At 43.9% G+C, this 143,705-nt stretch overlaps 7 protein-coding genes, 4 long non-coding RNA genes and 1 pseudogene across 13 annotated transcripts; 1 reads left to right on the top strand and 11 right to left on the bottom strand.

The window, feature by feature from the left end:
- Positions 1-32,491: 32,491 nt before the first annotated feature.
- On the bottom strand, positions 32,492-33,945 carry LOC123445443. The gene is made up of 2 exons (XR_006631098.1): positions 33,761-33,945; positions 32,492-32,698 (listed from the first exon to the last, which is right to left on the bottom strand). It is a non-coding gene; the product is annotated as an uncharacterized LOC123445443 (long non-coding RNA).
- Positions 33,946-48,310: 14,365 nt separating this feature from the next.
- Positions 48,311-52,955, top strand: LOC123445441 (protein ACCELERATED CELL DEATH 6-like). Its single transcript, XM_045122426.1, has 3 exons — positions 48,311-49,658; positions 50,172-50,791; positions 50,894-52,955. The coding sequence occupies exons 1-3, from the start codon at positions 48,983-48,985 to the stop codon at positions 51,620-51,622; spliced, it is 2,025 nt and encodes a 674-aa protein (XP_044978361.1). The 5' UTR covers positions 48,311-48,982; the 3' UTR covers positions 51,623-52,955.
- LOC123445442 lies at positions 52,338-54,499 on the bottom strand. The gene is made up of 2 exons (XR_006631097.1): positions 54,279-54,499; positions 52,338-53,614 (listed from the first exon to the last, which is right to left on the bottom strand). It is a non-coding gene; the product is annotated as an uncharacterized LOC123445442 (long non-coding RNA).
- A 12,088-nt stretch (positions 54,500-66,587) lies between these two features.
- LOC123442154 (disease resistance protein RGA5-like) lies at positions 66,588-70,007 on the bottom strand. The gene is made up of 2 exons (XM_045118233.1): positions 68,999-70,007; positions 66,588-68,520 (listed from the first exon to the last, which is right to left on the bottom strand). The coding sequence occupies exons 1-2, from the start codon at positions 69,823-69,825 to the stop codon at positions 66,588-66,590; spliced, it is 2,760 nt and encodes a 919-aa protein (XP_044974168.1). The 5' UTR covers positions 69,826-70,007.
- Positions 70,008-78,849: 8,842 nt separating this feature from the next.
- On the bottom strand, positions 78,850-80,470 carry LOC123445440. Its single transcript, XR_006631096.1, has 4 exons — positions 80,066-80,470; positions 79,937-79,969; positions 79,758-79,832; positions 78,850-79,254 (listed from the first exon to the last, which is right to left on the bottom strand). It is a non-coding gene; the product is annotated as an uncharacterized LOC123445440 (long non-coding RNA).
- Positions 80,471-80,485: 15 nt separating this feature from the next.
- LOC123445437 (disease resistance protein RGA5-like) lies at positions 80,486-82,704 on the bottom strand. Its single transcript, XM_045122425.1, has 2 exons — positions 81,620-82,704; positions 80,486-81,351 (listed from the first exon to the last, which is right to left on the bottom strand). Exons 1-2 carry the CDS (start codon positions 82,483-82,485, stop codon positions 80,844-80,846), a joined length of 1,374 nt encoding a protein of 457 aa, XP_044978360.1. The 5' UTR covers positions 82,486-82,704; the 3' UTR covers positions 80,486-80,843.
- Positions 82,705-83,205: 501 nt separating this feature from the next.
- LOC123445439 lies at positions 83,206-87,856 on the bottom strand. 2 transcript variants are annotated; one of them, XR_006631095.1, is made up of 3 exons: positions 87,682-87,856; positions 83,820-86,845; positions 83,206-83,744 (listed from the first exon to the last, which is right to left on the bottom strand). It is a non-coding gene; the product is annotated as an uncharacterized LOC123445439 (long non-coding RNA). The 2 variants fall into 2 exon arrangements; XR_006631094.1 differs by having other exon boundaries at positions 83,206-86,845.
- Positions 87,857-88,422: 566 nt separating this feature from the next.
- Positions 88,423-93,252, bottom strand: LOC123445436 (S-formylglutathione hydrolase). The gene is made up of 7 exons (XM_045122424.1): positions 92,970-93,252; positions 92,766-92,883; positions 91,172-91,219; positions 90,058-90,254; positions 89,783-89,881; positions 89,634-89,699; positions 88,423-88,835 (listed from the first exon to the last, which is right to left on the bottom strand). Exons 1-7 carry the CDS (start codon positions 93,129-93,131, stop codon positions 88,653-88,655), a joined length of 873 nt encoding a protein of 290 aa, XP_044978359.1. The 5' UTR covers positions 93,132-93,252; the 3' UTR covers positions 88,423-88,652.
- A 4,531-nt stretch (positions 93,253-97,783) lies between these two features.
- LOC123445435 (LRR receptor kinase BAK1-like) lies at positions 97,784-99,427 on the bottom strand. Its single transcript, XM_045122423.1, has 7 exons — positions 99,304-99,427; positions 99,092-99,224; positions 98,817-98,888; positions 98,589-98,732; positions 98,337-98,489; positions 98,186-98,238; positions 97,784-98,078 (listed from the first exon to the last, which is right to left on the bottom strand). Exons 1-7 carry the CDS (start codon positions 99,380-99,382, stop codon positions 98,038-98,040), a joined length of 675 nt encoding a protein of 224 aa, XP_044978358.1. The 5' UTR covers positions 99,383-99,427; the 3' UTR covers positions 97,784-98,037.
- A 5,702-nt stretch (positions 99,428-105,129) lies between these two features.
- Positions 105,130-111,669, bottom strand: LOC123445434 (annotated as a pseudogene).
- A 13,228-nt stretch (positions 111,670-124,897) lies between these two features.
- Positions 124,898-126,487, bottom strand: LOC123440909 (LRR receptor kinase SERK2-like). 2 transcript variants are annotated; one of them, XM_045117449.1, is made up of 6 exons: positions 126,219-126,487; positions 125,956-126,027; positions 125,719-125,862; positions 125,466-125,618; positions 125,291-125,343; positions 124,898-125,151 (listed from the first exon to the last, which is right to left on the bottom strand). In XM_045117449.1, exons 1-6 carry the CDS (start codon positions 126,428-126,430, stop codon positions 125,111-125,113), a joined length of 675 nt encoding a protein of 224 aa, XP_044973384.1. In that variant the 5' UTR covers positions 126,431-126,487; the 3' UTR covers positions 124,898-125,110. The 2 variants fall into 2 exon arrangements, with proteins under 2 accessions (XP_044973384.1, XP_044973383.1); XM_045117448.1 differs by lacking the exon at positions 124,898-125,151 and having other exon boundaries at positions 125,159-125,343.
- Positions 126,488-132,988: 6,501 nt separating this feature from the next.
- Positions 132,989-133,668, bottom strand: LOC123442153 (CASP-like protein 4D1). The gene is made up of 3 exons (XM_045118232.1): positions 133,505-133,668; positions 133,281-133,419; positions 132,989-133,189 (listed from the first exon to the last, which is right to left on the bottom strand). Exons 1-3 carry the CDS (start codon positions 133,666-133,668, stop codon positions 132,989-132,991), a joined length of 504 nt encoding a protein of 167 aa, XP_044974167.1.
- Positions 133,669-143,705: the final 10,037 nt, after the last annotated feature.

Here is a 143,705-nt window from a genome sequence, read left to right as displayed (position 1 = left end):
TGAACCTTGCAGAATCTCAAGGCAGGGTCATTAGGACCCAGAAGGCAAATCATTTGAAGGAGAAGGAGAAGTTAAGTGAAGAGAACTACAATTTAAAGGTTCAGGTTGATAAACTGACAAAATCTGAGGACAAACTTAATGATGACATTGTGGTGCTCAACCTTCACATTGATGGTCTGAAGAAAGGAATTCAGAATCTCATTAAACGCAGGGATGAGCTGAAGCTTCAGATTGCTGATCAGTTGAAGGCATTGGAGAAGAACGAAGAGAAAGTTGAAGATGATCAGGGACATTTTGGATGGATGAGCTGATCAGATGAAGATGAAGTCCACTATGCTATGTTCTTTAATGCATGTTGTAATGTTGAACTGCACTATGTTCTTTAATGCATGTTGAACTCCACTCTGTGATGGTAGGGCAAGTGTGCTCCAGCCTCATTTTCTTAATAGCAAAGGTCTTCTCCCCTTTGATAACTGCAGCAACAATGCAAAACTGGCAATGATCTTGCTTACAACAAGCAATGATCCTTTGGTCTGAGTTTCTGTGATACCTAAAGTCGCTGGCCTGTGTGTTGTGCAAGCTCAACAAAGCTTCTCTGAATTGATGTTGATTCTTAAAGCACATGTACAAACATAACTGCTGATGTGGATGTTCAAGTGTGTCATTGTACCAGATCCTTGCTTTCCTTTTCTTGGCCCTACTCTTCCTCCCTTTAGGTAGCACAAATGAGGGTAGCTCATGTCCATCATCATCATCCTCAAACAACAACCAATCATCTTCTTCATCTGCTGAAGGAATGAAATCAGGTATCACCTCCTCTAACACACTAGAATGTGACCTAGTAGTGGGTCCTTTCCTAACTTGAAGTTTCTTCCTCCTTTTTGGAGATTTTTGCATTGGAGGCTCTTCTCTTCCAAAAACATCCTCATCTTCCTGCTCAAACAAATCTTCAACATCAGTGTCACCCTCATAATGTAATAGTTCCTCATCTGAATTTTCATCTGACTCTTCTGATTGATCTACATCTTCTTCATCCTCTCCTAAGTGTGAGCTGTTATCTGAATTGTTATCACTTTCATATGCATCACTACTATTATGTGACTGTTCAAACAATGGCTCTTCCTCCAGATTGTCCTTTCTGAAGTTTATGCTCTCTTGGGTGCAAAAGGCAGTAGGCTTAACTACACCTTGTGGATCAACACAAAGAACTGCAGGCTCACTAAGATCATAAAGAACAGGTGGTTGATAAACTATTGGTGCTAATTTATCCTGTTCAGTTGGTGCACTTGCTGCTAAATAAATTGTTGTTGCCCTCACTAGCAAGTTGAGAACTAAACTGTGTTTATATTCCTTTTTTAGTTCCTGCAGTTTCATGTTTGTGTCAATCAAATCTAAGCCCTGCTCTCTGTCCTCTCCTATTCCTAAATTCCTCATGTGGTATAACTCATCTGACAAATAAAAACCTTGTGTTTGCAACACTGCATATAGGTTCAGAAATGTAACATCTGAGCTACATAGCTTCATATCAAGGTTTGGCTGAGAATCAAAGTGAATCCTCAGTTCCCAAACATCATCATTCAAACTGCATATAGGTTCAGAAATGTAACATTCAGATAAGCAAACTCATAACCATAAATATTCAGATAAGCACACAACCTCTACCATTTTAAATGGCACCATTTCTGTTTTGTACACTACTAAGCATACTTTCTGTTTTGTACACTACTAAGCATCATTTCTGTTTTGTACACTACTAAGCAAAAAATTGGCAACACATTGCTTCCTGAGACAATGAAACAAAATTGCATTCTATCTCTCGGGCTACTATGTCTCTAATCCTCCTCTAACACACAACCTCTACCATTGATACAACATCATCTACCATTGATACAACATCCTGTACCATTGATACAACCCAAAAAAAGAAATAAATTCAGAGAAGCAAAGAGAGGGATAGAGTAGAGGCACTTACATCACGCCGCCACCAGCACCACTGGTCCAGTGATGGCTACTTCTAGGGTTGGCCACCCAGATCTCTGCCATCTTGACCCTGTGCTCCATGGACACCGGCGCCTCCTCCTCCAAATCCTCGTCATCGCCGGAGGAGCCGCCATCCTCCACAGCCAGACCTACGTGGTCATCTACCCCGAGGCCGGGGAGATCTCCGTACCCGCCCGCAACATCATCGCCGCCGGGAGTCGCCGTGGTCATCGTCGGCGAGCCGCACAGAGAGGGAGAGGGGAAGAGCAAACCTAGGGTTCGAGCAAAGCTTCGTCCGGTTCGACCAGGTTCGACAATGTTGGTCCGGTTCGACCAGCTACCACAGAGTGACCGAGCCGGTACGAGTAAGCAGCCGTGGAGACTGCCATGCGGGCCCGTTACGTCAGATACATGGTCAGTACGTGTTATACGGCTGTCAGATCGTATTGCAACAATTAGTCTACGAGATGGTACTGACACGCAAAAAAAATGACTATTGGTACCAATCGGTTACATGGTGCCCAAGTGTGGTAGTGCCCTGCAATTAACTCGAATTGGTTATGTAGAGTTGGAAGAGTGTGCCAAGTGCCAACGTCCAATCCACAACATCCAATAGAGACACTTTCACATCCCCCTGTTCCTGTAGCAGAGGAGATCGAGAAGAGAGATTTCCGCACCAAAACCCGGCCGGCGAGCGTGGTCGCGCCTCCCCTCCGTCGGCTGCTTCGACGAGGGTGATCCCGACGTCTTGTGCCCGGTCTATAGGTAGGTTAAGGGCAGTGGCGGAGGTAAAGGGTGTCCAGGATGGGTCATGATCAATAATGTTAGACCTACAAAGACTTATAAAGATTTTCTTAACCTTCCAAACTAATTATCTCTCTCTCCCTCCTGATTTTGAATGGGGTGGGGCCCCTCATCCCCTATTACCAATCACAATGTTTTACGTTATATTGTATGTAAAAAAATTATGTTAACCTTTGTAGATGTAGCATTGCTCGGTCATGACTCATCCTGAGATTTGAAAAATGTTTTCATACCATTCTAAGAAGGTCAAAAGAATAATATGTACTTATTATACAGTTGCAATTTTGCGCATCCTACCTAGTGGGCTCGGTCCGCCACTGGTTAAGGGTAAGTCTGTACAGGGGCGACGCCGGGTTGGGGGCTGTGTCTCGTCGCCATTTTGATCTTTTGGGACTCTGTCCACCTCGAGCTCGTCATCTTGGACGGGATCGACAGGCCACCGCCGTAGATTCCTGCAGCTCGTTGGGCGGTGAGATTAGGTGATGCTTGGCCAGCGAGCGCGGCGACAGGCTTGGTGTGCTTGGGTTTGGTCGAGGAGGAGGCGTCTTTAACCAAATCAGGACTTTTGGTTCCTCTACTTCGTCTGTACCAAGTCGACACGTTCTCAAGTGTCGACGAGAAGTTGTTGTAGTCTTGTACAGGAGAGCTTCGACCGGTGCTGGTCACATGGATGGTGGACATGACGGTTGGCAAGAGATTTTGTGGCCCAATGCTCGGATGGTGGCTCGTGGCTGCAGTTTTGAATATTCTCCTTCGACTTGGTCGGACGGAGGTGCTGGAGCTAGGCCTAAGGTGCACGGGGATGATCCCCGGTTGAAGCATCACAGCGTCAACACCTCACCGTTCGTGACGGGGTTCATATTCGATTCATAAAGCCGTTTCCAGGAATGGTGTATCCTCGATCAAGGGTTTGTTGGTTATTTGCAATTTCCTCCGGCGTTCGTCTCGACGGCGGCTGCGGTCGACAACAGGATATGGTTTCATTTACGGATTGCTCCCTTGGGGACCTCATTGTATTTTCTTTCTTTCTTTGGGGGGGGGGGGTCTTTTCGCATGTGTGTTGGGACACTAGTGGTCTCTCGGGTCTCTCGAGGATGTTGCTTCTATGCTACATTTGTATCCGTTTCTGGATAAGGTTTAAGACTACTCATTGTGGACAGAGACGAATTTAGGGGGGCGAGGGGGGCTAGACCCCCTAACAAATTGATTATTCTACTATGATTGTGGCCAAAACAATTTACTTCATATGAACTTTGCTCCCTCTATGCATAAATGTTGGCTCCTTCTGTGATTGTGGAGAGTAGTTTAGATTAATAACATATTATAGTCTATGTTACTATCTTCATAATGGGGAGTAACATATGTTGGTGTCATGCAACACTTTATTTATTAGTCTGTAGACTCATATAATACTTCCTCCGTCACGGTTTATAAGGTGTGCTTGGAATTCTCTGTGAAATGGACTGGAAAATAGCATTCACACTATGCATGCATGTAGAAGTAGTACAACGAAATACTAATTAGCTGTTAGGAGTAAATACAATGCGCCTTAGATCTTGTCTATTGTAAAAATGCAATGCGCCTTATACCTTGTCTATTGTAAAAATACAAGGGAGTATTAATATTTGTGATGTTTCTCGTAATGTGAGTAACTAACTATGTTACCCAATTCATTTTTTCTTTAGTAAATCATTGTCACATAGATAACTTTTTTGAATTGTATTCCCTCCGTAAACTAATATAAGAGCGTTTAGATCGCTATTTTAATTATCTAAACACTTTTATATTAATTGCAGAGAAAGTACCATTAATGTTGGAGTTACTTTTACTATAAATAGTTTAATGCAGTTTTCTCACCCCAAAAAATAAAAAGTGCCAACATCCATGTAGCACGCGACGGGCGGCACATCGTCCCCGTCGCCCGGATCACCCGTACATCGAAAGAATTGAATGCGGCCCATCACAACAGGGAGGGGACAGGTGATCAATTTTGTTACGTGTGTCATCAATTCTGTTGCTGCACGTGAATGCAGTGATCGCGTTTTGGCTCACACAAGGATTTATTCTCATACACATTTTTTTCAACGGCCCCGGCCACTTTCGTGCTACTCCCTGTGAGAGATGCCTTTACATCACCAAGTATTTCGGCTTTTTATATCTTTCTAGAGGCCACACATTACTATCACTGTCAAAACATGTGTGTATAGCTTCGGCTGCAGTTGTTTTAACGGAGGCGCAAAAAACATGCGGGCTGCATAAGTGGTTTAGCACGCGAGACGAAACGGCATCGTGTGTCTGTTCCCGCACACTGCACATGCACTCGAGCGTCCGCGCCGTACCTTCTTCGGTCGTGCTGCTTTCGCATCGCTTGCGCCGTCGCCTGCGAATTTGCCCGATGGACGGCCGCACTGACACCCCCCTTACCCCTTCCTACACTCGTGACCCATCCTCGTACGTCGCCGCCTGCGCAAACCCTAATGCAGGGAGCTTTGGATTCGCCTCCACTGGTGCTCTTCCAAGCACCGGTCTCTCGCCCGGCCTTTTCATGGCGCCGTAGAGGACCTCGGCAGCAGGTGTCGTCGCGGCAGTGCCTGCCGTGAAGCCACGTGCCCCCCTCTCGAAGCTCTGAAATGCAGCGGTGGCGAAGGCGGGCAAGGTGTCCGGGAAGAATAACAAAGCGGCAGATGCCTCCTCTAGGCTACCGAAGAAGAAACTTGCAGGGCGTGCGATGGATGCAGCGGCGACCGAAGCGTCGGCGAGCTCGTTTGTTGCGCCGGTGCGCACAACGTGTTCAATGAAATGCCCACAAGGTATGACTTCGCCCACTTCTTTGTGTTGTTGTTTTTACGTGAATGGATACATATGTATACAAGATGGCAAGGAACCAAGATGCGGCAGCTGAGGAGAGGAGGCTGGCGGCCGAGGATAGGAAGGTGGCATTGGAGGAGAAGAAATTGGTCATGGAGGAGCGAACTAGATTGTTGGAATCGGAGAATTACTTGGTCTTCATGGACACATTTACCCTCGATGAGAAGCAAAAGGAGCACGTCAATATTGCCCGTGAAGAAGTCTTGATTCAAAAAAGAGCCATGGCCATGGTAAGCATGGGACCTACTATGGGAGGCATGTGTGACATGGGTGACATGGGAGGCATGGCTATCATGGGAGCCATAGATGGCTTCAGAGCTACCATGGGCGGCATGGGGGGCATGAAAGGCATGTGTGGCTTCGGAGCTAGCATGGCGGCATGGAAGGTATGGGTGGCTTTGGAGCTATCATGAGAGACATGAGTTTTTGCGTCTCTCATGGAAGACATGGGAACACCTCCGGATGACATGGGTAGACGCATGTCTTCCGATGTGCCTCACATACCTTCGCATGATGTCGTTGGAGATCTTGTCAACACCTTCCGAGCTCCCCATGATGATACGATGCGACACAATGAAGAGGAGGAGGAAGAATCGTCTTCAGATGAGGATCAAGAATCGAAGTAAGAGAAGGACAAAGATGAGGATGCGGCATGATTGTTGATGTGCCATTTGTTTGTGTGAACTTTTATGTCATGCACTTGTTGGGTGATTCTGAACTTGGTTGGATGATGATGTGATGTGACATGATTTTAAACTTGTATGTCGTGAACTTGGTTGGGTGATTTAAAACTATGCTATGTCTTGTTTTAATGTTTAAAATATCATCATATTGTTTTTAAAATGAACATATTGCAAGTGCCGACTGTGCACATTGTAGTTTAACGCACTACATGTTGCGCGTCTCTTGAAGATGCTCTTAATACAAGCTACACTTCATGCTCGCCTGTAGGCAGGAAAATATGGGTCGGCCCCAACAGACTTGTGTATACATCAGCGCCGCACATCTACGTAACAATTTGTCTCAAAAAAATCTACTTAACAGTTTTGTTTTCTTTTTTTCTTTTTTCTTTTAAAATAGTCCAAATATATATTTCAAACATTACGTTAGTTATTTCTTTTTGAAAATTATCACACATTTAAAAAATTGTTCATGCAATATACTCCCTTCGTTTTCTAAGTATAAGTCTTTTAGATATTTCAGTAAAGACTACATATGATGTAAAATGAGTGAATCTATACTTTAAAATATGTTCATATACATTCATGTATAGTCCGTAATGGAATCTCTAAAAAGACTTTTATTTAGGAACAAGGGAACTTAAAAGGTTCATGCAACTCTTAAGAAATGTTTGTAGAATTAAAAAAATAATAGTTGGAACGTTTCAAAAATGCTTACATGTTCAACAAAATGAACATGACATATAAAAATGTTCATAAAATGTCCAAAAATGCTTCATACCATTTAGAAAATATATATATTACATTTTAAAAGTACTACAGGTTTTGCCAATTTTTTCATGAAATTAAAAGCAAATGTTTATACAATAAAGAAATGATCACAAAGTTTAAATGTAAAAATTATCTTTCAAAAAATGCTTCAACGAATATTTGCAAAATATTTAGCATATGTTACTGTTATTATTATCAAAAATAATTATTTAAAAAAATATTAATCATGGATAAAAAAATCATGTATACTAACAATGTGAAATGTTTGAAAAAATAGACGTCAGTTGCTTATAATAAAAAGTGAAGCATGTATTTGAAAATGTTAAACATGTATAAAAATTATTCCTGGTGTATACAAAAATGTACCATATGTGAAGTATGTGAAAATGTGTTAAAAATAAAGAATTAAAATATAAAAGGAAAAAGGAAGAAGAAAGGAACAGATAAAATCAAAATTTTAAAAAAGGAAGAAAACCGATGCAAATAGTAAGAAAAAAGATAAAAAATCAAATAAGAAATTTGCGCATATCAAGACAAACTTGGTCAGCCCAGTAGCAGGATGCCACAGGTGAGATAAAACGAGCGTCTGTGAGTGTAGTAATTGGGTCGTCAAGTCCACGTAATTTCCTTTGTGGCTAACCATTTAAATGCGGCATGATGGTATTCCTGTAAGAAATTCGAAAGGAGAAGAAAAAGGAATAACAACCGCGAATGAAAATGTGAATGCAAATACCCATTTAAATGTGAATGCTCACAGTTATAACTAGTAACAACTACTCCATTCGTTTTCAAATATAAGTCTTTTAAGCGATTTCATTAGGTATCTACATACAAAGTATTCTATTAATGAAACCTCTAAAAAAACTTGTATTTAAAAACGAAGAGACTATCCAATAGTTTCGTTGTACCTAAATACTTGTTCTTAGGGATAACTCGTATAAGTTCTACTCCCTCCGTTCCTAAATATAAGTCTTTGAAGAGGTTTTACAATAAGTCTACATACGGATGTATATGGTCATATTTTAGAATGTACATTCATTCATTTTACATCGTATGTAGTCACTTAGTGAAATTTCTCCCTATCTCTCTCTAATAATAAAGCAAATACAGTTTCTGGTCGTCCGTCTTAAAAATTACCCCTAAAGTTTGCATAAATTATCCACATGCCACCGGTAAGTAATAGAAAACGTTTCATAAAGCAAAAAATCTTGGACTGGGCCGGCCCATGTAAAAACGTCCTATATTACGCTCTGCATGTTGGGAGAATATCCAACACAGCGTATAGGCCGGCCCATGCACAGACGCCTGCTTTTAGTTCCATTTATTTATGTAAAAACGTCTTATATTACGCTTTGCACGCTGGAAGAATATTCAACACACCGTATGAGCCAGCCCATGCACAGACGCCTGCTTTTAGTTCTATTTATTTATTTATTTTCAGTTCCGTTTTAATTTTTATTTTTAATAATTTAGAACTTTAAATAATCTTTAAAATTTTAATAAACTAAAAATTACACATCAACACATTTCAAAAATTAAAATGTTTGTGACTTCAAAAACTGCTCGGAGTTTTGTAAAAAATGCTCGCATATACAATAAAATATTTGCAATTTTAGAAAAATATTTGTATAATAAGAAAAGGCCATGATCTCAAATACAATTCAATGTATTAAAAATTATTAAAGGCATTTAAAAAAATGCTTTCTAATTCAAACTATGTTAATGCATTTAAAAAATATCCTAATATTTTAAATATAGCTAATACCTGTTTTGATAGTTTCTTTTTTTTATTTTAAATTTTCCGTTCCATTTTTGTTTATTTCTAATTTAAATAATTTAGAGTTACAAAAACTTTTGCATACTAAAAAATAGGAATTTTGAATTAAAATGCTGACGAATTTTTATTTTGAATTAAAAATAGGATTAAAAAAACGCCGGATTTTTATATATATTTTTGCAAATTCCAAAACAATGTCCATGAATTTAATAAATATATTACTGATTTACAAAAATGTTTGTTCATTCAGAAAACTTCATGCGTTTCAAAAAATGTTTGTGAATTTAAAATAAAATCCTCCAACATCAAAAATTATGTTCGTCTCTCATTGAATTGGTCGCCAATTCAAAAGAAAAATATTTAAACCCGTTCGAAATATAAAAAATATTCATGATTTTTAGTAAATGTTTGTAAATTGTAAAAAAATGTTCTCAATTTTAAAATTGTTCTCATATTTGTAAAATTGTTCACGAAAGATCTAATGTATGTAGTTAAATATTAATGCTTCTAAGTCTATGTGACAATATACCTGTATGAATTTTGAAGAATTAACTATTGGATGCATCGGATTATTATTGTATGTTTTCTAAAAAAAATCTTGAAATTCAGAATAAATTTTGAGTTACCAAGATTTTTAAAAATGTAAAGATTGCTTCAACTTGTGAATAAATTTAAAAGAAGAAACATTTTCTTGAATTTGTGTACAAAATTTCTAAATCAAGCGATGATATGTGAACATAATGTGTTCATCATCATTGGAGATTATGTTTTTTTTCTTCCGTGGCAACGCACGGGCCATTTTGCTAGTCTTCCTAATAATAAAGCAAATAGGGTTTCTGGTCGTCCGTCGTGGCATTTTTACAAAAAAATCCCTGTTGTTTTGGGTATTTAACCCGCAGTCCTAATTTAAGTGGCTGAACTGAGAAAATGTTTCGTTCTTACAAAAAGGACCCTGCACTTTTTAATATTGAACCAGCGGGAGTCGAAACCACATGCCCCCAGGTCGTCTCCCCAGGGAGACTCGGGCGACGGCGCATCTCGCGTGCGCAACGACCTCCCCCCCCTCTCCTCCTTCCCTCGTTGTCGCGTGCGGCCCGTGTTAGAGCATATATCTCCATATGTGGTTTTGGTAATTGATGACAATTCCTATGGACTAATGGTTGCCTTAAGTTATATTTATAGGATTTGTCCATAGGCACTTCTTGAAGTCCATGTGTCGGGTTCAAGGAGTTTATACGATGACCAAGATATTATTCAAGGTATTATCCAAAGAATGGTCATAGAACACTAGGTTGATCAAGATCTCAGACAAAGAGTAAATCAAGATGATCAACACACAAAGCGTATAAGATGTACCGAGAGGGATGAAGTGATCCCATGGTATGGTAAGCATTGTCCATTACGTGTTTGTGTACTAACCCATGGTCTTTGTGAGACTCCTGTGTGGGGATTAGGTGTGCTTTCATTGGGCTTGCGTCAAAAGGAAGATCTCATACAACCCATGAAAGATGACGTCAAGTGGTGATCGTCATCAAGATTGTGGTGTGCAAGTTCAAGTGGATCATCACGAATATATCATTGAAACTATTGTCAATGATCATGTGCTGATAAGGACAATCTCATGTGCTAACAAGGACAAGATCAAGATAAGCATTCCTAAGCACTACATGCTTGATTCTTGTGGATGTTCACATGGTGGACAAATGAAGATGTATACATAAGCTAGGCTTTCCGCATTGTGTATGGGAAAGCTACTTGAAGACTTCATCATGTCTTGCTTTCAACTTGAGCCAAGAAGGAACAACAACATCAAGCTCAGGTGAAAGGGGCTAACTCAAAGGTATCAGTTCCTTTGACGTTAGTTGTGCGGAGTGATGATCAGTGAATAAAAGTATACACTCAAGTATGGATCCTCAGTACTCTTTTATGATTCTTGAGTCCTTACGGATCCCGCACTATTAAGAGGGGATCATAGGTTTTGCGATGAACTTGCTCAAACTACATCATCACTTTCTGCTCAGACCACATCTCCACTGTTTTGTTGTTTTATGAAAACAGAACCAGTGCCTCGGACATCCGGCTTTCTCCGGACGTCCGAGGACCGGAGGACCGACTAGTTCGGAAATCCGGAATCCTATACCAGAGAAATCAGAGCCATATAACTCGGACTTCCGGCTCCCCCCGGACGTTCGAGGCCCGGATGTTCGGCCAAGACCCGGAAATCCGGAAGTCTGCCCCAGTAGAGGTTGAGTTCTATATCTCGGAAATCCGGCTCCCTCCGGACGTCCGGCCAAGATCCGGAAATCCGGAGGTCAACACTAGTAGAATGTGTGCACTATATCTCGGAAATCCGGCTCCCTCCATATGTCCGAGCGCCGGATGTCCGACACCCATCGGAAATCCGGAAGCCACCACCAGTAGAACTTGTGATGTATAACACGGACTTCCAGGCCACTCCGGACGTCCGTATGCTGATGAATTCAAATATGTTCAGCCGTATCTACAAGCCTCGTACGACCGACCCCTGTCGGACGTCCGGTCGTTGTTTAATTCAAAATAGTTTCAGTCGTATCTACTGGCCTCGGACGACCGACCCCTGTCGGACGTCCAACCCCTCGCGGACGCCCGGACTTCCGACTACTGTCGAACGTCCAGACCCTGTGTGACTTAAAGTGTCCCCAACGGCTCTTTTTCTCTCCCCACTATAAATACCCCCTCCCACTTCGTGAGAGGGTTGCCCAACACAGCCTTATCCTCATAAGAACACATTTCCACCTCACACACATTTGCTCACTCCAAATCTTAGATCCCAACAGCATTTGTGAGCCCCTTTGAGAGTTGTTCCAATCAAAAGATAGATCTTCTCCCTCTCCTTCTCTCAACCCAAGCTATTTGTGATTTGAGCAAGTTTTGAGCATTCCCCGTGATCTTGTTACTCTTGGAGGTTGGAGACTCCTAGGCGGTAGGAGTTCTTCGGAGAGGAATCAATCCGTGTGATTTCCCCCGGAAAAAGTTTGTGAGGGTTTGGAAGCCACCTCAAAGGCTTACCACTAGTGGTTGAGAAACGCCTTCGTGGTGTTATCTCAAAGGGAGAATAGGGTGAGCCTTCGTGGCGTTGGTGTGCCTTCATGGTAACATCCACCTCTCTAACGGTGACTAGCTTCCCTCCAAGGAAGTTGTGACGCCCTCGGCATAATCGTACGCTAATCATACACGCAAATGCGTACGATCAAACCCAAGGACTCACGAGGAGATATCACAACACAACTCTCGACACAAATAAAATAACATCAGCTTCATATTACAAGCCAGGGGCCTCGAGGGCTAGAATACGGAAGCTCGATAAACACACGAGTCAGCGGAAGCAACAAATATCTGAGTACAGACATAAAACATGGGGTGCCTTAGAGAAGGCTAGCACAAAAGATACAACGATCGAACGAGGCGAGGCCTCCTGCCTGGGAACCTCCTAACTACTCCTGATCATCAGCGGCCTCCACGTAGTAGTAGGCACCGTCGGGGTAGCAGTCGTCGGTGGCGGGGACCTCCATCTCCTGGGCTTCATCATCTGGTCGCAGCAAACGGATCAAGGGAACAAGGGGGAGCAAAGCAGCGGTGAGTACTCATCCAAAGTACTCGCAAGTCTTACATCAGAACTATTCTAATTATGCACCAGTATCAAAGAAGGGGGGGTTATATGTGGACTGACTGCAGCAATGCGAGAATAGAGAGAGAAGGCCTAGTCCTATCGAAGACTAGCATCTTCAGGGTCTTGCAGCAATAGACGAGAGTAGAACAGGGGGTAACACATAATAGTCATATTGTTGCAGCAATATTAAAGTGAGGTCACGCCTAAAGATCCTCCCTCGACTCCCTGCGAGGAAGCAATCCCGAGGCAAACTAATTCCAGTTAAGTAACAATTGTAGTTGTAGAAGATCGGGGCACGACTCCAAGTCGTCCTGTAACCGTGGACACGGCTATCCGAATAGTTAATTTTCATCCCTGCAGGGGTGCACCACATGTCCCGTCACGCTCGATAACACTCTGGCCGGACATACTTTTCTGGGTCCTGCCCGGCCTCGGAATATCGACACGTCGCAGCCCCACCTAAGACTAATCAGAGAGGCCAGCCCGCCGGTCTAAATCCTAAGCACAAAGGGTTCGTGGGCCCAGTTCCCCTTCACGCTCCTGCACGTGGCGTGGGCGGCCGACGTCAGTCCTAGAATCCCTTAATCACAAGCGCGATGCATCTCGGGACCACTCGGGCGTGCGCCGCTACATTGCTGGCATCTGAAAAGCTTCGGCTGATACCGCAACGCCGAGTACCCATAATTCTTCCCGCGTAGCCGGTTAGTGCGAAAAGGTCTCCGACCAACCCAGATCAAATACCCAAATCCATTAGCATTTTAATTAGGCCAGCAACACAGTCTCGCGGGAATCCACCCGTCTTACAACTAATCACCAATGATCCCAGTAACATGGTCGAGTAACTGTGTGGTTGTAACATCGGGGGGAATCCGAGGTATCACCCTCATTGGATTCCGAACGATGTACCCGTCAAGGTGGACTTAGAGGAATCACCCTCGGGGGTCCCACACTTGAGGGGTTGTACGACAGAGGCATCATCGGGAATGGTGAAAGAGGAATCACCCTCGATAACCACGACCGACTAGCTATACTACAGAGATATCATCAGGAGTACTTAGCGAGGTGTCACCCTCGGTACCCGATAGTATCCCTATAGCGTCGTACAACGAAGGGGGGTGGATGTGCTGTGTCGGGTCTGGCTCGTCGATCAGAGATCGAGATTTGACAACAAGCGGGGCAACTGAGCTACGGGGTCAGAGGGGATGACTGCTCCACCTATACTAAGCATATTAAAGGTACAGGACTGAAAGTAGCAGTTCATCAAAAACAGGCTATGCATCAGATATAGGAGCTAACTACAACAGTAGCAAAATACTAATGCAAGGAGTAGGAAGAAAGACATAGGCGATATAGGAATGATCAAGGGGAGTTTGCTTGCCTTGCTGCTCTGCGGCAAAGGACTGATCGGTAGGGTCGTAGATGTACCCGGCAACAGCGTCAGTCTCGGGGTCTACCGGTAAGAAGAGGGGGAAGAAACAATAAATAATAGCACCGATGCAACACAAAGCATGACATGAAAAGATGCAGGCTAGACATGAGCTAACGCAGCAACATCCGTCATAGACGGGTCGGAAGAATATCTGATGATATTTTCCGGGTCTCGGGCTACTACCGGTTATACTGGAAACGATGGAAAAGTTTCATGTTTGCTATGCTAGGGACGCGTGACAGATGAACACACCGTGCATCCGGGTTCGTCTCGCTTTGCTGATCAACTTTCATATTGAAAATATTTTGATCTGACTTACGGATTATTTTATATTAATTTTCAAAGTTTTATTAATTATTTAGGAATTAAAAACAGATTTAAAAGATTTAATAAAATCCTATTATGACATCATCGCGATGTCATGCTGACATCAACATTTGACCGGTCAACTGACCAGCGGGTCCCGAACGTCATAGGCACAAGTTTTAATATCGATTAAATATTGATTTATCAGATTAATTTAGTGAGGGACCCGCGTGTCATTCTCTAATTATGTTAATTAATTATTCTAATTAACAGATTAACTTATATATTTATTTAACTAATTCATTAACTCATTAATTAATTATTATATCTATTTATTTATTTATTTAAGAAAAACATTATTTTTATAATTTATATTAACTCTCGCGTGGGGCCTCCCTGTCATAGACAGCGGGTGCATTGGCCCCACCGGTAAGTGACCCTAGGCCATTTACACATTTTAATCACAAATAAATAACCATACAAATGTTGTATCTCTCCACATGCCTATATACGCAAACACATACATAATACGGGTATCGAATACATACATACATACATACGGAATACAACATTTGATTTTATTTCTTTTCTCTCAAAAGCTCTCAACACTCATCTCTCTCTCTGTTAAGAGACAGAGAACTCTCTCTGCTAACACAACCTAGAGGAACCAAACACTCAAATCCTCCTACCGGAGTCCACCGTCGACGGATCGAGGCCCCGTTTGCCGGAACGGAACCGGGACGTCGAGGAGAACGACAAGGTGGGAGGAGCCCGAGGAGGGGCTCACCGACGGTGACGTGACGGCCCGGTGAAGCCGGAGTTTGCACGAAGGTGAAGGTGACGACGGTGACGCGGTTCCGGTGAAGACGGGCGTGCCGGGGAGGAGGAGCCGGCCGGAGGTTCGCCGAGAGGGGCCCCGGTGAGGAGGGCCCCCGGGATGGAACCGCCGACGGGGAGGGGCTCGGCCGGCGGGGCTCCCGGGGTCGGTCTCCAGGGGGGGTGCCGTGGTGGGAGAACAAGGGGCCTCGGCCGGCGGGGTGGAGGCCGAGGGTGGTGCTGCTGGCCGGCGCGGTGGAGGGGGGGCTCGCCGGCCGGGAGAGGGGAGGGGCCGCCGGGGGAGGAGGAGGCCGTGAGGGGGGGCGCCGGCGGGAGGAGGAGGCCGTGAGGGGGGGCCGCCGGCGGGAGGAGGAGGCCGTGAGGGGGTGGCCGCCGGCGGGAGGAGGAGGCCGTGAGGGGGGCGTGCCGGCGGGAGGAGGAGGCCGTGGGGGCTCGCCGGCCGGGAGGAGGGATCTGGGGGCGACGGGAGTTACGGGAGAGGAGGGCGAGGCGACGTGGGAGAGGAGGGGGATCTGGCGTCGTGGGAGGGAGAGATGTGTCGGTGGGGTGGGGGAGAGGACCGAGAGAGGGGGCTCTCGTGGGGGAGGGTTACGGGAGAGAGAGAGAGCGTGGGTGGGTGGGGCCCCCCACGAGGGGGAGGCTGGCGGCGCCCAGGGGGGAGGGAGCGAGAGGGGCTCCCTCGCCGGGGGGGGAGGCGCTAGGGTTTGGAGTGGGCTGGCCAGTTGGGCCTTTTGGTCCAGCTCGGCCAGGGGGTGGGGGTTGCCCTTTTTTAATTTTATTTTGTTGCTTTGTTTCTTTTTTCTTTCTTTCCTATTTATTTTACTAACTGATTTTTCTTTTTAAATACTTTCTTTTATTATACTTTCTTTTACAATTTATTATACATACTTTTAATTCTCTCTTTCATATACATATCCTTTTAATATTTATAATGAACTTATAAAGTACTTTTCTTTTGTTTTGTTTTTCAAATTTTGAATCCGGATAGGCTTGAATCAACGCGGGTCTGAGATGGAAATTCGATGACGTGGCATCATTAGCGGTTGATCACTGTAGCTTAATTACAATAATTACTGTTGCAAAAGTCGAGGATGTCACAATTCTCCCCTACTAACAAGAATTCTCGTCCCGAGAATTAAGAGGTAGAGGGAAAAAGCCCGGGGTATTCATCACGAAGATGATCCTCGCGTTCCCAAGTGGCTTCATCCATAGAATGATTTGACCACTGCACCTTAAGGAACTTGGTGACCTTGGGACGAGTCTTACGTTCAGCTTGGTCGAGAATGCGGACCGGATGCTCTTTATAAGAGAGGTCTTGTTGTAGCTCAAGCATATCGTGATCCACTGCTCGAATAGGGTCCTTGAAGCAGCGACGGAGCTGAGAAAACATGGAAGACATCGTGAACCTGAGAAAGGTTCGCCGACAGTTCCAATTGATAAGCCACTCTTCCACGCCTTTCGAGAACAGTGAAAGGACCAATATAACGAGGAGCTAACTTGCCCTTGATTCCGAAACGGTGTGCACCTCTCATTGGTGTGACACGAAGATAAGCCTTTTCGCCAGGTTGATAGACCATATCTTGATGATGACGGTCATACTGGCTGTTCTGACGAGACTGAGCAGCCTTCAGATTCTCATCAATAATGTGAACTTGATCTTCAACATGTTGGGTAACATCTGGACCACAGAGTGATCGGTACTTTGAACGGTGGCTCGGGAATTTCATACGAAGCCAAGTATAAGGGATACCTTGGAATCAAAGATGTACAGGAGAGTCAGGTTTCAATCCTGTGGAACTTTGGGTTATGGGTCCACCATGTGGCCCGAAAGTAGGCTGAGGGATGACATACTATATGGTCTTGGTAGCAAGACATGTCAGAGGGTAACCTGTCAATAATGTTGGTAACAACGTCAGTACCAAGGGCGGGGAACGAATAGAACCATTTTCCTGCTCGTTGAAACGAGGCGGACCAATAGGCAAGGCTCTCGTCCACCGGTGGCTACCGGAATGTTATCCATAATAGTAGCAGGGTCTTACCGACAGAGTCGTAAACCAAGAATTTTACCTAAGCAGGGAATTAACACTACTTAGATAAGTTATGCCACAATAAAAATCAAACAGACCAATGGGAGGGAAAATGTGTTCACACACACACAAGTATTAGAGTATACCATTCCCGAGGAAATCATAGAGTATGGTATACATGATAGGTCATCCAGCACATAACCATCTTGGTAAAGAGACAAGAAGAATCAACATGTTTATCCATACCATGCGGTTTGGATAATTGATCAGGAACAATTTAGCATCGCGCTTCCAATGTTCCTGTTGAAATTTAAATTACCACATCCGTGCTTTGGGGTAGTATCGACATGGTCATCAGATAAAGGTTGGACTTATGGGTATACAAGAGGAACCAGGAGGGACAACTTATAAAGCTAAGTCATACAATTTCCTCATGGTAGAATGGCGAACCTTACATATGGAAGGATTTATAACAATAGGTCCTCCGACCCAGTGTGCCAGACAAGACATCACTGTAGCGGTTTTCCTAAAGACCAAAGTTATAATTACTGGGAAATGTTCCAACCATCATATCTGCCAGAGAATTAGATCTGATTGGTGCCGGGACACCTCACACTCAAGATGACTGAGAAGAAAAATGAAGACGCAAGGTTCTCATGATATGAACTACACAAGCAATTCTTGAATCAAGAGTTTGATTTAATACATATGAACACAATGTCAAGACATTCGTGCCCACATAGAATTTGTACGTCAAAATGTAACTGGGTTCTCATTTGGACACCATCATCGAGGATAACAAGGCTCCATGTGTAAGTATGGATTAGCTCTTATGAAAGAACTTCTTTTCCTCGATCAAATCAGTCAGTAGCTTGACGTACTAAGAGAAATTATATGGAGTGAGGATAGCAAATCTTCAAAACATATAACACTTAGCACATGCGTGAATGATTTGGTATTTCACGAGAGGAAGCGAAACAAAACTTTCCATATTCACGGCGGAAAGAGTGCACGTGAACTTTGGGAAATACACTCCTACTATCCACATATTCTTCATGAGCTAGGCACAAGGATAATGATTTCAAGAGCTTCATCGTGGTACATAGAGGAGTTGAGGGTGTGGCTGATAGGCTCAATAGCAATCCCTTAAGGTTTTACCAGTGTTGAACTTCCAAAATTTATAATATTAAGGAGATAGCATTTGTCAAATCAAATGGTATAATGTCGTATGCTCGAGGGAATAACGACAATTAAACATTGGTCGAAGGGTGCACTCGGAAATACGGGTTGAGTAGCACAACCAATGCTAAAATGATGAGTCAACACCCAACACACCAAGAAGGAAACAATCAGTTGTTAACCTCAAGGGGATAGGGTTGACAGAAGTATGGGAACCACACATCAGAGTTCATTTGTCGGTATACCGGTTAGAAACAACGCGGGACCAAGAAATGAATGGTGACGGCAAGAAGTATTACTATATCAAGAATTCTTAATACGCGTGCAATTTTCACGACATTCTTGACATACCAGATAGTAATACTCCAAGGTAGAAGATAACATAAGCTGGATAGTGAGTAACACAAAGGACAACACAAAACATGAACACGTTTGTGTTGGAGGGAAAGCAACACGGGTGTCGATGATAATACAAATCATCGAGGGAAAGGGATGGTATTTCTCAACATGCATTCAATTGTTACCCTCCAAGAGCTCCGAATGCTGAGGGTGATCACGACACATTTGTCGAGAAATTTCATGAAGATGTAATCGTTTAGCGACGACATCAAGCAAGGGAATGATGAAGCAAGAGGTTGTCGGAAACACAGATAAGACTGCTCGCTTAGAATTGAGATTGCCTTTCAAGACAACCAACATGAGGTGGAAAGCTCGATGCAAGCTTAACGCACAGTTGGAATTGTGTTCGAGGGATGAAGGTTATAAATAGCATGATCGAGCTCCAACAAGACGATGATGACATGGCTTAACAGCTTGGAATGACAAGATCGAGTACAAACTCGTAAACAAGGAAGATTACTAAACATTGTTGAATCACAATGCGTATTCGATTCAGATATCGATGTACTCGCGTGTCCAACAACTCAAACACGAGGCAACTGGAATTAAGGAAAATATCATAGTTGATGAGGAGCTCACAAGAAGTTCCATAGCTCCGCGATATCCTCGAGCTACAAGGAATTATACTCGGAGGTAGATCAACTTTACGGTTTGGACCGGCGTGTCGATCTGAAGAAGACAAGTACTTTAACTCGTCCGAGAATGAAATCAAGGTACGACAACATGGTCGGAACCACGACTGCAAAGGACAAGGTCACAGATCCCATATTTGAACTACAGAATGAATTGATTATTTATACGAGAAGTTTCTATGATAGGATCAACGTCGTTTCCATGGGCATGAACACAATGTTCAAGGTCGACTCCCACTTCATCAATGCATCACCTGCCATTTATTCCTTGCCTTTGATCAAGTTTTAGCTTTAAAAGAACATTTGGCAAAACACCAGAAGAGCAAGACTTGTGAAAACTCTTCAGGTCATATTGATTAAGGAAGGCACATGTCCAACCCATCGGGGCATCTTAGGAACATATACCACAAACTTCAAGAGTAACTAACACATGCTTGAAGGGCATGGCTGACAATTCGTATGGTACAACTTATCAAAGGGAGAAGACACAATTTACCAATGGCATCATGTGTCAGGGGAAGCAATCACAAGAATTTTCTAAAGCAAAGGATGCCGTCGGATAATAACTCAAATGAGTCTGACAATCCACAAATGATCTGATGTGAGTAACGGTACTCAATCAGAGGGATATAGGATGCAATGCATCGTGTTAATAGAACATCTGAAAAATATCGATACTTAACTACCAAAGGAATTAAGATTTCTAGATTGGTGTATCATAATAAGATGCTCCGGTCAAATACAAGTAAGCTGAATGAATTTAGATGGACAACCACCACAGTTGATTTGTCGAGAACCAGCTCTGTCTGCAAGGACGTATGCGCCGGAAGATAATTCATCCCTGCAGGGGTGCACCACATGTCCCGTCACGCTCGATAACACTCTGGCCGGACATACTTTTCTGGGTCCTGCCCGGCCTCGGAATATCGACACGTCGCAGCCCCACCTAAGACTAATCAGAGAGGCCAGCCCGCCGGTCTAAATCCTAAGCACAAAGGGTTCGTGGGCCCAGTTCCCCTTCACGCTCCTGCACGTGGCGTGGGCGGCCGACGTCAGTCCTAGAATCCCTTAATCACAAGCGCGATGCATCTCGGGACCACTCGGGCGTGCGCCGCTACATTGCTGGCATCTGAAAAGCTTCGGCTGATACCGCAACGCCGAGTACCCATAATTCTTCCCGCGTAGCCGGTTAGTGCGAAAAGGTCTCCGACCAACCCAGATCAAATACCCAAATCCATTAGCATTTTAATTAGGCCAGCAACACAGTCTCGCGGGAATCCACCCGTCTTACAACTAATCACCAATGATCCCAGTAACATGGTCGAGTAACTGTGTGGTTGTAACATCGGGGGTAATCCGAGGTATCACCCTCATTGGATTCCGAACGATGTACCCGTCAAGGTGGACTTAGAGGAATCACCCTCGGGGGTCCCACACTTGAGGGGTTGTACGACAGAGGCATCATCGGGAATGGTGAAAGAGGAATCACCCTCGATAACCATGACCGACTAGCTATACTACAGAGATATCATCAGGAGTACTTAGCGAGGTGTCACCCTCGGTACCCGATAGTATCCCTATAGCGTCGTACAACGAAGGGGGGTGGATGTGCTGTGTCGGGTCTGGCTCGTCGATCAGAGATCGAGATTTGACAACAAGCGGGGCAACTGAGCTACGGGGTCAGAGGGGATGACTGCTCCACCTATACTAAGCATATTAAAGGTACAGGACTGAAAGTAGCAGTTCATCAAAAACAGGCTATGCATCAGATATAGGAGCTAACTACAACAGTAGCAAAATACTAATGCAAGCAGTAGGAAGAAAGACATAGGCGATATAGGAATGATCAAGGGGAGTTTGCTTGCCTTGCTGCTCTGCGGCAAAGAACTGATCGGTAGGGTCGTAGATGTACCCGGCAGCAGCGTCAGTCTCGGGGTCTACCGGTAAGAAGAGGGGGAAGAAACAATAAATAATAGCACCGATGCAACACAAAGCATGACATGAAAAGATGCAGGCTAGACATGAGCTAACGCAGCAACATCCGTCATAGACGGGTCGGAAGAATATCTGATGATATTTTCCGGGTCTCGGGCTACTACCGGTTATACTGGAAACGATGGAAAAGTTTCATGTTTGCTATGCTAGGGACGCGTGACAGATGAACACACCGTGCATCCGGGTTCGTCTCGCTTTGCTGATCAACTTTCATATTGAAAATATTTTGATCTGACTTACGGATTATTTTATATTAATTTTCAAAGTTTTATTAATTATTTAGGAATTAAAAACAGATTTAAAAGATTTAATAAAATCCTATTATGACATCATCGCGATGTCATGCTGACATCAACATTTGACCGGTCAACTGACCAGCGGGTCCCGAACGTCATAGGCACAAGTTTTAATATCGATTAAATATTGATTTATCAGATTAATTTAGTGAGGGACCCGCGTGTCATTCTCTAATTATGTTAATTAATTATTCTAATTAACAGATTAACTTATATATTTATTTAACTAATTCATTAACTCATTAATTAATTATTATATCTATTTATTTATTTATTTAAGAAAAACATTATTTTTATAATTTATATTAACTCTCGCGTGGGGCCTCCCTGTCATAGACAGCGGGTGCATTGGCCCCACCGGTAAGTGACCCTAGGCCATTTACACATTTTAATCACAAATAAATAACCATACAAATGTCGTATCTCTCCACATGCCTATATACGCAAACACATACATAATACGGGTATCGAATACATACATACATACATACGGAATACAACATTTGATTTTATTTCTTTTCTCTCAAAAGCTCTCAACACTCATCTCTCTCTCTGTTAAGAGACAGAGAACTCTCTCTGCTAACACAACCTAGAGGAACCAAACACTCAAATCCTCCTACCGGAGTCCACCGTCGACGGAGCGAGGCCCCGTTTGCCGGAACGGAACCGGGACGTCGAGGAGAACGACAAGGTGGGAGGAGCCCGAGGAGGGGCTCACCGACGGTGACGTGACGGCCCGGTGAAGCCGGAGTTTGCACGAAGGTGAAGGTGACGACGGTGACGCGGTTCCGGTGAAGACGGGCGTGCCGGCGAGGAGGAGCCGGCCGGAGGTTCGCCGAGAGGGGCCCCGGTGAGGAGGGCCCCCGGGATGGAGCCGCCGACGGGGAGGGGCTCGGCCGGCGGGGCTCCCGGGGTCGGTCTCCAGGGGGGTGCCGTGGTGGGAGAACAAGGGGCCTCGGCCGGCGGGGTGGAGGCCGAGGGTGGTGCTGCTGGCCGGCGCGGTGGAGGGGGGGCTCGCCGGCCGGGAGAGGGGAGGGGCCGCCGGGGGAGGAGGAGGCCGTGAGGGGGGGGCCGCCGGCGGGAGGAGGAGGCCGTGAGGGGGGGCCGCCGGCGGGAGGAGGAGGCCGTGAGGGGGTGGCCGCCGGCGGGAGGAGGAGGCCGTGAGGGGGGCGCGCCGGCGGGAGGAGGAGGCCGTGGGGGCTCGCCGGCCGGGAGGAGGGATCTGGGGGCGACGGGAGTTACGGGAGAGGAGGGCGAGGCGACGTGGGAGAGGAGGGGGATCTGGCGTCGTGGGAGGGAGAGATGTGTCGGTGGGGTGGGGGAGAGGACCGAGAGAGGGGGCTCTCGTGGGGGAGGGTTACAGGAGAGAGAGAGCATGGGTGGGTGGGGCCCCCCACGAGGGGGAGGCTGGCGGCGCCCAGGGGGGAGGGAGCGAGAGGGGTCCCTCGCCAGGGGGGGAGGCGCTAGGGTTTGGAGTGGGCTGGCCAGTTGGGCCTTTTGGTCCAGCTCGGCCAGGGGGTGGGGGTTGCCCTTTTTTAATTTTATTTTGTTGCTTTGTTTCTTTTTTCTTTCTTTCCTATTTATTTTACTAACTGATTTTTCTTTTTAAATACTTTCTTTTATTATACTTTCTTTTACAATTTATTATACATACTTTTAATTCTCTCTTTCATATACATATCCTTTTAATATTTATAATGAACTTATAAAGTACTTTTCTTTTGTTTTGTTTTTCAAATTTTGAATCCGGATAGGCTTGAATCAACGCGGGTCTGAGATGGAAATTCGATGACGTGGCATCATTAGCGGTTGATCACTGTAGCTTAATTACAATAATTACTGTTGCAAAAGTCGAGGATGTCACAGAAGTGAACATCGGGATACATCTTCGTCTCAGTGACCTTGGTTATCCTTAACCCTAACTCCTTACTTGTGGTTTACTTGTGTTATTTGAGCATACATACATTGCATATTGGTTGTGCTCATTATATTGTGTTGGCTATTTCTTGTACAAGATTAATCATTCAAGCATACCCTCTATATCCACACGTTCATACTTGCAACCCTTGATATATCGTGTTGATATAGTGTGATTTAGTATCTTATGTTGTTCACCTACTTGTCGTGTGATATAGCTCAAGTAAGTTTGTGTAACTTACTTGTGCTTGTTAGTAACTGTATTGTGTCCATCTTGGGAGATCGTGTTGTTGATACACGTTGCAGTGCCTAGTGCATTTAGGATTTGTGCTTGACAAGTACCCTCTTAGTTTATTTCCGCATTAGGTTCAAGCCAAATCTGAAGACGTTTTTAAATAGCCTATTCACCCCCCCCTCTAGGCATCATCGAGGTCTTTTCAGCCCGCGTGGCAGTTGGTCGGCCCATCCTCGCTGAGTGCGCAGCGGTGGACTGCGCCCCTCCCGTCACCAAGTTGTGCCACTCCGGCCATATCTTAGATCTGTCGCCCCCGCCCGTCTCTCCTGCGCCGCCACCATCGTGGAACCCCAGGGTCGGGCGGGCAGCGAGGAGCGACGCAAGGAGGCCGTGCCGGCCATGCCCTACTCTCCTTTATGTGTCGGTGGTGGTGATGCAGCGCCTCATCAACCGCAACATTGGCAAGCCTCAGTACCACTGCGGCTGCGGCTGCACGTGCGTCGACACGGCTGTCGACGGGGACTGCGGGAGGACCGAGTGCGGTGTTCGCTACTCCATGCACGATCAGGTCGCCACCTGCCCAATCCCCATCCCCCCTGCGGTGGCCGGATGTGTGCTTCTGGTTTCAGCTGCCCCCATCCGAGTCCACGACCGTCAGGACCACCTCCCAGCCGTTTGACGGTTTGCCTGACTCGACTTGCCGGGACAGTTGGTCTTGCCCTGCTGCTTTCCTCGTCATCGGAGGCACCACTCTCTCCCCCAAAGTATGTATAATGTTTATCATGGTACATTAGCTAGCTATAGGAGATGGCATCTTTGTGCTTTTCTTCTTCTTCCTGAACACTCATATGAATGTTTGTGCATTCATATGGCAGGTCTTTCGGATCAACTATTCCCTGCTCTGACTTTGCCTTTTAATTTGACTAAATATGTACTTATGCTCTCCAAGATTATTCCTGTGAGTTTTTTTAACACCTATTTGCGCACCCAGCTAGATCATAGAGTTGTTCATGCATGGAGTTTTTTATTGGATATGTTTATCTCAGGGCTTTGACATGTCGGCTTCATTTGGACAATTTTAGAGCCAATGTTTACTCTAGGGAATACTTTGTATATTGTTCTATCTCGGTGTAGGTCCAACTGTCCAGTTTCTCGAAAATAGTTTTAGTCAATGTTGGGCTGAAACCCCTTAAACTTACTAAGTAGGGTTCTTCCTTTGTTGAAATCTCATTTCAATGACGATGTATTGTGTTGCGTGTTGGTTAAGGTGAAGCAAGGAAAAAACCATTGACGGTGTATTTTGCTGCATGTTTCAGTCAATTTGTTGGACAAATTACATGTATGTGTTTTCTCGAGCCCACTGATTTCAGTCTCTCCGTCTTCTTCCCCTCCCCACCAGCCATGAGAGGAGGAGCAACATTGCATAGAAGTATGTGAGAGTCTGATGGCCTTCAGTCTCTACACCAGTATCTTGGGTTCGAAAATGCGCTCAGGTGATATTCAAACGCTCTCCTGAGAAGAGTTCTTGTCATGATAATGGTAAACTTCTTCAGAACTGTGTACCAAAAAACCTTCGGAAAACTGCTGACATCAATGGATCACTTGCTGATGAGCTAGGTGACCAAGCTGGAGAAATACCTCAAGTTGGTGGTGCAAAAGTTAGTAAAGAAAGGAATTATTCGTTCTCATATGATCCAAGTGAAGTTTTTGTAGAGCCAAGACGGAAGTACCAAAGGAACACTATTCAGACAGTAATTGGAGGGGAAATTACTTTGAACAACCGGTATGCTTTATTCTTCGCAACTATTTATCTTTATGCCAATTCTTATGAATAAAATTTTGTCCCGCATTAACACGTCCTATGTTGCCAGCCCATCAGTTCTAGAGGATAAGTGCTCCAAGAATGAACATGATGCCGCCCCACTTGAATACGGCAATAAAGGTTCACAGAACCCGGGAATACCAGTAGACTCAGCTTCATCTGATGATCTGGCCTTTGCAAATGGGAAAGCGCATAATTCAGATTTTGTTGATGAGGATGAACCTTCAGAAGAGATCACAGTGGTAACTGCTCTTTCCTGATGCATTTGCTCGTCTTCAGTTAAGAAATATTGTTGAGTGTCATGATAAACTTAGCTACCTTCCTCCTTGCTTATGTTATTGTTGCATAGAAGGACTGGTATTTTCTTGGTTCGCACTGCTTACTATGTTGAATTGACTCGTCGATATAGGCGGAATTCCAATGTTTCATCTTCAGGTCCATCAGCTACTATCCCAGTTTGGCATTGTCTTTGGAAACTATCCATACCTCTCAAAGTTCAGATCTTGTGCTGGAGAAATCAATTCTTACTAACTTCCAAGTAGGTAGAATGGGTCATTGTCCTATATGCAATCAGGGTGTCGAAGATGTCAAGTATCTCTTGTTTACCTGCAGCCGAGCCACTGCCCTTTGGAATGCGCTCGGACTAGCTCATGTGATTTCGGACGCAACTGCCTTGAATCGCTCAGGATCTGCAATTTTGGAGCACTTTATTTGTATCCCTTGAGAGCCAGTGTATACCGTCACTTACCATACAAATGGTCATCTCTGTCGACGCTTGGTATTTACAGTATCTTCATAGACAAACTTCACATGCTACCGATGCAACAAATACTATCGCTTATTTTTTTCTCGGGGTATTCATAATGTGATGGCGGAATCTGATTGCCTCGACGTTGTTAATTTGTGCTCGGGCGAGACAAACGGTGTTTCCAGCTGCCGCAATATACATAGAAATCATGGATTGTGTGTCTTTAAAAGGGAAGGTCAAATTCATGCATTGTCTACGTGAGGCCAATGTTGTGGCTCATGAACTAGCTGTAAGTATAATTATCTTAATAATGTTTGTTGTACTTGTGACGATGACCGCCCTAACTGCTTATCTTGTGGAAGATGTAATCACTGTTAGTTATCAATAAACCAGGCCATATAGGCCTTCCCTAAAAAATGTCATCTTCTGTTTTTTCACGATTACTGGAGTAGGTCATTGACATGATATTTTTTTTTCTCTTTCCATCGTTGCAACGCACGGACATTTGTGCTAGTAATAATAAAGCAAATTCGGTTTCTGGTCGTCCGTCTTAGAATTACCCTTAAATTTTGTATAAATTACCCACCATGCCACCGGTAAGTAATAGAAAACGTTTCACAAAGCGAAAAATCTTAGATTGGGCCGGTCCATATAAAAACCTCCTATATTACGCTCTGCACGCTGGGAGAATATCCAGCACACCGTATGGCCCGGCCCATGCACACGCGCCTACTTTTAGTTCCGTTTATTTATTTATTTTCAGTTCCGTTTTATTTTTTTATTTTAAATAAATTAGAACTTCAAATAATCTTTATAATTTTAATAAACTGAAAAATATAAATCAACATATTTAAAAAATTAAAATGTTTGTGACTTCAAAAACTGCTCGGAGTTTTGTAAAAAATACTCGCATATACAATAAAATGTTTGCAATTTTAGAAAAAATATATTTGTACAATAAGTAAAGTCCATGATCTCAAATACAATTCCATGTATTAAAAATTATTAAATGCATTTAACAAAATGCTTTCTAATTCAAAATATGTTAATGCATTTAAAAATGTCCTAAAATTTTAAAAATAGCTAATGCCTGTTTTGATAGTTTCTTTTTTTATTAAAAATTTTCCGTTCCATTTTTGTTTATTTATAAGTTAAATAATTTAGAATTACAAAAACTTTTGCATATTAAAAAATAGGAATTTTGAATTAAAATGCTGACGAATTTTTATTTTGAATTAAATATAGGATTAAAAAAAAGCGCCGGATTTATTTTTTTTTGCAAATTCCAAAACAATGTCCATGAATTTAATAAATATATGACTGATTTATAAAAATGTTTTTTTATTCAGAAAAGCTACATGCATTTCAAAAAATGTTTGTAAATTTAAAATAAAATCCTCCAAGATAAAAAATTATTCGTCTTTTCTTGAATTGGTCGCCAATTCAAAAGAAAATATTTAAACCCGTTCGAAATATAAAAAATATTCATGATTTTTAATAAAAAAATTTGAATTGTAAAAAATGTTCTCAATTTTAAAATTATTCCCATATTTATAAAATTATTCACGAAAGATCTAATGTATGTAGTTAAACATTAATGCTTACAAGTCTTTGTAATAATATGCCTGTGTGAATTTTGAAGAATTAACTATTTGATGTATCGAATTATTATTGTATGTTTTTTAAAAAAATTCTTGAAATTCAGAATAAATTTTTGAGTTACCAAGATTTTTGACAACCATGATATATATTTTTTGAAAATGTAAAGATTGCTTTAATTTTTGAATAAATTTAAAAGAAAAAACATTTTCTTGATTTTGTTACAAAATTTCTAAATTAAGCGATGATATGTGAACATAATGTGGTCACCATCATTGAAGATTATGTTTTTTTTTCTTCTGTGACAACGCACGGGCCCATTTTGTAGTCTCTAAAAAGAATTATATTTAGGAACGGAGGGAGTACAACATAGGCCAGATGGCAAATTCTAGTAACAACTACCCCTATGGTCGTGAAAAAAAGGAAACTGATTTACATCTGTAGGTCTGTGGACAGTCTATCAAATACTACTGTAGATCGCTAAGATGTTATTTGTTTCCTTGTGCTGACTGCTGATGGAAAGCTTGGTAATAACATGCCACTTGTTTAAGAGAAACAGGCAGTTTTTACCAAGCATCGCACCAAGAAAATGACCTATCAATTCACGGGAGGCAGGCCAAACGACCAGCACCACCTCTGAGTCTCTGACTCCGAGTCCACCACTCACGTGTAGTGCAGCAGTCGCTGCGGCTGTTTTTACTCAAAAAAAAAAATTCTCCAAAGTTCGTGATATTCATTCGAAGAGTGTTCCCTGCTGTGATTGATAGCGTGAAGGATCAGTAACAAGCATATCTGCATATGAAGCTGGCTGCATAAAGCAATTCTGCCACCAGATAATGGAGAAACGAGAAAGAGAAACAGATCCATCACGCTGACTCACGAGCATCAAAATTCACGAACAACGACTGAATAAATGGAGCTATCATACTTATCAGCAGATCGAACCGGTGGATAAATAGCACTGGCGAGAAGTATGTACAGGCAAACGGGTACAATCTCTACTACTAGAGGGAGAGAGATAATCAATCATCATCGAGTCGAGTAATAGACGGTAGCAGGCAGATCTGGGGGAAAAGGACACGAACAACCAACAAATCGCTAGTGAAAACAATACTGCTATACTGCCATCGACGGACGGAGGCAGCTGCTGCTGCTTCAGTGGCGCGAGGCGGCGAAGAGGAAGGCGGCGCCGGAGGCCACGAGCGCGGCGGCGAGGGAGGGGGCCGCGACGCCAGCGGCGGACATGGGGCTCGGCGCCGGGGCCTCCTGCGCGGCGACGAGGGAGAAGGCGGCGACCGACAGGACGGCGAGGACGGCCACGGCCTTCGACGCGATGGCGGAGGCGGCCATTGCTTCTTCGATTGGTGGTGGCTGTGGCGGCGGAGAGTGGTAGAATAAGAGAGGAGAGGATCGGATCTTTGGTGTTGCTGGGGAAGGCACTGGGGAAAGGCGTAGGGGTGGGGAGGCCTATTTATTCTGCGGGGGTGACAGCTGGCCGGCCTATGGGCGGTTGACACGTCCCCGCGATTTCTCTCGAAGCATCTACACAGCGAGGCCAGCCGGCCGACCGTTTCGCCTTTTGTTGCGTTGCTTCGGCGCGAAGGCAGCCTGTTGCGCGCGCACTGGCACCGCCCGTCGCGTCCAGCCATGGGCCATAAACATGGCTGCCACGTTCCTTCTTTTTCCTTCTTTCTATCGGGAAATGGACACATGGCCTGCACGGCTAGCCTTTCACAGTTTCACGCCGGCCGGTCACCAACTGATGCGCGCGCGCCGGTGATAAGGTACGTTCCTCTTCACTGTGCTCGCCGGGGGTATTAGATGGCGCGCTGCCGTTGGAGGATTCGGTGCTTCGCTTGCGCATGTACAACCCCATTATTTTCCTACCTGCCTACGTTTGATCATTCCACGACACGACACGACACGACGGGCTTGTGGCCGAGCCACGAACAGCTGCTAAGTTGTGCCTCCGTCCGGAAGCGAAAGCGACGTGTACATGGCACGTGGTGGTGATTAGGGGAGAAAACGGATGCGACCTGTAATTAAGATGGCGACGCCTATCTTAACTACTACTTCCTCCTTCCTTCATTTTTAAATATAAGTCTTTTAGAGTTTTTATTAAAAAACTATATAAATATAAGTCTTTTAGAGTTTTTATTAAAAAACTATATATGGATATATATGTATGTTTTAGAATGTATATTCATTTATTTTGTTTTATATGTAGTCTCTTAATGAAATCTTTAAAAAGACTTATGTTTAGGAACGGAGTGAGTAGTACGTAAAACTGAACCTCATTCCGGCCAAGCCACATCAAATGCTGGCTTGTTTGCTCCACGAAGTTACAAAGTGCGCGCCTGCAAAGTCACGGCCGGAAACTTAGCAATGGCTTTGCGGCGGGTGGGTAACAAAATTGCTCTCCCTATAACCTGAAAAAGGTTGGCCCTAATTAATAACTGGTGCACAGAAAGAGCATCTCCAGCTCCGATTCAACCGGGTATGCAATCGCGGCTAGCGCCCACTCGTCTTTTCATTTCTTTGCGTCTGCGGCAATCTACCTCGTGTCAATACTTTCAAATTCATACAACCTCATGCAACGTACATAAATCTAACACATGCCAGTTCATCATATGACCGGACATATCATAGTGATCACATGTCCTTCCCATAGTCGTCTTCTCAGTAGTAGGCGTTGAAGTCGGCGTACTCGTTGGAGGTGCCGGAGAAGGTAGACCTTTACATCCATCGGTCAAAGATGGGAGTGCCAGCAGCTAGTGTTCTGACATAGACATTTATACGATACTAGTAGAAGATGCCACACATAAGGTGAGCTATGAAAGAACAGGTGAAATTGTTGTACAGTGCACCACCACAGGTAAACAGGGCCATAATTTTAGTTCAGCAGATCAGCAGTATGTTTACACAGCAGAACTTTATAGACCAAACTTCATGGCAGCACCGCTATAAACAAGTACATTAGACTGAATCTCTAATCAATGCTGCCACCTACGATGCCTTGATTATCTATTATCCAAAACAACATCAAAACTAACAGATGAAAGAATAAAGAACAGTGGATATTTATGTTCTCTACTTGGACGCATATGGTCCATGTTCTAGAAACCCCAAAAATGTAGTGAAGGTACATTTCTCACGGACAAGTATGCGTTAAAATCACATTCTCAGGGATTTTTTTCCTACACATTTTCTATGAATCCCTCCAGCTTTAGCATGGTTTTTTGTTGTCTTGTTACTCGTGTTACTCACGAGCTTCAATCACCGCGCCTATTTTATAGGCTGTCATGACTATCAGCTCAACAACTTCTCCTTTTGGATGTACTATTGTCTCACAAAACGTGGGTGGTGCGAAGCTGAAATCACACCGAAAACCAAGCAAGCATTAGGCGGTAACCAGTGATAAGCATTTGCAATTACCAACTGTTGATGCCACCATTGTTTTCAAATGGCAAATAATGGGTTAAACAAAATACGTAGCCTTGAATCATAGCAATTACATAGAAAAACAAGCATGATAATCCTAACAAAAAATGCACAAGTACGCATTAAAATCAAATTCTAGTGTGAACCACACAATAACAATTATGAAATATGAAGCCTCCAAACTGACCCACCATGAACTTTCCATTTTGCTAGCTGCAAATCCACACAAAAGAAGAGAACAAAACTGCGGAAGATGCAAGGCAATAGCAACATCTACAAATAAAAGGTGAAATTTCAAAATGTTCTATAAACTGAACGACTTAAATTTCAGTCCACAAGCATTTGAGTAAACAGAGAAATGAAGAAAAGAAGTTCTTCATGAGCAAAGTAGAGCAGGCACCGCAGAGTAAGTGGGAACGACAACTCGCATGTATGTTGCAGAAGAAGGACAAATCAAAACACCAAGGGAAATGCAGTGTTATCAGGCCGTCTCAATTGACAGGAATGGAAGCATATATCCTAATTAAATCCAAAAGGAGGAGAACTTAAACCGTTTAATCTTCAAACCTGTCATGCTCTTCGGAATGTTTAGTCTTCAAATCTTGCCTTTGACTGAGTGCCGTGCAAATGGTTTTTCTTCACTTGGCAAAAACATATGGAATCAATCACCATATCATGTATACGATAAGATTTTTCCATGCCTTTATCAACATTGATGTCAATTGGCTGAACCATGCTTCTATTTGCGATCTCATTGAGTAATTCTATCACCGAGCTCAAACTTGCTAATCCCTTGTTTATCATTATAAATAAAACCTCAAACTATCCATTTACATATCAAATGAGTTTGCTTAATCTTCTAAAAACATACTTGGACATAATAACTAATCATATAGATATATCAAGGCTACTAGTAGTTAGTAAAAAAAGGGTTGACTTGTAGATAACCGCTCTTGTATAATCTAAAAGTCAAGAGCCTATTTTACTCACTCTATGCTACTTTGCATAGTATTGGTGCAGCATGTGTGGCTTGTACTTATGTTTGAGGATATTTAAGCATATTTCCAAAAGATTACAAAATTAAGAGAGACGAACTGATATGGAGATGGATAGCTGAAGGTTTTATATATAATGCAAACGAGAAATTGGCCGATTTAAGCTAGGAGAGAGTTACTTCAATGAGCTCATAAACAGAAGTATGATCCAGCCAGTGGGCATCGACGGTGAAAGCATAACAAAAGCTTATTGTGCACATAATATGATGATTGATTAACAAAATAGCCTTCACTTCATCCCATACAAGGTACCTATTCAAATGAAAGTTTTTGCAATGGTTAGCGGCAACCAAATCAGCAAGATATGAGCTAGTTATCTATCTAGGCAAAGCAAAACAGCTTATATCAAACACCCAATGTGTCCCCGCAAAAAAGAAGTGGATGACCAACGATCTGCACACACTAACCAGCACAAAAGAAACCAGTGGATGATACAGGTGAATAACAGTATCCTTCCATTTCGTTCGAAGCATCATCTTTTCAAGTCCCAAGCAGCTGTGATTTTCACCCCACACTAGTATGACTATAGCATACAGTTTTCATAGGCTAAATACTGTGTAGGAAGCTTTTGGTGGTTGACCTCAAGATGTGTCTAATACAGATCCACCTAGGACCGTACACAGAATAGGAAGCTTTTGGTGGATGCGCTCAAGTAGCTTGTATGACCAAATTAGCACTGTAAATCTATCATGTACAGGCAGCAATGTGCACTGAAGAACTAAGATGCACACACCGGCCGGCCAGGGAAGAAATGACTGACACTCGTGATTTGCTTGGAGAAACTAGATCCACTCGTCATGATTTAACTGGATCTCGAAGAAGACGCATGATTCACTTGGAGTAGAACGGAAGGAAACACACGATGGATGACCGACAGCTTGCTTTTCAGTCAGATCCACATCACCGTGATCTTAGCCGAACAAATCTAGCTCAGTCGGATCTAGAACTAACGCTTAAGGAAACCTACGGCTGACCACCAACAGTTAACACTTGGTACTCGTGATTTTTTGACTTGAAGAAACTAGATCCACTCCTGATTTAACTGGATCTTGAAGCAGACGCGTGATTCACTTGGGAGTAGAACGGAAGGAAGCCTAGGGTGGATGACCGACAGTTTGCATTTCAGATCCACATCACCGTGAACTTAGCCGAACAAATCTAGCTCAGTCGGATCTAGAACAGAAGAAGAAAGAAGTAACGCTTAAGGTGACCACCAACAGTTGGTGACACTAGATGAACACACAGCAGATCTACTCGTCGGTAAACTCGAAAAATAAAGTAGTCGGATCCAGGTCAGGAAGAAACGAAATATACCACATGTTGTTGACGCACTTGTCCAGCGAGATCCGGCGCCTCCCCCCTCCCCTCCCCCTGCGAGCACGCGCCTCTTCGGAACGCTGCACGTACTCACCGGCTTGCAGGCCGCCGGTGGTCGGTAGGACGGGATAACCGCCGGAGGAGCCCGGCGCCGCGGGATCGACCCCTCTCTCTCTCTCTCTCTGTCTCTACTGAGTCTCCCACTCTCCAAACGCGGTAGATATAGACGCTGAGAACAGATGACTCGTTGGTGGACACGACCGACCATGTGCTGCCGCCCCCATAGCCGCTGCCGTCCTCTCCTCCGCACACGGTATGGCCGAGTGCAACATCAAATTAGAGGGTGCTTGGATCCAAGAGACTAAAACTAGTCTGACTAAAACTAGTCTTTTAAGAGGCTAAAGTTCCAAGCACCCCTGACTAAAGAGAGGCTAAAACTAGTCTTGAGGCTAAAATCTTTTAGTCAAGGGTACCCCTACTAAAATGTGCATTAGTCCTCTCTCTCCTCATTTAACTCCTCATGCAAGTTCTGGATTGGAGGGTTTGGAGGATAATAAATGCTCATTAACTTGATTTTAGTCTCTCTAGTACTTGGATCCAAGCATGGGTGAGGCTAGCAAGTTTTAGTCTCACTACTTTTAGTCATGGGACTAAAACGTATCCAAGCACCCTCTTAGTCCCTCCGTCTCGATGTATGGGTCATTTTTAGGTCAAACCTGGCCAAACGGATCGGCCCGGCACGACACGTCTGGACCCGATTATTAGCCGGGCCATGCCGTGCCGGCCCACCGGCACAGCATTTCGGTCCAGGCACGGCACGGAGGTTATACGGGACGGCCTGTAGGCACGCCAGGCCCGTTAGGCTGCTAGTTTTTTTTTATTTTAGGTTATTATGTAGACTGATTTTAGCCTGTTATGCTGTTTTTTGGGCCGATTTTAATATATTAGGCTGTGTTTTGGGTCGATTTTGACCTATTAGGTTATTTTTTTTATCATACATACATATATATATATAAGTAAAAAAATAAACGGGTTGTGTCGTGCCGGCCCGCGTGCCCAGCCCTCAGGTCCAGGCATGGCCCGAGGCGTGCCGCGTGCCTGGGACGACCCGTTTAAATCATGTCGGGTCGGGCCTTTGTTGTACCGTCGTGGCGGGCTGGCGGACCTGCCTGTTTAGCCCGGCCCGTTTGGCCAGGTATATTTTAGGTTGTGCACCACAACCAAGATAAAAAAATAAAAAGAAATAATGTTTATTTCTTAATTAATAACATTGCATGTAATGAGTGGTGGTGAAGGTAGGGGTGCTGGCACGGGCCTTGGCCCTCCCTATGCTCTCACAAATACACTTGTATGTATTTCTAATTCTTCACTTATCAAACAAAATTAGCTAGATTTAGGTGATTTGGCACCCTCTAACATTATATGACATGTTTTGGCCCCTTCTATATTCAGTTTCTGGCTCCCCCACTGCATGTAATGAATTAACCACTGCATGTCGTGCTTGTTAATCTCAAGTCATTAAAAACATACACGACTCGCGTCTTTTATTGGTTGATTACTTTATTCATGTTAAGAAACAAGAAACAAGGTGAAAATTAATGCATCGTGCCTAAGCATTTTGAGATTATTTAATTTTCATAAGATGACTTATACACTGAGACGAAGGAAGTATTTTTCTTTTAGCAAACACGTAATACTCGGTTTCAAAATAAATGTCATTATTTTAGTATACAATTTATAGTAGTTTAATAATATTAAATCTGCCCCTCCGTCTCGGTGTATAAGTTATCTTATGAAAATAACATAATCCTAAAACACTTAGACGCTATGCATTAACTTTTACCTCGTTTCTTGTTTTTTAACATGAAAAAAAAATCAACCAATAAAAGACGTAAGTGAAAAGACCACGATGTCGCCTAGAGGGGGGTGAATAGGCTATTTAAAAACTTCTTCGGATTTGACTTAAACCTAATGCGGAAATAAACTAAGAGGATACTTTTCAAGCACAAATCCTAAATGCAATAGGCACCGCAACGTGTATCAACAACACTATCTATCAAGATGGACACAATACAGTTACTAACAAACACAAGCAAGTTACACAAACTTACTTGAGCTATATCACACGACAAGTAGGTGAACGACACAAGATACTAGATCTCACTATAGCACACGATATATCAAAAGCTGCAAGTGTGAACGTATAGATATAGAGGGTATGCTTGAACGATTAATCTTGTACAAGAAATAGCCAACAGAATATAATAAGCACAAACAATATGCAATGTATGTATGCTCAAGTAACACAAATAAACCACAAGTAAGAAGTTAGGGTTAAGGATAACCAAGGTCACTGAGACAAAGATGTATCCCGATGTTCACTTCCTTGGAGGGAAGCTAGTCACCGTTAGAGAGGTGGATGTTACCATGAAGGCACACAAACGCCACGAAGGCTCACCCTATTCTCCCTTTGAGATAACACCACGAAGGCGTTTCTCAACCACTAGTGGTAAGCCTTTGAGGTGGCTTCCAAACCCTCACAAACTTTTCCGGGGGAAATCACACGGATTGATTCCTCTCCGAAGAACTCCTACCGCCTAGGAGTCTCCAACCTCCAAGAGTAACAAGATCACGGGGAATGCTCAAAACTTGCTCAAATCTCAAATAGCTTGGGTTGAGAGGAGGAGAGGGAGACGATCTATCTTTTGATTGGAACAACTCTCAAAGGGGCTCACAAATGCTCTTGGGATCTAAGATTTGGTGTGAGCAAATGTGTGTGAGGTAGAAATGTGTTCTTATGACGATATGGATGTGTTGGGCACACTCTCACGAAGTGGGAGGGGGGTATATATAGTGGGGAGACTAAAACAGCCGTTGGGGTCACTTAAGTCTGACAGTGGTCGGACATCCGACAGTTCTCGGATGTCCGGGCGCCCACAAGGTGTGGGACGTCCGACAGGGGTCGGTCGTCCGAGCGATGTATATATATCTGGAATCACTGTGTAGTCGAACAGGAACCGGACGTCCGGAGGGAGCCGGAAGTCTGAGTTATTTGACTCAAATATCTCTGGTGAAAGGTTCCGGATTTCCGGAGGAGGTCGGACGTCCGGCCCTCGGACAACAGGAGGAGGCCGGAAGTCCGAGTTATTTGACTCAAGTTTCTCTGGTGCAGGGTTCCGGATTTCCGAAGGAGGTCGGACGTCCGGCCCTCGGACGACAGGGGGAGGCCGGAAGTCCGAGTTATTTGACTCAACTTTCTCTGGTGCAGAGTTCCGGATTTCCGAAGGAGGTCGGACGTCCGACCCTCGGACGTCCGGAGGAAGCCGGATGTCCGAGGCACTGGTTCTGTTTTGAGATAGCAGCAGAGCAGTGGAGATGTGGTATAGAACAGTAGAGATGTAGTTTGAGCAAGTTCATCGCAAAACCTGTGATCCCCTCTTAATAGTGCGGGATCCCTAAAGACTCAAGAATTATAAAAGGGTACCGATGATCCATACTTGAGTGTATACTTTTATTCGCTGATCATCACTCCGCACCACTAACGTCAAAGGGACTGATACCTTTGAGTTAGCCCTTTCACTTGAGCTTGATGTTGTTGTTCCTTCTTGGCTCAAGTTAAAAGCAAGACATGATGAAGTCTTCAAGTAGCTCTCCCATACACAATGTGGAAAGCCTAGCTTATGTATTCATCTTCATTTGTCCACTATGTGAACATCCACAAGAATCAAGCATGTAGTGCTCAGGAATGCTTATCTTGATCTTGTCCTTGTTAGCACATGAGCTTGTCCTTATCAACACATGATCATTCACAATAGCTTAAAGGGGATTAGTGATTAGTTATCTATATGTGTGTTGTCAGCAACACCAAAACACGATTAAGGGCATGACTGCACTTTCAATCTCCCCCTTTTTGGTAGTTGATGACAACATACATATAGCTCTCAAAAATAGTAATAAACATGTGTGGCTTAGGAGAGATTTGTTACGATGCTTATGAAGCTCCCCCTGATTATATGCATAGTAAAATAGGTAAGTGCAAGAGCTCCCCCTTAGTGTGTGCATTGAAGATAATAGCATGATATAACACCATAATAGTTCAACAATACATAGCATATCATAAGAATCAACAATTCATAGCATATCATATGAATCAAGGCATATCATATGAATCAATAGGATAGCATAAAACTCATCATCATATGACACAACGATAATATCATGATATCTCATCACCACATGATAGTTCAACAATACATCATCCATAAGTGATGGCATAGCACATCATCCATAAGTATCGTTACATGATGACACATCATTAAGTTCGACATAATACATCATACCATACATTATGAGAGAAACTAAAATCGAAACTAAGATAAGATAATGTTCTCCCCCTTTGGCATCAAGGACCAAAAAGGAGGGAAACCCGGCAATGCTACCACATACTCAAATATCACCCTCATCAATATCATCATCATCAGGCATCATCCTCATCCTTAGGCAAGCCACTGCCACTAGCCTCGTCAAGAAAGTCGGCCCACTCAGGACTAGATGGGAAGCAAAAGTCAGAAGGAGGAGCAGCAGGAAGATCCTCATCGTCACTCACATCAAGAGCGCCCGAGTCTCTCAGACGAGCCTTGAGGGCATTCTTGGAGGAGACGAGGCGAGAAACCACATCATGAGTTTGACCGCACTGGAAAGAGAAGGCCTTCATCATAGCAGAATGTGCCTTGCCAATGAATTTGACAAAGCGACCGAGAGGAGCTGAGCTGGATGAAGGGGTTGCTGACCGGGCAGCAGTGCGGCGAGTGGAGGTGGTGGATGGGGTTTTCTTGGGAGCATAGTCATCCGCCATGTGAGCGGGAATAACCCGCTTGTGATGCGTGTGAGTGGGAGCAACAGTGAATTCAGCAACATGGTGAATAAAAGCCTGGATGAAGGGGGCATGAGGGAAGGCTCGCTTGTATTGAAAACTAGCGAGCCGAATCTCATGCCATAGAAAGTGAGGCACATTAATTTTGCGCTTGGGGGACTCGTGTAAGTGTGACATGATGTCAATACAGTAGACGTTGCAAGATCCCCTATCACCCATCTTGGGATAGATGGTGCGGATAAGACACTGAAAAATGATAAAGTAGGGAGAGCGCCAGATGGATACTTGGTTAAGATCCTTCATCCGTTCGTCTGCATCAAGTTCACGAAGTGGTTTGAGGAGAAACCCACATGCCTCAATGGGCCTATGTGCATGGTTAGGATCATTCTTATGGATTTTGAAGCCGGAGTCGGGGAAACCGAGTGCGGCCACAAACTCATCATAAGAGGCTGTGAACTGAACATCAGACGTCATCCAGCTAACAGTGTTGTTTGAGCCAAAGAAACATGTGGCATAAAATTGATGGATAGCAGCACCGTTAAAATCGTACCGAAAAGCAAAGGGGGCAGCGAGCCCCGATGACTCAATGAGCTCAATGGCACTCGGGTATTTCGCCGGGTGCGTGCGAATATGCTCAAGATCAATATAGTGATGGACAGAGAGACCCTTAGGAACAATGACAGTAGTAAAGATGTCCGATTGGACGTTTGTGCGGAAACGTGAGTCCATAGAGTCACGTACAACAGAAAATTGGTCAACGTCGCGGCGGAAAGTGAAGTAGGAAGACTTAGGAACCGTGGTGAAGTCCTTGACTTTATGACCTAAAGTAGGAGGAGGTTCAAGAGAGATGCGACGAGCTTCATCACAAAACATGTGATCCACTCTTAATAGTCCGGGATCCCTAAAGATTCAAGAATTATAAAAGGGTACCGATGATCCATACTTGAGTGTATACTTTTATTCGCTGATCATCACTCCGCACCATTAACGTCAAAGGGACTGATACCTTTGAGTTAGCCCTTTCACTTGAGCTTGATGTTGTTGTTCCTTCTTGGCTCAAGTTGAAAGCAAGACATGATGAAGTCTTCAAGTAGCTCTCCCATATACAATGTGGAAAGCCTAGCTTATGTATTCATCTTCATTTGTCCACTATGTGAACATCCACAAGAATCAAGCATGTAGTGCTCAAGAATGCTTATCTTGATCTTGTCCTTGTTAGCACATGAGCTTGTCCTTATCAACACATGATCATTTACAATAGCTTAAAGGGGATTAGTAATTAGTTATCTATATGTGTGTTGTCAGCAACACCAAAACACGATTAAGGGCAATGACTGCACTTTCAGTGAGGCGTGTTTTTTTTAATGACTTGAGACTAAGGCATCTCCCAATGCATCGTCTTTTATCACGTTATTATAGGAGCATTAAGAATTTAAGATACAACAATGTCAATACATTGTTTTTTATGAGTTGTATCTACATTTAATAATTTAGGGTAATGCATACATATGATTGGGCTAGAATCATTTTTTGCATATGGCCACGTGCAAGGGTTGTATGTTAGCTAAGATACAATTTGACTCTCTTTCTTTATTAACTAGTATGCCACATCAATAAAATATCTATGAAACCGCGCTAAGAAACTAGCATTGACACATGCCTAAGTAGCATCACATGCAGTGGTCAATTTATTGCATGCGATGATATTAATTAGCAAATTAACATTAATTACTCTCATTTTTTGCTCCATATTGATCGCGGTGTACAACCTAAGATGACTTATACATTGAGACAGAGGGAGTACGTCACCCATTTGGGACAAAGGGAGTATTAGGATCAAGGCAGGGGAGATAAGTACACTACAACGAAAAACGTTTATAAACGATGCCGCCGACCAAACCATTCCGCCCGACATCTCGACACTCATTGTTGTTCATGGGCTCATGTAGCCACTCGTTTTGCCCACACGTGCCATGTGGTTGGGATCCTTGCAACCGTCATCTCCCCACGACCTTATCCTCTTTAGCCGCGCCACGCCTCCTTCTTCTCCCCTGCTTCTGCACCATCGACGACGAGGTCTCGACCATGGCGCATCCAATTGTATCTCCGACGATGCCATTTTTTGAAAGCAGGATTGAGGGGGAACATGCTGACGACATGGGAAGTTGGATGTTTCCATCGGCGGCAGGGAAACGACGACCTTCAGTGCTGCAAAACATGTCGTGCAATGCTACGGTGCTGCTACCAGCAATGATGGAGAAGGTACGACAGCGACTATTTTTTGATAAATAGTATATATTAATATCGTGAAGATACAATTATTTTCAGCCTCTGCAACAACGCAATGCCCTAATGGCCTGATGGATGCATACAGCTAAAAAACGAAGAAGAAACTAAAAAGGAAAAGTCTCGTTACAGAGTTTCAGTACTTGCAGCAGCAGCACAACCACCACTAAGACAACGCCTGATGTCCAAATACTCTAAAAACGATGCCTTCAAAAAGGAAACAGTGCACTAGCGCCTTCGTCGCCCAATCGTAAATATTGGGTTTTCACCCTCGAAATAATTCCCGCTCTTAAAACAACGTCTTCAACAAGTTTATTGTGAGACACAACCAATTAAAGCCAGACATTGGATATTCACCCTAAAAGGTAGGACCTTGAACTTTATCTATGATGTCGACCCCACTTACTTACATAGCACTGCTACGAATCCCGAAAATCTGTAGGCTACAATCACCATTATTAGTCCTCCAATCTCAGCTTTCATGACATTCTTCGCCTCTGAATTTACCATGGAGTAAAATATCTCCTGATGGAAACAGATAGCAGAGCTTCGCGTTGCTCCCTCCTTAATGGAGAACCAATGGGCACGACCGAATTCCACCCGATCCAGTAATCTCTAGGCATAACACGTCCATCGGAGTTCTCTAGGCATAACACGTCCATGGGAGTTCGCCGGCGGAGCCTTCCGAACCCGCCAGTATGGCGAGATCAGGAAGTACGAGCATCAGGCAGATCTTCGTCTTGGCGTAAGAGGAACCTTAGGACCGTCACCTTTATTCGAGCACACTAACAGGCCCCCACGCCGCCGGCCAACTTCCGGCGAACAGATCAGCGGATCAGGCACATGTGACAGCGATAGTAGGAGGGCTCCGGCGCACCCTAGGCATGCGCAATAGCGCCATTGTCGTAGGTTCCGCTCCGTCACCTTCGGCCATCGCCGCACATCCGCCACTCTCGGCCCATCCACGCATCCCTGCAACGCACCGCACATGGGCGAGCACCACCGCCTCGCTGCCGGACCTCTTCATGCGCCGCCAAGGAGCCGAACCCCCCGCATGAAGGGAATCCAGCAGGCTACGCCAGCCTTGCCCCACCGTCTTTGACAGCCATGGCGTGGTTGCCACCACCGTTACCAGCGACGGCAGCGGCCAGTGGGGAAAGATCGGGCTCCGGCCTTCTGGATCGGATCGGGGTCCTTCGGAGCCGCCCTCCTGCGGGGCGACCCGGGAGTCTACCTTTCGTCTAGACTTGGTATAATATCTGATCAATTATACACGACGACGGCTATGGTGGAGCTACCAACTGCAACATTTTTCCTCCAACCATGTACCGATTAGCTGCGATCGAATCGGCGAAGTCGTTGTCGTTTTTGCTACTACCGGCGTTGTTTTTGTTACATGCTTCACGGCTTTGCTGCGATGATGCGACGATGACAATCAACAAGTTGTATGTTTTTGCTGGAAGGAAGACTATGTGTGCTACAACCAGCTATGGCAAATCTACCACCGTTGATTTATTTTTTTGCTACAACCATGTAAGAATTAGCTGTGACCTGGGTCGGCAGCTGCAACCGTTGATGTTTGGAAAGTGCCTTTTGCTCCCGAGCTCGAATGAGCTTGATTAACAGTAAAAAAAAAATCTGATATTTTTTTGTGAGCAACATTGACAAAAGTTTTAAGTGCATGCAAATATTACTGTAAAGTGTGACAAAACAAATCAGTACTCTGAATGCGCATTTTTTTAGTATCGGTTTTGTTTTTTTATCGCGCCTTATAGAAATATTATTTCAAGGCAAATTTTTGCATGCGTTTTGCCCTTTTTTCAATGTTGCTCACAAAAAAATTAGAATTTTTTAAATGTTTTTTTTTAATTTACTGTTCGTCAAGCTCAAACGAGCTCTGGAGCAGCATATACTCTGCGTCCTTGATGTTTTTGCCACTACTGGCATTGTTGTTTGCTACATGCTTCACGACTTAGCTCTGACGTGCGACGACATCGGCAACATTTTTGCTACAACCGACGCTGGATTTTGCTTCATTCGTTCATGGATTAGCTGCAACCCACAACGGCTGTGACAACAGTTTTGCTACCACCAGCGAAGTTTTTTGCTACATCCATGCATTTGCTACCATGGTGCTTCAAACACGGCAATGGGCAGCATGAGATGATGGCGGGGCTTGTGAGGGTGGGCGAGGCGGCCAGAGGTAGGACGAGATGTGTGCGGGAGAGACGGAGGTAGAGCTTGGGGGAAGAAGGTGCGGTTGACCCGTAGGAGCCGGACACGCGATGGGAAGAGACGGCGTCATGTCACGAGGAAGATGGCGACAGGGGTAAAAAATGCCAGATCAACGGCTACTGATGCATCGAGCAGCGACGGCGAGCTAACAACCCAACACGCGGAGCTGCAAGCAGGAAGCTAGGGGGCGGAGGGGGAGATGGGGGGCTATAGGAAATTGCGTCAGGCAATCGCGGATATGGCTAAACCGGGAAAGACGAGTGGGGAAGAAAAAAGAGAACGTAGATATAATCGGATGGCTGCACATGGCTGAATCAGATGGCTGGGGCGCGACCGGCCGAATCTTTAGGCCGGCACGCCGACGCCTATCAGTCGCCTAGTATAAAGTAGCTAAAATCAGCAAAGCAATCTGTGGTTGGATAGTTATAGAAAGACAGTGGTATCTCCTGTTCATCCGAGTTTAAGTTTCAAACATGACATTGATGTTCGTACTTTCCTTAAATTATTCCAAGCTTTTCGTTGATGTATCCATCGACTACAAAAATTGTCTGTAACATTAATACTAAAATGATGGGCTAATTCAGTCTTTCGGATATACTTATAGTTACACATCCGCAACTCTGCCTCGGCGGCTGGTAGCCTACAGAGTTCGCTAGCGGGCATCACTCAGCTATAGCAGCGTGCACAAAAACATGAGCAACCAAGACGAATTTGAGGTGTAGAGAATTGACTATTCGTTAAACTTAATCGGACACGGAGATATTATGTATACAAATTTGTATACATAATATCTTCTCGTTAAATACATAATATCTCTGCCTAGGTGACAAGAGGAATTTGTATACATAATATCTCCGTGTCCGGCTTGCCACAGTTTAGTGTCCTATCCACTGGAAAAAAACGCTCTATAACAATATAGAGAATTGACTCGTTGAATTAACCAGTATACAATATTTCATTAATAACACGTTATAATATGTTAATAGCATATTTTCAAAGGCCCATGTGATACAGAGATCAAAACAGTATGACTGAATTTTGTACTCCATCCGTTCTTAAATATAAGTTTTTAAAGAAATTTCATTAGTGGACTACATACGGATATATATAGACATACTTTAGAGTGTAGATTCATCCATTTTGTTTCGTATGTAGACTACTAGTGAAATCTCTTAAAAGACTTGTATTTGGGAACGGAGGGAGTAACACTCAACAGGGCTTCGGTCATTAGGATTTTCCGGTCAAAACAGCGAGTGATCGAAAGAAACACTAAAAAGGGAATCTCATCAGGGCTGCATCTCGGACATATCAGATCATGCAAGTAGAAATGCAGCACAAACTAGTTGATTGCAACAAGAGCAACCATATAAACAGACGAGATCAACCAAGGACGAGGGGCCGAGCAACATAACAAGATATTGTCAGTGGCATCGATTGCTTGATGTCAACCAATCACTGATTCGTACCTTTAGAAATCATTATTGCATCAGCTCAGGGCAATAAACTTCACAATGTGAAGAACATCAAAGGACACAACTGAGATGCAAATAACATGTCCCAGTTCTACGCACAGAGAAAAAGAAACACTAAAGTGATATGATTTTTTGACGGAACCTCGTTAGAGGGCCAGGAGCTCTGGCATTGCATTAAGAAGAAAAGAATTGATCCAAGCAAAATAATCCAGTTTATGAGTAAAGCGAGGCCAAAAAACCGCACAGGCAATGTAGCCTCGTCGGCCACCCAACCCAAGAACACAATTGCAACAAACACACACCACCAGCTCTCGAGCCGCCTCCCCGACATCCTCTGCTCGCTTGCGACCCGCATTATTGCATGACACAAACACCTCGTAGCCCTTGCTACACGAGCTGCCCGTCCGCAGACCAAAAACATTGCGCCAGACATCCATGGCCGCCGCCCCGACGTGCCAGCCAGACCAACCCCACAGATCACGTCGACCGAGCCGACGAACTCGCTACCCTTGTAGCACCAGGTCGCCACCCATACCATGTTGAGCCACGTGTCTACCCCATAGGACCGCCGCTACATGGCCATCTGAGGCCGCCGCCTCGGCGTACATCCATAGTGCGTGGCCGCCGCCCCAGCATCCACCACCCTCACAACAAAGCAATCCTATAATTGTCGTAAACCCGCCACCCCATAAGTGTTAGGATTTCAAGGCAATGCCTCCAAGAAGGCAACGACATGGGTGCCGCCATTGCCCACTCTGATGGAGCTTGAGTTTTCACCCGGAGATCACATGACACTCATGGGCGTAGAGGTAGCTCCACAACGAGGCCTTCAGGAAGGAATGCGACGTCCGAGAGCGACGAGATCATTGACACCGCGACCAAGCAAGTGCAAGGCATTCGCCCGGAGCACCTCCTTCACTGCTGAGCCACACAAGGAATCCCAGAGCATATGATCGCAACAAACTGAGCAATGGGCATGGGCCATTGTTGAAGACCACCAATCCACATCTTCCTCGCAGGCCGGAGGCCTATCTCCACAATCACTAAAGCACACCCACCCAATATGCGACGCGGCCACGCCGCCGTCCACGGTTCACCGCCGCCACCACAGCTCCACAAGCCAAGGGAGGAGCCCCCGGCACCCGAGGGCGCCCTGCCGCTCCCACAGGAGCACATCCGAGCACTACCACCGACGGATCTGAGACTTGGACCCGCGGCGGTCAGCCGCATCATGTCCCCACCCAATCCCTGACGAGGGAGTAAGAGGAAGGTGCCTCCACCATGTCAGGGGCCGCCCCCTCGGCTTGCCATCTCCGACGAGGCGCAGCCGCCACAAGGGAAGCCTGATCTGGGCGGATCTAACCCCTCTGCTGAGCAGCTCCAAGCAACGGGAGAGCCTCCACAGCCCGCAAACTCCGCCATTGGAGTGCCCACCACCAGCGCCCTCACAGCCACCGGAGCTGCCTCCACTGCACATTCCCAGATCTTGCACGACGACGCTACCACGCGCCCACGGACCTCACAACCGGGTCCACCACATCTCTCCCGGGCCACCGTGGTAAAGCCAGGCAACGACGGGAGGAGGGCGCTCAGGGGGGGAGGGGAGCCCGGTAGCGGAGGACTTGGTTCCCCCGAATCGCCCCAGGAGGAGCGACGTGGGGTCGGGGTCCAAATGACATGACTTTCAATGGCAAGATTTTTAATATTTTTTTGTAGGTTATACAGAAGGCCACGTCTTGGATCCGTACGCGGCCGTTAATCAACTATGCGGACTAAAGCAAGCTTATGATTATTGGGTGCAATCGATGAAAGACGGTCGCACAGACTATCTTCAACCGATTTGAATGACAGACTAATAATATGCTAGGTGTATAGACATCCTAGCCTGATTTTGGTCTTGCCGGATGTGGTGGTTTTTTTAGTTCAATTATTTGCTTTTGTCTTGCTTAGATTGTAAGCCCTTCGTAGACATACAACTTTATTTTTATACCTGTTTAATAATACGGCTATATGAATCAATCGATGTAGAGGACCGGGGCTAAGTTCCTTCTTTTCCAAAAAAAAAAGTTCGACACAAAGAGAAAAAAGATGATACATACTGTAAGCTACCTGTTTGTATATCAAAACAACGCCACTGTGTCTTGGCCACTTGTTTGATGAAACTTGGATCAGCATGAGTAGCAAATGCAATTATGCAAGGATATGAAGAATACAAATGGGAAAGAGATACTCCTGTTCTAGGTCCGATTGAGCTAGGAGTACAAACAGAAGGTGTGCAAAATTCAGATAATCTCATGGACCGAATGTTGACAAGTCTCCTCGAATAAGAAACAGTCTGCAGTTGCTGCTATGAAGGAATTAATCTCCTGCTCCAGCTCGGCCGAAGTAGGCTCCTTATCGACCTTTCGTCTGCGTTGCAGCATAGTATATGTTATGGATCAAGTTGTTAATAAACAGCGTTAATAACCATATAGGTTATGGTTATCGACCTTTCGTCTGCGTTGCAGCATATGGTTTGCTTCATGGCACAAAAAAGACAATCACCTCAATGGATATGCTCCCTGTACAAGTGCAAGCAAAGGAGAGACTGACAGTCTATGAAGGGAGTACACCGAATCATTCTTTCCTCCAGAAATCCCTGCATCAGTTCAGAGCCAATAATTGTACAGAGTAAATGACAGCGAAGGCACACATGTGATTCGGTAGCAAAGAAAAGGTTCGAGTTCATGATTTATTTGATCAAACCAACATGACAAATGGAAGATGAACTTCAGACCATACTACAAACTGAACTCTGACATTATAGTTTTCGTGTCTGGAATAAACGTCGAGTCTGAAATACAGCTGTTACGAATAAAGGAGTGTAACGAACAATGCTGGAGAACAAGTCAACCATACATCACCAGTGCATAACAATTAATAAATAATTGTTCATCAGGGCGAAATGCTGCATGTGCCCTACAAACTTAATGGTTCTGGAATTGGTGTAAACAAGAGGATAACTCAAACATGAGTGGACATAATGTTGGCTTCATCTCGTTGCAGAATAAAGACGGATCAAACAGCAAGAAAAACGCAGTGTGCTTGAGTGTATTGTTTGAAAAAGAAGTGGCACCGGAATTGGAGGCACGCATGATCAGCGTCCATGTCGACAATTTTTTTTTGCTCATGCTACATGCAATGCCATGTTGAAGGACATACATGTGAGTGGCCCAGCTAAACGATACAGAAGAAGAAAACATACTTCATCCAACAATAGAAAAGGGATTGCTTGCAAATCTGAAGTTCTGGACCACGTTATACGAGATCTTGTGGCAAGCAGAAGTAACAATTGATGCATATATATTTATGCACCATAAGTAACCAAGGTGAAATCCGCATTGCAGTTTTGCTGGAACTTCAGATAGGCACATATAGTGCTAGAAAAAACGTACAGATGTGGATTCTGGAGGCACAAGCATACAAATGGTTCAGTCAAATGTTCTAAACAGAATAAAAACACAGGGTTCATCCAAGTATAGAAACACATAGTGGGTTTGCTCGTTAATCTTGTAGCATGCAGAAATGACAATTAAGGGGCCTTATGTATCTTTGCGGCATAAATTAAAAGGACAATGCTGAATAATTAAATGTTGCAGTGTTTAGGCTTTAGGGCCTGATCTAGCTACAGAGGTAAGAAATTGCTGAAGCTAAGAATAGTTCGGTGCTACTAATTAATTAATGGAGTTAGTATAATATACCTGACTGCCGGATTTGATGGGTCGACTTTAGCATTCTGGCCGCCTGAAACTGAAAAACAATGTCAAGAGTGTTCACATTATGAATTTATGATCAAGCATAGAAAGAATTCCTGCTCGACACAACTGTCTGCAAAATTGCAGCTCGAGTTAAATGTATCACATAGTAAAGTTAGTACAAAGTTGAGATACTTATTTTGGGACGGAGGTAGTATAATATAAACCTCAAAAGAGAATGCATTGTTATGAAGACTGCATCCAAAGAAAGCTGTATGCATTGTTACTGGATCAGATACCATTTTCTGTGCCTTTTTTTTACCAATCCAATCAGGCCAGGCCAGCTCATTCATAAGTTACATATTCTTTATTACGTAGGTGTAGCAAAACTCTTTCATTAATTAGAATGACCATACCAGAGCCAGACTGATACTTTGAGTGCCTCCATAAACCACTTTTTTTGCTGCCCATTCATTGCGTGTTGGCGGATGCAAATAAGGCCTTGCAACCCAAGTCAAGCATAAAGGAATCTTCAGCTGATTTAGATTGCCTCTGTGCAATTCCTTACCTAGAGCCGTCACTTTGGTTTGGTGCCACACACACACAGCAAACCGGCAGCATGACTGCGGTGGCAACCGCCCCTACCATGCATCCCGAGCTGCTCAAGGCGGCATGCCATGGCAGCTGCAGGGAACTGACGAACCTTCTGAACGGAGGAGCGGCCGACGTGCCTATTGAGGTCGTTGTCGACATCGACCACCCCGGCACCGTGCGCTCACCACCATCGTCCTTGCTCCTGGAAGGGGTCACCCCAGACGGGGACACCGCACTCCACGTCGTAGCAGCCTACGGGTACCTGAAGAAAGCCAGGGCAGTCTACGACAAGGCGCCGCACCTCTTGGGCGCACGCAACAGTGGCGGCAGCACGCCGTTGCACTGCGCCGCCAGGGCCGGCCATGCCCCGATGGCCGCTCTCCTTGTTGAGCTGGCAAGAGGGGAAGAGGTCGCTGGTGAAGATGGGAGGGTGACGACGCTGGTGAGGATGCAGAACGAGCTCAGGGAGACAGCCCTGCATGAGGCGGTTCGCGCTGGTCACATGCTCACGGTGGCTGAGCTGATGACGGCGGACCCGTTCCTCGCTCGCGTTCCGGACAGCGGGACCTCGCCCTTGTTCCTTGCCGTCTCTCTGCGACATGAACAAATCGTGCGGGAGCTCTACCAGAGAGACAAGAAGTTGTCATACTCCGGGCCAGATGGACAGAATGCTCTTCATGCTGCAGTTCTTCGAAGCAGAGGTACCTGACTTCTCTGCTGTGATCATAAAAATGATTGTATTTAATTTGCTATATAGGAGTACAATACAACTTAAAATTTTGAATGTGAGATAATTGTATTTACTTAGCATATCAGATAATATGCTAGACCATTCTTCTCCTCTTTGTTACTGAGAAAATATCCAGCACATTTTTACTGCAAAAGCACATTTTTACTGCAAACTTGTGATGACGTCCTTTCACTAAAGTAAATGATCTCCATTTACTTTCTCATGTTACATACTTATCTTGGCCTTCCACAATTCAAGAATATTTTCAGGATTGTGTGATTTTCTTTTACACATGCATTAATTCCAGGTTCCCTGTTGAGTGAAGACGAATTATTCACGCCTAGGTTAAGGATTTATTTATCCAAGTCATTCTTCTACATATAACAATAAAGAGTTGTAGTGAATGATCAAATATTTCCGAATGTATCTTTCCCATGCATTTCTGCATATTGCACTGTTTGACACAGAGAGGACCAAATTGCAGATATGACAAAATTACTACTGAGCTGGAACAAGGAGCTTACTAAAAAGCGAGACCAACATGGAAATACACCTCTACACTTTGCGGTATCATTAGAAACTGGCACACGTGGTATGCTTCCCCAATATGCCGTGCCCGTGGTAAATGGAACCAGCATTACAAGTTTTCTGAACGTAGTGGGAACACCAATGGACCTTACCATGCATATATTGGAGGCGGATGCATATTCAGCATATCAACCGGACGAAGAAGGGTCATTCCCCATACATGTCGCTGCATTAGCGGGGAGACTTTCATCTGTCATCATCTTACTTTTAAAGTGTCCAGGTTGCGCCAGCTTACGTGACACCCATGGGAGAACTTTTCTCCATGTTGCTGTCATGAAGAAAAGATATGATATAGTTCGGTATGCCTGCCAGACACCCATGTTTTCTTCAATTATGAACAAGCAAGATAATGAAGGAAACACTGCATTACATCTAGCTGTAGAGGTTGGGGATTGGTGGGGTTTCACTTGTCTCTTCGCAAACAAAGAAGTAGATTTGAATCTACCAAACAACAAGCAACATACCCCGAGAGAAATTTCAGTTAGCAGTACTCCGACCGGGTTATACTGCCTGCTGGTAAACTACTTTACTATTCCTTTCGTTTAGTACTTTATTTCCTAGATTCAGAGAAAAATTACAAAGTTGATAACTTGATGTTGCTTTTCTTCTGCTCTGTAGCACTCACGGATTTTGATACAACAAGCTCTAATATCTGCTGATGCTACACTTCAGATTTGTCGGCGGGATAACATGAAAAAAGGACCTAGTACCCAATCTGATGTTAAGATTGATGCTGTAATATCAAACTCAACGCAATTTCTCGGCCTTGGCTTAGTATTAATTACAACAATGGCTTTTGGTGCTGCTTTTGCCTTACCTGGGGGTTACAGAGCTGATGATCACCCTAAGGGAGGAACACCAACTCTGTCTACCGATAAAGTATTCCAAGGATTCTTGATGGCGAATGCATTGGCATTTATATGCTCGTCCTTAGCCGTCCTAAGCCTTGTGTTTGCAGGAACACCCACAGTCGAAATACCCATGCGCTACATGCACTACAATATATCCATATGGTTATCTTTCAATGGAGTCTTATCTTTGGGGACGGCCTTCGTATTGGCTATATACATCATGATCACCCCAATTATTTCTGGAACTGCTATTATGGTCATGGTGGTGTTTTCTTCCTTAGAAATCCTCTACATGCCATCATTAGTTGAGAAGATTGTTAAATTCATGATAGTGGTATGTGGTAGAGTAGGAATATTGCCAGTAATGCTAAGATCAGAGATGCCAAAGGTAATGTTGCTTACAATTTGGCCCCTCATGGTAATCTTTGGATGGCAAGAATACGCATGGCGACACATGTGGCATTATGTACCTGTAGCACAGAAACTGGTCACTTGAGGTTGAAGCATGGTCAGTCCGGATGGGGTCTTGTGGGCATGATTTCTACTTTTTAGAAGTTGCTACACATTCAAAATCCAGTTGGCCACTGGATTATAATTCTGGAGTAGAGGAGTCTATGTATTTTTTTTACTTGAATATGATATTATATTAGTAATTAAGCAAGATTATCGTTTGTTTTTAGACTCCTTCTAATTTTATTATTTGTGGTTGCCTGATATGTCTTTCTTGTTTCCTTTTTCAAAATTAGCACTCCAACATTTGTTCAGTCAAATTTGAACCAACATGACACATGCAAGGCGACAAATGAAACAAACAGCACCCCCTACAGATAAAAGGTGAAATTTCAAATGATTGTATAAACTGAATGACCATATTTTCATTCCACAATTCTGGAGTAAAACAACTCTGAAAACTACTAGGAAGAAAGAGACGCAATGGATAATCAAAGCTGGCAAACAAGGCAACAATAATCATAATTACATACTCTACCTTAAATAATGAATAAATGGAAAAGGAAGATCACATATTCTGCTTTACAAAACAAATAAATGGAAAAGGAAGTTCATGAATCGGCATAAGTGATAATACAGGAGGCACGGCTGAAACTTCATGTTTCTTGAATCAACAGAAGTGATAATATAATGCATGTATAAGTGGGTACAATCACAATGAGTACTTCATGTCGAAGAAGATTCAAAAGGTCAAAGGCGAATTAACAAGACAACAACACATCATATTACATAGTTCTCCTTACAACACAAATAAATGGAAAAAGGAAGTTCATTATGAGAAAAATGCAATAGGCGCTGCAGAGACTTGCAGAATTCAGAGGTATGTGGGTACAATGACCTTGTAGAGGGAAGGCGGATCAAAACGCCAAGACAAATTTAGTGTTCTCCAATTTTCAACAGTCTCAAATGAGAATAAACATACACCACATTATTCTAAATCCAGCACAGGTACTCGAGATAAGCAGCACTAGATCAACAATAGAAACAATAGCAGATATAGATACTGCAAGTTACCTCACTTATGGCATTGCTGCTTCTGATGGTGGTCATATCTGACATGCTCTTTTGGAGGGATAATCTTCAAACATTGCCTTTGTAAGTTCGTATAGACCGCTTTCACTCAGTGCCATGTAAGTGGTATTCTTCACTTGGCAAGAACATATGGGATCAATCACCATATCATGAACACGATAGATTTTTCCATGCTTTCATCAAATTGATGTCTATTGGTTGAATCACGCTTCTATTTATGATCTCATTGAGTAACTCTATCACCGAGCTCAAATAGGCTAATCTCTTGTTTTTCATGATAAACAAAACATCCAGCTATCCATTTACATATCAAGTAACCTTGCTTAATCTTCTAATCTTCTAAAAACATACTTAGATATAATAACTAATCCTATAGATGACAAGGTAGATCAAAACTAGTAGTAAAATAAGCTTGACTCCAGATTATCACTTTGACATAATCTAAAAGTCAAGATCTTCTTTTACTATATCTTTGCTACTTTCCATATCATTGGTATGTGTGTGGTTCCTATTGTTTTCTATCTCTAGTCTACCATAATGTGTTTAGGACTAAAAATTGTGTTGTCGTTCTATGATCTACCTTCACATTATTTATTACATGTAAGCATATATCCAGAAGATTACAAAATTAAGCGACACCAGTTCATATGAAGATGGATAGCTGAATATTTATGTATCATTTAAAGGTGAAATTGACCCATTTGAGTTAGGAGAGTTACTTCAATGAGCTCATAAACAGAAGCATGATCCAGCCCGTAGACATCACTATCAAGGCAGAAAAGTCTTATGATGTCCATGACATGATGCTTGATCTAATATATTGGTTGCGTAGAGAAATGCCCATGGCAATGTTCAATCTACAAGAACATCGATGGTAGCAGCCAAACAACAAGATATTCTTCATTTACTCCACAACAATTGTGATTCCCATCCCATGCCCAAGTACCTATGCATGTGAAGATTTTGAAACAGATTAGTTGGCAGGCAAGTCAACATGAGTATACTATTTATTCATAAAGAGAAGATAACAATGAATAATGAGCTAGTTATCAAGGCAAAAAAAAGTGAACCCTTGGGAACAAAAACATCTTATGGTAAGAAATGTAAATCTAGGGTGAATCTGGAGTATAAAGCAACAGCACGAAAGTTACACGACCGAACAATACAATGTGGAGAGGTAGTCCACTGGAACAGCAGATCCCAAGAGAATAATATCATCTTCATTTCTTCTGCACTAGCATCTGTTTTAGGTCCACAAACAGTTGTGATTTTCATCCCACACTGACCTATGGATATGACGAAGTTTTTGCACCGTTTAGTTGGCAAACAAATTAAGATGCATCTGGTGTATGTTTATCACAAAGAGAGGTCAGTACTGAAGCGTGTGCTAGTTATCTGGCCTCACTAGAGCAGACCCTAGGAGCAAATGTAACATGGATAACAGAGGATTTGCACTGAGGGATTAAGATGGGCACACCGGTCGGCCGGTACTTGAAGAAACTAGATTAAACAACCTAGAACGGAAGAAACTAATATGCACTTAAGATGTACACCCATTTAGTCCAAGAAACTAATTTAATCGGATCCAGATCAGGAAGAAGAAAATATACCTCATTTTCTGCGAGATCCAACCTTTGGCCCACGCACTGCAGGCACCTCTCCGGGCGAGGAAGTCGGCAGGACGCACCAGCCCCGGGACGAGCCCGGCCGGGCGGCTGGGGAAGTCGCCGCCGCGAGATCCACTCAACGGCTCGACCTCTAGCTCCGAGACTCTGACTGACGGACTGTCTCCAAACGCTGGGAGCAGAGGGCCTGTTAACGGATCTGACTGGTCAAGTGCCGGCACAGAGTTTCTGCCATGTGGGTCCCGTGTGTCATCCAGCTGAGACGAACACAAACAACCTAGGCTGCGTTTGGATTAGCGTTTCTCCTTGTTCCAGACCGGTAAAGTATACAGTACAGAGCTTGTCCCGTCTTTTTGGAATCAAGTATTGACTGATAATTTACACTTGTAAGATAAATACAGGAGTAAAATCTTACATCCATTCCTAGAAGGTGTTTGGATTAGAGAATGGTAACGTAAATGGTAATGAAATAGATCACTCTATTAATGGGAATGTACTGGATAATCGCTGTTTTGTTTGGTTCATGCTTGTAAAGGAATTAAGTTAGGGTGCCATCTCCAGAGTTGTAACGCCCGGTGGCTGAAAAAGAAGAAAAGCAACAAGGAGGGAAACATGTGCCTTGCAGTGAGCGGTCCGACGATAAGGGCGGGCTTGGGCAGCAGCGAACGGAGTAGTGACCAGGGGCGGCGGCAACGGCTACCGGAAAGCCTGAAAAGAGGAGAAGGAGCACATCCGGTTACTCGCTGGCCATCACAGACGGGTGGAGCCGGCTCGATTGCGGCGGCGTTCAATTCTTTCGGGAGGCGACGGTGTTGGTCGAGGAGGAGAAGGAGCGGATCATGAGAGGAGAAGTTGTAGTAAGAAAACCGTTTACGAAGGGGTGTGGGTGGTATCGATCGAAAGATATATTATATTCGTTTACGGGGCAGAGGATTATAACGTACATCAAACAAACGCGTGCAATATCTTCCGATTACACCGTAAACAAGTCATAGAGATTTTCTTTTTCCGAAACAAACAGCAACTTAGTTGATGTCCGATAGATCTCCTCGTCTCATCGTGCGTGATTACGCTATCACTAGAGGATCATTTTCTTACTACTAGACAAGCTTGGGCACTGCATATTTCTGATTGCAACTCCATCTAATATCTTTGTCCATAAAAAGAAACTCTAAAATCTCCGCACTCACACAAAAGTAGCTCTCTCGATCTAGTTGCTACACAAATGCAGACCGCATAAAAACTTTTTTTTTTGGAAAAGAAGGATAACCCCTCACCTCTGCGTGAGCATGATGCATGTAGACATACATATTAAGCCAAATATCCAAAAATATCGGAGGATCAGTACAAGCTCAATCTGAGCTAAAATAAAAGCAAACAAAAAGTTAAAGAGCCACAACCACAGAAATAGGACGAGATGACTAATCACCTAATTTATTATGGAGAAGTCTTTAAATCTGTCGGATGATTACTCGACGGGCGTTAGCCACCTCCAACTATTGCCACGCGTTGTGGTGGCCCCTTGCACCGCTCCTCCCCTCCTCATCCTTATCCCCACATATGAAGGATGCGCTCAGCCGTATGTGTTGACCCCAGCCCCCGTGCATCTCCTAGATCTTGCCCATTCCTCCTTTGATCAATGCCCTTTCTCTCTTCCCCCTGTCCCATCTAATTCCCTGACGAATCAAGGCAGCAACCAAGCGCAACCGGCCTTGTTGCGTCGGCGTTTTTGCGTGTCAAAAGTTTTGATCCACCTCCCGTGAAAAAGACAAATTTCCATCGATTTAGTTGGAAGTGGGTCAAATTTGATCTGCAGCTACCTCATAGTTTGCTCTTTAATTTTTCCAAAAATCATTTCTAGATACATAAGTATCTTTTTAATCAGAAATACATGGTGTGGTGGCGAGGCGTCGAGGTTTGGATGGTGGGCATGGGCCCCAACTCCAGAGTACGTAAACTGGCATGCCAGCCGCGTGGTCACCGCGTCACTGTTGCGTTGCCACGCGTTCTAGGCAGCCTAGGCATGTCTCATGGGTTGGACACTCCCTCGGTAGGTGTTAGAAAGAAGAATACAATATAAGAATCTCACGAGAAGACTGAAGTAAGCTCAAACATGAATTAGCAACCAAGTGTTTGATTAGAGGTGGGGGAAATGCAGATGGCCAATGTGCCTGAATTTTGGCCGAGGATGATCATTCACTAAGGAGACTATCTTGGCAAATATTTAGCTCAAATGGAGGAGCCTAGGTGACACTTGCTTTGCGAAAGTACCACAGTGGGCAGAAATATGGATGTTCATGCTGGGCTCAGATGCATGAATTGATTGAGTTAAAATTTGGTGGATGATGTTCATTTAGGCATAGGAAAGCACTCAAAAATCTGATACCATTTGGACATGCCAAAGTGACACTTCCTTCACAATTCTCTTCTATGGACAGAAACTTTGGAAAATTATTGAGAGGAATTGGCAAAATGAAATGAGCCCAAAAAGTTTGAGGGCAATAGGAGGGGTCTATATAGCACTTGCTTTGCAATGTGCCAATGTGGACAAAAAATAGAAATTGAAGCTCGGCTCACATAGATAATTGGATTGAGCTGCAATTTGGATGAGGATGATAATCTGGGCATATGAAGTAACTGTACCAATTTCATATCATTTGGATAAATAAAAAGGGTACTTCCTTTACAATGCTCTCAGCTAAACAGAAAATTGGGAATATGTTGAGGAAAATTGGCTACGTTAAAATCAAATAAAATTTGGTGTAGGGAGGTTATATGTGCAGGGTCATTGTAATGCCCCAAGTATAGAACCTACCCTTTTTGGACCTACTTCATGTGGGACCACCTTGTCAGAGATTAAGATGTTAAATTGATACCGTGATTTCATGTGTTTTCCTTCTATTTCCTTCTCATGCATGCATGCATAGCATATCATTGCATGCCCTTACCTTGAACTGTTGCACTATGATTTCTTGTGGTGTTAGTAATAAATGTAGGTGGTGATCTTGTGGTTAGCTACCTTGTGATTTCATGTGTGATGTCATGTGATGATGGTGTGTGGAGTGTAGGAGTGGTTGCTTGGGAATTTCAAAGCTCATTGCAATTTCAAACCCTTTTCCTCTCCTATTCTCTCATGTTCAAAATTCCATCTTCACAAGAGCTGTTTTAAAATGTCTTGTATTTAGAGGTTATTGTGGGGATGATGATGTGATGATGTGGAGTTTTTATTTTGGTCTTGAGGGTGTTTATAAATCACAAAACAGTATAATTAGTTGTTGTTTTGTATTTATTTAAATGCCCCATAAAATTCCTTTTGCATTTTATTTTAAAAGCTTAGGAATTTTTAGGCCCAGGGACATTTTTGTTTTGATTTTATAATCAGCATTAGTCCTGAGGGTTTTCTTTTCTTTCTCTATTTTTTTACCTAATTAGAAATAAATCTCGAGGGCTGTTTTCTATTTTCTTCTCTGGTGGGCTCCCTCCCACTCAGAGAAGCCCAGTGTCTCCTCCCAGGCCCATACCCCTTCGTTGTAGCAGCCCACGCGAGACACCTCTTCTTCCTCCCGACGTCATGCACGTACGAACGCAGCTCCACCTCCCGATCGCCTCCCCTTGATCCTGTGGCTCCAACGTCTTCCCCGAGGTGATATAAGGTGGAGGGAACCCTCCTCCTCCCCTAGGGTTCCCTCTCCTTCTCCCCAGCGCCGCCACCTCCCTCCTTTCTCCTCTTTCTTCTCTGGTAAGTCTCCTGTAGACAGTAGCAGAGAGAAGCAGAGGAGCTCCGCCGCGTCTACGCCGTCCTCCCATCGTCTCTGGCGTCGGTGGCCATGTCCACGGGCTCGGGGAGGCTCCCCGCGACCCATTCCCACCAGCGTTGAGGACGAGGGGCGACCACAACGACGGCCAGGAGCGCGCCATCGCCTCGGCCCCGGAGTTCTCGTCGTCTTCCTCTACTTCGTCGGCAGCAGCGGACCACCGGCGTCTTCCTCCCCTGCGGCTACTCCTTCGAGCCGGTGGTTTCTTCCTTTCCTTCCCGAGGTGAGGCATCTCTCCTCCCTCCTTCCTCCTCGCTAGGATCGGCCGGTAGATTGTCGGAGCCTCTGTGTTATATAGGTAGTTTGGTCAGGACGTGGTGGTGTTCGGTTTTGCATGCGCACGTTCGCAGGGGTGCAAGAGAGGGGCTTCCTCCCCCCTTGAAGCCTGTGGTTTTTCCTCCTTTGTAGCGTGGTAGTGGTTGCTCAGCAGAGAACGCCGACGTTCTTCCCTGTCGCTGTGCTCCTCTGTCGAAGCAGCATCAGCTTCGGTATGTTTGTGTGCTTGTCGGTTCCCTGTAGGTGCGGGTTGCAGGAGAGTAGAGGTAGCAGGGGCTTCCTCCCCCTCGTAGCGCCATCCCAATCGGTAGGTTGCCCTCGGATGGCAACAGAGGCAGCAACGGTTCGCTCCGGCGTCTCTCTGTCGCTGGCGCCTGTCAGCTACCATGGTCGCGGCTGTCTGCAGCAGTAGTTACCTTGATCGCGACCCTCCTCTGTCAGTAGCCTATCTGCAGTAGTGGTCGGAACCTTGGGCGTGTTATCAGCAGGTCGTGGGTTCGATCCCAGGGAGAAGTCCTCCCATTTTTTTGTTGTTCTCGTCGGCACAGTAGAAGCAGCACATGGCACCTTAACCTGGTTGGGCTCCCCTCACTCTCGAGCAAACTAGTGCAGCGCTGTGGTAGTGTAGGCGAGTTTGCGCCAGAGGCACAGGGGTTCGATCCCTGGTGTGCCCCCTTTTTTTTGTTTTTCCCTTTTAACTCTGTTTTATTTATTTTTTCTGCTGATGTGCTCTTTTGCTCTGGTTCTTGTTTTGTGCCCTAAACATGAGATGACAGATGGCATTATATCACTTTGTTCCTCTGCTGCTATAGTAGGCTAGATGCATGGGTATGTGTATGCTCTTGTGAGAAGTGTTATGAGTGTGTGTATGTGGTCTTGCTAGATTATGTTGATGGTGTGATTGCAAATAGGCATGGGTGCATAGGGGTTGTAAGTGAAGTTGATAGTGTAGGCATGGAGATGTGTTTGTGTGAGTGCACACCACTTGGGGTTCCTACTAAAGTTGCTTGAGAGGTGATGCTTCCAAGTTACTTGCTTAGTAGTTATCCCCCTCATGTTGTTCTTGGTTTTAGGAGTTGATGTTGTGGTGAATGATGTGGAATATATGTGTGTGTGTGGAACTTCCCCACCTTTGCATAATTTATGCACCTTCACATGTCTATATGTGAGAGGGCATGGTGTTTGTGTGTGGGGATAGTTGGTAGATGTGCTTGTGATGTTGATGTGCATGACACAAACATGGGGTTCAAACCCCCATGTCACTTTGTCATTGTGCACATGAACCCTACCTTTGTAGTTGTTGTCTTAGAAGGGTACTTTATGTAGTTGCATATTCAGATTTGTTGCAAGTTTGATCTTTGATTCCATGGAATAGGTGGAGCCCAAGGGCATGAGCTTTTGTGTGATAGTAGTAGGGGTTTTGCTTTACACCATAGTGGTGTTAATTACCTCTTGGTGTTAGGTGTGTGCAAACTATGCCTAGACAAAGTGGGCATGTGGCTGAAAAATTCCAGTTTAGTGAAATCTGAAATTTCACCAAGTCTGGGATTCTGGAAACATTCCCCCCTATAGATGAGGATGTGCTGGTCATTCTGTTGAGAACTAGCCCTAGTTCAGTGCTAGGATTTTGTACCTGGTATGTTTGTGAAGCTTCCTGTCAATTTTCAAATCATTTGGTGTCCAGTAGGTTGTGTTTTGATTGCTGTCAAAAAGCTTCAGAACAGTGACAACAACTCAGGTGCAGGAATTTTCACTAAGTCCCTGAGATCTGATGGTTTTGGGAAAGTTTGTGGCCTTGTATCTTCTAGAGTTTAATTCCTTTTGCTGTGATTCTTGCTGGTGCTTGTAGTGTTCTTGGTTGGAAACAGCCACATATATTATTTGTCATGTTTGAAGACCTGTAGCTATGTTGCATGCAGCTCCCAAATAGCTAAGATGCAGATTATGGCAGATTATGTAGTTTTGTCATTTTGGTCAATGTGTGTGCTTAGTTGATGTTGTGGTGTTCTTCCTTGCTCCAATCCATTCATGTTGGGTTGTTATAGGTCTTGGCAACCTGGGAATACCAGATTTGTGCCAATTGTGACTGTGGTTTTGAATCTTCCACGTAGAGCTTCATATCTTGTTTCGTTGATTCCCGTTGATCCGTAGCTCCGTTTGCAATGTTCTTTATATGGTTTTGCACCATTTTCACGAGACGCATCTGTTCATGTCATTCCCATGCATGTAAAAATAGCTTAGTGCACAGTTCTGTCCAGAAACTTGCAGTAGTTTATTTTGCTTGTGCTAGTGATAGAAATAGTGGTGCATGCTCAACTTTCATCTCATGCATCATGTGATTGTTGCATCTTGTGGTGCTGCTGTTCATTGGCTGTTATTCTTATGTTGGGTAGCACCGGGATCGGAGAACGAATACGTGGAGTCAGGAGAGTACGTGCAGGACGAACCAGAACCATTCCAAGTTGAGGATATCACAAGCAAGATGATATGACCTTGATTCCATCTTTAGACTTGTTATGTTAGTTTCATTTCCATGTCATATTGATTGCTGCCTACCACTGAAATTAAATTGCCTCTTCATATGCCATGAGCCCAAACACCGTACTCCTTCCTAGCAAACTTGTATGGCTAAGTAGGCTTGCTCAGCTACTAATGTTAGCATTGCTAGTTGAGGTGTTTAAAACTCATGTGATGACATGAGCTTGATATCATTTTATTTAATTCTGTTATTTAATTAATGCACCTATATACTTGGTAAATGACGGGAGGCCTAGCCTTTTGCTGGGTGCATTGTTCCGTTATTGCCGCCTTAGTTACCGGTTACAGGTGTTTGATTCCATAATGATCGCTCCTAACACGTTCGGGGTTGTTATGGGGACCCCGTCGATAAATCGCGTAGTGCTAAGGCTTGTCCGGCAGGACCCAACATTGGTATTATTTGCTAATCACCTAATAATCTGCATAGGGAATAGCTACCCCGAGGAATTTAATCAACAACCCAGGCCAGTGCTCCTCATGAGTGTTGGTCCAACCACCTAGCAGTCGGCAAGACCACCCCGGGGAAACTTGAGGTTTGGTCCTTGTCCACTTTGCATAGACGGTGTTGTCCTGAGGCTGAGATACGCGGCTCTTATCGGGTCGTCGACACACCGGGAGGTCCTGCTAGCCTTGCCTTACCTAAGCGGTATATCTTGCGTATAGGAATCCCAGTGAAGCTTTGGTTTTCCCCAGAGTTGAGGTTTTCCTCTAAGGAATCCGACGAGATCACGAGATTCATGGTAGAGGATGCCTTTGCGGCCTGTGTTCGTTTGTGATGGACTAGTTGGAGCACCCCTGCAGGGTTTAATCTTTCGGAAAGCCGTGCCCGCGGTTATGTGGCAACTTGGAATATTTTGTTAACATCCGGTATTAGAGAACGTAAACATAAACAAATAAAAATGCCAACTGTGTGCGTAACCGTGACTGTCCCTTCGAATATCTCTCTTCGATCGGGAACACGGTGGGGTTATGAATGCCGTAGGTAGGTGTTCAGGATCACTTAGTGATCAAGTAAATCCGATCGTTAGTGTAGACCACCTTTACTTCTACTTTGCGTAAGTTAGCCACTTAATCAAGCATAGGTTGCTGCAGCCGGATACACTTTACCCTTACCTTACCCAATAACATGACTAGTTCTGGCACCAAGGTCTTAGATTGCTGAGTCCCCGTGGCTCACGGATTCCTCCGAAACTCCCAGCAGGTACAGGTACCCCAGAGGCAGATGATCCCAACGGCACCCAGCTGGCGTGGCAGTACGACGAGGAGACATACCGCCTCTACGTGAACTATCCAGAGGACTGAGCCGTGGTCGTGATCGTGGGCCTGCAGCAGGGTAGCATAGCATTTTCCATGTTTTGTAGTCCGTAGCGGAACTACCTTGATTGTATTTGTGTTGTACTCTGAGTTTTTAATAAGAAGACAGTTGAATCCCGAATTGTCTACTTTTATTATTATTTGTGCTATGTTACTTGCTTGCGAAACGCTTAGATGCGCTTCTTTTCAATTCGGGGGCCTCGACCCGCAGATCAGAAAGGACCGCATCTTGGTCGTTACAGTCATGTCCTGGTAAATTTTCAAAAATTATAAAGAAATATAAAATATAGTTGCTTCACAAATTGAAAATATTAGTTGAAACAAAGATTGGATTGTGAGCTCAAATTAATGAATTTATTGAGCTGCAATTTGGTGGAGGATAGTCATTCGGGAAGAGGAAGGCACAATAAAAATTTGGTACCATTTAGCATGCCAAAGTGATACTTCCTTCACAATGCTCTTCTTTAGACAGAAACTTGGGAAAATTATTGAGAGAAATTGACTAAATGAAATAAGCTCAAATTTGGTGGAGGCAAGTTATATAGGTAGAAACATGCCCTGGTAAACTTTCAGAAATAATTAAGCAATATAAAATATAGTTGGGTTACAAACTGAAAATATGACGAGAATAAAAGATTGGATGATGAGCTTACATGGTTTGCTGGATAAATCTCAAATTTTGTATAGAGTGATTATTTGAGTATGTGAAACATTTGGAAAATCCTCACATAATTTAGATAATCCTAGCCAGTACTTTCTTCACAAAAATTCTCTCTGGATAGAAACTTTGGAAATTTACTGATGAAGATTTACTACGAAAATGGAGCTGAATATTGGCATGTGGCAATGATTTGAATGTGGATGAGAGCCAAAAAAGCTTGAGGGAAATAGGAGGGGTCTAGATAGCACTTGCTGCAATGTGCCAATCTGGACAAAAGATAGAAATTGATACTGGGCTCACATAGATGATTGAATTGAGCTATAATTTGGAGAAGGATGATAATTTGGGCATATGAAGGCACTCTAAAATTTTCATACCATTTGGATAAAAAAATGATATTTCCTTCACAATGTTGTCCACTGAACAGAAAATTAGGGTAAATATTGAGGGAAATTGGATAAATTAAATGAGCTAAAATTTGGTGGTGGAGGTTCTATGGGCACGGTCATATCCTAGTAAATTTTCAGCAATTATAAAAGCAATATAAAATATAGATGCTTCACAGACTGAAAATATTATCAGAAACAAAGATTGGATTGTGAGCTCACATGGAATGTTTATATATGTTTAACATTTTCTAATAAATGATTAACATCTTTTCATATATTCTCAATAAAAACACCTTTTCATACATACGTTTTGATGTCTATATTTGGTTTTACACATTGTACATTTTTTGTATACATATAAAAAGGAGGTGGCCTTAGGTACCAATGCATCCATGTTCACAACCTCATGATCATTTATATTGGTCGTAATTAGGTATAAATAAGGTCGTTGACAATTGTTGTCTGCTTTATGACCATTTGGTGTGAGGCAATTTCAGGGTTTGAGCCCTTCCTATCGAAATGGCCGTGGATTTACGACCAATTCAACTGGGGTCATTAAGAGAACTTCACAAGTTGACATATTTATTGTAGTGGGCGGCAACAGTGCATCTACCCGGAGGACGACCGGACACAGCAGCCGGGACACACCAGGACAACTAGGCCCGGTCGAGCCCCGGGGCTCGTAAAGTCCCCGGCGCCATGCTGCTGCACGTAGCCCGCCACCGCCGCTACCCTCATGCAGCCCAAAAGCTCAGCCGGGCATGGAAAATCCCGTGAAGCTCCCATCGCCATGCTGTAGCACTGCGGCGTCAACGCTGTCATCCCCGCCGTAGGCCAACCGGAGGCAACAAGACAGGCCCGACGTGACCCAGATCAGGTCCTAGGGCCTAGATCTGGGCTTGTAGGGTCGGAGCGCCACCACTGCTGCCCAGTCACCAACGTCAACACCACGCCACCAAGGCCACCCATGCTGTTTTTTCAATTGAGGAGCTTGATGGTGGCTGCGTTCGCTATGGTTTCTATGATCTTTCTGTTTTTTTCTCTTTGTTTCTTCAACGGTTTTTTGCCTGAGGCCAGGGCTGGCGGCCGACGGAGCACCCGTCGCGAGATCCACTCCATGGCTCGACCTCTCTCTCTCTGATGAGTGATGAGTGATGACTGACTCTATCCGTCTGCAAACGCGGTAGAAATAATCGTCGAGAGCAGAGGCTGTCACGTGCACGCACAGAGACGCTGCCCTGTGGTCCTTCACTCGACATGGTCCCAGGGACAGCTTGGACGAAGTTGAGGTCTGAGGGATATCAGAGAAGTGGATCAACATGTCTAAATAACAGGAAAGTGGATGACATCGGCCTCTCGCCTTATCTTAGTTAAAGCAATTTCCAGCTCTACACAAAGAGAAAGATGATAGAGATTGTAAGCTGGAGAAAATGCAAGGAAAACCAGTGAGAAAGAAATGCAAACAAAAGGTGACGAAAATTCAGATGATCTCACGAACTGAGTACTGACGAAACTCGACTCTCCAATAGAGGGAAGAAAGGAGGGAAACGATCGACCGATCACATTCCGGGTACACACAATCGCACAGACAGAGCATGCACCTGATCAAGGGGATAGAAACAACTCATCACTTCACATGAAAAATGAATGTGGTACTTAATCTGAATTTCTGGCTGGTACTCCCTCTCATTCCAAATATAATTTTTTTTAAAGATTTTACTACGGACTACATACAGAACAAAATGAATGAATCTGCACTCTAAAGTATTTCTATATACATGTATATATAGTCCATAGTGAAATCTCTAAATAGACTTATATTTAGGAATGGAGGGAGTAGTTTTTAAGTCTTTTTCTTTTTGCGGTGATGGTAGTAGTTTTTAACTCAGAAGCGGACAAAAGTAACCAACTTGCAGTGTTTCTACAGAGCCAGGAATTAGTAGCCCAGAACGAGTGACAATGTAGAAAAAGTACTATAAAAAAAAATATACTGCCTCTGTTTTGGTGTTGAACTGGGTTTCAGGTTTTCAGCTTCGGTTAGATTTCTGTTGAAACAACGTCATCGGATCTCGGCTGCACTCTCGGCCAGAGCTGGCTAATTATTGCAGTGGAATACTAGCAGAAACAAACGAACAAACATCTGTAGCTCAACGGCGACAAGAGGGAAATATACACACACACAAACAAAAGCAAGTTTGATGGGGGCAACGTAAGAAGATACTGTCATGATATCTGTCTACATGAACTTACTGAGTTGGTAATAAGCGGGTCTTCATGTGCATTACATCGCATGATTTGCATCATCGCAAGCAAGAAACATCTAATTTGCTCCATGTATAATTACGGTAGTCATTGAAGGGACACCGAATCATTATTTCATCCAGAAAACACTGCATCAGTTCAGGGCCAATAATCTCACAGATTACTAGATGATAGCGAAGGCACACGGTACTATGCAAGAGATATTCAAATTCCAGTTGTAATCCAATACAAAGATGTACTTAATACAGGCCTGTTTATTTCATCATGAAACCAATACGGAAAACTGAACCGGACATTATAGTTTACGAGTCTAGAACAAAACATTGAACTGCTCCAAATAAAGCGGAATGAGAGCAAGCAAACAGTACCAAGCAGTGCCTCATAAATAATGGTTCATCGAGGGCGAAACACACAGGGAAGGCGCCCTCAAACATAATTGTTCTTGAGTTGGCGGAAGTGTGAAGAGAATCCAAACCAAGGCAGACAGAATGAGGAGGTTCATCCGGATGCAGAGGGAGACAGGTCAAAGAGCAGAATACAGGAGGAGTTGTTGGAGGCACCCATGATTGAATCCATGTCGACGACACCTGTAATGCCATTCGGAAGAAACACACAAAGAAATGCTTCAGTTCAATGTCTCAGAAAGGAAGAAACCAGAGTTCATCAAAGTAGAGAGAAAAATGCACACGTATCAACAATTCAGTATTACTGTTGGGTTGTCCGTTACTAGTTTTGATCGGGTTACATGTAATATTGTAGCATGTATAAATAACAAGACTTGTGCTACGTATTTTTTGCAGCATAAGTAAGTAACCAAAGCGGGAAGTCACACTGGAATATTCTTGACACTTCAATAAGTGGTAACATTAGTTTCAGGGATCTGATTGAAGTACGTACACAGGCTAAAGAAATGATGAAACAATAGTTCGATCGGTGCTAGTAATTAATTGATGAAACAATAGTTCGGTGCTAGTAATTAGTCAAACCCTGAGAAAGGTATATAACCTTGTTGTCAAAGCAAAGGAACCGGAACGAACCTTTACTGCGTACTGAAGCGAAGGACGGGACGGTTGGGGTGGCCATCTGCTGCGGCCCTCACCGCAGCCTTCGCTTCATCCACCTCCTCCTGACTGCTAGCTCCCTCCATAACATCAACCTCGACTCGCTCCAGGGAAGGGAGGTGCCGCATGCCCAGATCAAAGCTTTCACGGGAGACCCACTTGGCTGGGAAGGCGAACCAAAGGACTTTAAGCCTTGGCGCAGCTCCTTGTGGAAACATAGACGGCACAGCACCTATACCAAAGAAGCGGCACTCTGTCGCACATGGGAATAACGCACCAGAGGAAAGAACGGGCGCTTCCACCTCATGTCCTTCCCAGTACACAGAATGATTCATTATCTTAAGATAAACAAGAGCAGGCAGAGTCCCAAGAAGCTGGATGGCCTCCGATCGCACTTCAAACACCGTTATGTCCAGATAGGAGAGGAGAGGAAGCGATGAAGGATTAATCCATGACGGCAATGTCTTGAACCAACTATCACTTGACGGGAAAGCCAATCTGCGGAGTTGTGGAGGAGCCACCCAATCTTCGCTCAGGCAATTGATGACTCCACGACGGACATATACATCTAGGCTGTCCAGTTTGTCCATATTACCAATGGATTCCTCCAAAGCTTTACCCAGGCTCTCATCCAAACCATCCAAGTCAAGCCGGAGCACCCTGAGCTTGGTCAGATGGCCCAATTCTTTCACAAAATCAAGGTCCACTTCAGATAACCCCAGGTCATCTAGCACTTCTAGGGAAGTCAGGTTACCTATTCCAGACAGCACCATACCATAATCAACATACAGGCACATTAGACGTCTTAGCTGAACAACACTCGATGGCAGTACTCTTATCTCAGTACCTCTTAAGTCCAGGGTAAGCAAAAACTGCAACTTCCCTATTTCCATGGGAAGGTCCTTAACATGAGTACCTTTTAGCCCCAAGTACCTCAAATGTAATAGTTTCCCCACATACCCAACATCTGAGACATGAGAACCTTCTAAATCCAACACGCGCAGAACTTCAAATCTTGAAATATCCAACACTTTCCCAACAACATTATCTGAGAAAACAGTAACAGATCTCACATGCTCCATCCTAGTGGTACCCACATCTATCTTGCTATTTTGAATGGACAATCTGCGAACCTTTATCTTTGAGTTACCCATTTTTCTTCTAGTGTCATCTAATATCGTGACAAAGTTCTCTTCACTTGACAATGAGCATATGAGGTCAAGCACCATGTCATGTACACGACAAGCATTTACCTTTTCATCATAACCTATGTCTATGGGCTGGATCATATTTCTATTTACTAGCTCATTGAAGTAGCTGTCACCGAGCTCATATAAGCTAATATCTTTCTTTTCACTATAAACAAAGCCTTCTGATATCCATCTCCATATCAGTCTATCTCTCCTAATCTCATGGTCTTCTGGGAAGATGCTTAAGTATAATAAGCATGGTTTCAGATAAGAAGGTAGATCATAATAGCTGAATAATAATATCTTCTTCATCTCTTCCACGCTTCGATCTTCTGTGAGTCCACGACCAATGGAATTGAGCAAAGCATACCATTGATCTTTTGTTTTTATTTGATGGTTACTAGCCAAAAGACTTGCTATAGTAATAATAGCTAACGGTATGCCCCCACATTTCTTCAAAATATCTTCGGTTACTTGCACCAATTCTTGGGGACACACTTTGTCATCAGAAAAAACTCGTTTACAGAAGAGCGTTCTTGATACATCATTGGAAAGAGGTTTCATTTTGTAAATATCATCCCTAGATGGGCAACATGCTTCTGAGACACTAATGACACGAGTTGTTGTGATTAGTCGGCTTCCGGGACTCTTCTTGGAGAAAGCACACTTGATTAATTTCCACACTTCTTTATCCCATATGTCATCAATTATGATGAGGTACCTATATGATTGAATTTTTCGAATTAGTTGAGAACTCAAATATTTTTTATATAAGTTGGCAATTCTAAGGATATGATATTTCTATGGCTACAAAATTCCATAATGTGAGACCAAAATTTGGTCAAAAATTGTGTGCAATTGTAGGTGTAGAAATGTGCAATTTCCCTGTTGCAAATTTCTAAAACTAAAGATGCACTTTTTTTGGGGAAAGTGTAACCATGAAGTTTTCATAGGGTATTGATTCAATGATTGAGATTATCGACATATAAGCAATAATTTCTTGGTCCCCTTAACATACTACTCTCTAATTATTACTAGAGGTTTATGTGAGTAACACGCGGAAGACTTACTACAAACCTCTAATTGATCAACAGTATGGTGTTACATATTTGGATGCATATTCACAATTATATATAAGGATTAGTTTATAGTTTTACTAAACAAGAAGCTATCAAACTGCCAGAACAAAAAAAACATACCTCTTTTCATGAAGGAATTCAATAAGCTCATCAATGAGATGAGTTTCTTCCCTTTCTACATTATAAATGCCTGTATACTTCACCTTGTCAAGTTCAAAGAGAATACTCTTCAAGATTTTCTTGATGTTAGGATTTTGCGATACTGACACAAAAGCACCACAATCAAAATTCAATTTGATCTTGTCATACGCTGCCCTGGCAAGAGTTGTCTTGCCTAACCCGCCAAATCCAACAATAGAGACCGTCTTCAATGGATGCTTCGACCAATCATCACCCCCAATCAACATGTTGATCAATTGGTCTCGTGTTTCTTCAATGCCAACAAGCTCTGTCACATCTGTATACAAGGCCACCATGCGAGGGTCAACACTAGTATTAGAACTAGTGTCCCGCGTCTCTTGCTCATACCTCTGACGCAGCTCGGCCAACTGCTTAGCTTGAACAACCACTTCTTCCAGAGCATCAGAGATCCGATGAAGATCCTTGCCATTCTTGAATAACTTTTTGACCTTCTTGACTATCTTCTTAACTCTGTTCTTTGGGTTGGCAGGCTCGCCGCCATCCTCCACGCGCACCATGAAGGCATCAACGATGTCCTCCATTTGGTAGGACAGCTCCTTGACTTTTCCTGCCCAGATCTTGACCCCCTCGTCAAGCTGGTCCGCCGGCACTTTGGCCACCTTGCTGAGGACGGCATGCATCAATTTCAGCTCTGTCACGAGAGACTCGATGCCCTTTCTCACTTTCTTCTCCATGGTGAGCTCACCCATGAGCAGCTCGCCGAGCTTGGGGAGGAGAGGGCCGATAGCCCCCATGGCAATCTCCATAGCTGGATCTCTCTCTCTCTCTCTCTCTCTACTTGGGCGATTGCGCTAGTGTGGGGAGGAAGAAGGCTGGTATCTGTGTGCTGTTCCTACCAAGGCCTCTCCTCGCAGTGTATTTGTTCCGGAGAAGATGAGCTGGGTTCAGATCAATGATTGTTTCTTCCGTGTTAAGGAAGAGATAAACGTTGTGAGCAGCACAGATGCTTTACCAACCGACCGTGCGGAGACGCGCCTCCACACTAGCACAGATGCGCTGAGGATTAAAGTTGAGCACGGTACCAGTGTAAAGCCATTCACACTGGCAAAGTCATGTAAAGTAGAGCACGACGGCCTTTCCCTTTCACTGCTCAATGCAACTGTGGCATCACGCGTTGCTGTCGGCAAGACTGCAGCTCGAATTAAACGGGTCACAGAGTCTAGCCCCCACTCAACCTATAAACAAAATAATTACACCTCAAAATACGGTAGTGTGGTGAGGAAGAAAGCTGGTGTACGTGTGGAAGCGGCCATTTGGCTCCCGAGCTTAGCTGCATCCGCGTCGACAAAAAAAAAATCAAAATAAATAGTAAAAAAATTAAAAAAATATGTGGTAGATAATTTGATGCGTGAGGTCCGCTTTAAATTTTAGCTTATTTAGACATCTGAGCAGTCCCTGGCTCATCTGCTTCCGGTCAGAAAAAAAATCAAAACAAATAGTAGAAAGGTTCAAAAGAATCTACTACCTCCGTTCCTAAATATAAGTCTTTTTAGAGGTTTTAATAGTAGATTACATACAGATGTATATAGACATATTTTAGAGTGTAGATTCAATCATTTTGCTTCGTATGTAGACCCCTAATGAAATCTCTTAAAAGACTTATATTTGGGAACGGAGGGAGTAAATTTTTTTTGTATGATAGATAATCTGATGCGTGAGTTATATTTTAGCGAAAAAAATAAATCGGAGTCTGTAAAAAAGGTTAGCTGTTCATGAACTATTTTGACCCGATTTGTCTTTTTTATCGAGAGTTGCTCAGATCTTCAAATAAGTTAAAATTTAAGGCGGACCTCACACATCAAATTATGTATCACAGAAAAAAATAGAATTTAAAAAAAATCTTTTTTTTTACTAGAAGCAGATGAGACCAGAAGCAGACTTGGATTTTCATGTCTTTGTGCTGTTCCTACCAAGGCCTCTCCTGGCAGTTTATTTGTTCTGGAGAAAATGAGATGTGTTCAGATCAATGATTGTTTGCTCGGTGTTAGGAAGAGATAAACGTTGTGAGCAACACAAAGGCTTTTAATTCGCCACCAATCGACCGGGCCGAGACATGTATGGTCTTGTCATGTGCAGTGCACCACAGGCTGGTGGCTGCTGGACCGACGCCGTGGGGCTAAGAGCATCCGGATCTTATAAATCCAACTTTTCAAACGCGCATGAGTATTTTAGATAATAAATTCTATATTTAAATACTTTATATTAAAAACCTCAAATACATAATATTATATACAACATAAGTCTAATACTAAGCCTTCAAACGCCCGCGCGTGAGTATTTCAGATAATAAATTCCACATTCGAATACCTTAAATTAAAAACCTCAAATACATAATATTACGTACAACATAAGTCTAAAACTAAACGAAGGTCATCCGGCTCCGCCGTGTTTATCTCCGACGGCTGGCTACGTCCCTCACAGTGTCGGTCCGGTCGCCGACGAGGTAGTGTAAGACATGTGACACTAGTCCGCTGAGGGAGTCAAGCTCTCGCCATCTTCCATGCCCTACTCTTCTTCGTCGGAGCCCGTAACCCAGAGGGTGCCAGTCGATGTGAGGTCGATGACGAATCCTTTCTAGGAGGAGTCGGCATCCACCACGACGTGGTTGCGTCGCCCGCACTGGAGCACCCTATGGGGCGTCGGAGAGTGTGACTTCGCCTCTCCAACAACCACCGCCGCATCTCGTGCCCGCTGCCTCGCTCGGCGAGCACGCCGCACCATGACATCGTCCGAGGATGGTCATGCTTCGTGGTCGGCGCGCCAACGGAGGGGTTGCGCTTGCACCACAACGTTCGTACGTCATACGCACCGCGCCGCCTTCGGTGAGGCAGCGATGCCGGATCCAAGCACCGGTTGTGCGGACGCAATGGATTCCCGATGTTGTGAGTCCGAGCGCTGCCGTCGTGCGGCCGCCTCCTGGGAGCGGCGGAGCGCAACCGGACGACCATCTCCTCCTCGGGGCTGCATGGGACGAGCTCGTGGTCGATGGATCTTGAGGTGAAGGACTCAGATCCGCTGCCCGCCATGCCGGAGTTGAGCTTGGGTTTGCTCCGACGAGCGGATGGGGACGAATATATGTGGAGTAGATCCGGGCCAGGGCGAGCCAGGCGGACATGCCAATCGCGCCCGGGCTCCCCCATATCCGGTCCATATTTGAGCTGGAAATGGGGGTGTCGGTCAGCCTGGACGTTTGAGGCCGGTTCGAGGAACCCGTTAGGGTCGCATTTTTGTGACCAGTCTGTGTGATAGGCGGAAAATGTCTTACCTCGTTGGAGGGACGTCGTGCATGTCTATGGGCAGGGTTGCACCTCCCTGTAGCGCATACATTGTTGAGATTACATTGTTGAGATCATGACTTGGGGAGGAAGAGATAAGGAATACGGTTAAAAGAGATAGAGAGAAAATAAACTAGCTAACAACCGGCTAACAGTTATGGCCTATCTATGTCCAGCCGTAACAACCTGTTGTGTTTAACACCCTCCCTTAATCACAACTTCATCAAGTTGAGATTATGTTTAAAATCTTGAAAGCTTCTTACTGGTAGAGCCTTGGTGAATCCAACTGCAACTTGATCTCTGGAATGCACAAACCAAATATCAATTTGTTTGTTGGCCACTTTTTCTCGGACAAAGTGGAAATCATTTCTATATGTTTGGTTTTGGCATGAAACACAGGATTAGCAAATAGATAAGTAGCACCAAGATTATCACACCATAAGAAGGGGACTTTGATTGTTCTCACACCAAGCTCCTTAACAATAGATTGAACCCATATAATTTCAGATGTGGCATTTGCCAAAGCTTTGTATTCCGCCTCTGTACTTGACCTGGATAGAGTTGCTTGTGTTCCTTGCTCTCCATGATATCAAGTTAGGTCCAAAGAATACAGCAGAACCACTAGTGGAACACCTATCATCTAGGCATCCTGCCCAATCTGAATGAGAGAAGGCACTCACAAGGGTAGATGGTGATTTACTGAAATATAGGCCAACATTTAAAGTATGTTTGACATATCTAATGATGTGTTTTGCATCAGTAAAGTGAACTGAAGTAGGTGCATGAAGAAACTGACACACTTTGTTAATAGCAAAAGACAGACGAGGTCTTGTTAGAGTCAGGTATTGAAGTGCACCAACTAGACTCCTATATCTGGTATTGTCCTCTTGATTCAAGAGTTTTCCTTCTGTAACGGACAATTTTTCCGAACTAGACCAGATGCATATTTTTCCTGGGAGAGATGAAGTCCATCCTCATGTTTCTTCACTTCAATCCCTAGGAAATAATGCAAATTTCCAAGGTCCTTGAGAGCAAAGTCTGTACTCGGATCCTTCAGGAGTCCTGTGATTGCCTCATGAGATGAACTAGTAACAATAATATCATCAGCATATATGAGAACAAATATGGATGTATTTGAATTATTGTAGATATAAACAATGAGGTGTCAGATTTGAGGGAACAAAACCAAGTGCCTGCATCTTGTGACAGAGATGTTTGAAGCTTGTTTTAACACATATATAGCTTTATCAAGCTTGCATACATAAGAAGGCTTGTTCTTGTCTTCAAACCCAGGAGGTTGTTTCATGTATACTTCCTCTATCAGAATACCATGGAGAAACGCGTTCTGAACATCTAGTTGTCCAAGGCTCCAACCCCTATAAACAACATGACTAAAAGTGTCCTTATAATATATGCCATACCGTTGCTTGAAGCCCTTTGCAAGAAGTCTAGCCTTGTAGCGGTCAATAGTCCCATCAGATTTTCTCTTGATTCTGAATACCCATTTGCAATCAATAAGATTTTTTACATTGGTTTGGGAGAACTAGATGCCAAGTGTTGTTTTTCTCTAGTTCCATGTACTCTTCTTTCATTGCCTTTTTCCGTTTGTCATCACCAAGTGCCTTCTCAAGGGTGTGTGGTTTACCTGGTTCTCCAGTAGAACATACAAGACTATATTTGGTTATGTGCTTATAATTTAACGGTTGAATTACCCCCTTTTGCAATCTGGTGAGACGTGAGGCCGGTGCAGCAGGATCAGTCGATGCAGAAGATCTAGAGGCGCCCACAAGAGTGTTGGGTGCTGGTGATTCTGAGACAGCTTCGTCTCGATCTAGTGTAGGATCCTCCATGGCTGCGGGCTGCTGTCCGACCATGGCGGAGGGTGCACAAGATCCTGGCTTCTCTAGTTGCTCATCCGCTCCAGACACCGCACCTGTCGGGCGCCGCTGGTCACGCCGCTTGTAACACTGCAATTTGTCGGGGAAGCGCGTGTCAGGCTGGCCAACTGCAGACCGCAAAGTGGCGGACGATGGTAGGCGCGGTGCGGTCGAGTCTGATGATGTCGTATATGGTGCGTCTACCACACCATCGGGCGCCGATCCCGGGGTAGATCTCATGGACTGGTGGTGATCCTCCGTCGATCCCAAGGAGGATTTGTCTCCTGCACCGTGACACATGAAATATGGCACACTCGGGATGATCTCTTCATCATTTTCTTTTCTTTTTTCATCTGCAACATCAGACACATCTTGCACATAGTTGAGAACTTATTTTTCCTAAGCAATCTTTCAACTAAAGAAAAAGAAGCATGTCCTAATCGATCGTGCCACCGTGTTGACGAAAGTTTGGCAACACCGTAGGCTCGTTTATTGAATCTTCTACACTCCGGAATCAATGGTAGATCCCTCGAACGCATCTACCTTAATAGATAATTTTCTTCGTTGCCTGATCCTTGATCAAAAAGAAGAAGGGGTGAAATTCAAGGAAGACATGGTTATCAATGGCAATTATATGACCATGCAAAAAAAATTCAAAGATGAAGTTTGTGATTGGGGGGGGGGGGGTCTTTAATAATTGTATGACCAATGTGACGAATTCTCATACCTACACCACTAGCAGTGTGGATTTGGTCTTTGCTGCGGTATTTCTCCTGCATGGCCACCTTGTCAAGTTCGCCGGTGATGTGTTTGATGGCGTTGCTATTGACCTACCAGTTGGTGTCGATGCCGTAGGATCCATCCGCAGCAGTAGCCACCTTGTCCTCGTCCTGGGAAGAATCTCCGTCTTCATCATAGCCGTACCAACAGTCCTTGGAGGTGTGGCCAAGGCTTGCCGCATATTTGGCACGGGGTATCTTGTCGTGCCCTGGAGGAACCGCTGCGGCGACACTTGTTGATGGTGGAGGAGGATCGCCCGACACGAGGGGTGTTGTTGCTGGAGTTTGCCCTACCGCTGATGACGAGATGATGTATATACTTTTCGCACCTCGTTGGTTACCTAAAGTGGAAGGTTGAGATGTAGTCAGCAGCAAGTTTTCCCTTACTCAGAGACTGTAAGGTTTATCGAACCAGGAGGGCTCCTAGGCTCAACAAGTAGGTGTCTCCCACCCTGGCGCTAGCAGAATACATGAACCTGCACACACAACAAATAACTTTGCGCCCAACGAGTACAAAGAGGTTGTCAATCTCTCCGGCCTTGTAGTTTGCAAAGGATCAAAACACAAGCGGGAAAAGTAATAGTAATTGCAACTGAAAGGTAAATAAAAGCAGTAAATGATGGAGGTGTAAAGAATGATGGTGATATGGACCAGAGTCACATGATGTTCACTAGTGATGTCTCTCTCCCAAAAGACGATAAACAACTATGCTTGGGTAAACAAATTACAGTTGGGCAATTGATAGAATTATGAACGCACCGCGATGCTAATTATGCTACTTGATAGTTAGATGTTCAATAGTAATGGGAAGTACGCCAAGACAAGTAGATCGTTTATTCATCAGCATCTACTTACTAATCATCCACGTTGAGATATCTATCCAGAACATCTCTCCGGTATTAAGTTGCGAGCCCCATCCAAAGTGTAAACTCAAAGCAACAGACAACTGCATTAACAAACTATGTGTATGGTAAACAATACTTGCAACCGTGGTCACAAGCACCGTTGTTTTCTCCCTCGTGGCAACAACACATCCCCTAGTCTCATGTTTCTCTCACTCAAGCTAGACATTGAGGGGTATGAACCCACAATCATGCATAACGCTCCCTCTTGGAGTTACAATCTACTACTCGGTCAAAACAATAAATAGCAACGGAGAACATGCATGAATCACTAAGGAACATAATATAAAAGGATAATCAAATATATAACTCATAACAATCTGAACATAATCTCATAATCCATCGGATCCCAACAAACCGAGCATAGCAATAGCAAGAGAATTACATAGATGCCTTGATCATGTAGGGCAGCTCATAAGGACCATTGAAGCACAAGATTGGAGAGAAGACATCACATAGCTATTGGTCATGGACTTATGGTCCAAGGAGGACTACTCACAACAGGTCCGGGAAGCGTCCATGGCGGTGTAGAAGCTCCCGGAGGTCAATCCTCCCTCCGGCAGGGTGCCGAAAAGAGGTCTCCCGACGCCCCCGATCTCGGAAGAGATGTGGCAGCGGAACGATGGAGAAATTCACGATTCTGGATCCTCTGGAAGGGTTTTCTCTCGGAGGAGTAAATATAGGCCAAAGTAGGGCACAGGAGGAGGTGGGACCCACCCAGGCGGCCTCTTGGCGCGGCCAGCGGGTAGGCCGCGCCCACAGGTCGCCTGGGGGCCCCTAGCCCCCCTCTGGTCCATCTTCGGTGATCTGGAAGCTTCTGGTACGCTGATTTTTATATATTTTTCTCAGAATTTTTCGGGCTTCGAAAAATAGGATAAAAGCCCCTGCAAAATAGACATCAGCACAAAGAAACTGGCACTGGGTGCACTGAGTTAGTAGGTTAGTCCAAATTTATATAAAATGATATAAAAGTGTAGCAAAACATATAACAATGCCACCCAAATGAGCATGGAGCAAGCATAAATTATAGATATGTTTGGGACATATCAGCGGCCTCCAGGCTTGTTGTGGTTCCATGAAGGTCCGTGGTGGCGCTCGTCGTGGCCGCGAGAAGCGGCGTTCACGGAGGATTTGAATCCACCCAATCCCTGGTAGAGAGCAACGCGCTGATTGAAGTTGCTCAACATCGAGAAGAGCTCATCCAGGGAGACTGGAGTGGTGCGGGCATCAAGGGCCGACACCAGAGGTTGATACTCGATGTCGAGGGTGTGGATGATGTAGGAGACGATCTCGTCGTCTTGAAGGGGTTTGCCGGCCGCGACGAGTTCGTCCGCAAGGCCATGCATGTGGGAGAAGAAGGCGGCGATCGACTAGTTTCCCTTCTGCGCGTGAAGCAAGGCCGTGTGAATGTTGTTCACACGGCTCAAGGATTGAGAGGAAAACATGGGTGATAGGGTCATCTAGAGCGTGTGCGTCGTGGTGATCGCGGTTACCTGCACCAACACCTCTTTGGAGAGATTGTTGAGGAGGTACCCGAGCACTTGTTGATCCTCCCGGACCTAGATTGGGTGGAGAGGGTTGGGCTCAAAGGACTCCTTCCCATCCTTGTCCTTGACGGGAAGAAGCTTGGCCGGCTCCGGCGTGCTGCCTTCAACATAGCCTAAGATGCCTGCTCCCCGCGGATGCGTCGTGATCTTGGCACGCCACAGAACGTAGTTGATGCGGGTGAGCTTCTCTGTGATTTGGCCGTTGAGACCGATCTGGGAGGAACCGGAGGAAGACATGGCGAAGCACTAATGGGATTACCGGAGGAAGACATGGTGAAGCACTAATGGGGTTTGCGAGCTAGATGATGGTTGGGAAGAGGAAGGCTCTAATTATCATGTGCGATAGGCGGAAAACGTCTTACCTCGTTGGAGGGATGTCGTGCATGTTTATAGGCAGGGGCACACCTCCCTGTAGCACATACATTGCCGAGATCATGACTTGGGGAGGAAGAGATAAGGGATACAGTTACAAGAGACAGAGAGAAAATAAACTAGCTAGCAACCGGCTAACAGCCTTGGCCTATCTATCTCCAGCCGTAACAACCTGTTGCATTTAACACGGTCAGTGATCGGACGACCTGCCTCTGCATTTGAGAAGGGTTTAAGGGGTTTGGTTGTAGATGTTTTAATGTTAAGCACCGTACGAGAGTCCAAGCCATTCATACTGCAACTGTGGTAAAGTCATGTAAATAGTGGTCCCTGCTCAATACATCCATGGCATCACGCGTTGCTGTCGGCAAAACTACAACTCGAATTAAACGGATCACAGAGTCTAGCCCCCACTGGACCCGACCTATAAACAAAATAATTACACCTCAAAATGCTGCCAAAGCTGTTAGATGCAATGGGTGCACGTCGGGTAGTTTTCTTATATTTTTCAAACTGAACTAATTTCAAGAGCGATGATTGATCTAAACTCCGCATCAGCATTGCCGTCGGTAACTTGTATGACAATTTTCGTGTCCACTTGTGGCATACGTCTCGGGTTGGAAGGATTAGGAATCTAAGATGACTGAGATACAATCATTAATGATCATTAATTGTTTTGGCTCATCTCTCAGTTTGGTCGGAGGGATGTCAATGAAATGGATAATTTCAGAAAATAGATAAATTCAAAACCACGGGTGCCAACCTCGTGAATACAACAACAGTAATCTTAAATGCTTTTTTAATATATATTTTTCCATAAATATTTGCCAATGTATTCATATAAAAATTAAATTAACGCACAAAATTGCTTACCGATGCTATGCAAAATACAAATTTTATTTATATCCATCTTATTAAGAATGGGGGAGTAAATAGTTGGTGCTCTCAATGGTTTATGTATGTCTTAACTAGCCATGAGACCGTGCATTCACATCGAAATGGCACTGCTGACATTCACTAATGATCTAACTCTCATATTTTTTTACGGAAGGAGTACAAGGTATAACTTCAGAATACTTGTACAAACCGAAAGCGACATTTCAATTCACAACTCCGGAAGTCTGAATGATGTTACAAACAAATCAGTGGAAACAAACCAGGAAAATAATTAATGGTTCATCATGGGAAAAATGCATGGGGTCTGCCCTACAAACCTCATTGTTCTTTAGTTGCCCTCAAGGAAATTTCAGACATAAGCGGACAGTATGCACGAGAGCTTTACCTCGTTGCACAAGATGATCAAACGGTAACAGAAATACAATGCTCTTGACAGTCTTGGTTGGAACGGAAGCAGACACATGGGAAGTAGGAAGCTGCCGCGCGATCTATTGAATCCATGACGACGAAATCTGTTAGTTGCTGCCACCTACAATGCCATGTGGAAGCACATTCAAACAGGTGGTTCAGTTAAATGCTGCATATGAAAACAGAGTTCATCCAAGCACAGAAAGGGCATACATATTATTTTCACATTGTTAATCCTCATGCCATTATCTTGTGCTAGATAGTAAAAACATGCAGTGCTATTTGTTTGCGTACCACAAGAAATCAAAAGTTCAGAACCAAGAAGAAATTCTTGATATTTCTTGGTACTTCAAATAGGAAGGTAGGGCCAAAAGAAAAACAGAGTTCATCCAAGCATATACAGAAGGGCATAGATATGCTCAGCTGTACAAGGAAAAATGAACTCAGTTCATCCAACTACCGACAAAGGAATATATATTAGTGAACTGTTTGCTGATCTAGGAAACGTCATGCTTAATCTTGTGGCAGGAAAAAACAAAACAAAACAAAAATTAGACAGTCGTGATGGACTGATCGAACTAGCTAGCTACAGAAAACAGGCTAAAGGAAAAAATGCTTAAATACCGTGTAGTTTGGTGCTAGTGTGCTACTAACTGATGGAGTACCAGATTTCGTGGTTTGACGAATCAATCCCTCCACCTGAAATTGGAAGTAATGACAGAAATGAACACTGAATACATAACAGTAGGTGAAAGAAAAACAATGTATGTGTAACAGAGGTAGCCCATGGGCGACTGGCGAACCTCATCACATGCAGCATTTGCATCTTCCTCCCCCTGAATTTGAAAATACAGTATGATGAATGAACATTTGGCACTTGTGAACACAAAAATGTGAATAATGCATGAAGCGTGGAGGTGGAGTAGGTGTACCTTTAGCAATGTGGCAACATTACCAACTGGACAAATTAAGGTGCATGCCGTTGGGATGCTCCTCCACTGCGGCCCTCACTGCAGCTTCTGCTTCCTCCAGCTCGACGTCAGTTGCTTTTTCACATAGAAGCTCAACCTGGACATACTTCAGGGAGGGGAGGTGTCCCATGCCGAAAGCAAAGTCACCGAGGGAAATCCACACGGCGGGGAAGCCAAAGCAGAGGAGTTTAACCCTTGGCATAGCTCCTTGTGGAAATATAGATGGCACTGCCGCAATGCCAATGAAGCGGCACTCCGTTGCGCATGGGAATGCATCAGCGGTGACGATCGACATTTCCACTGCAGGCCCCCCTGAGAATATAGTATTGCGTATCAGGGAGAGAGAGCGCAGAGTGGGCAACAACCCAAGGATGGATAATACCATGTGTGAAGAAAGCAAGGGATCTCACTTGTGCCATGCTGGTGGTAGAAACATCCATCTTGCCATTTTGGATGGATAATCTGCGAACCTTGCTTTGCGAGTTAGGCAGTTTTTCTCAGTACAATCAAGTATAATGACAAAGTTTTCTTCACTGGACAAGGTACGTATGAGATCAAGTACCATGTCATGTACAATGCAAGCTTCTACCCTTTCTTCATCATCGATGCCTATTGGCTGCATCATACTTCTATTTATTAGCTCACTGAAGTAACTATCTCCTAGCTCATATAAGCTAGTTTCTTGTTTTTCACTATGAACAAAGCCCTCGGCTATCCATCTCCATATCAAATCAACTCTTCAGATCTTGAAATTTTCTGGAAATATACTAAGATATAATAAACATGGCTTCAGATGAGATGGCAAATCATAATAGCTTAATAATATTATCTTCTTCATCTCCTCCACCTTATGGTCTTCTGTAAGTCCATGACCAATTGAACTGAGCAAATCATGCCATTGCTCTTTTGTTTTTGTCTGACGGTTACTAGCTAGAAGACTTGCTATGGTAATTATGGCTAATGGTATCCCACCACATTTCTTTAAGATGTCTTGGGATACTTGCAACAGTTCATGAGGGCACCCCTTCTCGTTAGAAAATACTCTTTTGTAGAAGAGCCTTCTGGAGATATCATCAGAAAGAGAATTCATTTTGTAAATATCATCGCTAGAAGAGCAACATGCTTCAGAGACACTAAGAATGCGAGTAGTCGTGATTACTCGACTTCCAAGACTATTCTTGGGGAAAGCACACTTGATAAAACGCCACACTTTTTCATCCCATATATCATCAATTACGATGAGGTACCTATTTAAATACGTCAGATAGTTAGTTGATAAATCGGGTCCAGATATATCTAAGAATTTTGTTTGGGTAGAGAAGGAATTATTAAATGATGGGTTATCTAAGCAAAAATGCACTGGAGAAAATTTCATGAATTTGTATGAAGATTATAAACCTAGTGGGTGACTAACAATGTGCTATGAAGATGTTTATACACAACACAAAAAATAATACCATGATTTATTACGCAACAGAGAATTGATGTTGGCAGGAAAAAAAATAGCTAACATACCTCTTATTGCTAAGGAATTCATTATTGCTCTTAAGAAATTCTTTCTTGCTCTTCAGAAATTCATTGAGTTCATCAATGAGCTGCTTTTCATCCCTTGTTGCACTATGGATGCTTGAATACTTCTTCTTGTCTAACTCATAGAGAATATCCTTGAAGACTTTCTTCATGTCTGGATTCTGAGAAACCGAAACAAAGGCACCACAATCAAATTGTACTTTGATCTGGTCATACACTACTTTTGCAAGAGTCGTCTTGCCCAGCCCACCAAATCCAACAACAGATACCGTCTTCAGTTGACTCTTTAACCAACCATCACCCCCAATTAACATGTTGATCAATTCATCCCGTGCATCTTCGATCCCAACGAGCTCTGTCACATCTGTGTACAGAGCCAACACACGGGGGTCAACGCTGACACCAACGCTTGTGGCATGCATCTCTTGCTCATATCTTTTACGCTGCTCAGCCAACTGCTTAGCTTGACCCATCACTTCTTCTAGAGAATCGGAGATTCGATGGAGACCCCTCCCATTCTTGAATATCTTGATGATATTCTTGATTAACTTCTTCAGTTTACTCTGGTTGGCAGGCTCACCGTCATCCTCCACACGCAGTATCACAGCATCAAGGATGTCCTCCATTTGATAGGACAACTCCTTAACCTTTGCTGCCCATATCTTGACCCCCTCATCGAGCTGCTCTGGCGGGACTTTTGCCACCTTGCGGAGGGCGGCGTGCATCAAGGTTAGCTCCGTGACAAGAGACTCCATGCCTTCCCTCACGCACTTCTCCAAGGTGAACTCACCGGCGAGCAGGTCACCAAGTTTGGTGAGGAGAGGCCTAATAGCCACCATGGCGATCTCCATGTTTAAGCTAGCTTGAACTCTTTACACCCTGTTGTGGTGGTATTTGGGTGGAAGGGTGCACTCTTGGTTTCCTGGGAGATAAACTAGCTAGAAAAGTAGGAAGAAACCAACGGTGACCATTAGTGTGTGCGTCGTTGTCTTGTGCAAAAGAAAAGGTAGAGAAATCAATCAACGGTGACCTCTGTATGCATTGACTCAAGACAGACACGGCTAGTTGGCTGGAGCAATCAACTTTGGCACCACCGGCGAACCAATCACACACCGCCGTGTATGGGGAGGAAAAAAAATGAAATGACAAACTTAAACCCATTTAAATACGGTTGTAACTGTAGAGAGCAATGACCACCAGCTGTGACTAAGAGATTAGCAATGACCACCAGTGTGCCGGCTGTGTACATTTTCAGAAGTAAAAAGAAAAATAGAAATCATTAGAAATTGAGTGAGGGAGACATTAGTGTAAACTTATACAGGTTTTCGTTTGCACAACGCGTTGCTTGCCAATCCAAATCATTTACCTCCAGAAATTGCTGCATCAGTTCAGGATAATAGCACTGCCTATCTGTTCAGCCAAATTTGAACGAAGGTGCCAAATACAAGGCAACCGATAAAACAAATTGCAAATGGTACAGTTAAAATTAGCTGAAATGTCAAATGATTGTATAATCTGAACGACCACATTTTCATTCCACGATTCTGAAAACTGCGAAGAGACTCGATGGATAATCAAAGCCATCAAACAAGGCAACAGTGCATCATAATTACATACTCTGCCTTACAAAACAAATAAATAGCAAAGTTCACATATTCTGCCTTACAAAAGAATTAAATGGAAAAGGAGGTTCATCATAAGCAAAATACAAGAGGCACAGCAGAAACTGAATGTTTCTTCAATCAGCAGTAGTGATAATAAAATTCAGGCATAAGTGGGAACAATCACAATGAGAGCTTCATGCCGAAGAAGATTCAAAATGGCAAGGAAAATTAACCAGCAAGCTGCTAGCAGTACATCATAATTACATACTTCCTTACAGCACAAAGAAATGGAAAAATAAGTTCATATAACAAGCTAAACACAGGAGGCCGCTGAAACTTTATGGTTCTTGAGTTGATAGAAGAGATGATAGAATTCAGGCACAAGAGGATGCAATCACAAGGACAGCTTCATGTGCTTGCAGAAGACAAATCAAAACACCAAGACAAATGCAGTGTTCTCCGAGTTTCAGGAGCCTCCATTGATGAGAAACATACATCACAATATTCTAAATCCAACACAGGTAGTCAACATAAGCAACACTATCAACAATAGCACATATGGATATTGTAAGATACCTCACCTGTGGCATTGCTGCTTCTGATGGTGGTCTTATCTGACATGCTCTTTCGGATGGATAATCTTCAAATCTTGCCTTTGTAAAAACCGCTTTCACTAAGTGCCATGCAAGTGGTTGGTCCTCTTCACTTGGCCAAAACATATGGGATCAATCATCATATCATGAATACAATTAAGATGTTTTCATTCCTTCATCAACATTGATGTCTATTGGTTGAACCATGCTTCTATTTATGATCTCATCGAGTAAATCTACCACTGAGCTCAAATAGGCTAATATCTTGTTTTCAATGATAAATAAAGCACTCGGCTATCCATTATCATATCAAGTGACCTTGCTTAATCTTCTACAAATATACTTAGATATAACAACTAACCCTATAGACGAGGAGATAGATCAGACTATTACTAATGGAAGCTTGAGTCTAGATCATCCCTTTGACATAATCTACAAGTCAAGGGCTTCTTTTACTATTTATTTGCTACAGCTCATATTGTTGTTGTGTGTGGATCCTATTGTGTTTTATCTCAATTCTATCCCAACTTGCTTAAGAGTAACGATTGTGTTGTTTTTATCATGTACCTTCATATATTGTTGTTGTGTGTGAATCCTATTGTGTTTATCTCTAGTCTATCCCAACTTGCTTAAGAGTAAAGATTGTGTTGTTTTTATCATGTACCTTCACATCCGCTATTATATGCAATCATCTTTTTAGAAGATAACAAAATTAAGAAAGACAGAGTAGCTCATATTGAGATGGATAGCCAAAATATTTGTGTATCATGTAAAGGAGAATTTGGCCCAATTTGAGCTAGGAGAGAGTTGCTTCAATGAGCTCGTAAACAGAAGCATGATCCAACCGGTAGGCATCAACGACGAGAAGAACAAAACCTTATCAGGTCCATGATATGATGCTTGATCTAATATATTTTTTGCGGAGAGATAAAATTATGTATGGCAACAGCCAAATAACAAGGTATTCTTCGTCTGGGCTATCATCCTTGTAAATCCACAACATTTGTGATTTCTCAGCCCGTGCTCAAGAACCTATGCATTTGAAGTTTTTGTAATGATTAGTTGGCAAGCCGTCAACACATGCATATGGGTTCTTCATAAAGAGAAGACAACAATAAATAATGAATAATGAGCTAGTTATGAAGACAAAAAATGAAATAAAAAACCTAGGAGATAAATATCTTATACCAAACACTAAATTTACAGTGAATCACCGAAAAGTGTAAGCAGAGTTCTAAAAAAAAGTGTAAGCAGAGGCCGGATTCTATAGAGCTCTTTATTTATTTTCAGCAAAAAAAAACATTTTCCACGTCTCAGAAAAATCTGATAAAAAGTTTACATGTAGACATATATTTGTAGTATACATGTATAAAATGTCATGAACATATATATTCATATATGATATACACAAAAAAGAAAAAGTACACAGATTGAAATAGGCTTTTTTCTTTCTTGTATTTGGTAAGATACTTGTCTATTTTGTGTAGCACACAAATAATCAAATTAATTGATGAAATTTTATAATGCTTGAAGAATATGCATATGTATTTGTAGAAAAAAGTTGACATTTTTTGAAGCTTTTAAATATGTTTTGAATTATTATTATTTTTGCAAAATGAGCTCCATGGAGCTTGGCCTTTGCAATGCCACACTCAGTGAATCACCAACTATTTGCACTTAAGATGCACACATACCGACCATCATTGCATCAGTTCATGGTAGTAGCACCTGGACATTTATGTAGGACATTAAATAACACTAATAGCAACCACTACAAAGGAAAGGTGGACTTCCAGAAAAATGAGCAACTGATAGTATAAAGAGACTTTGAAAGCTGCTACTATACTCCTATAAAGGAAAGAGACACAATGGATACACAAAATCAGACAGAATAACAAGCTAGCATCCTGCAAAATAAAGGAGTGGAAAAACAAGTTCATCATGAGCCAACTGCGGAACCAACACATATAAACTTGATGGTTCTTGACTCAAGGGAACTGACAACATAAGTGGCTACAACTAAAAGTTTCATGACAATACAATTCAGCATAAGTGGGTAGATACAATGAGAGCTTCATGTCATTGCGTAAGGAAGAAAAATCAAAACAAAGACAAATGCAATGTTCTTGAATCATCCTGATTGCAAAGGACAGACGAACATGTAGAACTGAACACTCAGCATAAGCTACAATGAATCAACAATTGCAAGAGACCTGACTTGTGGCATAGCTGCTACCTGTCATGCACTTTGGGATGGATAATCTTCAAATCTTGCTTTTGGACAGACCATTATCGCTTCAATTTAAGTGATTTTTCTTAACTTGGCAGAAACATATGGAATCAATCACCATATCATGTATACAATAAGATTTTTCCATGCATTTACCAACATTGATGTCAATTGGTTGAATCATGCTCCTATTCACGGTCTCATTGAGCAATTCTACCACCGAGCTCAAACTTGCTAATCCCTTGTTTTTCATGATAAACAAAACCTCAAACTATCCACTTACATATCAAATGAGCTTGCTTAATCATCTAATCTTCTAAAAACATGCTTAGACATAATAACTAATCATATAGATGGGAAGGTAGATCAGAACTACTAGGAAAAAAGGGTCAACTTCTAGATCATAACTCTTGTATAATCTACAAGTCAAGGGCCTCTTTTACTCTTTTTCTTTGATATTTCTCATAATATTGGTGCATGTTTTATGATCTACCTTTGCATCGTTTATTACACCTAAGCATATTTCCAAAAGATTACAAAATTAAGAGAGATCCAACTGATATGGAGATGGATAGCTGAAGGTTTTGTGTGCCACGCAAACGAGAAATTGGCCAATTTGAGCTACGAGAGAATTACTTCAATGAGCTCATAAACAGAAGCATGATCCAACCAGTGGACATTAACGGTGAGAGCATAGCAAAAGCTTATTATGCACATAATTTGATGTATTGATTAGTAAGATCAAGACACTCGGCACTCTTCACTTCATCCCATAGAAAGGTACCTATTCAAAAGAAAGTTTTTGCAATGGTTGTTAGCACACAAGCAAAACAAGAGTATAATATATTTTCAAGAAGAGAAATACAATACAGAATCATGCGCTATTTAACCTAGAGAAGAAAAACATAGTATTTCAAACTTAAGATCGCACACACATACCAGAAAGCACAAACAGAAACGGTGGTAATAGGTAAATAACAATGTCATCTTCATTTCTTTCTCGCATCAAGGCGTGTCTAATACGGATCTTCCTAAGGGTACAGCAAGCCTAAAGTAGACCACAGCATATATATAAGAAGCTTTTGGTGAGCTGGATTGGCTTGCAGGACCAGATTAGCACTGTAATCCATCATGGATGGCCGAGAATTAACGTACAGACGTACAAATGCATCTAATTACAGTTCTACTCCGTAGAAGGGTAGAGCAAACACTGGGATTATCTCGTACGACAAAAATGAGGTCTGTAAAATCTACCGTGGATGTGGATGGCAGCAATTCCCACCAAGTACAGCATACTGATTAAGATGCACGCACCGGCCGGGCAAGCCGTCGAAATAGTCGGCGCGCACGGTTTGCTTGGAGATTACTAGATTAAACGACCAAGGATCCAAGCAGATGCATGACTGGTGCAGAACTGAAGAAAACCTACGGTGGGTGACCGACAGTTTGCACCTTCGTAGTATGCGCACCCTAGCTGAACAACCCTACCCCGATCGGATCTAGGACTGGAACAGAAGGAGACACTAGGATGGATAACCAGCAGCTGGCGCTGAAGACGCACACGCAGCTGATCTACTACTGGGTAGTATACGAAACTGGGCGGGAAGAAGCGAAGTATACCTCACGGTGTGGACGCGCTTGCCCCGCGAGATCCGGCGCCTCCCCCTGCTAGCACGCGCCAACCGGCGAGCAGGCCGCCGGCGGTTCGCAAGACGTGCTAGCCCGGGGGAGAAGGCGTGCTATGAGATCTAGGCTAGTCCAGTCCAGTCCACCACTCTGCCCTCTCCATGCTCGGCTCGGCTCGGCCCCGGTAGAAATAACCGCGGGGGGAGAGGACGAGGGGACGGGCGCGTGACTGGGCACGGGCCCGCGCAGAGGCGCTGCCGTGTGGTCCTGCGCCAAGTATGGGCCCATGCGTCGGCTGGGTGTGGGGTGGGGTGGGAGCGAGCCGTGGTGGGCTGAGATCCGATCTGGGGGGCATTGGATGCCGTCTGGACTGGTGTGCCAGTGGTAAATTACGATGGGCGGGCGGTGGTGGGTCGGCCACGAACGCGGCATGCCCCGCTTTGGCGCTTGCGCGGAAGTTTCTCGGAACTTGCCGCGGTCGCTGACGCCGTGCCGTGCATGGGCCCGGTGCGCGCGAGTTGTTTATAGCGAGGGGAGAAAAACCATTCACACCTTGAATTCTCTTCTTATTTTTTTCAATATGCGTTTCAATTTTGGGCCTGAAATTTCTAGGGGTTTCAGTGACATTCCTTGTGAACATTTACGTTTTTTTTTCTCAAAAAAAAAATACGTTTTTTCCTGGGATTTTTTAAAACATTTAAAAACGTTTTTTCTATAACATTTAAAAACGCTTTTAAAGAAACGCGACGCCCTCGCCAGAGTCATACTCATACAATAGGGCCAACGGCTATTCTACCGAATGACGTGAACTTACAGCCAAGCGATGCACGCTTCGCACGTTATTTCCACACGGTTCGTCTAGTCCCTCAATCTAACACACACAGACTGCATCCTCGCATACGGGTGATAACACAGATTTGCAAGCTGAGATTTTTGCGATGACATCCCTAGATGTGACTGGCAAGTCATGCGCTCTTGAGGAACTGGGCATGGTGCGCGATGTGATCGTCGATGAAGGTGGCGATGAAGAAGAAGGAATGGTCGTATCCCGGCTGCATGCGGAGAGTCAGTGGAACGCCCGCCGACTTGCACGCCTCCTCAAAGTTGCCCGCCAGCAGCTGCTCCGCCAGGAACTTGTCATCCTCTCCCTGCACAAATCAGCAAAAGTACTGAACCTTATATGACTGCAAGAAAATAATGCAGAAAAGCAGATGTGATGAAAAATGACAGTGGCAAGTTCTCAAATTCACATCCTTCAGAACCAATTCGTGTACACTCTAGCGCCTTTTACTTTCATCTTATGTTCAGTCCAACCTATGTATAAATGTTTCCTTCATGCAGTTGTGCTAACTTGCCAGACTTCAGCTCTAGGCAGTTCAGTTGAACATGCATAATCAATTAATCATAACGTGACAGCATATGACTCCCTGACAGATAAGGGATGCTAAACTAATGGAACTTCTACAAGCATGTCTGATACAGAAATACTGTGACACGATACCATCTTACTGAACATGCAATGGAGTCCTACCAATGCTAACCAGGATAGACAGTAGAGGCCATCACTTAACGAGGTACTCATATCGAAGCATAACCGGTGTACAAGGCTACGGAAATGGCTGAATCATACATGCGCAGCAGGCAAAACAACCAAAATGATTTCATGTCTTTCAGACATCCTATTACCAGGAGGATGGCTCTCCCTGTTGCCACAAATGTCTGAGAACAGGTCATTGTGACATGCTCACTCGTACCTTCCAGGGACCTTTTCCAATTACCTTACATGCCCATGGAGATGACTAGTTGCTCGGTTGTCGCTAGTTCAGTACACTCGAATCAAAATATGAAATGTAACACACTAAATGGCTCATTCCAACAATAACGATGAGCTAGAAATAGAGTGAAAGCAGGAATTGGACGCTATTCGTCGCACAGTTGCATTATACCTGGTCAATCAGGATAGAAGTTGAAACCGTGTTGCACTTCTTGACCAAGAATGTTGCATCGTATTCCTGCAATAAGCATGCACTATTAAGTGTGGCTGGCTTGAGAATGGAAAGAGGTAGGGAAGGAGATGATCTCAAAGAAGACTTGCCTCCCATTCTGATTTAGTTGTGCCCAGATAGTTTGAGAATGCTTTCTGGCCCCATGGGCAGTTTATTGGGTTAGCAATTGGAGCAAATGCAGACACCGACTGCATATGTAAGATAAATCCGCAATGCCCAGTGAGATTTGATGAAATAATAAATGAGAGTACATATGTTATACTCGTATGACGTAGACACCAATCTACAAGTTTCCTAATTTGAAAAAGGTTCATAGACAGGAATTCCCAGATACTGGGGGTTAACAAATAGCATCAAACAGTACCTTGTATTTGTCAGTGTTCTTCAAGTAGATAGTGAGTGCACCATGCCCTCCCATAGAGTGGCCAAAAATTGATGCACATGACGTGTTAAGCTGTTCAAAGTTGTCACTAAGAACTTTTGGCAGCTCCTTCACAACATAGTCGTACATGCGCCAGTTTTTCCACTTCTCATTTGTGGCATTCAAATAAAATCCAGCACCTACTCATGAATAGTGAAGATATGAGTTTTAGACACCTCTAGCCACATGCATAGAAACAAAAGTCTTATCATCATGATACAGCTTGTATATATAAACTTGAAAATTGTAAACCAGCTGCACTTTCTAATGGACAAATTCATGAATTCAATAGTACCTAATTGTTTTAGAACTTGTGTAGAAGAACTTCACAAATTCATAGAAATCTTATTACGGCCAAAGAATAACGTCTATCCAAATATTGCGTCTTTAAGGTCAGACATACGTGACATGAAAAAATTGATGGCCACATAAGCTTCTTTTGTCATATCTGTCAAATTGACATGGTCAAGAGCACAGGATGTTTGACTTAACAGGTTAACAGAGGCCAAAGGGCAACCATGTTATCAGATCCGACATAGATAAAGAAACTCTAATCCACCAGATGTCTATCTTGCATAATCAGGAATATAAAGATATGGCACTCTGATGGTTGAGATAAAGTGTGTCATCGCTAGCCGCTAGGACAATGAAATTACTTTTTGGTTGAGCTTTGACCACATAGATATACAGCAATGTCAAAATATAAAAGGACTAATCTTGGTTCGATGGGCTGACTAAATATTAATTTTCTCGGCAACTCGCAAGGTTCCATCTAAGAAAAGAACATATTAGCAGTAACTATGAGCTTCCCTTAAAAAAAAGCAGTAACTATGAGCATATGTTTTTAACAAAACTATAAAACGTTGCTCCAGAACCAACATGATATAAAACAAAGCAGCACAAATTTAACACAAAAAACAGCAAAGAGTATAATATTTCATTTCTTTATGGCAAATGAGAGGCTCATGCAGTAAGTTACCTACCATGGAAATTGACAAGTCATATATCATATAAACAGCAAATGGCACAGCAAGATTGTCTTAATTACAGTCCTTACCAACACCAAAATCCCAACTATCTGCCTCTCCTTCAACATTTAGTCCACCTGCATGAAACAAAGGAAAAGAGTGATGAAGAAAGGAAAAGGTTAAAACCAGGATCAAGAATCATATAATGTGCTCTCGACAAAAGAAAGGTGATTAAAGCAATACAGATGAAACCACACTGAACATTCCACATGTTATTTGGTAGTCAAAGGAACCAAAACGCTTTGTTGATTGGCAGAATATCAGGAACATGACAGTCATTCATCAACCTAGAACACCTTTTTTATTCAGACTCAACTCCATCTTTAGGTTGAGCAGATCTATCCTATAACTCAACCAGATCTTTTTCTTCTTGTAAAATGCAGTTCATACATGCCCCGGATAAGAGGTAGATTGTGCATTTTGCTGGCCTCGTTAGGTTACAGTGTCTTCCAAAATTTCCAGCCTTAATAATCCAAAACCAAACAGCTAAAATTTAAGTGATTATGCCTCAGGAAGATGCCTTTAATGGTTACTCTTTTTTCCTTCAGCTCCATACGATTCATCAGTGGAGAATTAGATTACTAATGATGGAGGCTTGCTAAACATACTAATCCACTGGGTAGCAACATGACAATGGACAAGTTTTCCCATGTCAATATCGGTAGAAACTACTAGAGGGTCTACCAACATAAAAGTGTATAAATATGTACCATACAGCATGGAACTTGACCTACTCCAGATATGGGAAAACGGGAATGCTGCGTCAGTCAAAACTTCTACCAGTACTTCTATCAGACACTCAGCAGAGAAGTAACCTATGACATGGAGACCTGAGGCAATTATCACCCACAGCCAAGTGCCCACGGCAGTGAACACCTTTGTATAAAATAATCCATGCACGTGTACAATTTGCAAGATAAACCATTAAACTGGCGTAATTCCTATAATATGAGCGGGGTAATATCCATGAGCATCACCTTTACTGGTGCATAAGCCAATTGTGTAATCTACAAACTTCTCATCAGTTTTAGCATCCCATATGAGTGTATGAATGCATGTTGCCTTGAAGCAACTCAGTACTCAGCAAACAGTTGTCGATGAATAGCCAGCAAAGTATCACAACAGTGCACTGCCACCATTGGCATGGTGCAATTACCACATTAGTGATTATACTTCCGCCATTCATAGTCCCTGTGCTGTAAAACACAGACATGAGTGCATCCATATGCAAGCACATAACTTAATCCTTGAACCAGTTACATGTTGAAGTGTCAAACCTATCAAATATAACTCCAACCTGATGCACAAATGAGGGATCGGTGGTTATTTCTTTTAACTAATCGTAATAGTTTTCAGTTGAAATTTAACTTGCATAATTTACCGCTCACACATTCCCTGTTTGATATATCAGTCAAATTTGGCTAAACCAAACAGCAAACAAGCACGGTAGTCCAAACATTAGCGGTGAGCCCGTGGCAACTGCAGGTATACGAGCACATCTCACCATTTCTCTCCGGCGGCGTCCCAATTCCCAAATCTAAAATGCATAAATCTAGGGGCGGGCAGGTATAAACCCTAGAAATTGAACGCGACGAGAGAGGAGGGGGTTGAGGCTCGACGTACGGGGGGAGGTGTCGGGGGCGACGAGGGCGACGCCGTGGGCCGCGGCGGCGCGCTGGGCGCCGGACTTGATGATGAAGTTCTCGTCGGTGCAGGTGAGGCCGGAGAGCCAGTAGAGAACCTGCGCCACACCCACGGAAACGCCGTCAGATCTCTAGGCCGGAGACGGGGAGTAGGGTCCCGGGGCGAGCGGGGTAGGGCACGCACGGGGAGCTTGGAGGCCGGCGACGCGGGGAGGAAGAGGGAGAAGGTCATGGGGCAGCCGAGGGCGGCGCTCTGGTGGCGGAAGCGGAGGTTGTGGCCGCCGAACATCTTGGTCTTGCTCAGCTGCTCCAGCGCCGCCGCGGGAGGGGGTGCGGCCGCCGCCATCGCGCGATCGCCGGCCGGGTGTGGGGGAGTGGTGGTGGTGGTGGGTGGAGAGTGGACTGGAGATGGGAGAGTGAAGATTTTAGAAGGGGATGGATCACATACCAAACTCTATGGTCACCCGGTGGCCTCTTGTAAGTGGGACCTCCTATGTATCGTTCACGTTTGTATTTTAGATTTTTTTTTTCTGTTTTTCTTTGGATTTTTTCTTTTGGGTACCAAAAAACACGAAATTTAATTAAATAAAAATGAGAAAACCCATATATAGAACTGCAACCATTTTTTAATCTCATATGAACATTTTTATTAAAAATATAAGAAAATAAAAAATATGTTTTTAGAACGTTTGTGGACATTTTCCATATTTTTTACTTCATTTTATAAAAATGTAATCTTTTAGAAAATTATTTAAATTGTGAATTTTTTTAAAATTTTCCAATATTTTAAGAATCTTAAACAATTTTTTCGACATTTAAAAAAATAAGAAAAGATAAAAGGGTAAAAAACATATATAAATAAAATAATGGAATAAAGACAAATAGAAATAAAGAGACATCTTATAGAAGGTTCAAAAACCGGATTCCATATAGACATAATTGCAGCAACCCATTCATAGTCGCTCTATGTGAAATGTCTACGCCTTGTCAACAAAGTGACAAATATGAATTGTTTCTTTTAAGCCCCGTTGTACTGCTCCTGTATCTAAGGCCCAAAGTTGTGAATATTAGGTAGGCACTACGCGTCGATTTCTGACCGTCGACGAAGCAATGTGTGCCCGTTGTTGTGTAAGTGTCATAGGTGACTTCGACATTAAGCACCCAAATGATTTGCCTTACTTGTTATCACAACATATATTAATACAAATTTATGGCTACTCTCGCATGAATTCACCAGGTCATGAAGTTGTCCAGCAATTCAACATAATCAAAATATTTGATTACATAGCGAAACGGTTAATTTACCTAATTAATTTTTTTCTTTAAGATGAGAATTATTACAAATATTAAACCGGCTAAGGTATCGCTTCTACTGTGCGTCTGCAATGCTAGGCGTTGGGTTTTGCTTGGTTGACACGTGTATATTTGCCCAATCTAATTTGCTACCTGTTTGTAATGATGTTTGTTTCTGATTTTTTTTTTCAATGGTCAGTCTAGAAGTTAGATCGTCCTTGCGATTTGCTATGTATTTAACTTTTGTGTGAATCCATTGTTAGAGCATTTATGATATGTTTTTTTATATTATGAATTAATATTGATCTTGTCCATTATTTCTCATTATCATACAATTCTTATCCTCTTTTTCTCTGAATATGCAAGGTACATCAATAAGGGGAAATATGTGAAAACTGTAATTCTGGACCGGAAAACCAAGAAAGAGACAGAAAAATCAACTTGCTCCAAATGACCTGAAACTTTACGGAGAATTTTTCTGAAATATTTAAGAATTTCTGGGCCAAAAATATACCCGAGAGGGGCCACCAGCTGGGCAGAAGCCAACAGGGCGCCCCCTAGGTCGTGCCCTCGTGGCTTGTGGGGTCCCAGCTGGCCCTCTGGCGTCCTCTGGAAGGGATCCACCCACCTCGGGGGGGGGGGGGGACATGGGGTTGAGAAGGGTGCACATGAGCTCCTGGTGGGTTGGGCGCCACTCCCAGCTAGGCCCATGCGGCTGAAGGAGTTGGTGGGGTAAAACCCTAGGGGGGCGGCCACCCTAATTTGGGGACCAGGCTACCCTTGGTCACCGCCCCACCTCTTGGGCGCAGCCCTAGGTCTTGGCCATCTCCACCCATCCCTCCTATATATATGTCAAACATGAGCAGTTGACGAAACTATCAACGATGATACGAAGACTCCATGACTGGTACTTGAAAACGTGTAAGAATGGAACCAACAATATCTACGTGGAAATTAAACATGAGCACTACTTCAATGGATTCGAGTCATTGTACATTGAATTTGAAGAATTTTTTCAGTTATACAATCAAGACGTCCTCAACAAAACGCTCGTCTGTTGCTATTGTTTGTAAGTATTATTTATGTAATTAAGTCTCTAGCTCAGTTCATTCATTGCATGTATAATTATCCTTACTATATTATGCAGATTGAAGGTTCTCAAATACAAAAAAGACAAATATATGACATTGGGTTCATAAACCCAGATACCGTAAATGAATATAGGTACATCACATGCGCGTGGATACAGAGAAATGCTCGCTAAATGCGTTAATTCGACAACATGACAGAAGGGAAATATTATTTCCTTACAACTTTCGGTGAGTGTCAGTAGTTGTCTTGTTCACATTCTGTATCGCTTACTCGAGGTTAAGTGTAATTGATGAGTTATGCGTGCACAAGTTTACTTTATTCTAGTAATCATTAAGCTTGAGGAGGGACTAATAATTGTCTTGGACTCGAGACTTAAAGACCCTACAGAGTGGGCGACGATGAGTCAAATGCTTCAGAAGTAAGTTCAGTCATTATTGCACCATATCGGCAACTTTCGTTCATTTCCTCATATTAAGTAATCATTTTCTTCGCCATGTAGGGTTTGGAAAAAGTTCACTGGCACTTTTAGGGGTGAATGGAAAGAGGAGCTGCGATTCTCACACTCCAAAGTAAGTAGTAGTGTAGTACTAGCTAGTTCGCGCATCTCTCATTCATTCTAATTTCAGTACCATTATCATGCTTGATTATTATTTTGATTGAACTCTATTCTTGTAAAGTACTGCGATACTACGTTTGCGAGTGGATTCAACAGACCATTTGTGAGAGGGGGCAGGTCTTTTCAACAACTTAAAGTACGTAAACAATATTCAAACTTTTTTATTACCATCAGTTGTGTTGAGTTTCGTTCGTTTATATATATATATATATATATATATATATATATATATATATATATATATATATATATATATTGAGCCCTTTCTTTAAATTAGATCGTGTGGAAGCAGGATGAACTCCTACCAACTGATCGCATACGAGCAATTCAAGAGGAATTGGATGGATTCTTTGTTGAGCATGTCATACCTACACACGAAGAATACCATCAGGATTTCCTTATCCATGTTGGTAGATAGATATTAGCTAGTCAGGGATCACAAGAAATGTTATATATTGTATATATACATGAACGTGTAATATATGTAGTAGCATCGAATAGATATACGAAAACTTATTGGGCGACCAAGCACGGAGAAAGAGACGTCACTTCTCTTTATATTCATGACGATGTCGTGTAACGGTTCCTTCATTGCTATATGTACGTACTAGCTAGCGCCTAGTTGAATGGAGTTCAATAATGACACCGACCAAGAACACCAACATGCATAAGGAACCAAAGATGATGACACAAAAGAAAAGGGGAAAACACGAATATGAAACCCCTAAACCCCCAAACCCCTCCTTTAAAAAAACCAACGTCTGGCTGCTGCTGATGCGTGGCGCCTTTTAATCTCGGTCGTTGTGACCAAGCGGGACTAAAGGTCCTCCTGCCCTCGCCACAACGACCACGTGAAGCACCTTTAGTCCCGGTTTGTAAGAGCAAGTACAATAGTATAGCGAGCTGCTGGCCATAAGTCATTGACATATCATCTATAGTCCATCTTATAGTCAACATGTACAATAGTTCATTGTAAAAGTGTACTTTTTTTATTATATGGTCCACATTTCATACTCACAAAATGCCTAGGAGCACGTGCTAGAGCTGGCTCTTAGAACAGGTACAATAAGGTACAGTCAGCATGCTGTAAGGATTAAATACTATATTTTTATTAAGTTGGATGAGAGAGTAGCTCTAGCACGTGCTCCTAGGTGCTTTATGAGAATGAAAGGTGGACCATATATGATAAAAGTAGTACTCTTTTATAGCTAACTATTGTACAAGCTAGCCATAAGATGACTTATAGCCCGCGGTTGGCTATACTATTAACCATGCTCTTAGCTAAGAGCCCGCTTACCTTCTCTCTCCTTTAACTAAACAAAAATATATTAGTTTATTTCTTATAGCCAGCTGACTCAGCTCTATTGTACTTCTCTAACACAATCAAGACTATTAATATTGAGGCTATTAATATTGTTACATCTGTTCCTTGTGAGGCTTATGGTTGTTCCAGAATGAATTTGTTTTCCAGGGACGAAGATGGCGAAGCATACGATGCGTCCTGGACTTGATCGGGTCACATGATCAGGCAATGGAAGATACTATGTACAGACACCCAGGGCGCTCTTCTTCTCTAGTGTTTAAGACTGTTGGATCATCGGCGAGGGGAATTGCTTAGGATAGCCTGGCGTAGTGGTTAGATTGGGGCCTCAACAGGATGTCTTGTTGTTGTTTATCGTTGATGTCGAATGCCCTTCTTTTGCTCTGTAATCATGGCTATGTTAGAACCATTTGCGTTTATCCTGTGGCAGCTACTTTTGGGTGCTTACCGAGAGTTGTAAAACGTTGGATGCTGGTTTCGTTGCCTTGGCTTAATAAAAGTTGGGGCAGAGAGAAACCCCTATTTTTTTTAAAAGAAGATACATAATTACCGTAGATATTTTCAAATAAATTCCATTGACAATAAAGACTATCCTAGATAGCCTTCAAGCCGTCAAAAACAGCGAGGGCCATCACATGCTCCCTTTAGCAGACAGCAAGGGAAGCCGGGCTCCACATGCGGCAAGGGTTTTTATAGTTTACAGTGAGATTCGAAGACACCAAACAGATTACACAGGATATGCGGGTAAAAGGTTGCTAGTAATTACAATGCATTCAACCACAACTTCCTCCTTCTATTATTTCTTGAAACAGAGGTAAGCCTGAATAGAGGTCTACAAAAGCTGAGGTTGCAGCTACATCTGCTGCCAGCAGTTTCAGAATGAAAAATCATTCAGTTTACTCTTACAAAAGATCAGGTTGCCACTACTGCTCAGCTTGTAGTCTTGAGCGTGTCCTGGATGACCGTAGCCACTGCAAATGATTCCAATCGGTTTAGATAGGTTGTACACACCAAAGAATACAACTTCAAAACAATTTAATCTGTCAGAGTTGCAGATCACAAATATATGGATCCCTACCTCTTGGTTTAGATGATCTAACAGTGCCGGCAAGATTGTTCTTGGCAACATTTCTGCGCGAAGGAAAAAAAATACTGTAAGTGAACGCCAGTGGGAAAGGAAGGAAAGAAGTGCATGCAATTTCTGGTGTGAATCAAACTGCACTACTCACAGTTCAGTCAAGTCCCCGACAAGAACAAGAGAGAGAACCTCCAGCGGCACCACGCCAGTAAGCATGTTCTCCTGAAGCTCCAGCTCGACAAGCTTCGTCAGACGGCCCAACGACGTCGGTATATCTCCCGCCAGTTTGTTCCCATGTAGCCTCCTGAAGATAGGCACCAACAGATTGTTTTCAGCAGTTGGAGACAATTAGTAATCATTTCAATATTTCGTTGTCTGAAAATTGTAGCAGTGAGACTCATACAGAAAACGAAGCGTCCCCACTGCCCCAAGCGAGGAAGGTATCGCGCCGGTGAAATGGTTGTCGTAGAGATCGAGGGTGACCAGGCGTGTCAGGTTGCCCAGGGTTGTTGGTATTGGTCCACTCATATTGTTCGCGTACAGCTCCCTATGAACATAAGAAGATCATTCTGTGGAAAATATTGAGTGTAATTTGACAAGTGTGCACTTTGCAGTAAGTTGCAGAAATTACAGGTACTGCAGGTTCTTCAGTTGTCCCAGTTGAGGAATCAGGGTGCCTGAGATGCCCGCGTTCCCCAAATCCCTGAACAGTGAGGAGGAACACAAGTATGATTCAGTTAATCTGTAGAGATTCAACAACAATCATGCGGTTTTTGTCCAAATTAGAAGTTCCTGAATGTTGGAAATAACTATGCAAACAGCATGCAGACAAGCAGATTGGTAGCTTCCTATCATGGAACTAATTTGGACCTTCAGAGGAGGAAGGAGAAAAGTGGTGTCGCATACACTCGGATGACGGAGTTGTCGAGGTTGCAGGTGACATGGAACCAAGTGCAAGGGTTGACAAGCGTCGGATCCCAGCTCGTCAGCACGTTGTTGGGGTCCTTCCACACCTGCCTTTGCGAGTAAAGGATGTCGCCTTCGAGTAGCAACACATTGGACGTGATTCAGCACCAAATCTTTAAGCAACAAATCGGCATGTAGGGGTATGTATGTACCTTCAGTGTTGCTGCTGACAATGGTTGCAAGAGCGAGGAGGCCGGCGAGGAGGAGCGCTGCTCCGGTCTGAGCTGCCATTGGTGGAACAATGTGGTGTAGTATGCTAGACCAGGAGGGTGTACGTGTCCTTATAAGCAGTTCTAGTGGGTTACAGATCGGATAATGGTGCTCTGGGTCTTCCCAAAGCTTTGAATTTTCTCCTCTGCTGACCTTTATCTTGTGCTCTTGTGGAGAAAAGTGTGCGATTAACTCGTTTATAATATTGGCTATCTTGACCAACGAAAGTTGAGCTTGTAAGGAGTAGACCGGCTGAAGTTCTGAAAGAATTGTAGATCAGCCTACAGAGAACGTACACCATGGTCCATGGGACCCTCCGCTGGAGATAGTTTATTTCATGATCGGTCTCTTGCTCTTCCACTCAGGCAAACGAACTCACTCTTCAGCTAGAAAAATATACATGTTGGACTGACCTTTCTGCAAGTATTCGGCCAGGCAGACCGGTCAAGAGGTGCCAAATGGACAACTTCCTGCTGGAAGGACGTGGACTTTGTTTTGGGCGTATAGTGAAAGAATTTTGTGATCTGACCCTCCCGTGGGCGACCGGGAGGGCTCCCCAACCGCCACTTCCAGCAGCCTCCTTTCCCTCCATCCTTCCCCGCCGCCGTCTAAGGCGGGCAAAGTCTGGCCGGCGCCGCCGATCCGGTCGGCGGGGATTTTCCTTCTCCTCGTTCGATGTCGTGTGGCGCGGGACGGCGGCTTCGATGATGATGTCATGCGGATCCAAGGCACGACGACGCAGCAGCTTCCGGCGGCGGCGCGTGTGAAGATTGGTTGGGCGTGGCGTGCCGATCGGCTGGACGTGGCTAGAAGATGAAGGTGGAGCTGGGCGTGGCCGGTGGCGGTGGCAGCGGTGGCGACGGCAAGGGCTAACCCGGATCCGACCATGATGGTGGCGGCGTCTCCTCCGCCGGGGATGACGGGCCAGGTGGTGGGTTTTTGTGGCGGCACCGATGACGGCGGATCTTGGGATCCCGTGACCGGGCTCATCGCAGAAACTTGTACTGGCTGCGAGTCAGGGAGACATAGTTGCCGGTGAAAACCGAGCCGACGACAGACGATGGCGGCGTTCTGCGTCGTTACCTTGATGAAGGCTTCGTCGTGTAACTACTGTCGATCCACTCGTGCTGCTCCAGGGGAAACCCTAGGATCTGGTTTTCCAGATCGGACGATGGTAGCATTGCGGTGTCGTTCATCTCTAGGGAGCATCGTTTGTGGAGCAGCGCTGAAAGACAGAGGGAGGAGGTGGAGCGTCTTCGTCCTGCACGGAGCTTCGATGGTGATGTCAGGTCATGACTGGCCGACAGGTGCTACGCTTTGTCATGCCTGTTTGGCAGGTGCTACGCGCGATAGATCTTACAGAGTCTTCGCGTCTGGATGGATGAGCGCACGGAGGTCGATCCACTCGTGCTACTCCAGGGGAAACCCTAGGATATGGTTTTCCGGATTGGACGATGGCGGCATTGTGGTGACGTTCCTCTCTAGGGAGCATTGTTTGTGGAGAAGTGCTGGAAGACAGAGGCAGGAGGTGGGGCGTATTCGTCCCGCAGGGAGCTTCGGTGGTGATGTCAGGTCATGCCTGGCCGACAGGTGCTACGCTTTGTCGTGCCTGTTCGGCAGGTGCTACGCACGACAGATCTTACAGAGTCTTCGCGTCTGGATGAATGAGCGCAGGGAGGTGGCACCGTTGGGCGTCGTGGTGGCGTCGACGGATGGCCGGACTGGCATGGATGATGCGGATTTCTCTCCTGAAGATGAGTCAGCGGTTCAATGATGATGGCGGCTTTTAAAACGTGTGTGTGGTGTACACTTTAGGTTTGCTACACCGACTGTTAGTTCCGATATGTTATGTGGATGGATCGGCGACGACACCAGTTTTAGATATGGGGAGTGAGAGCACTCCACATTATCGTGTTTTGTAGGTGTGAGTGGGGGCTTCGGGTGGCTTGATGTATGTTCTTGTCAGACCTTTGTTAAATAAATAATAAAGATGGATGTATGCATCGATGGATGCAGAGGCTGGGGGTCTTAACCAGTCTTAACCACCTTTTCCAAAAAAAAGTGAAGGAATTTTGTTCTTCATATCAGAAAAAACACAACATTTTGGTACTTCGACAGTTGGACTACATTTGGAAGTTTAGATCAGGAAAGGGATGCCGATTTCAAGAAAAAAAAGACACATGGCTCAATGCCCCAAACTTGTTTAAGTGATACGTGGCAGGCATAGACGAAGCCAAATTCTAGGAACTTTTATTTCTCTTACACTAGGTGAAGGTTCTAGTTTACAAGTTAAACTAGGAACTATATTTTCGTTACTAAACCATTTATTCTCTTGATTTTTAGGGGAGGTCTCGCATGTAAGTCAAGTGGAGAACTACGAATGTGAATGATCTTTACCGTCATATTTTGATAGCATCATCTATACAATATTGACACCATGCCGATAGAAACATGTGCACCGTATCTCTACCAGGGCCAGGCCACCACTTTTCCCTAAGAAATCTACATATATAACTTGCCTAAAAGCACCAAGCTTGTCCATATCCCCCACTATTATTAGCAAGTATTTTGGTCATTATCGCCAAAACAAACCCTGTCATCTTTTTATTTGATGCAAAAATACAATCATTGGGTTGTAGGATCGTATCAGGTCTTTACCCATTGTCAAGTCCAACCCCAAGCCTTAACAATTCCAAGCCAAGAGGATCATTGGTCCTGACGTATGTCATTTGGTTCCGAGATCCTATCAAACACTGAAGTTATTTTTGACGCTTCGCATCCACAAAGGCATATCCTGGAGCATGCCTATGAACATCGTCCTTTAGCACTCAATTATGTTTTTCTCTCCTCTTCTTTTACATAAGGCTCATGTTATGTTTATAATTGGGTGAGCTCAACCTTGAGACGTGCCTTAGTACGCAAAGGAAAATCTGGGCCGCCCCTCAGGAACAGGAGAGCACTCTATAATGTGCTACCTTCATATGTGTCAGATGATTGCCTTTGTTTCATCCTATTTCTTATTGAGCTTGGTCGAGCTAGTCTCTTGAGTTCTCACCAATGTGAGAGTCTCTCAACTATTTCCGATCACGACACAACTAGCATCGAGGAGGGAGGTCCCTCAATGAGGTTTTTCCCCTTTTGGCCAATGTCACCGTCGTCGGAAGCCAAGGGTTCTAGGCCTGACCCGGTGAAGCACCGGGACATTCTCCCCACTGATATGTAGTATCAGCAGGTGAATCACACTTCCCATTATGATGAGAAAAGCAGGAAAAAATAAATATAGTATTTATTTTCTTAATTGAAATTTGTAACAAGTCTTTTTCTTGTCTTCAGGTGTAGAGCGAAGATAAAATACCTATACCGGTGGTTCGTACACAAAAAATTTGGCACCAACATCAACTTCTTTGCCCATCCCAACTGATTAGATATTTTTGAAATTTTTTTTTTCTTTTGAAAAGTTAAAAATCATTTGCTTGCCCAATACTATAGTGTCGTCAAAAACAATCTCACATTATTATGTTTTCCGCCGTATTTGCCTAATATGATAACATGAAAAATCAATGTAACACGAATCACTCAGTAGTGCCCCCAAATGTAAAATCCTAACCCTAGCGATTGTCTGCAGATTACGAGTGGGTCGCCTCTCAGTTGCTTCGTGTCTTTTGTTCGTGTTGCACCCTTTCATAATAATACTTTTTACTTATTTATAAATCATTAAATAAACAACATTACTTGTGCATTCTAGTGTGATAAATTACAATCTTAAATAACATTTTTTTCCATTATATATAACAATATTATCCACATGTAATACAAAAAAAATCAAACTTCAGTTATATACATTTCAGATATCCTATGGTTACAAATACAAAATCAGTATGGTTAAATTATATTCATTGTTATTATATTTATTCACATTTAGTGAACGAAAAATTGTTGAAGTATATTCAAGGCAAAAACAGATGACAAAAAAAGCACATCTATCTATGCTATATTTTGTGCCATTATTTAGATATACATTGTTTGTTTTTTGCCTATTTTTGGTATCTCCCTCCTCCCTTTAAACATGGAGATAAATATACTTTTTGCTTACACTATACAAATCAATCAAATATCCTAATAGAAGTTTCTAGAGTAGGGTTATCTACACAACAGAAAATTGAAAAGTGCGTGAGATGTCAACATGTGGTTTGCCTCAGATTTAGGTCCCGCCCTCGGATAATTTGCATTGATTGTGTTTTTCATTACTTTTTTTGTGGTTGAAACTACTAAGACGAATGCGTGCTTGGTTTGTGGACATGCCAGGTTTCAAATATTCATGGACCTTGTTACACACTTGAGTTGTGTCTCGATACCTAATTGTTGTTGATGTGTTCAAAGAAAAGCCATCAATGTTGATCTTTTCTGATAAAAGATGGTTTCATTAAAATGAATCATCAAGGGGGTACCAAAATAATTATCAAGCACCCAACCTGTGCATGGTTAGGATGCACACAATCAACACCACCATACACGTACAACAAGGGAAGGCACGATGCTTTTTTTGAGCCACATGTGGCCAGGGTTTGTAATTTTGCATAGTTTAGTGAGACTCTGGATTTCTGGTGATGTCTTCCTTTCTCCTTGTTGTAAGTGATACTAACTTAGTGAGCCTCCGTGGAAAGAAATCTCACGAGAGTGAAAAGAGAGTCGAACGCCTCGCCCTATTCCTCTCGTTTTACTTATCCAGCCTTGAAGAGCTTGCACTGGCTACATCTTTTCCCCACTTTTTGGGCGATTCTTGTCCCAATAAGGCTTCATATAGTAACAGGGAATCCTCCCGGGATGGATCCCCATCCTTTCCCTGGGTGGGAATAAGAATAACACGAGCAAATTTTGCCCAATTTCCTCAAAGGCCCATTTGGGGCCAAGCGTGAGAGGCGTTCCCGACCCCGACTCCCCTCGATTCCCCGGGCAGGAGACCCTCACCTTCTCACGTTGGGAGAATTCTCCCTGGTTTCCTCACATCGACCACTCGTGATGCTCCGAGCACTTCTCTCTCCTCCGCTGACCTTGCGATCTTCCCAAGCCAAGAGGAGCATCGTCACCTGGAGTAATGCTATGTTTGCCCATGTGCCTATGCATGCGTAGCCAAAAGCAGTTCACACTTCCTCTGATTTTCCATGGACTTCCAAAATTCCCCTCATGGGTACAATTACAAAGGAAGGCTCCATTCAGTAGGAAGAAGACCGTACCATCCCCGTCTCTTCAAAAAGGTCATGTTGATTTTATTAGTCCACCCTCGGCGTTATTTCCATGGAAACATATGCCCTCATATCCAGCTGGATACCATGAGACACACTCACATTACTTAATAAAATGGCTGTATGCATCATCATAATGAAGAGGCCGGAAACGATCTTCCTTTTCAAAAAACAAAAATGAGACACACTCACACACCTCTCAACTTCAAGGTGCACAGAAGGATTCATTATTTCGAACTATATCTCGTTTTTTCTTTATCATGTTTCTTGAAATGGAGGTAAGCCCCGGTCTCTTAACTAAACAAAGGTCCGCAAAAGCTCAGGATGAGGATGCAGCTACATGCCTACAGTTACTGCCAGCAGCTTGAGAAGGAAAAAATCATTCCGTTTATTCTTACAGAAGTTCAGGTTGCCACTAACTACTACTCAGCTTGTAGTCTTGAGCGCGTACTGGACGACCACAACCACTGCAAATGATGCCAATCAGAAATTTTTCATGAGCGCAAAACATTAAACCTATACATTTTAGCATCTCGTCAACTGAAAATTGCCGCAACAGGACTCATACAGAAAACGCAGCGTCCTTATGTTGGCAAGCGAGGCCGGAATCGCGCCGGTGAGAAGGTTTTCATAGAGATCAAGGGTGATCAGGCTTGTCAGGTTGCCTAGGGATGTTGGTATGGATCCACTAATGCTGTTGTTAAGCAACTCCCTAGGAAGATGTGAAGATCATCCTGCAGGAAATTTTGGGTGTAATTTGACAAGTCTGCCCTGAGCAGCAAGTCGCAGTAGTACTTATAGGTACCGAAGGTTCCTCAATCCTCCCAGTTCAGGAATCAGGGTGCCCGAGATGCCTGTATTCACCAAGTTCCTACACAGTGAGGAAGAACAAAAGCAGTATGATTATGATGTAATCAATCTGGAGAGATTCAACAAGAGGAGTGCAGTTTTAGTCCCTAGTTAAAAGTTTCTGAATGTTGAAAACAACTGTGTGTTGTATAAACCCTGTCTGCTAAGTGTCCGTTTTTCAGTTTTCATCAGTGTCTGCTGTTAGCGTCTTTCTTTCGTCAGTTTAGCAGTCAGAAGCGGCGCGCGAGAATAGCTCGCAGCCGTTGCGTCAGGAGCGAGTCTAGCTCCCCCTTGATCGCTCGTGGGATGGCACGAGCAGCACGATCGGGAGGTGGCGAAGTAGTAGGGGCCTTAAGCCCGATTCTCTTGTATGCTAAAGTATAACAAGAGGAATAATAGAAACAGAAAAGCTGCAAGTTTCCAGCAGCGCAAAAACTCTCTCGTGTTCTTCCTTCTACCGGCAAGTGAGAGCAGAGAGGTGTGAGATTTGCCGACAATTGGCATCAGAGCTTAGTTGCGAGCTCGGGACATGTCTGGATCAGGCAATTCCGGTGGTAGCAAGTCGCCGGCGACCCCGCGGAACCCCGGCGGCAATGAGATCGTCGCGGCAGACAGGTCTCTGACGCGGATGGCGCGCGACACCGGCAGCGCGGCGTGGCCGCAGCTGACGCGGAGCAACTACACCGACTGGGCCGTCCTCATGCGGGTCATGATGGAGGGACGCCATCTCTGGGACGCTGTGCAGACGGGCACGGCGGAGTGCAGCGAGGATCGGCTGGCGCTCGAGGCAATCCTTCGAGGAGTGCCGCCGGAGATGGGGCCGACCCTCGCTGCCAAGGCCACGGCGAAGGAGGCCTGGGACTCCCTGAAGACGATGAGGCTTGGGGTAGCACGAGTGCGCGAGGCAAAGCTCGCGACTCTCACCAAGCAGTACGGCGACATCAAGTTCGCCGACGGCGAGTCGGTGGATGAGTTTGCCATGAGGCTCACGGCGATGGTGGCACAGATGGCGCAACTCGGTGAGGTGATCCCTAATAAGCGTGTGGTTAGGAAATTCCTCTCTGTCGTTCCCAAGAAATTCTCGCAGATCGCTCTGTCGATCGAGACTCTGGTGGACCTCGATGCACTTTCCGTCGAGGAGCTGACGGGGAGATTGAAGGCAGCGGAGGAGCGCCACGAGCTGCATCAGGCCACCGACGGCATGGGGAGGTTACTCCTCACCGAGGAAGAATGGAACGCCCGCCTCAAGACGGGCGACCATAATCCCGGCGGCTCTGGGGGCGGACCGTCCAGGGGCCGTCGTGGAAGAGGACGTGGACGCCACAGTGGCGGCAGAGGACGCGGTCAGACCGGAGGCGCTGGCAGAGGCAACACCAACAACTCTGGGGCCGGCAACGACGACGATCGGGATCGGTGCCGCTACTGCAACAACGTAGGGCACTGGGTCCGCGACTGCAGAAAGAAGAAGCGTGACGACGACGCCAAGGCACTCCTTGCCCAGGGCAACGGTGGGGACGACGCCGATCCCACGCATCTCCTCATGGCACAGGTATGCGATCTGTCTACTGACCCTGGCGATGGCGGTACGCATGTCGAGCTGGTGGAGGAACGGGTCGAGGCACATCTGGGCCTGGCCACGGAGGCGCACACCGGTGTGTGGTTCCTGGACACAGGAGCGAGCAACCACATGTCCGGGGAGGAGGCCGCCTTCAGCGAACTCGATCACAACGTTACCGGCAACGTCAAGTTCGGCGACGGATCGGTGGTGGACATCCAAGGATGCGGCTCTGTGCTCTTCACCGACCACGCCGGAGGCCATCGCGTGCTGAGTGGGGTGTACTACATCCCTTGGCTGAAGAGCAACATCATCAGCGTCGGCCAACTCGATCAAATCGGGTGCCGATCAGAAATCGAGCACGGTGTCTTCACCCTCTACGACCAGCAGCGGCGCATCGTGGCAAAGGTGCAGAGAGCGCGCAATAGGTTGTATCCATACGCGCTCCAGCTCGCACGCCCGGTCTGCCTGGCCACACAGTGCGCCACGGACGAGGCGTGGATGTGGCATGCGCGGTATGGACACCTCAACATCCAGGCGCTCCGCAAGCTCGCCCAGCAAGGACTAGTTCGCGGGCTTCCGCACATCGACAACGTCGACCAAGTGTGCGATGGGTGTCTCGCCGGCAAGCAGCGACGCTCGTCGTTCCCGGCAGAGGCGAACTTCAGGGCGGAGCAGACCCTGGAGCTGGTGCACGGCGACATCTACGGACCGATCACCCCTCCCACAGCAGGCGGGAGGCGCTACTTTCTGCTCCTCGTGGACGACATGTCCAGATACATGTGGCTATCTGTGCTGCGGTCCAAGGACGAGGCGGCTGGAGCGATCGCCCGCTTCCAGGCGCGCGTGGAGACGGAGACAGGACGCAAGCTGCGAGTGCTGCGGACAGACCGTGGCGGTGAGTTCACGTCCATCGACTTCACCGACTACTGCGCCGATCGCGGCGTGCAGCGGCAGCTCACGACGCCGTACTCACCGCAGCAAAACGGCGTTGTGGAACGCCGCAACCAAACGGTGGTCGCCATGGCCAGGAGCATGATGAAGGCTACCTCCATGCCAGGGGAGTTCTGGGGGGAGGCGGTGACCACTGCCGTCTTCATCCTGAACAAGTCACCGACGCGCTCCGTGGTCGGTATGACTCCGTACGAGGCGTGGCACGGGGATAGACCCCCAGTGCATTTCCTGCGCACCTTTGGGTGTGTTGCCCACGTCAAGCCGGTGAAGCCTCATCAGAGCAAGCTGGATGATCGCTCCACTCCAATGGTCTTCGTCGGATACGAGGAGGGTGGAAAAGCATATCGCGCCTACAACCCAGCAACCAAGCGCGTCCACATCACCAGAGACGTCGTCTCCGACGAATCAGCAAGGTGGAACTGGGCTGACGAAGCCCAAGCTACTCCGACGACCCTGGGAGATATATTCACAGTGGAAGTGCCAAGCTACAAGGTGCAGATCACACGCAGCAGCGGCGAAGATGCAGGTCAGCAGACGCCTGTGACGCCACGGACTCCAACCACAGCAGTAGCGGGGGCGGGAACCAGCTCTCCAACGTCGACCGTCATCCCGGATGCAGGCGCAGTGGGATCAGTCCCCACCCAAGGCTCAGCATCGACAGGGGTTGAGCCCCAGACTCCCGTAGCGGCCATCACCCCAGCAAGGGTGGAGTTCGCCACACCACCCTCCGGGTCGCCGGAGCTGGACGCTGCCGATGACTCTCAAGTGGCACATCGCTTTCGTCGCATGTCTGACATACTCGGACTGCACTATGGTGCCGTGCAACCAGAAGAGAAACTGCTGATTGCTTCTGCTGAAGAACCAGGGACTTTCAGAGAAGCAGAGCTCGATCCTAGCTGGCGCAAAGCGATGATCGAAGAGGTAAACTCCATTGAGGAGAACAACACCTGGGAGCTGACTGATCTGCCACCAGGACACAAGGCAATTGGCGTGAAGTGGGTGTTCCGCGTGAAAAGAGATTCTGCTGGGGAGATCGTGAAGTACAAAGCCCGTCTCGTAGCAAAAGGCTTTGTGCAGAAACCTGGAATCGACTTCGACGAAGTATTTGCGCCCGTGGCTCGGCTGGAGTCAGTGCGCGTGCTGCTCGCTCTTGCTGCACACGAGGGATGGCCGATACATCACATGGACGTGAAATCGGCTTTCCTCGACGGCGAGCTGAAGGAAGAAGTCTACGTCGAGCAGCCCCCTGGATTTATTGCTGCCGATCGCAGGAACTAGGTACTGAAGCTCAGCAAAGCCCTATATGGTGTGCATCAAGAACCACGCGCCTGGAACTCCAAGCTTGACGCCACACTCGTCGACATGGGGTTTCGTCGGTGCAACACTGAGCATGCCGTCTACGCACGTGGATCAGTGCATGAGCTCCTTCTTCTGGGGGTGTATGTGGATGACCTGGTGATCACAGGGGCTGACGCAACAGAGATCAACAACTTCAAGGCAGCAATGCAAGCCAAGTTTCGGATGAGCGATCTGGATTGCTCTCCTACTACCTGGGCATAGAGGTACGCCAGGAAGCTAACGGGGTTACCATTGCACAGAGCGCATATGCCCAGAAGATCATCGAGAAGGCGGGGCTTGCAGGCTGCAAATCACAGGAAACACCCATGGAGGCACGTCTGAAGCTGAGCAAGACAAGCACGGCTGCCCCCACAGATGCAACAGAGTACAGAAGTCTCGTGGGGACGCTGCGCTACCTCACTCACTCCCGGCCTGACATCACTTTCGCCGTGGGGTATGTGAGTCGATTCATGAAGGCACCAACTGTCGAGCATCTCACTGCAGTTCAGCACATCATAAGGTATGTGGCTGGGACCCGTGACTTGGGGTGTCATTTTCCTCGTCGACAAGAGAGAGAGGCCAGGCTCTTGGGGTATAGTGACAGTGACATGGCGGGCGACATTGATGATCGCAAGAGTACATCGGGAGGGATCTTCTTCCTCGGCAGCAGTCCAGTCAGTTGGCTGTCTCAGAAACAGAAGGTGGTCGCTCTGTCGTCGTGCGAAGCAGAGTTCATCGCAGCAACAACAGCAGCCTACCAGGCTGTGTGGGTGGCTCGGTTGCTAGCTGAGATTACGGGGGACAAGCTCCAGGTGCCGCTGCTCTTGGTGGATAACAAGTCAACCATTGCTCTATGCAAGAACCCGGTGCTCCATGATCGAAGTAAGCACATAGATGTGCGCTATCATTTCATAAGAGAGTGCGTGGAGGAAGGAAAGATGACTGTTGATTTCATCAGGACTGAAGATCAACTGGCAGACATCCTGACAAAGCCCTTGGGGCGCATTGCTTTTCATCAGCTACGTGAGAAGATTGGCATGAAGAAAATAAGGTAGGCAGACTAGGTTTAGGGGGTGATTGTTGTATAAACCCTGTCTGCTAAGTGTCCGTTTTTCAGTTTTCGTCAGTGTCTGCTGTTAGCGTCTTTCTTTCGTCAGTTTAGCAGTCAGAAGCGGCGCGCGAGAATAGCTCGCAGCCGTTGCGTCAGGAGCGAGTCTAGCTCCCCCTTGATCGCTCGTGGGATGGCACGAGCAGCACGATCGGGAGGTGGCGAAGTAGTAGGGGCCTTAAGCCCGATTCTCTTGTATGCTAGAGTATAACAAGAGGAATAATAGCAACAGAAAAGCTGCAAGTTTCCAGCAGCGCAAAAACTCTCTCGTGTTCTTCCTTCTACCGGCGAGTGAGAGCAGAGAGGTGTGAGATTTGCCGACACTGTGCATACTGCACATAAGAGTGGTAACAACTTCCATTCATTCCATTGCCATGGACTGATCGTGTTCTTGCAGAGCAAGGAGGAGAAAAGAAAAACATACAGTCGGGTGACGGGGTTGTCGCTGTTGCACGTAACATGGAGCCAAGTGCATGGGTTGAAAAGGGTCGGATCCCAGCTCTGCAACACATTGTTGGGGGTCCTTCCACGCCTCCTTTGTAGGTGAAGGATGTCGCCTTCGGATACCAACAAATCATGTGTAAATCAACATCACAGAACCTTTGAGAAACAATGAACTCATTCAAGAATCATTCTCGCGAAACTACTACCTCCGTTTTTAAATATATACAAGTTTTTTTTATAGATTTCACTAGGGGGTTACGTACGGATGTATATAGACATGCTTTCGAGTGTTGATTAACTTATTTTGCTCCGTATGTAGTCTCTTAATGAAATATGTAAAAAAAAATATGTTTAGGAATGGAGGGAGCAATTAGCATGTAGTAGTACCTTTAGTGTTGCTGCTGACCATGGTTACAAGAGTAAGGAGGCCGGCGAGGAGGAGTGCTGCCCAAGTCCGAGTTGCCATTGCTGGAAGGAGGCCTGAGCTGTATTGGCAGGGTGCACTGGAATGCTACAGAGTAGAGAGGAGAGACCTTTTATGAGGTTCTTGTGGTTCTCCAATCTTTGAACTTTCCTGGTGGGGATTTGGCTTTTCTCCTCTGTCGACTGACCTTTATGTTATGCTCTTGTGAAGAGCAATGTGTGCAAGTAGTAACTCGTGCATAATACTAGTATTTGCTATTTTGAGAAACGAAAGCTTGGCCCGTGAAGCATGAAGACCAGCTGAAATTCGACCTTCAGTGTTGCTGCTGGCGATGGTTGCAAGAGTAATGAGGAGGCTGGTGAGGAGGAGCGCTGCTCCAGTCTGAGCTGCCATTGCTGGAAGGAGGCCTGAGCTGTATTGGCAGGGTGCACTGAAATGCTACAGAGTAGAGAGGAGAGCGTGTGGGTCTGACCTTATATGAGGTTCTAGTGGTTCTTCAAGGTTTGAACTTTCGGGATTTGGCTTTTCTCCTCCGTCGACTGACCTTTATGTTGTGCTCTTGTGAAGAGCAATGTGTGCAAGTAGTAACTCGTGCATTTTTTTTAGAAAAGGAGGATTACCAGCTGAAATTTGGAACTATTGGCCCGCAGGGTGCAGAGTACACCGTGGAAACCTCCATTGGAGACAATTTTATTTCACGGTCGAAAGCTCCCGCCCTTCCACTCAGTCAACATGGAGAACTTTATTTCGTACTCCACTTGGCTGAAGATGTGTGCGAAATGGAGAACTTTCTGCTGGAGGGACGTGGATTTTTGTGACATAATTGAGGAATTTTGCTGCAAACGGCGACGGGTTATATACCTGTCATGGTGTTGCTCGGGTGTCGTCGAGCTGTCCCGCGTCACTTCCCAGCATTCTAGCAGCGGCGGCGGACAAAGTGGCAGGGAATGGTCGCTGGATCTTCGTGGGGTGAAAGCGTCATCCGTGTGACCATGTGCACTGCAGCCAAGCTTCGGATGGCTCGACGAGTTGCGGTGCGAAGCTTGTGCAAGTTGCGGTTTTCAGTCGGAGAACTCACCGCCGTTGTTTCCATTGCTTGGCTCCAGACCACAAGGCTGCTTTTTGTCGTGACCCGATTCGTTGCCTCGCTTGCCTGCGTTCTGGGTGTTAAAAGATGTAAGATATATCCGTGTAATATAAACGGTATATGATTGTGTTTAAGTTAGTTGTTGGAGATATGACTTGTATAGCAATCCAACAACTAATCTTGTAGATCTTTGTAACAACCTGGCCGATGGCCTATATTAACACGTAAAGCGCACCTGCAAGATGCAAGCGTTTATCTCGTATTTTCTACATGGTATACAGAGCCTAAACTCTTCCAATCACATCCATGTCTTCCTCCTCCACCGCCGCCGTCGCCATGGCCCTCCCCTCCATCGCCTTTCTCGGACACACCATCGCCGAGAAACTTAACAGGGAGAACTTCCTTGTCTGGAGGGCGCAGGTGCTCCCTCATGTCCGGGCTGCCGGCATGATGGGTTACCTTGATGGTTCCCTCAAGGCTCCTCCCGCCGAGCTCATCCTGGAGAAAGATGTCGCCGGGAAGAAGGAGCTTACCGCCACGCCAAACCCTGAACATGCTGTTTGGGTAACGCAGGACCAGCAGGTGCTTACTTTCTTGCTCGCGTCCCTCTCCCGTGACATCCTTCTCCAGGTCAGCAACTGTGAGACGGCTGCGACAGCATGGAAGGAGATTCTCCAAAGCTTCTCCTCGCAGTCACGGGCGCGCATCATCTAGCTACGATCTCTGATCGGGAGTACCCGCAAGGGTGACTCCTCCGTCGCCGCCTACTTCACCAAGATGAAGGGCCTTGCCGACGAACTGGCAGCAGCCGGGAAGCCTCTGGACGAAGATGACGTCGTCTCGCATATTCTTCAGGGGCTGATGCACGAGCCTGAGTACAACGGGTTCGTCTCCACCATCACCACTCGCACCGTCACCGACCAACCCATCGGCCTCGGTGAGCTCTTTTCCCTCCTCCTCGCAGCCGAAGCACGGATCACCTCCCAAACCAGCGTCTACACCGCCAATCTCGCTGCTCGGGGAGGTGGCCGTGGCCGTGGTGGCTACAACAACAACGGCTCCCGTGGTGGCTACAACAACAACACCGCGGGAGGACGCTTCCCCGACAGCAACAACAACGCACCACGCCAAGGAGGAGACCGCGGTGATCGCAAGTTTGAGAACTGTCAAATTTGCAAGGAAAGTGGACATGGGGCATGGCGCTGTGCGAAGCGCTTTGATCGCAACTACAACAAAAATGTCCGCAATCCAGCAGGAGGAGGAGGTGCCGGTGGACGTGGACAAAAATCTGCTAACGCCGCCCACTCCTATGGGGTAGATACCAACTGGTATCTCGACACTGGTGCAACCGATCATGTCACTGGTGAACTTGAGAAGCTGGCTGTCCACAATCGCTACACCGGCAACGAGCAGATCCACACCGCCAATGGTCAAGGTATGAGCATTGCCCATGTTGGTCACTCAGTTTTATCTACCCCGCATGGTTCCCTCAGCCTTAACAACATACTCCACTCTTCACAAGCCGAAAAGAGTCTTCTTTCCACCTCGCAACTCATGCTTGATAACCATGCTTTTCTCGAAGTTTACCCTGAAATTGTTTTTGTTAAGGATCGGGACACTCGGAGAACCATTCTTCAAAGCAAGAGTAAGGGTCGCTTGTTCCCAGTATCTGGTCATCACGAAGCCCCACATCCACAAGCTCTTGGCGCTGTCAAACCTTCCACCTCGCGATGGCACAAGCGTTTAGGACATCCAGCTTTACCGGTAGTCCAGAAAGTTCTTAGTAATTTTTCTCTCCTAGTGTCAAATAAAAAGGATCATTTGTTAGTTTGTGATTCCTGTCAAAAGGCCAAGAGCCATCAACTCCCATACTCTCGGTCTAGTAGTGTGTCGAATTTTCCTCTAGAACTTGTTTTCTCGGATGTGTGGGGTCCTGGACCCGTCTCTGTCGGCAGACAAAAGTATTATGTGAGTTTTATTGATGATTTTAGTAAGTTCACCTGGATTTACTTGCTCAAAAACAAGTCTGATGTCTTTGAGAAATTTCATCTCTTTCAACAACTTGTTGAGCGCCAGTTTGATCGCAAAATTCTAGCCATGCAAACCGACTGGGGTGGAGAGTATCAACACCTCAACACCTTCTTTGAGCGCATAGGTATTATCCACCATGTCTCATGCCCTCACGCTCACCAGCAGAACGGATCCGCTGAACGAAAACACCGGCACATTATCGAAGTTGGCCTTTCTCTCCTTGCTCATGCATTCATGCCCTTAAAATTTTGGGATGAAGCCTTTACCACTGCTGTGTACCTTATTAACCATGTCCCAAGCAAAGTAATCCATGACCAAACACCTCTTGAACGCCTCTTTGACATTAAACCCAACTACAACTTCCTTCGTATTTTTGGTTGTGCGGTTTGGCCAAATTTACGTCCTTTCAATAAACACAAGCTTGAATTTCAGTCTAAGCAATGTGTTTTTATAGGGTATAGCTCGTTGCATAAAGGTTACAAATGCCTTGATGTGTCCTCTGGTAGGGTTTATGTGTCTCGTGATGTGGTGTTTGATGAGCAAATATTTCCCTTCTCGCAATTACATCCAAATGCTGGTGCCCAACTTCGCAAAGAGCTTATTGTGTTGCCACCCCACCTCCTTCCACCATCCCTTCCCTCCCTACGCGGTGGAACTAATACTGATGATAGCATGAAAATGCCTCATACTACTACACTTGATCATCTCTCAGCTGAAAGTGTGCAGGAAAACAGTGCAGGAATCGGTGCAAAAACGGTTGAAAATAGCCGTGATTTTATGCTCTCCAACGGTGTAGAAAATCCGGCCGAATCCTCCTCGAGATCGGGCGCAGCAGGCCGCCCTGGCATATTGGGATCCGGCGCGGCAGGCAGATCTCCCTCGGGACTTGCGGCGCCAGGCGGGCCAGCAACTGGCGCATCTTCCCCGGGGCTTGCGGCGCCAGGCGGGCCAGCAGTTGGCGCACTTTCCTCGGGATCTGGCGCGCCGGGGCCTGCTTCGCTACGTGGCGTGCCCAACGCGACGCCAGGCGGGCGCACGGTTGGCGGCTCCTCGGGCGCGGGGCTGGGTGCGGGGACAGGCGGGTCCCCCGCACGTGACGCTGCGCCAGCCTCGGCCTCCCAGACGCGGTCGCTGTCGGTCGCGCCGACCGGCGCTAACTCCCACGATGATTCTGGCGCTGACTCCCACGACGGCTCCCATGCAGCGCATGCAGACGCTGATGCTGACGCCGCCGCCTCTCCACAGGAATCCTCCTCGGGATCTGGTTCTGCTTCGTCAAATCGCCTCCAACTGCAGCTCTCGCGCCCTGCGCCACCTCCACCTGCGCGTGCTCACACCAGGTCCCAGGGTGGTGTCATCAAACCAAAGGTATATCATGATGGTTGCATTGGTTGGGGCTCTTTTTGTGCCACAGGTGAACCACAAAACATGACAGAAGCCCTTACCTCACCTTGGTGGGAAGAGGCCATGGATGAGGAGTATAGTGCCCTTATGCAAAACAAGACTTGGCGCCTAGTTCCTCCAGCTCGGGGCAGAAACATCATCGATTGCAAATGGGTGTACATGGTAAAGAGGAAAGCTGATGGCAGTGTTGATATGTACAAAGCACGCCTGGTTGCCAAAGGTTTTAAGCAGAGGTATGGGATTGACTATGAGGACACATTTAGTCTTGTAGTTAAGGCTGCTACTATTCGGTTGATCCTTTCTGTTGCAGTCTCTCGAAACTGGTGCAGGAGACAATTAGATGTGAAGAATGCGTTTTTGCATGGTATTCTGGAAGAGGAAGTGTTCATGAGACAACCTCCTGGGTATGGGAGTTCTAACTCACCTAGACATGTGTGTAAACTTGAGAAGGCACTATATGGGCTCAAGCAAGCACCTAGAGCTTGGTACTCTCGGTTGTCCTCAAAATTGCAATCCCTTGGTTTTGCTCCATCCAAAGGAGATACCTCACTTTTCTTCTACCATAAGCATGGTGTTACTATTTTTATGCTGATTTATGTTGATGACATCATAGTTGCAAGCTCCTCTCCCCAAGCGGTTGCGGCTCTCTTGAAGGATCTCGGCAAGGAATTTGCACTCAAGGATCTTGGAGATTTGCACTTCTTCCTTGGCATTGAGGTAAAACAAGTACATACTGGAATTCTTTTGTCCCAAGAAAAGTATGTACAGGAAATCCTTCAACGCATAGGGCTGACGGGTTGCAAACCCTCTCCCACACCATTGTCTACCTCTGAAAAACTGTCTCTTTATGATGGGGAAGTGTTAGGAGCAGAGGATTCGACAAAGTATAGAAGTATTGTAGGAGCATTACAATACTTGACCCTTACTCGGCCTGATATTTCATATTCAGTTAATAAAGTATGCCAGTTTTTGCATGCTCCCACTAGTGTGCATTGGATTGCAGTAAAAAGAATACTGAGATATCTGCAGGGAACAAAAAGTCATGGACTTAAAATTACCAAAACTGATTCTATGCTGGTAAGTGCATTCTCAGATGCAGACTGGGCTGGATGTCCTGATGATAGGAGATCTACTAGAGGCTTTGCTGTGTTTCTTGGAGGCAACCTTGTCTCATGGAGTGCTCGTAATCAACCTACAGTTTCCAGGTCAAGCACCGAGTCTGAGTACAAAGCCTTAGCAAATGCAACTGCTGAAATTATTTGGGTTCAGAATTTGTTGACTGAACTAGGTGTACGCCATCCAAAGGCAGCCTCGCTATGGTGTGATAATCTTGGTGCTACCTATATGTCTGCTAACCTTGTTTTTCATGCTAGAACGAAGCACATTAAAATTGATTATCATTTTGTTCGTGAACGAGTGGCAGCCAAGTTATTGAACATCAGGTTTGTACCAACTGGTGATCAAGTTGCAGATGGCTTCACTAAGCCACTCACCATTCGGCAGCTAGAAGCATTTAGAAACAATCTCAACTTAGATAGTTGTGATTGAGGGGGAGTGTTAAAAGATGTAACATATATCCGTGTAATATAAACGGCATTTGATTGTGTTTAAGTTAGTTGTTGGAGATATGACTTGTATAGCAATCCAACAACTAATCTTGTAGATCTTTGTAACAACCTGGCCGGTGGCCTATATTAACACGTAAAGCGCCCCTGCAAGATGCAAGGGTTTATCTCGTATTTTCTACGCTGGGCGCCGTGAGAAGGACTGTCGTTGTTGCATTTCCGCCGTCAAAGCCCGCCGCCGTGACCTTGTTATTCTGTTACGTGTCCACTGAATTTAGCTTGGCTGAAGTGAGGGGTCTTGCTGAGGGACGCACCTTGACGACTGAGGGCGAGGGCATTTTGCATGTCTTCAGTGAGTTGCTCACAGGTCTGACTCCGATTATCCAAAGTTTGTATCACCTGATCAATGCAAAGAAGATCAAGAAGGTAAACCATTGGATTAGTGTCGCCTTGGGGGACAACCCTACAAAATGTTAATCGCTACCACATGCTTTCTTTTTTGGTGGTTGTTGTTTCAGGAGTAGTCCGCTTGAGTTTTTTACGGGATGGCTTGTTGTGGTGTGCCATCTACGGTATCTCTGTTGGTGGTTTGAGTCCATGTGGGTTTTGGTCCTCGATTTTCCGCTCCAGTTTCCGCAAATTAACCAAACAACTACCTTCCTCTTAATTAATGAAAAGTAAAGCTTTTGCCTCTGTTTAAAAAAAGGTTTTGAAATCCGGATGGAAAAAAGATATCACGGGGCACTGAAATTTTGTGCTACCATATTAATAAAAAAATATTGAACAGTTACCAAACAAATTTGTCGAACGGACTTTGAATCTGAACAAAATTTAGTCAAAGTTAAAAATTCGGTTTTTTTGGGCTCGGAAAGGCGATTTCTCGTGGGTACATCGAAACGCGGTAACCGGATGGTAACTGAACTTTTGGTAAGGTTTCCAAATTCTTGGAAGGGATGCATGTTTCAAGAAAAAAAGGCAGATCGTTTCAGCGCTCAAAGCTGATAAAGTGACACATGGCAGGAATAGACTAGCTCAAATACACGCGTGGTTTGGTTAGACGATAATTTACTCTCTTAAACTATGGTCTGGAGTAAAAAAAACCTCTAAGCAGAATGACTGGTTCAGTAACACATTTTAAGTAGTTCCTAGTTTGTGAGTTTTGCAATTTTGCTGCCATGGCAAAGGGTTTTCGGTGCCGTGGCAGCGCTTTAGTGCTGCCATGCCAAAGCTTTTTGTTCAATAATCGTGCCATGTGAGAAGTTTTCATACCAACTGTTCTGCGCATTAGCTAGTTGATTAGGTGCCCTCACCGTTGTGTTTCGGTTAGCACGGCTTAGTGGGTCTAGGATGGCTCGAGCCCCAAGGATCGATGTGGGCGTTTTGCTTCAGCCATTAGGGCCACTACCTTGTACTCTAAATAGAAGATTTACATATAATGTAAGACAGCCATATTATCGAGAGGAACACAAGCAAGGGTACTTTGGAACTTCAAGATAAGATCACAAGACAAAGATCCTCCAAAATCCACACTAACCACTATGCATCCTTATTTTTCCCAAGAGAACAGTATATTTTTCGTCCATCAACTTTCTTGCGAGTAGAAATGGTCCCTCAACTTCAAAATCAACAAATCTTAGTCCCTTAACTTTCAGAACCAGATAAGTTAAGTCCCTTGTGTCACTCAGGGGGGTTTTCTGCTGACGCGGAGTGGTTTTTGACTTACACACGTGTAGGGAATCCAATTTTAAAAGTTAAGGGACTAAAATTATCATGTTTTATAAGGTTTGCTGGTTTTGGAGTCAAGGGAGCATTTCCAAACTTACTGAAGACTTGAAGGACGAAAAGTACATTTTCCCTTTTCCGAAGCACCTACCAATGTGTTTTCTTCACCTAGCAAATCAGTTTTCCACATAGTGGAACCGTACCTCTTTTTATTCCAGCACTTCTGAGCCAAGTTCCTTTTAAGACGCTTTCTATTAACTCCGGTGCCTCCGACCATAACTTTTCACATGTCGCATCTGAATATCTTTTGGTTTGCTTCCACATAGTCACATTATATGCCCGGTAGGAGTAATTCCACACGATACCTATGAATTGCGACTTTGTTATTTTTACATAGTTTCTTTTATTTGGTCTTCTCTGTCTACTGCAGTACTAGCGACAAATCAAATTTATGTGTTACTTCCGAGCTAGTTCCATGAATGAAGAAAAGATCCAACTTTGTTGTCGAGAACCATCGTTAGTTTCCTTCCTAGCACTTCCGAGTACTATGTTCTACGTGAGGTTTACGGGATTTGCTCTGACCATTCAAATTTTGAGTGTGTTTGCTAATTCCAAGATTATTCTCTAGTACTTACGTACAAGTTACTTTTTCAAGGTTATAGTCAAATTTATGGCGAGCACTATATATATACTTGGATCCCCCCTCTTGTGGCACAAAACTTGAAGTCATTCCACTCCATTCCAACTACCGCAAGTTCAAGTCTAGAAGAAGATAGCTCCAAGCAAGAAGACACGGAAGATTCTTCTAGGTGATTCCATGAACACTTCCTCTCAGCTTTGAAGCACAAGTTGCTCCCTTATTATTGAACCACTACCTGGTTTTCCTCCCTTCTAACACCATTCATAACATTTGTGCGTGAGAGAGAAATTTTATGGGTTCTTGAGAAGAGCTTTGATGGAAGATATTTCGAGGAGTACTACCAAGGGACTCTTCTTTACATGTTACTCTCGAAGGGTGTGTGTGGCGTGTAGACGGTTATGAGACACTTGATAGCTTCCAACTATCAAGCTGTGATGGAATCAAGAGTTCGTAAAAGATCGTCTTCTAAGTGCTGAAATGTACCCCTTAGTGAGGCTTCTTGATGCAAGCCATGATGTAATAGTGTGACTGTGCTTGGTCGGTCACTTGGTTGGTGACGCAATCGAGATCCGTATGAATTTTTTGTTCTTAAACCCATTTGGTTCAAAGACTCCATTAACGTGAAGTGGGATATCGCCTACTATCCGAACCACGGGAAAATATCTCCGTCTCCCATGTGTTTGCATTCTCTCACCCTCGAACTCTTACTTCCTTGCATGTTACTCTTTCCATTGCAATTATACTCATCTTGCTAGGTTGACTAGTTCTAAAAATTCTACTAGATTGTTGCTTCAAACAGTCATCATGTAAAATTCGGAGTATAATTTTTGGTATGACTATTCACCCCTTGGTCTTTAGACACACGATCTCAACACTCGGTAATATAAATCCTAAGAGTAGTGTGTAAGATATCAATAAGTGGTCTGTGCTCGGATTTAGCTTTTGCACGCAATGTTTTGCATTAACTGTTTTTCATTATTTAGTGGTGAAACCTTTCATTCTTGTCCTTAAGAGTCATAACTGGTTACTAATGATCGGCTTCTGCTCGTGCCTAATTATCATCATTACATGCCGGAATTATTGTTTACTGTAGACGTCCGTCTCCAAATAAAAGCCATTGATAATTGTGTTTACCTCATATGGCTCTAAGTCACAACCATGTGGAATAAGGAGGTTTAGAGACTAACTTCCCAGTCATCAAAAACACTAATGACCAACAGATGCCCCATTTTGAGAGTATATAGCATAAAACTACTACTTTTCCGCTATGGTTCTAAAAAACTATCAAAATTTTGTTTGTGACTAATAACTACTAGAATAGGCGACGACTGTTTCAAAAAACCCAAGTTATTCATTGCTAAGAAATTAAACCGGTTTATGACAGGTCGGCCCCGCACCTAAACAACCATCTGTTTGACTGTTCGTTTGTTCGTTAACTGACATGTGGAGCCCACATGTCAGTGTATCATCTATAAAATGTTAAATCCCCACCCATGCGTACATGGCCCAGAGTACGCGAGGTCTTCTAAAGATTCTGGCGAAGGTTGTGATGGTTATGATGTTGTGGAAAAGCCAACCAACTTAATGCTTCCTCCTTTTGCTGCTGAGCTGCAGTCCATGGTGGCGGTGGCGCTTTGCCCTTTGAGCTTGTTGTTGGCCCGTGCAACAAGCTTATTGGAGTAGGCGGAGGTCTCCGATGGTGAACAGGGGGCATCCAATCCTCTTTACAGAGACCTTGCTATTTTGTTACGGGTGCTCATGGTTCGATGTTGGCTGCATTATGATCGTTTAGGGCTAAAGATGGGGACCAAGGTGTCGAGGATAGCATGTCCATTGAATTTAGCCTGGCTGAAGCGAGGGGTCTTATGGGAGCGTCTACAATAGAAAAAGAGCAAAGCGTGCAAAAATAGAAAAAGAAACATGAGCCATTGGATAGCAGGTCCCTTTTTGCCATGCCATAGCTAGGCTTTTCTACACTAGTGCATGGGGGAGGTTCCCAATTCGTGCGGGGGTTGGGTCTGATTCGGGAGGAACATCGTCAGAGGTTTGGGCGGGAGGTGAGGACGCCTCACCTCCATGACCTCCGCATCCCCACGACATCTTCCGAGAGGAGGCGCATAACATCAGCTGCGACCACGCTGACTAGAGGAGGTTGGAGGTGGCACACGCAAGAACACCGCCCGCCTGAGGTTGGGTGGGAGGTGTTGGACGGTTCATGAGGAGTGCTTCGGGAGGAGAACGAAAGCGAAGGTGCACTTTCCCGTAATTCTGGACGAGCGATGAAAAAAATCAAACCACGAAATGTTATTTCCCTGAAGTCACTTATCCATGAAGTGCATTTTGAAGACGGAAAAGCATGAGAGGGGGCATAAGCACTAACCCCTTTATTAGCAGGTAAAGATATAGATAGTGACGTCAATCTAAAAAACACGTTTTCATCGGACAACACAAACTACCATCCTATACAGTAATGTACATGGTGAATATCTCTGATTATGCTCAACCATGGCTTAGTTGAATATTTTCCTCCCAAAAATTATTAGCATTGAGCTATTTTTGCATCATTTCCTTTTCCAACTGATGATTTGTTCATGTATGCCTCCCATTCACAACTCTAACCCATCATAGCTCTCTCTCTCCATCCTTATATCTCCATCCCTCCCTCCCTCCCTGCTCATCTATGTTATCATTAGTTTGGCAGTCAATATTATCCCAATAACGTAGCTTGGAGGGTACTTGAAGAAGACTATATAGAAGGTGCATCATTTCTAAGGATAAGTCATGTTTACTCCACGGAAGGTTGGTGACCGCATTAGTTATCCATCTATTACTTTTGTGACTGAGTCCTAGAGTTTGGTTCGTACCCGAGCCTTAATACCCCTTTATCCAAAGATATTTGGCTATATATGTTTGTATCCTCTGCTGCTTTGCCAATTCCTCACCTCAACAACTACACTCACTCATTTGCCAAGCTACTGGGAATGGTTGAGTTCAGAGCATGTACCTAGGGGCACGGCCATGCTCCGTTGTAGCCTCATACACTATGGGCATGTTTGGTTGTCTGTGTTGCTCTAGCCTGCATGACATTGCGATTCTTGGGCAAGTGTGGCCTAGTTTAGCCGGTGCAAACATGAGCTGAAATGTGTGTTTGGTGGACTACATGATATGGGTGCACGAGACATGCTGTATAGAACATATGTTGTTTGGTAGGCTGAATTAGTGCTTAATTTTTTCACCTCTTCTCTTCCAAGTCAAGGTCCTCTTTGATTTGTAGGATTTTTAAAATCCAGGAACAAAAAAAATACACGACTCGAGTGACATGCTGACTTATATCCTATAGATTAGCAAACCGTGTTTGGTGATAGAGGAAAACCAAAGGAATTGTAAAAAGAAGTTGGAGTGGATGTTAGATTCCCTATTAAGTGTAGTACACATGATTCATTAGGAAATGTTCCTACAGTATTGTTCTCTTATAGGATTCAATCCTAAGAATAATTCTTCAGAAAAAAATCCTATAGAATTCCACCCCAAGAATCAAAACACCAACATTGGAAAATTCCTAAGGATTCTAGTCCTCCAAAATTCCCGTCGATAAACAGTTATATATATATATATATATATATATATATATATATATATATATATATATATATATATATATATATATATATATATATATATATATATATATATATATATATATACTTGGATACCCCTTGGTGTGTCAAGAAACTTGAAGTCATCCCACTCCATTCCAACTACTGCAAGTTCAAGTCTTGAAGAAGAGAGCTCCAAGAAAGAAGAGAAGATAAAGGAAGATTGTTTTGGGTGATTCCATGAACATTTCCTCTCTACTCTCAAGCACACGCTCATCCCTTGTTCTTGAACCCCGGCTAGGTGTTCCTCCCATCTTACACCATTCATAACCTTTGTGTGTATGAGAGAGAATTTTTATGGGTTCTTGAGAACAGCATTGATTGAAGACGTTTTGAGGAGTAGTACCTAGCGACTTGGCTTTGCTTGTTGCTCTTGGAGAATGTGTGCACCACCTAGGCAGTTATGGGTCACATGATAGCCTTCATTATCAAGTTGTGATGGAACCAAGAGTTCATACAAAGCTTAGGGACCGTCTTCTAAGTGTCGAGATCGACCCCTCAGTAAGGCTTCTTGGTTCAAGCCATGATTTAATAGGTTGATTGTGCTTCTTTTGTCACTTAGTTGGTGACACAATCAAGATCTTTGTGATCTTGTTACAATTTTTTCAAAGACTCCTTCAACGTGGAGCAGATATCGTCAGCTATCCAAACCATGAAAAAAATGCCCCGTGTCCCATATGTTTGCATTCTCTAACCCTTGAACTCTTACTTCCTTGCGGGTTACTCTTTCCGTTGCTATTATACTCTGCTTGCTAGGTTGTTTAGTTCTAAAAGTTCTACTAGATTGTTGCTTCAAACTGTCATCTTCTAAAATTTAGAGTAGAAGTTTTGATAGGACTATTGTTGCTTCAAACTGTCATCTTGCCAGATTGTTGATTCAAAGTTTCATCTTCTAAAGTTCTATTACATTGTTGCTTCCTACTGCCATCTTGTAAAATTTTGAGTAGAATTTTTTTGACAGTTCACCCCCCTAGTCCTTGGACACTTGATCACAACACTCGGTAATATGATTCAGAAGAGTAGTGTGTGAAATATCAATAAGTGTTTGTACTCGGATTTAACTCTTGCTCACAATATTTTGCATTAACTATTTTTCAATATGTAGTAGCGAAACCTTTCATTCTTGTCCTTAAGAGACATAACTGGACACAAATGCTCGGCCCGTGGTAGTGCCTAATTATCATTGTTAGACGCCATAGTTGTGTCTCACAATCTCGATACAATAATAATTAGTGTAGACATCTTCAAAGAAAAGCCATCGATAATAGTGGTTACCTCAGATGGCTCTAAGTTAAAACCATCTGGAATAAGGAGGTTCAGAGGCTACTTTCGAGCCATCAAAAACACTAATGGCCATCACATGCTCCCTTTTTTAGAAAATTCAAAATAAATAAATTCAAAACATGCTCCCTTTTTGCAGACAGCAAGGGAACGGTGTTACCATACCGAGCCATCTGTTTCAAGGGTTTCTATACTCTCCCGAGATATGAGTATACAAAATGGATAACACCGGATATGCAGTAAAGATGCACATGAAGATTCATTATTACAAAGTCGCACTGATTACAATGTAGTATTAAATCACCTTTCACTTTTCCCTTTTTTTTCTCCTGAAATGGAGGTAAGCTCTGGACTCTTAACGGGATAAAAGGCTACAGCCTCTCCCAGCAGTTTCAGAAGGAAAAGACATTCAGTTTATTCTTACAAAAGTTCAGGTTGTCACTGCTGCTCAGCGTGTAGTCTTGAGCGTGTCCTGGATGATTGTAGCTACTGCAGACGATGTCAATTGGAAAATTCTTGTGAGCACAAGTCAAGGAACCAAGCCTATACATGTATTGTACACACAAGAAAAAAAACTGGAAAACTTAATCCGTCAGGAGCTGCAGATTACAAATATATGCATCCCTACCTCTTGTTTTAGATGATTTGACAGTGCCGGCCAGACTGTTCTTGGCAACGTTACTGCATGAAGATAAAAAATATTATAAGGGTTTATCAAAAAAAAAATGTAAGTGGAAGTCAATGGCGAACGAAGGAGGGGCAATTTCTGGTGTGTGTGAAATGAAACTGTATGTACTACTCACAGTTCAGTCAAGTCCCCAAAAAGAACAAGAGATAGGACATCCAGCGGCACCATGCCGGTCAGCATGTTCTCCTGAAGCTCCAAAGTTTGAAGCTTCGTTAGATTGCCCAATGACGCAGGTATACCTCCTGTCAGCTTGTTCCCATTCAGCCTCCTGAAGACACAGACACCAACAGATTGTTTTCAGAAGTTGGAGATAATAGGTATTTCAGCATTATATTGTCCGAAAAATGTTGCAGCAAGACTCATCATACAGGAAACGCAGCGTCCCGATGTTCCCGAGCGAGGCCGGTATCATGCCGGTGAGACGGTTGTTGTAGAGGCCAAGGCTGACCAGGCGTGTCAGGTTTCCGAGGGTTGCTGGTATCGGTCCACTGATGTTGTTCCCAAACAGCTCCCTATGAAGATGAGAAGGTCGACCGTTATGCAGGAACTTTTGAGTGTAACTTGACAAGTCTGCACTCTGCAGCAAATTGCCGTAGTTTACTTACAGGTACTGAAGGTTCACCATTTGTCCCAATTCAGGAACCAGGGAGCCTGAGAGGCTTGCATTCCCCAAGTCCCTGCATAGTGAGGAAAAACACAATTATGAAAACGAGCCTAGTGCAGTTTTGGTCCAAGTAAAAAGTTCTTCTGAACGTTCAAAAGAATCGTGCACACTGCATTCAAGCGGAGTAGTAACTTGCTTTCAAGAAACTAGTAATTTGGACCTTGAGAACAGGGAGGGAGGAGAAAAGAGGAGAGGCATATATACACTCGGACGACGGAGTTGTCGCTGTTGCAGGTGACATGGAACCAAGTGCAGGGGTTGACAAGCGTGGGATCCCAGCTCGTCAGCACGTTGTTGATGTCCTTCAGTTCCTGCCTTTGCCTGTAGAGGATGTCGCCTTCGGTGTTGCCGCTGGCGATGGCTGCAAGAGCAAGGAGACCGGCGAGGACGAGCGCTGCTCCGGACAGAGCCGCCATTGCTGCAAGGAGGAAGCTTGAGGTGTGTTGGGTTGGGCACACTGAGATGCTAGACGAGGGGGTCCTTATATGCGGTTCTAGTTGGTATCACATCACAGAATGGTCCTCTTGGCCTCGAAGCTTTGAACTTTCTCCTCTGTTGACCTTTATCCTGTGCTATTGTGGAGAACAGTGCGCAAGTAACTGGCGTTTTTCACCAACGAAAGTTCAGCCTGTGAAGATGTGAAGACCGGTTGAATTTATGGAAGAATCGTAGACTGGCCTGCAGAGTACCTTCGCCATGCTCCATGGGAGCCTCCGCCCGAGATAATTTATTTCGCAATCGATCTCAAGCTCTTCCACTCAGGCGGACTAGCTTTGAATATTCAGCTGAAATACATGTTGCAGTGACCAAGTTTGTGGTGTAGTTCGTCTGCGATTATTCAGTCGCCACTATAACAAATTTATGTGGCCAGCAGGCCGGCCGGCCAAGGTACGCCATCTGGAGAACTTTCTGCTGTAGTTCGTCTGTTTTTTGGGACGTAGCGAACAATTTTGTTGCAATCGGCCGCGGCTCATATTCTTCATAGCTGAAAATGACAAAATTTCTGGTAGTACTTCAACTAACTATATTTTGAAGCTTAGATCAGGGAAGTGGTGCATGTTTCAAGACACAGTAGAGACATTGTTTCAGCGCTCCAAGGTTGTTTAAGTGACCATTTAAAAAAATAGTTGTTTAAGTGACACGTGACGGGCATAGACCAGGCCAAATACGCGCATAGAGTTTACTACTCTCTCCTTTCGAAATTACTTGTTACAAAAATAGATAAAATAAATGTATCTAGAACTAAAATACATCTAGATACATCCATTCCTTGAACAAGTATCCGGACGGAGGGAGTATTAAATTTGGGTCTAAACTAAAGAAAAAACTCTTAACCTAAACTATGAACTATTTTATGTTACTGAGCCGGTTATTCTCTAAGTCAAATTCCAAAGCTTTGAATGTGATTAACCCTCGACGCCAGTTTTGACCACCAAAGCTAAGCTGAATTTTGCAGTCAGATTCGTTGGATACTTAATCTCGCGCACAAGCTATCTCTTTCAACCTTCCATTCATAGTGATTCGCAGGAAAAAAAACTTCCATTCTTAGACGCAGCTTTCCCGGCGTCACGTCTGTCTTGGACCTAAATGAATCAATTATCCAAAAGCAACTAACAGTCAACAGCGCTTTCCACATAGAGTACCAAGATTTTCTAGATTAATTTTGTGATATCAACTCTGAAAATGAAAGCAATTATCACCAGTGTCATGATGTAGTCAATGCTTATCAACAACAGTACTGTTGGCCACTTAGATGTCGAAGCAACACAAAAAAATCGATAGAAGCTACCAATGGCGCATGCATGCGCCCAGGTCCTGCAGCGATTATATATATGTTCGAGGGGCCATTTCTTCTTCCTAGCTACCAATTTTGTTTGCAAGGTACCCAAAGAGCATCGTAACTCATAAGCTCTTTTCTATTTATCAATTGCCTCAAAAGCATTTTGGATGAGTCGATTTTGGGGGAGAAACAGATCAGGGGCGGCACTCCAACGCGAGACAGGGGAAATTTGCCAACGGAGGAGAGGAAGATGTTAGGTCAACAGCTGGATTGTAATCCGATTTCTAATGCTAAATCAACTAAAAATGCATCATTTTCACGCAACTAAAATTTTCATTTTGACAAACTTCAAGCAACTAACTAATACGGCTGACTGGGTTACCTCCTGATGTAATGGGCGATGTGGCCGATGATTTAGTCGAGCCAACTAGTTAATGGAATGTATGGTGTTTAACTTGTATGCAAAATGTTGAATATTATTTAAAAAATCTTTATTTTGTTCTTCATTGATAATCATGTATAAAAATTTAATTTTTAGTATATTTTCTAAAAACTCCTTGTTATTTTATAAATAAGGAAAATGGAATAACAAAAACTTCAATAAAGAAAATATGAAAAACAAGTGCCTAAAAATAAAAAAGAAAGAAAAATTCAAAAAAAATGTAAAATAAAGCACAAAAAGAAAATGTAAGAAAGCACACCCTAATCTGACTTAAATACGCTTGTACAACACCCGCAAAATAAAACGGAAAGCAAAACCATCCGCACTTATTGGGCTGGCCAGCATGACATCCGGTCTATGCATGCCCTATATTTTGCTGGAAATGAGTGATACTGTAGATAGCATTTGCTGCTATTGTCCGCCGTTTCTTTAGGAAATCGCTTGGCATTACCTGACGGATTGCAGTGGGTGTGTCCGTCACCTCGCTGGCACAATACTTGTCCAAGTGGAGGCTCGCCTATCACCCATATCTCTTCTTGTGTCCTCTCGCTCCCCACTTCTGTAATATGGGATGTGATGTGTGCTGTTTTGAAACATGGATATTGTTGCAATGGTCTGCAATGGGGCTATGCATTTGAAACGTGTGTGGTGTTGCAATGATGGCAACGGCGTGCGTCTGCAACACGAGTCTTGTTTGAAAGGAAAAACGACTCAGTCAAGATAGAGGTCGGACAGATCAGACGGCCATTTGGGGTTCTATCCACTGGTTGCCGAGGCGATTGAGCATTTTGGATTATCACCCGACCGACACGTAGCACTACCTACTTTAAGAACAAAAAATCCACTCTATTTTTTTTAGAGGTGAGCTTGCAAAACGACGGGCATGTATAAATGTTAGCCTTGGTAATTCGGGCCCATATGCATGAGCTAGTATAGGTCAACATTAAGTTAGGAGCCTATTTATCACGTAGTTTGGGGATAACGATGTAACTCGTATACCCGACGCGAGCACTACTTCGTTTTTTCACCCATCGATTTTGGAAAGGTTCTAGAGCCTTCCCTGAACCAAATTTCACTCTTTTCACGCTTTCTATCCCTTTTTGTTTGTTTCCTTCTATTTATTTTTCTAATTTTCGTTTTTTTCAAACCCACATATTGTTTTAAAACTCATAAAATTTATAGAATTCATGAACTTTTCAAATCCAGGAATATTTTACAAATTCGTGACTTTTTTTGAAATCATGTATATTTTTTAAATCAGAAAACGTGCATAATTCATGGACAATTTTTGAAATTTGGATCATTTTTTTCAAACCATGCATATTATTTGAAAGACGTGAACATCTGTTAAACGACTGGAAGTTACTTTTAAATCTAGAACATTTTATGAAATTTGAGAAGAACTTTCAAAATATTTGAACATTTTTCAAAGTTCATAATGTTTTTTGAATATTTAGAATTTTGGAACAACTTCCAAATGCATGAACATTTTTCGAATTTGCAAATATTTTTCAAATACATGAAGATTTTGAAAAATTCCAAATCTCCATAATTTCTGAACATTTTTAGAATCGAGAAACATTTTTTGAATCGTTGAACATTTTCTTAATTTGAAGGCATTTCTTAAATTTTGAATATTTTCTGGATCGACAACAATTTCTGAATAGATGCATTTTTTGGATTTTTTTTGAGAATTCACTATTATTTCTTCACTCATGGAGTTTATTAAAAAATTGTAAATAAAAATTACAATCTTGACCGTACTTTCTGATTGGTTCACATTTTTGAAACCTTGGAACATTGTTTCTAATTTGGAATATTTGTTAAAAGTTTGAACCATTTCTGAAATATGTGAATATTATTAAAACTTGGAACATTTTTAAAATCCAAAGTTTTATTAAAGAGGTAAAAGAAAATCACAGAAATGATTAAGGAAGGTGAAACCTAAATCTGAAAGAAGGGGCACCCCACGACGCACATGGCCACGGCAAGTGGTGCCCGTTTTGAGGAGCTCCTAGTCAGTGCTGCAGGCGCCCGTTAACAAACCGGTGCCGGCAGCATCGCTGGCCTGGGTGGACCCACTAGCACGCACACGAGCAACTCTGTTTTTTTGTTCTGTTTTTTATTTCTCTTGATACGGTAGGAAAAACCATCCAGTTTTCTAATTGTTACAAAAATGAAAATGTGAAATCAATAAAGATTTATAGATTTAAATAAAAAGATCCATTCGTTTGGAAAAAAGTTCATATCTTAAAAAAGTTTCATGAATTTTAAAAAAAGTTCATAAATTTGAAAAACAGTTCATTGAAATTAAAAAAAAGCCATCCACTTTGGAAAAAAGTTCATCAAACCTAGAAAAAGTTCATTAATATTTAAGAAAGTTCATAGAAATTCAAAAAGTTCATTTATTTTTAAGAAAAATTCTGTGAACTTTAAAAGTCGTTCATAAATCTTGAAAAGGTTCATAATTTTTGAAAACAATTCATCAATTCTCAAAAGGATGTTCATCAATTTTCAAAGAAGTTCATCTTTATTTAAAAAAGTTCAAAGAATTTCAAGGTTTATCGTTTTTCAGAGAAATGTTCATCAATTTTTAAAAATATTCATCAATTGTTTTATGAATATTAAAAAGTTCATAGAATTTTGAAGAAAAAGTTGGTCACCTTGCGTCTGAATTGGCCAGCCCATTTAAGAACACTGTAGACGCCAACTAACCAAATACACGTTCACTGACGCCGGCAGCGAAAAATAGGAAATGCACCATTTTGTGTCATTTCAGAATGTAACAAGAATGACTAGCCCATATAGTTTTTAACACACGAGTGGGCTAGCCCATGTAGTGTTCTCATGTTATATGGGTCTTCTACTAGTATTAGCATTTTCTTCGCCGCAGGTTGCGAGAACAACTAGTTGGCGAGCGCTTTCTCGGAAGACTCCAATGATCACTCAAACGGTTCGTTACTTGACGCGTTCATAGTCATCACCAAGTGTCGCGCTCTGAGCATTCATTTCAGATTTTGTCTTTTATTTATATTTTTTGCAAGCGTTTTTGGCTTTTCGGGTGGTTTTTTTCTGGGTTTCGTATTTTCAGCAGTCTTTCTTAGCTTTTGGACGAAATGCGAAAAAATGCATTTTTCATGCAAAAAAACGCTTTTTCTTGCAACAGAGGCACATATTTTGTTTCTACAAGACGCACGTCCGTGCCTCTCAAAAATTAAAAAAACATGTTTTCTTTTTTCTTTTTCTTCCTCGAGAGACATGATTTTGCTTTCACAAGAGGTACTGATTTGTTTTCGCGAGAGGCACGGGCGTGATTTTCGGAAACGGAATAAAGTGTGTTTTCTTTTGTTGTTCTTTCGCAAGAGGCACGACCGTGTTTCTGGAAAACGAAAAAAAACATATTCCATTTTTTTTCTTTCGTGAGAGGTACGGATTCGCCTCCGCGAGAGGCACGACCGTTCCTCTCGGAAATAAAAAACATGTTTTCCTTTTTTTGGCCAAAGGGACGGTTTTGTTTTCGCAAGTGACATGAGTTTGCTTCGGCAAGCCTTGCCTGTCGAAAACAAAAAAAAATGTTTCTTTCATTCCACGAGAGGCACGGTTTTTTTCTTTTTTTTCGTGAACAAAAAAATTCGTCAAAACCGACCAACATAAGATCTAGTTTTGAAGATCTCGATGCAAGAAATCCAACGATGAAAACGGTTCGATATTTGAAAGCACGGTTGAAGAGATAAGACATTTTAAAAATACGAATCTACAAAAATAAGGAGGAACTCCCAGATTGCAACAAGTGCCATATATGTAGTGTGCTACTTGTCGCAACCTAAGGAAGTGTGACTGATCTTTGAAAGCTGTAGTCCTCATTTAGTGATTTCGGCAGGTTGCTCTATGTAAAAATAAATTCAAAAATAAACAAACATGTCCTACTATAGAAAAAACTGGTTACCAGTTTTTGACAGATTAAAAAACTATTGATTTTTTTAATTATATTCATGAATTTTGTAAATACAATTAATATGAAAAAATATTCACATTTCTTAAAAAAATTATATATTGAAAAATAATGTTTGTAAATTTTCAGTAAATCTTCACGTATTTGATTATTTAAATATAATTGCAAAATTACCAAAATCTTCACAGATAAGGAAAAATAAAATTTTGCATCTTAAAAATGTTCATGTAATTAAACAATTAATTTAGGAAGCAACAATGAAAAGAGTAAAAACCGGAAAACCCAATGAAGACCGATACACAAAACAAGGGTAAACAAACAAACTCAGGCTGAAGCGCAACCCTTATGAAGTTATTCACAAGTCATATCGATCTATCTCAAGAAGCACCATTGTGATTGCTTGTTTAGACCTGACCTAAATTAGTTGCCACTAAGCATTGATTGTATTCAAAGAATAAGGTTTAAAACGCAGGAAATGTAAAAAAGTGAGAATCAAATGCAGCACGTATGGCCTTTTCCATCTCGAGGAGCGTTTTTTACATATCTTTCGACAACACAAACGATGGAGAGTACATTATTATGTCACGGTAAACTGTGGCCAGCAAAAAACAAGAAAAATAGTCCAGAACAACAGACTACCTACTTTACAAAGAAAATGAAACAGAGGCCTCCTCTTCGATTTTCGTTAAGAAAATCACCTGGTCCCAAACAACAAATGCTACCCCCTCCGTCTCATTAGTGTTAAAAAACATCTTACATTATGAAACGAAGGAAGCATTAAACAAACAGGTAGCTAGTAGCTACTTGGTGAGGGAGTAAGAGGAGATCATGACGATGAACACGACGCAGAGGGATGCCAGCAACAGCGCGCCGCAGGAGATGTCAACCCTGATGAAGAATGCCCTGGAGCTCGAATCCAAGATATCGCCGAACCGTCGCTGGGCCTCCACCGTGAGACCCAAGCCCACCGCTCCTCCCGTGGCGATCAGCACGGCGAACACCTTCATCATTCATTCAAAACCCAATTAGAAATCAGTAGCCAGTGTACTATGATTACATGGGACTTGATTTCTTGGAGTTGATGAAGCTTACGGCGTCGGCGCAGATGAGGAGAACGGTGCCGGCCTCGCCGCCGCCGATCATCTTCCTCCTCCCGGCGATGTTGATCGCCACGAACAAAGCCGCCACCAGGTTGTAGGCGCAACCGACGACACCCACGGCCAGCACATACCTGACAGTCGAACAGAACATTGAGATTCCGTCGCCGGCGGCCGGCCAGAAGGGAGATTTCGTTAGTTTCATGGATATTTGCTTACTGGTAGGCGTATAAATCCTTGAATGTGATGACGGCTTCCTCGTCGAAGATGCTCTCCCGGATTTTGGCGGTGGCGATGATGATGATGGAGGCGGCGAGGAGGAGCAGCGCGAGGACCCGGAGGGCCAGGGTCGCCACGGGCAGGGCGCGGCGCGAGGACGCCATTATTCTTGTCGATGGATCGGCACAGATGTACGTACGTGATCGAGCGAGCTACGAGCTACTGCTGCTGCAGTGGTGGTTGGTTGATACGGCTCGTCTGCACGATCGGGAGGATACATATAGAGCGAGCGCACTGCCGCTAAAAGGACTTGGTCGTGGTCGTGGGTGCTGATCTGGTCGTCAACAATGTTATTTTGAAAAAAACAACCTTGTTATTTTGAAAAAAAGGAAACTGGAATAACAAAAACTTCAATAAAGATAATATGAAACACAAGTGCCTAAAAATTTGAAAAGAAAGAAAAACTCTATAATGTAAAATAAGGCACAAAAAAAATGTAAGAAAGCAAACCCTAATCTGACTTAAATATTCTTGTAGAACACCCCGCAAAATAAAACAGAAAATAAAACCACCCGCAGTTATTGGGCTGGCCAGCATGACATCCGGTCTATGCATGGCCGAGCGATTTCCTAAAAAACGGCGGACAATAGTAGCCAACGCGACTGGGCCAGCCCATGAAGTTTTTTATTAAACAAACATATAGAGTTAAAAACCCAAGATTCTTTTCCTAGCTGATTCTATTTATCGCGTAGTTGGGGGATAACGATGTAACTCGTATACCCGACGTGAGCACTACTTCAACTAGGCCGGCCCATTTTCAATTTTTCACCCATCGGTTTTGGAAAGGTTCTAGAGCCTTCCCTGAACCGAATTTCGCTCTTTCCATGTTTTTCTATCCCGTTTTCTTTGTTTTCCTTTTATTAATTTTTCTAATTTTTGTTTTTTTCAAACCCACAAATTGTTTTTAAAACTCATAAAATTTATATAATTCATGAACTTTTTCAAATCAATGAATATTTTTCAAATTCGATTTTTTAAATCAGAAAACATGCAAAATTCATCAACAATTTTTGAAATTCGGATCATTTTTTTCAAACCATGCATATTATTTGAAACACGTGAACATCTGTTAAACGACTGGAAATTAATTTTAAATTCAGAACATTTTATGAAATTTGAGAAGAACTTTCAAAATATTTGACATTTTTCAAACTTCATGATGTTTTTTGAATCTTTAGAATTTTGGAACAACTTCCAAATGCATGAACGTTTTTTGAACATGCAACTATTTTCAAATACATGAATTTTTTTAAAAACTCCAAATCTCCATAATTTCTGAACATTTTTAAAATCGAGAAACATTTTTTGAATCGATGAAAATGTTTTTAACTTGAAGGCATTTATTTAATTGTGAATATTTTCTGGATCGGCAACAATTTCTGAATAGATGCATTTGTTGGATTTGTGTTGGGAATTCACTATTATTTCTTCAGTCATGGAGTTTATTAAAAATTCCTAAATAAAAATTCCATTCTTGACCATTTTTTTTGATTAGTTCATATTTTTAAACCTTGGAACATCGTTTCAGATTTGGAATGTTTGTTCAAAGTTTGAACCATTTCTGAAATCTGTGAATATTATTAAAACTTGGGACATTTTTAAAATCCTTAGTTTTATTAAAGAGGTAAAAGAAAACCACAGAAATGATTAAGGAAGCTGAAACCTAAATCTGAAAGAAGGGGCACCCCACCACGCGCATGCCGACGGCCTAAAGGGCGCACGGGGGGGCAGCGAGTGGTGCCTGTTTCGAGGAGCTCCTACTCAGCGCTGCAGACGCCCATTAACGAGTCGGTGCCTGCAGCATCGCTGGCCTGGGTGGGGCCACTAGTACATACGCGAGCAGCTCTGTTTTATGTTCTGTTTTTTATTTCTATTGATACAGTTGGAAAAACCGTCCAGGTTTTCTCTTTGTTACAAAAATGAAAATGTTTATTTAAAAGAGGTTTACAGATTTAAATAAAAATGTTCATCCGTTTGGAAAAAAGTTCATTCTTTAACAAAGGTTCATAAATATTAAAAAAATGTTCATAAATTTGAAAAAAAGTTCATTGAAATTGAAAAAAAAGTTCATCCAATTTGGAAAAAAGTTCATTAAATTTCAACAAAGTTCATTAAATTTGGAAAACGTTCATATAAATTCAAAAAAGTTCATGTATTTTTAAGAAAAAAATATTTAACTTTGAAAAAAAGTTCATAAATCTTGAAAAGGTTCATAATTTTTGAAAAAAATGTTGGGGAACGTCGCATGGGAAACAAATTTTTTCCTACGCGCATGAAGACCTATCATGGTGATGTCCATCTACGAGAGGGGATGAGTGATCTACGTACCCTTGTAGATCGTACAGCAGAAGCGTTAGAGAACGCGGTTGATGTAGTGGAACGTCCTCACGTCCCTCGATCCGCCCCGCGAACAATCCCGCGATCAGTCCCACGATCTAGTACCGAACGGACGGCACCTCCGCGTTCAGCACACGTACAGCTCGACGATGATCTCGGCCTTCTTGATCCAGCAAGAGAGACGGAGAGGTAGAAGAGTTCTCCGGCAGCGTGACGGCGCTCCGGAGGTTGGTGATGATCTCGTCTCAGCAGGGCTCCGCCCGAGCTCCGCAGAAACGCGATCTAGAGGAAAAACTATGGAGGTATGTGGTCGGGCAGCCGTGAGAAAGTCGTCTCAAATCTGCCCTAAAAGCCCCATATATATAGGAGGAGGGAGGGGGACCTTGCCTTGGGGTCCAAGGGACTCCCAAGGGGTCGGCCGAGCCAAGGGGGGGAGGACTCCCCCCCCCCCCAAACCGAGTTGGACTTGGTTTGGTGGGAGGAGTCCCCCTCCCTTCCCACTTCTTCCCTCTTTTTTTTTTCTTTTCCTTTGATTTTCTTCTCTTGGCGCATAGGCCCCTTTGGGGCTGTCCCACCAGCCCACTAAGGGCTGGTGTGTCTCCCCAAAGCCTATGGGCTTCCCCGGGGTGGGTTGCCCCCCCCGGTGAACTCCCGGAACCCATTCGTCATTCCCGGTACATTTTCGGTAACTCCGAAAACCTTCCGGTAATCAAATGAGGTCATCCTATATATCAATCTTCGTTTCCGGACCATTCCGGAAACCCTCGTGACGTCCGTGATCTCATCCGGGACTCCGAACAACATTCGGTAACCAACCATATAACTCAAATACGCATAAAACAACGTCGAACCTTAAGTGTGCAGACCCTGCGGGTTCGAGAACTATGCAGACATGACCCGAGAGACTCCTCGGTCAATATCCAATAGCGGGACCTGGATGCCCATATTGGATCCTACATATTCTAAGAAGATCTTATCGTTTGAACCTCAGTGCCAAGGATTCATATAATCCCGTATGTCATTCCCTTTGTCCTTCGGTATGTTACTTGCCCGAGATTCGATCGTCAGTATTCACATACCTATTTCAATCTCGTTTACCGGCAAGTCTCTTTACTCGTTCCGTAATACAAGATCCCGCAACTTACACTAAGTTACATTGCTTGCAAGGCTTGTGTGTGATGTTGTATTACCGAGTGGGCCCCGAGATACCTCTCCGTCACACGGAGTGACAAATCCCAGTCTTGATCCATACTAACTCAACTGACACCTTCGGAGATACCTGTAGAGCATCTTTATAGTCACCCAGTTACGTTGCGACGTTTGATACACACAAAGCATTCCTCCGGTGTCAGTGAGTTATATGATTTTCATGGTCATAGGAATAAATATTTGACACGCAGAAAACAGTAGCAACAAAATGACACGATCAACATGCTACGTCTATTAGTTTGGGTCTAGTCCATCACATGATTCTTCCAATGACGTGATCCAGTTATCAAGCAACAACACCTTGTTCATAATCAGAAGACACTGACTATCATTGATCAACTGGCTAGCCAACTAGAGGCATGCTAGGGACGGTGTTTTGTCTATGTATCCACACATGTAAATGAGTCTTCTTTCAATACAATTATAGCATGGATAATAAACTATTATCTTGATACAGGAATTATAATAATAACTATACATTTATTATTGCCTCTAGGACATAATTCCAACAAAAAACTCATCCATTTTCAAAAAGATGTTCATCAATTTTGAAAGAAGTTCATCGGTATTCAAAAAAGTTCAAAGAATTTCAAGGTTTATCATTTTAGAGAAAAGTTCATCAATTTTTACAAATATGCATCGATTTTTTTATGAATATTAAAAAAGATCATAGAATTTGAAAGAAAAAGTTAACCTGGCATCTGAATTGGCTAGCCTATTTAAGAACATTTCAGGCGCCAGCTAACCAAATACACATTCACTGACATCTGCAGCGCCAAATAGGAAATGCACCGTTTTGGGTCATTTCAGCATGTAACATGAATGACTAGCCCATCTAGTTTTTATCACGCGAGTGGGCTAGTCCATGTAGTATTCTCACGTTATATGTGTCTACCACTAGTATTAGCATTTGCTTGGCCGCAGGTTGCGAGAGGAACTAGTTGGCGAACGTTCCCTCAGAAGACTCCAATGATAACTCAAACGCTTCGATACTTGACGCGTTCATAGCGATCACCAAGTGTCGCTCTCTGAGCATTCATTTCAGATTTTTGTCTTTTGTTTTTCATTTTTTGTAAGCGTTTTTTTGACCTTTTGGGTGATTTTTTTCTGGGTTTTTTTCGATGTTTTGGTTTTTCACATGTCTTTCTTAGCTTTTGGACGAAATGCAAAAAATGCATTTTTTCATGTGAAAAGCACGCTTTTTCTTGCACCAGAGGCACGGATTTTGTTTCTGCAAGACGCACGTCCGTGCCTCTCAGAAATGAAAAAAAACACTTTTTCATTTGTATTTTTGTTCCTCGAGAGGCATGGTTTTGCTTTCACGAGAGGCACTGATTTGTTTTCGCGAGAGGCACGGTCGTGGCTCTCGGAAACGGAAAAAGTGTGTTTTTTTCTTTGGCAAGGGACACGGCCGTGCTTCTCGAAAACGAAAAAAACATATTTCATTTTTTTTCTTTCGTGAGAGGTACAGATTCGCCTCCGCGAGAGGCACGACCGTTCCTCTCGAAAACGAAAAAAACATGTTTTCTTTTTTTCGCCAAAGTGACGGTTTTGCTTATGCGAGTGGCATGAGTTTGCTTCGGCAAGCCTTGCCTGTCGGAAACAAAAACAAAGGTGCAGTTTTTTTTTGTGAACAAAAAAATTGTCAAAACCAACCATCATGGGTCTAGTTTTGAAGATCTCGACGCAAGGAATCCAATGATGAAAACGGTTCGATATTTGAAAGCACGGTTAAAGAGATAAAACGTTATAAAAATACGAATCTATGAAAAAAAAAACTCCCAGATTGCAACAAGTGGCATACGTGCAGTGCACTACTTGTCCCAACCTGAGGAGGTGGGACCGATCTTTGAAACCCGTAGTCCCCATTTAGTGATTTTGGCAGGTTGCTCTATGTAAAAATAAATTCCAAAATAAACAAACATGTCCTACTAAAGAAAAAAGCGGTTACTAGTTTTTGACAGATTAAAAAGCTATTGATTTTTTAATTATATTCATGAATTACAAATCAATATGAAAAGATATTCACATTTCTTAAAAAATATTATATATTGAAAAAGAAAGTTTGTGAATTTTCAGTTTATCTTCATGTATTTGATTTTTAAATAAATTTGCAAAATTATCAAAATCTTCACAGATAAGGAAAAATAAAAGTTTACATCTTAAAAATGTTCATGTAATTAAACAACTAATTTAGGAAACGACAATGATACAAAACTGGAAAAAATTAAAACTGGAATACCCGATGAAGACCGATAGAAAAACAAAAAATCAAACGAAGAATCAATAGAACCTGGTGCTTTTGTGTGTTCTCAAAGGAATCGGTTTGGCAGGCCCAAAATGATTACCTTTGTGTGATGCTTACCGTTGGTACTGTTCTTCAGAATGAGCGCAGATTGTTCTTTGGCACCAATAAGTGGACCTATTCTAGGTGGGCCAAGACCGGGGCTATCAAACACAATAAGCTACGCACGAAGGTCGCTCTCTCGCCATAGACACGTCATCAGGAGTACTGTGTCGATGGGAGAAAACAAAGAGAAAGGCGCTCACTGAGGAAGGTGTTACCTGGACACGTTCTGCTCATCATCAATTCCTCACGAAGCAAACCCCATCATGCATAGCTAGGGTTAGCGCTGCCGTCGCCGCCTCCTCCCATCAGCCCATCCCAACCCCTCCGGCACAGGCCACTGGACACTCCTCAGATCCGCTTCTCCCCCAAACCTTCTGGTCTTCACATTCCACCAGACCACCATGATGGTTGCAGAGGAGGGAAGGAAGGGGATGGCATCGAGGTTCTGACGGAGACCCTAGCTCAAGGCGACGAGTTGCAGAGATGTGGCGATTCCTCTCATTCTTTGGTCGTTCTATGTTAAGATATAGCCCCGTCCGACCGTCCCTGAACTTGTTGATTTTGTAGTGTTCTTGCAGATCGTGCTGGTCATTCAACGCGTCTGGGGCGTTGGAGGGAGCCAACTACATACTGACAAGAAAGACGGATCCAAGCAGCAGTTACTCCGTTCTGACCATGAGGTGAGGATCATTTTCTTTCTTTTGTCTTTTTGTGTGATAGTTTCATTGGTTGCAAGATAAGTTGAAATTTTGTTGCATATCACCATTTTTTGTCTCTTGGTGTAGAGATTTTCCCATTTTATTGTGGGTTTATGATTCGGCAATGCACCAAATAAAGGAAAGTTTAATTGGTAAGTTATATGAGTACCAAGTTCCTCTGAGATATCTCTACTTAACAGGCACAAAAACTACCTTCTTATGTGAAGAACCACGTAATTATTCCGCATACTAATACTTCTTACATCAAGAGGAAAGAGACCGCCGTCTCTAGGTGACATTATTCTCAGAAATGCATCAGTTCTTTAGGAAATCTCTTTGATGTCATATTCATTTGTGGAATTAGGCTAATAGTTTGTGTGACTTCAGGTTGGGAAGGGGCTAACGAACGAAGCGAAAGCTCGGAAGCTCGCAATGGAGCATTGGCTTGAAGGTGGGTACTTCTTTGTTAGAGAAATTGCATGGTAATTTTGTCAATCGGTGAGCTGACACCATTGCTGAAAATTTTGATGAACAGATCGGCCCGTGGCATCGGTACGGTCACAACCTTCACTACTACTACGACTGTTGGCTGTGATGCGAAGGCAGGAAGCCTTCTATTGTTGAGTGTTACACTCAACCGATCATGGTTGTTGGAACTTCTAAATCTTTTATCAGATCATGATATGATCAAGCTATATAACCTATAGATTGATTGTCATGTTTGGTTATTTAAGCTCGACATTGGAAAGGGCAAGGGGATCAACCTCTAGGGCCGGTGCCCGCGGTCGAAGCTTCTTACTTCTCAGCCAGTGCATCAAGTAGTTGGAAATCCAGTTGGTAAATAATTCACATATTTGAGGTTTCGAGATAGTTTCTCTTCCAGGATGTGAGTGCAGAGATAATTCTGTAGTTGGAAATTACTATGTGAATGCTGGACTATACTATGTGTTCACAAAAGGCAGTTCAATTAGCGGAAATGTTTTCAATGAAGTCTACTATGATCTTATATTTTAACTTGTATATCTTTTTTCTAGAACCACTCATGTATAATTTGAAAGGTTTGCAATCATTCTTAAAAAAAGGATGTATGTGCGAACATGGCTACTTTTATCTGAAAAGGACTTATAGCAGTATGACTAAGACTGATATGGACAGTTAAACTTTTTTTGTTTTGGGTGATGGGTGAGTCCATTATAACATTGTTATTTCTACTTTCACATGTACCATGCTTCTTTGAATCGATCCTTGTAGTGACGATGTTATGTTCGAACAGCAATATGTATACACCAACGAGGCCTTATGCAGTTAGTGATTGCCCATCATATTTTAAATTCAGAACACAACTTACACACAATGGAGCCCATATGACATTTTGATATTTCTGTTAATTAACTGGGATGAGCAAAGTATAATATATTTTGTGTTTTCATTGGGCCAACTATGTAAGTTGAATAGGAAATATGGTGTCATACTGGTTCGTAACAGATTAGCTGACATTGTTAGCACTGCAGGAACAATGGTGTGACAGGAGGGTTCTGTCAACCGGGTAAAATCAAGAATGCACATGAAGCACGAGGGTGCAGTGAAGAGACACGGGGCAACTGCTTATGCTCATTCGCACCAGGTATATGCTGAACCAATGAGAGATCTCTAATACTACGTACGCGCCTTAAGTTTCAGGCCGAATTGTTTCTCGGGTTTATTTATGTCCTTCATTTTATTATTTTTGCTCATAATTCGTTGAGCGTTGGAGTTCAAGATACAATGGAAGGCCAAGCTCCCTATTTACATGGGATAAATGTAGAGAATGCAAAACTATCCCCTTTGGTTGTGTGACATGTGAAATGGCTGACTGGTATAAATTGGTACTCCAACTCTTGCATTGCTTTATAATGATAACAACATATAATGCTTAGTTTGCCCTTGTACTCGCTAAATCCTTTTGGAAAATTTGATTAAGTACCTTATTTGTATTCTCGCTGAGTTATCTATTACCCTGTTTTTATTGCTGATGATGCGCCTAATGGTTTATATGCATACTATTATGTGCCTTAATTATCTTTCATCTTTATATATCTCTTCAGGTGTGTTGTTTTGTGCTGATTTCATCATACCCATCATTGTTACTGTTACTGTGATTGCTAAGTTCCTTTGGTTGTACAAGTTCTAGGATGAGATCGGGTTTACTAATGTAATATTACTCGTGTTTCCTGCCTACTCTTGCATCTTTTATAGAGTTATAGGTGTGCCCATTGATTATTTGCTACTATTCCAATATATAGTAAGGAGTCTATTGCTAATTTTAATCTCGGACTCCATGCCACAAGTAGCCAATTTAAGTTGGTAATTATTTGCATAGTAGACCTTTTCTTTCATAGTACCATGAATATGCTTGTGGGTTTTCTTCAGCATTGGATGTTGCGATATACAATAATGTCGCACAAAACGGATCTGGAAAATGTGATCCCAATTCTTACATCCTGAGCACTTATATTTTCGTTATTATGTTGTAACCTGTATCTATGACCAATACGCAAGATTTCTTTAAGCCTCAAAATGATTCTATTGCAAAAGCAATTGCTATGACTGAAGGAAGGAGATCTGACTACTTAAATCATATGAAGAGCATTGTTGATAGTCTCGCGACCTTGGCTTTGGTTGCATTCATAAGAAAAGATGATGGTTAGTGATTTGCTTTGCTGGCTTTGATTTGAGTCCTGTAAAAGTTTCTCACCTGATTTCCTTTTATTCTTCCTCTTTCTCAGGCATGCCCAACAACACATGTAGAACAAAGTTGGCACATGTTAAAAGACATGAGAAGTCTTGTACTTGTCGTCGGCGTATACCGCCATATGCCCGAGCGTGGAGCGGCAAAACTTTACTACTCGAACCAGCATATCTTGAAGAGTGCAGATTCAGCTTTAGTTACAGTAGCTTTAGAGGTACCCTATCCGATCTACGAATGATGTACTTTCCTTCTGACTTAACCCTGCTATTGTTCTACATGTGTACATATGTCTTTGAATGATTTTCCCTATCCTTACATATATGTCGGCTCTGCAACCCTAGCGTGACGCACGTCTACCTCCCTCCCTCCCTCCCAACCCTAGCCGCCTCCCCCTCCCCCTCCCCCTCCCTTCCTCGCCGCCTCCTGAGGCAGCCGCCGGGCAAGCCTGGAGCGCCAAGGATGGTGGCGGCAGGGCCTAGGCTGCCCTGCCTCTGCATGCGGAGTCCCGGATCTGGAGCGGCGGCTCCATTGACGAGGCACGTCAGGTTAGCAGCCGTGCGGGAGGTGGATCCGGCGTCTCGGCCGCGCGGGCGGCGGGATCCGGTGGTCGCTGGCATCCGGCGACGGCTTTTGTAGTGGCCGGTGCGCGCGATCTAGCGCCTCCCCTCCTTCCCTGTTCGGCGTGCGGGCCAGCCTAGTTGGGCCGCGCTTCCTTGGATTGCCGGTTTTGTACAGGAGGTGCTGCTAGTGGTGGGGATCTAGTTCGGGCGAAATCCCTGGTCGGCCATGGTCGGCCGCGTCGACGGCAACGCCTGAGGG

Source organism: Hordeum vulgare, chromosome 3H (genome assembly GCF_904849725.1).
Source record: "Hordeum vulgare subsp. vulgare chromosome 3H, MorexV3_pseudomolecules_assembly, whole genome shotgun sequence".
Taxonomy (NCBI): Eukaryota; Viridiplantae; Streptophyta; class Magnoliopsida; order Poales; family Poaceae; genus Hordeum; species Hordeum vulgare.
Note: the sequence above shows the minus strand (reverse complement) of the source record. Positions and strands in the feature narration are given on the sequence as shown.

Bases quoted from the DNA above. Each gene is read 5' to 3' on its own strand.
- LOC123445441 (XM_045122426.1), top strand. From the start codon at position 48,983: ATGACTGCGGTGGCAACCGCCCCTACCATGCATCCCGAGCTGCTCAAG. The intron at 49,659-50,171 runs GTACCTGACTTC...ACCAAATTGCAG, and splicing joins TGCAGTTCTTCGAAGCAGAG to ATATGACAAAATTACTACTG. The intron at 50,792-50,893 runs GTAAACTACTTT...TCTGCTCTGTAG, and splicing joins CCGGGTTATACTGCCTGCTG to CACTCACGGATTTTGATACA.
- LOC123445435 (XM_045122423.1), bottom strand. From the start codon at position 99,382: ATGGCAGCTCAGACCGGAGCAGCGCTCCTCCTCGCCGGCCTCCTCGCT. The intron at 98,889-99,091 runs GTATGCGACACC...CTCACTGTTCAG, and splicing joins GACAACTCCGTCATCCGAGT to GGATTTGGGGAACGCGGGCA. The intron at 98,079-98,185 runs GTAGGGATCCAT...AATCATTTGCAG, and splicing joins TAGATCATCTAAACCAAGAG to TGGCTACGGTCATCCAGGAC.
- LOC123442153 (XM_045118232.1), bottom strand. From the start codon at position 133,668: ATGGCGTCCTCGCGCCGCGCCCTGCCCGTGGCGACCCTGGCCCTCCGG. The intron at 133,420-133,504 runs GTAAGCAAATAT...TTCGACTGTCAG, and splicing joins AAGGATTTATACGCCTACCA to GTATGTGCTGGCCGTGGGTG. The intron at 133,190-133,280 runs GTAAGCTTCATC...TGAATGATGAAG, and splicing joins TCCTCATCTGCGCCGACGCC to GTGTTCGCCGTGCTGATCGC.
- LOC123442154 (XM_045118233.1), bottom strand. From the start codon at position 69,825: ATGGAGATTGCCATGGGGGCTATCGGCCCTCTCCTCCCCAAGCTCGGC. The intron at 68,521-68,998 runs GTATGTTTTTTT...TCAATCATATAG, and splicing joins GAATTCCTTCATGAAAAGAG to GTACCTCATCATAATTGATG.
- LOC123445436 (XM_045122424.1), bottom strand. From the start codon at position 93,131: ATGGCGGCGGCCGCACCCCCTCCCGCGGCGGCGCTGGAGCAGCTGAGC. The intron at 89,882-90,057 runs GTACTGTTTGAT...TTACATATGCAG, and splicing joins AGAACACTGACAAATACAAG to TCGGTGTCTGCATTTGCTCC. The intron at 89,700-89,782 runs GCAAGTCTTCTT...TGCTTATTGCAG, and splicing joins CAACTAAATCAGAATGGGAG to GAATACGATGCAACATTCTT.
- LOC123440909 (XM_045117448.1), bottom strand. From the start codon at position 126,430: ATGGCGGCTCTGTCCGGAGCAGCGCTCGTCCTCGCCGGTCTCCTTGCT. The intron at 126,028-126,218 runs GTATATATGCCT...CTCACTATGCAG, and splicing joins GACAACTCCGTCGTCCGAGT to GGACTTGGGGAATGCAAGCC. The intron at 125,619-125,718 runs GTATGATGAGTC...CTGTGTCTTCAG, and splicing joins ATCGGGACGCTGCGTTTCCT to GAGGCTGAATGGGAACAAGC.
- LOC123445437 (XM_045122425.1), bottom strand. From the start codon at position 82,485: ATGGAGATCGCCATGGTGGCTATTAGGCCTCTCCTCACCAAACTTGGT. The intron at 81,352-81,619 runs GTATGTTAGCTA...GTATTTAAATAG, and splicing joins GAATTCCTTAGCAATAAGAG to GTACCTCATCGTAATTGATG.